The sequence below is a fragment of the Leptodactylus fuscus genome, chromosome 6 (genome assembly GCF_031893055.1).
Source record: "Leptodactylus fuscus isolate aLepFus1 chromosome 6, aLepFus1.hap2, whole genome shotgun sequence".
Classification (NCBI taxonomy): Eukaryota; Metazoa; Chordata; class Amphibia; order Anura; family Leptodactylidae; genus Leptodactylus; species Leptodactylus fuscus.
In genome coordinates, this window is record NC_134270.1 from 68,496,183 (window position 1) to 68,614,307 (window position 118,125).

The 118,125-nt window shown below is 42.8% G+C and overlaps 2 protein-coding genes across 2 annotated transcripts; both read left to right on the forward strand.

Annotated features, from left to right (window-relative positions):
* The first annotated feature begins 680 nt into the window (after nt 1-680).
* DNAAF3 (dynein axonemal assembly factor 3) lies at nt 681-42,358 on the forward strand. The gene is made up of 11 exons (XM_075280170.1): nt 681-964; nt 2,768-2,907; nt 3,113-3,206; nt 7,989-8,146; nt 18,736-18,912; nt 19,040-19,162; nt 34,380-34,502; nt 40,327-40,537; nt 40,627-40,741; nt 41,032-41,106; nt 42,138-42,358. Exons 1-11 carry the CDS (start codon nt 862-864, stop codon nt 42,304-42,306), a joined length of 1,488 nt encoding a protein of 495 aa, XP_075136271.1. The 5' UTR covers nt 681-861; the 3' UTR covers nt 42,307-42,358.
* A 445-nt stretch (nt 42,359-42,803) lies between these two features.
* TNNI3 (troponin I3, cardiac type) lies at nt 42,804-83,136 on the forward strand. The gene is made up of 10 exons (XM_075278061.1): nt 42,804-42,831; nt 63,659-63,680; nt 63,994-64,018; nt 71,047-71,214; nt 73,367-73,408; nt 74,567-74,698; nt 75,937-76,026; nt 79,101-79,286; nt 82,369-82,474; nt 83,087-83,136. The coding sequence occupies exons 1-9, from the start codon at nt 42,804-42,806 to the stop codon at nt 82,468-82,470; spliced, it is 795 nt and encodes a 264-aa protein (XP_075134162.1). The 3' UTR covers nt 82,471-82,474; nt 83,087-83,136.
* Nucleotides 83,137-118,125: the final 34,989 nt, after the last annotated feature.

Genomic DNA, 118,125 nt, shown 5'->3' on the forward strand with positions numbered 1-118,125 from the left:
AACCCCTCCCCCCCCCAAGAATATGATAATCATACCTTATCGTGCACGCTGGGCGGGCATGCACGGAAGATGTAGGCGTGGCTAAAGATGACGTCCGTGAATTTACCGGTAGTTTAATATAACATTAGCAGTGTCTGAATGGCTTTTGTAAAGGCTATTCACACATGTGGGGCTCTAGCAGTATAATTTTGCTGATAAAGCCCCTTTAAAAAAAACAATCCAAACACCCAGACCCTCTAGGATAAAGTCCCATGTAAAACATGACTCTCTCTTCAGCTCCCCAACATACAGTCCCATGTAAATACCTCACTCCCTCCCCTCAGCGACTTCCAACACGCAGTCCCATGTAAACCAATCCTATAATAACCCCCCTTCCATCGTGCAGTCCCACACAACAGCACGCACTGCTTTCTATTCTCTATCTACACGTGCTCTTCTCTGTATACCACAGATGTGATACAAGAGACCACGCCCCTTCACGTGACATCATGCCTACCAGGAGCCACTCCATTCTAGACGCGGCCCTTCCATCACCATAGCAACTGCAAAGCTTCACTGTAAGCACAACCTAGCATGATAGGTGATTTAGCTACTTCTAACCCGCCCATTCCAAAGCTTTAGATTCTGATTGGTTACCTTTCTCGTCAATCACTCAGTTCTAGCCTGCTATTGGACAAGTGCTTCTCTTGCCTGGAGCTTTGCCTCACATGTAGTGGGGTTAATTTATTAATTTAAACGGCTGTTTGTAGTCGCGATAGTTTTGTCGCCTCGGTTTCTGCCGGTCTCTGTTGGTGCAGGTGTAAGTATCTGTTTGTATCGGGACAGTACAGGCTGAAGTGAGGAGTCTTCGTCCCGTGTGTGATGAGTTTGTGTTTCTTTTCAGCGTCCATGGCTGCTGCAGGTGCTGGAGAGGTGTACCCGACCCTGTGGGGGTTCAGTCCTGCATTGGATCTTCAGATGCAGTGTAAGTGCCGTGTGTGTTGTGAGTGGTCTTCATCAGCATGGTGCCCAGTGTACATATGGTGAGGGGCTTCCACATACAGCTTGCCATGTGGCCACTATGTTGTCACTTATATTTCACTTCCCACAAACTGGTCCCTAACTTCTGTCCTCTGTGCCCTGGCACTATCCCCAGTCTGTGCAGGAATATGGCTGCGATGAGAAGTGATATAGCAGTCGCTCTCTTTGGTGCAGAGCCCTCATTTGTGCTGGAGATGCACCAAGAGAAGTTTTTCTCCCAGTTCATAACTTTTTAAAGAGGACCTTCCACCACCTCCACCAGTTCAAAGCCTTGGTATTTTTAATAGGCGCTGCTCCACTGATTCCAGCACAGTTGGAATTTTTTCTCTAACCTCCACCATTCCTGAGTAAGGCCCGGTTCATATCTGCTGCCAGGGAGTCCGCTTGGGGAACCCCAAACGGAAACCTGATACGTATAAAAAAAAAAAAGCGGTTACCTAAGGAAACCCACTGACCCCATAGACTTTAATGGGGTCTGTGTATTTTCCACACTGTTTCTGCACGAAAAATGCGGAGAGAAAAGTGCTACGTTAAAATCCGCCCCCTCTTGCCCCGTGTGAACTAGCCGTAAGACAGTGGACGGAGTGAGAAGGGGGTTCTAAGCAATCCTGGGATGGGGTGGGATGGCTCTGCCTGTCGGATGTACTATAACTCACACCAGTTATATCAGAAATCTACACCAGGCTTTGAGTAGCCCACACTTCACTTCTGGCCCTTTGGACCCCCCAAGATCTGCCAGGACTATTTAGAGACTTTAGCCGGGTAGCGTCAGTGGAAGAATGTGTGATGGAGCCATAGACGCTTTCACTACAGGGTGATTAGTTTGTGATGTTTTTTTACAGTCTTGTTTATCCCATTGTTCTCATCATTACAGAATCAGAAAAACCTGGAAAAATAACAGAATGTACGAGGGGGCGTGGTGATACTCTATGTACCTGGATGTAGTTATAACTGCACTCATTAGTAACAGCGCCTGTGACCCCAGAACTAAGTGCAGTTATAACTACATCCAGATACATATTGTGTCACCTCCCCCCCCCCCCCAGTGATCAGCATGACACTTATTAGTGACTGTACCCGTGACACAGATTCCCTGAATGGAATACTGAACGCAGATGTGAACCTGGCCTAAGTCAGTCATACCATTTAGCAGTCCTAAAATTAAGTGGTTCATTCTGGGTACAAATAAAAGCTGTATTTGTGGGTGTAAACTGCTGCTTGTGCATAACACAGGGCTCAGAAGGAAAGGAGAGCTGTGCTTTTTGTCTTTTGGAGTGTAGATTTTAGTGGGAATGTTTTTTTGGATGCCATGTTGCTTTTCACAGCAGAACTAAAATTAAATGTTGGATCCTAAAATGAATAATGCCAACAGCACCTGACAGATCAATTTGTCTGACTAGGGTCTGCTGGGATTTTGTCATGGAGCCCAGCATTTTACTGGATAAAATAGATCAGCATGTTGATCTTGTCTGGTGTTTTTGACTGATCTTAAAATAGAGGCTCATAACAAAAACTACCAATGCAGGTGTGAACAGAAACTGATTCATACTTGACATCTCACCTGGAGGCTACTGAATAAGGGGTGACCAGCCAGGCTTGGCAGATTGCACTCTCATCTGTTGGTGTTTTGTGCCAATTAAGTCTAATAAAAAACTGGAAGTATCGGTAATGATCACACTGTCCATATCATGTAAATGTGGTATGACTTTTTTACAGCTGCTATACAATGCTTTGATTTTTCACTTAGGTCTTCATTCTACCCTACAACACTTATCAACTTGTGATGACGTACCAGAGCTGAATATTCTGTTGGTGGGATGTGGTGATGGTAGACATCTTCTCAAAACCATCTGTCAGGCTCGTCGCTGGCCACAGAGAAGGCTTAATGTAAGGATATGCAAAGTATAACGCAACAGGAATTTACTTGATTTTAGTTGTTTGCCTTTTTTCGATGCTAACACAGAGTGGCTACTGTAGAATGTGTAACTGTAGATGAAGGAAACCTTGGCACGCTCGCTTTTCACGGAAGGGATGCAAAGTAACTTACTACTATAAGTGTTTTCTAAACTTGTTCTATGTTTTCTTTCTGTAGTTCTTCATCATTGAGAGTGACTTGGAGCTCCTTGCTCGACAAATGTTGTTCTTGACTTTGGCGCTGGAAAATCCAGAACACATGGGTTTACAAGGTAAAATTCCAGGGTACTTGGAGTTCAAGGTTGCAGTTTCATCTTTGCAAATTTATTAGGTGCCTGCGATATCCTTGACCTAGTGACAAAATATTAGCACAGATGTCTGTATATACTGGGACACTGCCGTGCCCTATCATTAGGCTACTAATGTGCAGACATGAAATACACTCACTTTTGGTGTGCGTTTGGCATGTTAATTCTTTTTTCGGAAAAACAATGTGTAAATTGGGTGAACTACTTAAAACTGTGTCCTAGTACGGGTCAGTGAAAAAAGGAACTGGTGGCAAACAGTATCTATGGGCCATCTGAATTTCCACCAACCAAGTCCTTTTAATGGACAGGGTCACAAAAACACATTAGGACATCACCTGAGTTTTTCTGACTTGCCCTTAAAGCCTTCACACAAATCTTTGAACATTAGTTGTTTGTGTCGGGCCATAGAAAGGAATGATGTACTATCTGTTAGAAAATTGGATCACGACAAGACCAAACTTATGGTCATACATTATACCTACATACTACATTATTATATCTTAGAGGATTGGTCACCAGGTCTGAAAAGCCCATTGATGTACTCCGTTTGAGCACTTTTGTGTTATTCTTTGGATTGGCTTATCAGATTTAGATAAACAACCTTTTAGCATTGATGCAAATTAAAGTCTACTAAGCAAGTGGGGTGGCAAGCTTCTCAGGGGGTGTAGTATGACACTACCATGCAGTGTCGCTGCCCACTTGGCTTTTACAGTATGTATCAAATGGGGTATGTCATTGGGCTATTCAGATGTGTGTGTTCTGTGTTTTGGGGCTTTGTTTTTTTTTTTGGGCAAATCACTGCATAACTGCACTGAAGTCCTGTATTCTAGGCCAGGAGTTAGGCTGGTCTTACACAACCATAGTTTAAGACCGCAAATGGTCCGCAATTGAGGGTTTTCAATTGCGGAACATTTGCGGACACATTATACTCAATGCGTCCTCCTACACCACCGGATATTTTATCCATGGTGTGCCGGGCCGCAACCGAGGTCCGCATGTTTTAGAACATGTCCGTAATGGCCGCAATACACGGACTCTATGGACGAGTGCAGCAGTTTACGGGCATCTGCGGAGTGTATGTTGATGATCAACTAGTTTTGCTGATCAGCAACATGTGGACCATAAAAGCATTACGGTCATGTAAGACCAGCCTTATGGGAAAAGGTGAGCAATGCTGCTGTTCCTCAAACTCCCATAGAGGACTCTTGCACCTACAGAAAAAAAGAGGCACTGCTGTCCCATGCTGTGTCCATAGCTCCTATTTTCCTCTGTGATTTATGAGCAAAGTGTGTGAAAAGCGCTGCGTTGCTGTTCCTGCAAGCCCAGACAAAGTGGGCCATGTTGCTGCTCTCAGAATAGCCTATTAGTGTGTTTGTTGAGTTCCGCCTCCACATGTCAGTGGAAATATATTTTTTTTATCTGTGCAGATAATATGGTGTATTTTAAAGCGTGTTAAGGTACAAACCAAACAGTCTATGACACAGCTTCGCAATACAATTAAAGTAGGTGTAGAGCTCTGGAAGTCATTGGTTTCCAGTCAAGCTGAAAAATCCAGGGGATGACCAGGCTAAAATGAAAGAAATATACTCCAACCTCTGGTCCTCCACTGCGGCATAGTTCCTTGTTCCATCCTATGCCCAGTATTGATGCAACCAGAAGTGAATTTGTCTCAGGTGACCGCTCACCACGAGTCACCGGCTGAAAGATTGTCAGTGGCTGATGAGACTAGTGATTGGCTACAGTTGTCACCTGAGTCACTTCACTTCTGTCCTGATAAGTACAGTCACAGGATGGACAGGGGACTCATACCCCCTTAAAATGGAAAAGCATTTTAACTTTCCAACATATTATGACAAATTTGCTGGGGACAGTGAAAAAAAAACAAAAACATACTCAATTGGCTTATTTGGTCCGTTGTCGTCCCACACCTCCTGGTTTGTTTGCTCTCCCCGGTCTCTTCCCATGTTGTGCTAAAGCAGCAGATTTGCCTCAGTGGTCACGTGACCATTGAGGCCAATCAGCGGCCTCAGGAAGAGAACCCATGATGTCACAGGTAGTGACATTCAAGCCTTTCGCGGATGTGGCTTCAGCACTATGCTGGAAGACATCATGGGAGCATGTGAACCTGGAGGTGCGGGAAGACACCAGAGCAATGGGGACAGGGGAGTATGTATTTTTTATTCACTGCCCCTAGCTTAATTAAATTTTAAATGGTTGTCCATTTTTGACTGGACAAAATTACCATTCTGAAAGTAAAGCGGAGTAGTGGCCGTGGATGTCCCCCACTATTCCATACAACTGGGGCACTCGGGACTCATGACCGATATCGGGGATGTTGGGGGAGGGGGGGTTTCAGCGGTTGTACACTTAACTAGCTTATAGCCTATCCTAGTGATAGCTAGCCTTTTAGAGACCAAGTGCCCAAACTTGCAACCCAAAACCCACTAAAATATTGCAAAGTGCCAATTTAACCTTAAAGGGATCCTATTATTAGAATCCCTTTTTTCTAACTATCAAGTAGGAATACTTCAAAAGAATAGAAAAATCAGTTGCCACTCACCATATACACCTGGGAAGGCTTCGCGGTGTGCGATCCGTGCTCCGGGACTCAACGGAGCTGGGTAACATATAATGAAGAAAGAAGTACGTATCCACAACCCGGCTTCTAAAATTTAACTTTTAATCCATGGTTTTTTTAAAAAAATATAAGGTGAAAAAAGTAGGAAAAAACATGCTCTGAGCACAGGATGGATTCATGCTAAGACTAAGGGATTATTCATCCCGAAACGCGTTAGTTGCGTATTTTACCAGCTTTCTATACTTTTCCACTTTGTATGTTAAATTTTAGAAGCCGGGTTGTGGATACGTACTTCTTTCTTCATAACAAGTAGGAATAGCCTTAAGAAAGGCTATTCTTCTCCTACCTTTAGATGTCTTCTCCGCGCCGCCGTTCGGTAGATATTCCGTTTTCCACTTTATGCAAATGAGTTCTCTCGCAGCACTGGGGGCCGGCCCCAGCGCACAAACAGTACTGGGGGCATCCCCCGTGCTGCCAGATAACTCTCTAGCGCCACCTCAATCTTCTTCAGGAACCGGCCTCTACACATCGTCTTTCAGCCTGACTTTCAATCTTCTACACATACGCAATCGACTCTGCCTGCGGGCCTCGGGCACAGCCGACTGCATCTGCGTGTGGCCATTTTTTTGTGGCCGCTTACTACAAGAGCTCGTGTAAGCAGCTATAAAGAAATGGCCGCGTGCAGGTTCTGTGCCAGCGGGCAGAGCCGATTGCACATGCGTAGAAGACTAAAAGCCAGGCCGGTATACAACGCGTAAAGGCCGGTTCCTGAAGAAGATGGAGGCGGCGCTGGAGAGTTCTCTGGCAGCTTTGGGGATGCCCCTAGTGCTGTTTGAGCGCTGGGGCCCGCCCCCAGTGCTTCGAGAGAACTCATTTGTATAAAGACAGAAAACGGAATATCTACCGAACAGCAGCACGGAGAAGACCTCTAAAGGTAGGAGAAGAATAGCCTTTCTTAACTACTACTTGTTAGTTAGAAAAAAGGGATTCTAATGATAGGATCCCTTTAAGGTTAAATTGGTACTTTGCAATAATTTAGTGGGTTTTGGGTTGCAAGTTTGGGCACTTGGTCTCAGTGTTATTTAGAAAAAAAGGGATTTTAATGATAGGATCCCTTTAATACTGTGCGGATCTACAATTGTGGACTGGATTGTTTCAGGCCCACAAAGTACAGTCTTGTAAATGGGGCTTTACAGAGCTTTCAATAATACAAACAACTTTGTACTGAAAGGTAGAAGCTTGCACTAGGTACTTTTGAACAATTAATGTCCAAAACAATAGAGAAAAAAGCAGGGCACTCACCGGAGCAGTTCATAAAAAAAGACAATCCTTTATTGCATAATCTTTAAAAATCTTCCAAACATCAGGGGAGAGATGGTAGCAGATCAAGCAACGACCGTTTCATGCACTCAGCATTTCATCAGGCCTGACGGTCGTTGCAGTCTGTCCTACGGTGGCCCCCACGCAGTATTATATGCTCCACAGTGAGCACCTGCACAATATTATATGCTTCACAGTACCTTCATACATGCACACACAGTCTTATATGCTCTTCTTTGAGCCCTCACACAGTCTTATATGCTCCACAATAGGCTCCCTCATACAGTGGTATATACCCCACAGTAGGACCACACACAGTGGTATAAGCTAATCACCCAGTATGCAGTCCCACGTAGAGTATCCTCTTCTTTCTTCTGACTGCAGGCGCCAATGACTTCATCATCGTGCCTGTGTCAGGTCAGAGGTCACACTCTGCAGTCAGTGTATGCCACTGTATGTGCTGAAAGAAGCGATCACTCACTAACAGGGAATGCTGTACCTGATTCCTCGTTAGTGAGTGATCCGGGTGATTTCACACATGCCAACAGAGAGGGCTCTGAGTGCCATGCACAAGCCTATCCTATAGGTAGGAGATAAGTGTCATTAATTAGAAAAACCCCTTTAACAAATCTCAAGTGATTTGCTGAAGCATGATGTAATCTTGGCAGAGATAAATTCCTAAATCAGGCAAACTATGGCTGTGTTTCTCTTTGCAAATTTGTCTTATTCTTTTTAATCGTAACACATCTGAATGGAAGTGCTAATCTCCATTAGTTTTCTTTAGCATCCCTATAAAAGATGTTTCATTTGAGTAATTGGACTAATTCCTGTCTCTTGTTTCTTTTTAGAGAAGTGTGAAATATTTCTTGAACTCTTTGGCAACAGCTTGGTGCGTAGTAAGACTGCTGCCTACCTGCAAGACAAATGTGCACTCTTCATAAAGTGTGTCACAGATCCTGAGTATCAACAAACTGTCCTACCCATGCTGGATTTGACTTGTATTAAGGTAGGTCCGTGGTAAATGTGAAGCCATGTTACAGATATTACCATCATATGACTGTTCCATGGTAGTTAAAGGTGAAGGTTAATTTGAAAGACAGCAAACCGAGATTTTGAAGAACATGAACTGATAAAGTGGTTTTCTTTCTTGTATAGCAACAACATATTCTGCAGTACTTTACAGACCTTGTCGGCCGCTGTCCTACATAGGGCATAAAATGTAAAATCAGTAGGTCTTTAGAATGTGGATGTAAACCGGAGTGCCCGGAGTAAACCCACGCAAACACAGGGAGAACATAAAAGCTTGCATAAGTTGTCCTTGCTTGAATTCCAACCTAGGACCCTAGCACTGCAAGTATTGGGTAATTGAATAAATTCATCATACACTGACATTTTTTCTGCTGAAATTCCATCCTTTTACATTGCTGGTTTGTCAGCAATATAAGGGCAGTATATTCTAGCTTCAGTTCTTAACTTCTAGAATGGACATTTAGTTTGTGAGCTCATGTACGTGAGAACATCTAGTGAAGTAATAGTGACCTGCTACTAGCAGATTAAAAAAAAGACCACCAAATTAGAAGCTTTTGGATGCACCAGATCAAAATAAATATAAATATATAAATAAATATATATATAATATTACACACACACCATCCTCGTCTAATTACCGAGATCAAAAGTAATGAGGACTAATTTGTCAGCTTGCAGAGGGTGCCCTCCTGTCCCTCTTACTATAGTCCAGGGAAGGATATTTGCATTTATATTATAGTCATGGATGTTTAGCTGTCCTGGATCAAAAATTGATGTCTGGATCTTCTACAAGCTGGATTTGCACCATAACTGGTGTCAGTTTGTAATTATAAAGCATTCCGTCAGTTATAATACAACTTTCTATAAATAAATATTAAGTGTGAACACTAAAAAAAAAATCGTAATGTAAAGAAATGTTTTCTTCCTTTATTAGGCTGCTTTACCTTTTACATATTATTGGATTGGAACAGGCAGCACTTCACTCCTAGTAACTGAGGTGGGGTCCTCTACGGAGGACTGGCCGGATGCCTCCAAATTATTAATAATAATAATAATAATATTATTATTGTTTATATAACACCATTAATTCAATGGTCCTTTACATTTGAGGGTTTACATATGGTACACAAAATATACAAAACAAATATAATACTAACAGTAACCAACCTGCACAGTGAAATAGGGCTTAGAATCTATGAGGGAAGAGGGATAGAGACAGAAGGTGAGGGGAGAGACTGTTCAGATGGCGGTGTGGTGATAGCAGTGGTATTGGAGGTTGTCCAGAATTATCACAAGGCAGCAGGCCCGTGGGACAGGGTTAAGCATGGTTCCATTAAAGGGGTTGGCCACCATTAAAGAGGACTTTTCATGGTCCGGGGTACAGGCAGTTCTATATACTGCTGGAAAGCCGACAATGCACTGAATTCCCACTGTTGGCTTTCCTGATCTGTGCTCCGGTTAAAGAGCTTTTGGTCCCGGTACCGTAGCTCTTTACAGTCAGAAGGGCGTTTCTGACAGTCTGTCAGTGACGTCCTTCTTCAAAGCAACACCTATCGCGCTGTACAGTGTGAGCGGGGAGGAACGCCCCCTCCCTATGCTCACAGTGCTCGTCCATAGATGAGTATTATCAGGAGGCGTTCCTCCCCGCTCACACTGTACAGCGCGATAGGCACTGCTGTGGAGAAGGACGTACCTGACTGTCAGGAACACCCTTCTGACTGTAAAGAGCTACGGTACCAGGTCTGAAAGCTCTTTACCCGATAGAGACATGGTCACGTTCCTCAATGTCACGAGCACAATGGTCAGAGGAGGTGTGTCAGGGAGCCGGTAAAGCCATGTTAGTGGGGGGCGTGGCTTCAAAAGTAAAGAGCCAGAAGTAGAATTGAAAATGAATGTCTGAGTAGGTTTATTATTTATCTTTGTGCTACATATTACAGACTGTTAGCTATAAAGTGGCCAACACCTTTAACAGTAATAAATGGGTCAGGTAGAGGGGCTGTACGAGGTGGGGCAAAGATGATGAACTCCTGTTTTCTCCATGTTGAGTTTGAGAAAGGAGGTTACGAATTCTAGACACTTTGGAACTCTGGCCAACAGAGAGGTAATGTCTGGTCCAGAGAGTTATATTTGAGTGTCGTCAGCATAGCAATGGTTTTGAAAACCATGGGATTCTATGAGTTGGCCGAGGGTGTAGATGGAGAACAGGAGGGTTCCTAGGACGGAGCCTTGGGGGACACCTACAAAAAGAGGAGGTGGTGTGCGAGTAGGAGACGCTGAATGTGTGGATTCAGACCACTGGAAAGGGCCAGTGGTCTGAATCCTGACTGAAATCTGTCAAATAGCAGGTTGGACAAGAGATAGGAGTGGATGTAGACTGGAGTGTATGTGTTGCTCAAGCAGTTTTGAGGCATACGGAAGCAGTGAGATGGGACGATAGTTGGCTGGAGGGGGCGGGTCGAGGGACAGTTTCTTAAGTATAGGAGTGATGGTAGCATGTTTGAGGACTGAGGGGAAGGTTCCATTAGTTAGGGATAGGTTGAAGAGATGGGTTAGGGCTGGAATAATGACTTCAGTGAGTTTGGGGATGAGATGTGACTTAGTGATTAGAGTGGAGAGCTTTTCATCAGTGACGATGGAGAAACAGGTTAAAGATGAAAAGCACCGAGCAGTTGGGTAGAGGGGTTGCCAGGGGTGTAGGATGAGACTGTTTCTGACAGTGTCAATTTTGCTTTTGGAATTAGAGGCAAAGTCGTGAGCTGAGATAAGTGATGTCAGAGGGGGCACAGGAGGACGGAGAAAGGAGTTAAAGGTAGTGAATAGCTGTTTGGGGTTGCAGGATAGGGCAGATATGAGTGTGGTGAAGTAGACCTGCTTTGCAGTGGTGAGTGCGTTCTTGAATGAGAGTATTGCCTCTTTTATAACTGAGGAAGTGCCCCTGGGAGTGGCTTTTCTTCCAGAGGCGTGAGGAACATCTCAATCAATTTTTTAGTCAGGTTGCTGTGCCAGGGTTGACTATGGATCGGTCGGGCTCTGGTGTTTGTGAAGGGGGCCACAGAGTCAAGGGCTGAAGTAATGGTGGTATTATAGAAGACAGCAGCGGCATCTGTAGCCTGGATTGAGGATATGTCAGTGTGTGGGAGGGGGTGGGTTGTTGGATTAGGTGTTGGGGGGGGGGGGGGGTCTATTATAGAGGAGATGGCAGAGAATGTCAGCAGGTTGTGATGAGAGCGTGTAGATGGAGAGTTAAAGAGGCTGCTTAGAGAGCAGAGGCAGGTGAATATGAAGTCCAGTGTGTGCCCCTTTGTGTGGGTGGCAGAGGAGGACCATTGAGAGAGACCAAAGGAGACAGTGAGGGACAGGAGACTGATGGGGGGGGGGGGTGTTTGTGTTTGTGGGGATGAATCAAGAATCAAAGAAGCTTTATTGGCACGTCCGAATAGCTATTTGGCATTGCCAAAGCAAGTCAAGTGGGTGAGAAGAGTTGGGATTGGAGGGAGGATGTTGGGGTGGTTTGTTTGGGGTAGAATAGTCTTTGGGGTCTCATCTTCCCCTTAGTCAGTGGCAGGTGGACACATATTGGGCAGTGATCTCCACAGTGGACTCCTTCTCCCAGTAGGATGTAGAATTTCCTCTTCTCATCCAATCAAATTAAAACAAGTCAGGGCTCGTTCGCATCTGCGCCCGTACTCCGTTCTGCAGGTTTCCGTTTCCTGCACAAAACAGGGGCAGGAGATGGAAACCTGCCAGCATGTTTCAAGCCCATTCATTTGAATGGGCTTGAAAAGTATCCGGCCGTGTGTGCCGGTGAGCGTTTTATGCGCTCCGCGGCGAAACCGGCATGTCCGACTCTGTGTCCGGTTTTAAAAAACCGGTTTCGCCACGGAGCGCATAAAACGCTCCCCAGTGCTCACGGCCAGACTCGGCATGACCGGTTTCCGTCTTCTGCATGCAGAAGACGGAAACCTGAGAACGGAGTCTAGACACTGGTGTGCACCCAGCATCAGAAGAGCTTTATAGGTGCCAGAGGGAATGGTTGGTATGCTGGGAGAGGGGGGGGGGGTGTAATTAGAGGGGGCAGAAATGGGACGTCCGGGGGTGAATGGGTGATTAGAAGGGTAGTGGGGTATAACAGACCATGAGGTTTCATCTTCCCCTCATTTGGTGGCAGCTGGACACATATTAGGGCCCCTTCACACGGCATAAGTGCGCCGCTCATTTAGACACGTATACACGGCGGTGCTTCAAAACAGAGCCCATTGATTTCAATGGGAAGCGCTTGTATATCGGCAGCGGTAGGCCCTGGCGGTTGATAATGATTGCTAGTTGGAGGATGAGTAGATGCGAACAGAATACACTTCAAAGGAGGGGAGGATGGAAGCAGGTAGTGGTTGGACTGGGACAAGGAGCAATTGTCATAAAGGAGCAGGCCTACACCTCAACCAGACATATTCTTCTGTTCCTTTTTCATTCCACCCTTTTTTGCTTTTTGCTTTAAAAACCGCATCAATAAAATCTGAACCTCTGCTTTGAAGAAGATCTAATCTTCAGTGGTGTAAAGTATTTACTCTTGAGAACTAGTGCAAGAAGTGTCCTTTCCTAGGTGTCTCCTGCTACCTCCCAGTTGTCTTTCTTTAACTAGGGTACAATACCAAGGTTCCCCTGCAACCTGGCAAACCCTGATCTGTCTTCAGAGAACTTCTTTAAATGTGCTGTTCAGGTTTTGTGGACATATTATATACTCCAGTTCTGTGTTGAGCAATCTCTCCCTACTGCGATAAGTATTACAAGTATTCAATAAAATCTCACGCCCACAGGTCAGTATTTGGCAGAATTCACGCCCAGACTGAGCACCCAATGCTTAATGAATTATCACTAAAAGCTCCTAATGATTTTTGTCCTCAAAGAAACCGGTCTTAAATTTAGTCTAATTTCTCGGCTTTGTGTGTATTTCCATTCATTTACATATATTGATTGCCTTCAGTCTTCAAAAAAAAAAAAAGAAAAACCACGCTGAACTCATTTCTTTCTATTGTGATGGCTCCACATGTGCAGATTAACTCATTTCTTCCTCTTCAGTGTCACTGTATTATTGAAGACTCTGCTTTCATCTTCTCATAAGAATGGACTAGAGGCTTTCATCAATGCCAAGGGGACATAATTTGTTTCCTAGCACGTCTAGCATATCAAAATGGTTCAGCAGCTTTTTCCTAAAAGCCTTATCATGGAAATTAGAGGCAAAATGGTTAAAGACTAGTACTCAAACAGCTTATGGGTATCATTACAGTAGTTAGCAAATGGTTCCATAATGATACAAATGTAATCTAAATTCTTTTTATGTGTAATACTCTTAAGTCTTAGGATGTACTCTACATGGTGCACAGCACTACCCCGAAGGAGAGCTGCTCAACTTATTGTTGTTAATAAAGGACTGCAATGTGTAGCATGAGAATTTTGCATCTATGTGAATAATTGAATAGTTGACTGCTTTATCAGGATAGGATGTATTAGCAAAATCAGTAACCTGGCTGACATGGCCTGTCTATAATACTGTCTATTATTACTGCTATAACCCTACTGTATACTCCAAAGTAGCTTCCAATATGCATATAAACCTAGATCTAGCACTATTTTTTTTAGAATTATCATGATGCGTTATATTGATCTGTATAACCGTCCATGTAACACTCAGGAGGGCCAGGACAGATGTCACGGGTAGTATGTCAGATGTGGCCGGCTTGTAGTGAGGCCTTGATCCCAAATGTGCACAAAGCCTTTTTGATGTCCTCGACTACCCACCCCCACATGGTACCTGACAATGACAACCAGGTCTCGGGGGGAGTCGTTGCTCTTTTTTACTAGCAGGACAAGGTAATACAAATGTACAGATGGAGTAATGCTTCACGTCCAATACTGTGATCCCTGCAGGTAGTGTCCAGTTAAGCAGGTAATGGTGCTTGGAGCAAAAATACTTTGGGTAGTTTAACTAGTAGTTGCTTGAGTAGTTTAGTTTGGATATACTTGTGAAGATGGCCTGTATCCAAGGGGGTTAGTTGAACAAACTGGGTACACGTATGTAGAAAAGGAAACCGGTGTTGACAGCGGGAGACCCTCAAGTTCTGTCAGACTAACTATGGGCTCCTTAAATATAGATTTGTCCCAAAGAATTACTTGCAGAGAGATACGTGCGGAGTTCCCAGATGTGTGGATAACAGGTCGGTATACTTTAGTACTTGCAGACTTGGGGTCTCAGAGGAAAATACTCTCTGAGAAGAATCTTGAGCACAGAGGAAGAGACATCTCTGGTTCAAGTGCCCTGATGCTTGGCTAACATGTCCAACCCTGCTCCACATGTGCAGATCTCTGCACACACACCGATCAACAGGGTTTCCAACACTCTCCAGAGAGTGCTGTAACTAGACTCCTCCTCCAGGCCAATCAAGGGAGCTTGATTGGTTCTGAAGGTCACCTGATCATACTGGACACTCCTTTACATTAACACACTAGGATGATGCAATCACAGACATAAATTAAAATGAAAAGTATAGGCAGGTGCAGTTCACAAAACATCCACAAGATGGTGCATTAATAGACCCCCTGTGTGCTGGATCTTGTGAAATAAATATATGTATTAAATATATAGGAAGGAATGGGGAGATACCCCTTTACTTCATATGCAAATGTCCATACCATCTCTGTTTGCAAGGACTATTAAAGGGAATGGGACGAGCAGTACTGGGACATTACAGTCCACATCACTGTTCAGGTCTAAACTGGACTGGCAGGTGTATTGTTGGCTTATCTTTCCCACCAACATTAATACCAAGAGTTCCTATGTCAATTGCACTATGGACATGACCTATAGACAAGATTTCATTTGCTCTACTATATACTATACTGTAAATGTGCACCAATAGCCTTTTGATGTCCCTAGACCCAAAGAACAGAAAGGCGCTGTCATAGCAGCAGAGCTTAAAATGAAAGTGCATGTGGGTATCACGTACATGTTTCTTGGACACATACTAGCACTAGACGTCTGGACATATCTGCTGCACCGCCTAGAGGTGGGAGCTAAATCTGTATGTACAGGAGTGTGGACAGGTGAGTAAAAAATGTCAGCTGCTACTTATTGCAATAATTCAAGAAGTAGCGGCTGACGCCGATTAGGAAAAGAATGTCGCCTCCCAGTTTATTCCATGAGGCCTTTCTGGTTCTTGACCACCAGCACAAGATTTTGCAGCTGTAAAACCAGAGAGCCAGCTGTATCTGCATTCGGACAGCCACAGCGCTCAATGAGCTATGGAAGCCACTATGATGCGGCTCCTCTCTGACCCATCCAGGTTCCAGGAACTGTAGGAGTTATTGAGGTCAGCTGTACAGTTTGTTAGAAGGCGGCATTTCTCCTAAATGTATCAGCCCCAATTACAGGGGAAATAGCCACACAAAAAATACTGTAAAAATGCATCAGAGGTTTGTTATGACCTTAATGGGGCAGAATGTTAAAAAGAAAAAAAAAATTAAAGTTAAAGGTAAAATAAATGCCAATACCACATCACAGGTTCTAGCCCCACCCCAGTGACTCATTACTATAATGGAGAAGAAAAAGTATCTTAGGCTTTTTTTTTTTCTTTTGGATTGAGTAGAAAGTAGTATATGTGCTTCCCATGTATTTCCCATAAATCTGTCCCCCTCAGGATAGTGTATAGGCCAGTAAATCTGGCATTCTTATTCTCTGTGATGCTAGGACTCTCTACCTCTCTGCTGCATATAGCCCTGTAGTGTCCTAACATCAAGGAGAACAATAATGCCAGGAGTCTGTCTCACAGCATATTGTATAGGCTAGTAAATCTGGCTCTCACATATTCTGCTATTGGGGACTCCGTGTGAAACCAGTCTTATGGGGCACACAAAAATGAAGGCTGGTCAGGAGTTTTGATGCAACCATTTTGGCTGGCAGCCTGTGTGGAATTTGTTAGTTCAGTTGCAAACTGCTTTACCCAAAAGCTACTATATTAAACCTCAAGTGTGAATCTAAATTGTCAGGGCCCATATGAGCTAAACACTAACAAACGTGAATAGAGCACAAGATAATCCTCCCCCCCCCCCCACTGTATTATATGCTCATCAGTACCCCCCCCACACACACACACACACTGTATTATATGCTCATCAGTACCCTCCCCCCCACACTGTATTATATGCTCATCAGTACCCTCCCCACACTGTATTATATGCTCATCAGTACCCTCCCCCCCCCACCACCACTGTATTATATGCTCCTCAGTACACACCCCACTGTATTATATGCTCGTCAGTACCCTCCCCCCCCCACTGTATTATATGCTCATCAGCATATAATACAGTGGGGGGTACTGATGAGCATATAATACAGTGGGGGGAGGGTACTAATGAGCATATAATACAGTGTGGGGGGAGGGTACTGATGAGCATATAATACAGTGGGGGGAGGGTACTGATGAGCATATAATATTCATGGGGGGAGGGTACTAATGAGCATATAATACAGTGGGGGGAGGGTACTGATGAGCATATAATATAGTGGGGGGAGGGTACTAATGAGCATATAATACAGTTGGGGGGGAGGGTACTGATGAGCATATAATACAGTGGGGGGAGAGTACTGATGAGCATATAATACAGTGGGGGGAGGGTACTGATGAGCATATAATACAGTGGGGGGAGGGTACTGATGAGCATATAATACAGTGGGGGGAGGGTACTAATGAGCATATAATACAGTGGGGGGAGGAGGGTACTAATGAGCATATAATATAGTGGGGGGAGGGTACTAATGAGCATATAATACAGTGGGGGGGAGGGTACTGATGAGCATATAATACAGTGGGGGGAGGGTACTGATGAGCATATAATACAGTGGGGGGGGGGTAGTGATGAGCATATAATACAGTGGGGGGAGGGTACTGATGAGCATATAATACAGTGGGGGGAGGGTACTAATGAGCATATAATACAGTGGGGGGGTAGTGATGAGCATATAATACAGTGGGGGGAGGGTACTAATGAGCATATAATATAGTGGGAGGGGTAGTGATGAGCATATAATATAGTGGGGGGGTACTGAGGAGTAAATAATACAGTGGGGGGTGTTACTGAGGAGTATATAATACAGTGTGTGTGTGTGGGGTACTTAGGAGTATACAAAATAGTGGGGGGTACTGAGGAGCATATAATACTGTGGGGTGGGGGCATACTGAGGAGCAGGGGTGAACCTAGCCTTTTTTCCGCCAGAGGCGAAATATTTCGGCCCTCCAGTGTTTTGAGGGACACTGAACTGGCCCTGTGTTTGAAAAGTTTGAGGACCCCTGATCTATAGTATGTCACAAATCATCTGTATGATGCATATATTTATGTATAGATATATAAATCTATGAAAACACAGTACATCACAAAGAGTAAACATACACGTATAAGTATATGTACTAATGAGGACCTTATACTGTTCACACGTGTTAGGACTACAGTACTTCTGCTTTATAAAGACATCCTCTACCTTAGCCTATTTTTACTATTATGTAACTGTTTTTGTACAGTGGTCCTGGTCCACGGTTTATTGAGTTAGTTACATGTTCCCATGCCCTCACATGTACACTACTTGGACATCCTGCAATGCATGATATACACCATATTGCTTATTATATGTGCTCATTAGTACATATACTTATACGTGTATGTTTACTCTTTGTGATGTACTGTGTTTTCATAGATTTATATATCTATACATGAATATATGCATCATACAGATGGTTTGTGACATACTATAGATACTTACCCACATTGTTCATACAAACCTGCTTCTGCTGGGCATTGTTGTACCTGATAGCATTTTTCTGTCTCCCCCTCCTTTTCTTGTTGTAATTTTATGGTTATTTAATAAAATCTTTTGTAATTTTGGATTATTTTGTGCTCTAGTCACGTTTGTTAGTGTTTGTTAGTATTTCCATTGTGAATGACAGCTTCTTACTGGGACCTACTTGCAGGGAATACACCATTGGGTAACTATGCTAAAACTGTTCCCTATACCACGCTAGTTTTATATGAGCTAAACACAACCTATGTGTGAGCAGAAATGCAGCTATGTGTTGTGCTGCACTGAAAAACTTGTCTGTACACTGCGAGCTTCCTTCTACTACTCATTTCTGTAAAGACTCCTAGTAACATTCAACTACCCCAGTAAAGAGCCTGGAGATGGTGACCTGTGAGGAGTGGAGTTGGGTGCTGCTTAGGTCTGATGTCTACAAGCACCACAAGAGCTGCTCTGTTTACACCCTGGGTAAGTGGACGTAATGGACAGCAAGTTACTTGTATGTATATTTGATTTATTTAAAAAAAAAAACCTACTTTTTTTTTCAGTGTTGGTTGTAGCCTCTGTAGTTGACACAATCTTGGCATAGAAAGTGGAAAAGTGTTACTTTCTGCTTTCCCCAAATTTTTGTATTTTGTGACCGCTCATAAACTTGGTACAGACTCCGGCAAAACTAACTTTAAAAATCCTTTTCCTATTTCAACTTTGTAACTTTCTCTTAACAGTTCAAAGAAAGAGACGAGTTGGAATATATTTTTAAGTTCTGGCGAACACCTGAACCGAATCTCTTCCCTATTGAGAGATATTGGGATGTAAAAAATCGTCAGTTCTTGGGCAAACGCTACGACTCCAGGCGAGGTGCTTATGACTGGGACTTAAATATGAAGCTACATGAACGAGGGGTGAGTGTCAGGTTTTAGTATACTGCTCGCCATTTTACAGTGTGTACAGGTTTCACATTTTTGCACTTTTTAGGTTTGTCTCTTTTGTCTGTGTATTGATGTAGTGTGTCTATGCCTTATTTTGCAGGCGCCCATGATTAGTGCCATGGAATACAGTCACTGGAGAGAGAGAGGTATTGCGTTTATGATACGTGAAGGAATCTATGATGTCCCTAATAAAACTCTGGCTTCTCATATGAGTGTGACACATGTAAGTATCTTGCCACTCTTACCTCTGCTCATCATGCCGTAAATAAAGATTCCACTGCCCAGTTCATGTAGTTTCAAAAGAAAAGGGACATTGTCGAGTGGCATATAGTGTGATCCTGTTTTATAAACTCGTATCACGTTTTTTGGGGGTGAAGGTGTTGTTAAAGGACCGGTAGAAAATTCACAGGTAGAGAGTTTACATAGCGATAACTAAATGGTAAGTTGTTACAGTTTTACTCTCACCTGATACAGTTATAAGAAGTTACAACTGCTTTAAGTGCTTATAACAACCAATCAAATGGTATCCTGGAAGGCTGCAGAACCTTTGGGCGCCGAGACCTGAGGAAATCTGGGCGATAGGAGAACTCGTGGAGAATGGTTGAATAGTGAACTTCAAAAAACTGGAGGTGCAGACCCGCACTTTCCAAATCAAATCCTTTATTATGCTCAAAACGCGACGCACATACATTCTTGCACTTAAAAAAGGGGACTATACACTCACCGGCCACTTTATTAGGTACACCTGTCCAACTGCTCGTTAACACTTAATTTCTAATCAGCCAATCACATGGAGGCAACTCAGTGCATTTAGGCATGTAGACATGGTCAAGACAATCTCCTGCAGTTCAAACCGAGCATCAGTATGGGGAAGAAAGGTGATTTGAGTGCCTTTGAACGTGGCATGGTTGTTGGTGCCAGAAGGGCTGGTCTGAGTATTTCAGAAACTGCTGATCTACTGGGATTTTCACGCACAACCATCTCTAGGGTTTACAGAGAATGGTCCGAAAAAGAAAAAACATCCAGTGAGCGGCAGTTCTGTGGGGGGAAATGCGTTGTTGATGCCAGAGGTCAGAGGAGAATGGCCAGACTGGTTCTAGCTGATAGAAAGGCAACAGTGACTCAAATAGCCACCCGTTACAACCAAGGTAGCCAGAAGAGCATCTCTGAATGCACAGTACGTCGAACTTTGAGGCAGATGGGCTACAGCAGCAGAAGACCACACCGGGTGCCACTCCTTTCAGCTAAGAACAGGAAACTGAGGCTACAATTTGCACAAGCTCATCGAAATTGGACAATTGAAGATTGGAAAAACGTTGCCTGGTCTGATGAGTCTCGATTTCTGCTGCGACATTCGGATGGTAGGGTCAGAATTTGGCGACAACAACATGAAAGCATGGATCCATCCTGCCTTGTATCAACGGTTCAGGCTGGTGGTGGTGGTGTCATGGTGTGGGGAATATTTTCTTGGCACTCTTTGGGCCCCTTGGTACCAATTGAGCATCGTTGCAACGCCAAAGCCTACCTGAGTATTGTTGCTGACCATGTCCATCCCTTTATGACCACAATGTACCCAACATCTGATGGCTACTTTCAGCAGGATAATGCGCCATGTCATAAAGCTGGAATCATCTCAGACTGGTTTCTTGAACATGACAATGAGTTCACTGTACTCCAATGGCCTCCGCAGTCATCAGATCTCAATCCAATAGAGCATCTTTGGGATGTGGTGGAACGGGAGATTCGCATCATGTATGTGCAGCCGACAAATCTGCGGCAACTGTGTGATGCCATCATGTCAATATGGACCAAAATCTCTGAGGAATGCTTCCAGCACCTTGTTGAATCTATGCCACGAAGAATTGAGGCAGTTCTGAAGGCAAAAGGGGGTCCAACCCGTTACTAGCATGGTGTACTTAATAAAGTGGCCGGTGAGTGTATGTCTCCAAGACGTGTTGTTTTGAGCATAATAAAGGATTTGATTTGGAAAGCACAGGTCTACACCTCCAGTTTTTTTTAAGTTCACTCTTCAACCATTCTCCACGGTTCATTTAGTGTCACACTGCATTAGTAACCATCACTACAGATTGGCAGTCAGTTTTGGCATTTTGTTTGGGAGTTTCACCATAAGCTGTAACTAAACCATTATGCCACAAAGAAAGCTGTCTAGAAAAATGTCCTATGTATTCTGTATACTTGAACAGAGAGGATCACTCTTTAAACTTGGTTCATGTTGTGCCTCGCTTTACTGTAAATGGCCGGTCTCTTCATCTAGTTCAAAGTGCAGCTGCCAAGGCCATTAGCCAGTCACCCCTGGTTCTGTCTTGGCACCCCCTGGTAAACTCATTCTGGGTTGCTGCCGCTGCGTAGAAATTGTACTTTGCGACCATTCAGCATGACTCAGGCTCTCCAGAATGGGAGTTGCTGATATGGATCTCCAAAGGAGCGTTCTCGAATGGCAGATCCTTCCCCTTCTATGAGGTCTCCATGCCTTAGCAGGGCATATACACAGGGTATATCTCCATGAGTAACATGAAGTGACAAAAGAAAAATGAATAAAGATCAGCAGCTGCTAGTCACTATGTAGCACTGCTTATATACAAGTAATGTAATTGATTTCATGAGCTAAAATGCCAACCCCCTTAGACTTCCAGACTAGAGAATCTTTCTAAATCTGTGACATCCACTGACATGAGTCTAGTGTATGGACCGCTTGAAACAATTCCTGGATATTATTTTAATGGTGTCAAGTTTTCTGCTCTTCCGATGATACATTAGGTATAGACATATATATTTCCATTGCATTTAAGTGTCCTATCAGTATGCTCTCACTCCTTGTTCTGTAATGACCACATCCTTCTCTGAAGTCATCCTTTTCATACACAGAGTTAAAGTCGATCTGTCACCAAGTACAGAATGCTAAATGTCACGCATCCTTTGATTCTCGCTGTGCCCCTGATCAATTTGGTGCTTTTATTTTCAAAATCCATCTGCCCATTCAAAAGATATGGCCCCTGGAAGGTTATAGCTTTGATTCCTAGTGGGTGGTAACCTCTAAAAAAATAAAAGGTTCCTCCGCACATGGAGAATCGGAGCTTTGGTTATGTAACCTTCCATCTTTTGAATGGGTAGACAGATTTTACGAAGAAACACCAGATTGTTCTGGGGAAACAAATGATCTATGCTTAGCGTTTTCTACTTGATGACAGGTCCACTTTAAGATAATAAAGGGGCAGATGCCAAAAAAGAGGGACCCTGTGCACAAAAAAAAAAAGTACAAAGGACACTTGCAATGTAACAGCAAATCTCCTGACTGAAACTTGTATTGCCGTCTCTTGCCTTAAGCTAGGTTCACACCTGCGTTCGGGTTTCCGTTTGAGGGATCCGCATGGGGGAGATTAATATTCATGATTTCTGATTAGTTTTTATAGTCTATGAAGCGGTGATCATGGCTGCATTAGTACCAGGAGATTCTCATCTGCTCTACCATCTTCTTATATTTGTCCAGCCATGATGACTGCTCCAGAAGTCGTCAGGCTGTTAAGAAACAAATAAGATGTCCCGACTTTGAATTGGGAAGCCCTTTTTGACCTGTTTTTACACTCACTGTAGTTTTTTTTTTTTATTATTAATATTATTATTTATTTTTTTTTGTCCAGCACACTCTATGGACCTGTTAAAACTGAAAAGAAGAAAAAAGCTCCATTGATTTCAATGGGTTTTTCAAGGCAGTGGGTCATAGGTCCAAATCTACTACTGACACCCATTGAAATGAATGGGAAGCATTTTTCTGAGGTAGATCCTCCTGCAAAAAGTGTGACATACCCCCCCCCCCCCCCGACTCTGCCCCCTCTCCCCAACAGCTGGGAACCTGCCCAAGATTGTTTATACAAAAAGAGCAGTGAGTGAGCATTCTTCCTCCACAGACATAGCACCCAGAAGCCAAACAAGCTCCTGCCTCCTTACTAATAGGATGCACTATGTATTGGAGCAGATACCCTGACTTTATTTTTAACTTGTTGTCTAACCAATTCTTAGAGAACCTCCTTTTAAGCCCATTGGTGATGTCATTGCAGTATAGCTGACACAAAGCCCCTAATGATGTCACAACAGCTTAACCGGCTGCATTTCACTTATGTTGCAGCATCTTAGTTGATCTAAGCTTGTGATATCATAGCCGTCTAGCCAACTGAAGCCCATTTATGTCATAGGACCTTGGGTGACTGAAACCCACTTTTGATGTCATAGCACTTTTGCCGTGACATATATATACCCACTTGTGATAAACCCATTTGTAATCTAAAAATTTAGCTTGCATGTAAACAACTTTTGATCTCTTAGACGCCTCGATGACTTCACAAGTGGGATTACAACAACTAGGCTGCCAGCAACTATTACATCAAAAGCTTATTACATGCTGCTAAGCTTTTATGCTATAAATGGGTTTCTATGAAAAGTGGGTTCAGTCAGCTATGGCCCTGTGAAATCACAAGTGGACTTCAGTTAGGTAGACTATTTTAACATCACAAGAGAAATACACCCACTTCTATGTTAACGCCCCTCATTCTTGTCCATTTTTCCATATGCCTTCATACAGTATAATGAATCTACAGTCACCCGAACATTATATGCCCCCACATTGTAATGTTCCCCTCCAATTGCCCCACAGTATTAAGTCCCTTTCCTTGTACTCCAGGTTAAACTGGCGGAAACTAGAGGGGAACATTAAACTGGGGCAGCTGGAGGGGGACATTAAACAGAGGGGATAGTTGTAGGGGAACACTAAACTGGGGACAACTAGAAGCAGACATGTCTCCCTCCAGCTCCCCCCCCCCCCCCGCCACGGTTTAATGTCCTCCTCCAGTTGCCCCCAGTTTGATGTCTACTCCTCGATCTGTCCCCCAGTCTGGTTCAATTTTAATGTCCCCCTTCATTTGCCCCAGTTTAATTGCCCCCCTACATCTACCACCAGCTTAATTTCCCCTTTCACCTTCCACTAGCCTAATGTCCCCCTTTATCTGCCCCCAGTTTAATTGCTTCCTTCATCTGCCCCCTGTTTCCCCCCCCCCATTCCTTTTGCTCACAGATGGTGTCTTCTCCCCTCCTTACTTTCCATCAGTCTATGTTCCCAGCAGCTTTCTATTCCTGTGTATCCTGTAGTATTCAGAATAGCTCAGCCCACACAAGTCTCATCACATAGTCATAATGTCATCAAAGGTCCTTTAGCCCACTAGGATTTAGCATCTACCATTTAGCCCTTACCCTACCCTAACAAAAGTTTAACAGCAAAGCACTTCGGGGGCATAGCGTGACAAACCATAAGCTATCTAGGACAGCGGGACAGCAGTGTAAAATCGGGACTGTCCTGCTGGATCCGGGACGGTTGGAAGCTATGGGTTACCTTATTCATGGATTTCAAGGAAGTGCCGTCAAACACACTTAAGGTGAAAGTGGATGTTGTCTTCAGGGTCTGTGTGCAGTTGTACGTGTGTCCTGTCTGACCTTGAAAGGTAACCCTTACATAAAGGTGATAGGCAATGAAACCAGCTCAGTTTCTACCACTTTCCGCAGTGACCTTTATGCATGACTGAGCATGCTCACAGCACTCTCAATTTGTGTACCTTCTCTAACCCAAATTCATTCTTAAAGCATCAGCTCAGGCAATATGGCTGCCCTTATAGTTATGAAAATACAGCAGAATGAAAAAACTGAAATAATGTAAAAATAACTACAAATAGAAATGTGCAGTGTATAGCTTTAATTGGTCAACCAAATGTAAGTGATCCGTTCGCTTAAAACTGTGCAGTCATCTGTGCCCCTCTTACTCCCTCCCAGCCCCCCTCCTGTAGTCATAAAGCCTCTTGTATTTCTGGACTTCTAATCAGGTTGTGAATAGATAGCGTTTGTAGGAGACCTGGATCTTTCCAGAGACCAAATTATCTTCATTGACTGGGAAAATGAGGCTGATTATCAGGACACTTCAGCGCCTCTACAGGGGCACATTAAGACATTGCAGCTTGTTTATCTGCTGTACTAAATATAATACACTTTGGATTCATTTGGCTGATTACTAGATGTCTGTGAGGATACAGACCTGCCAGATCCTCCAGTCTGTTCCCCTGAATACAAATTCACTTGCTTCCAAGGAGATTCCTTATTAATGTCTGTATGTATACTTTTGCAGCTAGCTTTTTTTCCTAGTATGGTTTAACTAAAAATTTTGCTTTTTTTGGCTTCTAAAGCTTTATGTATAAGCATTATAGTATAAGCTTGGGAGTACAGGTTAATGTGTAACAGTTGCAATAAAATTGGCAAACCTTTTTAAAATTGATTCTGAATTTTAGTTTTTCAAGTAAAACTCGTTGGTATATAACTAAATGCATTCCCAAATGGCGATCTTGGTATGTGTTTTGTTTTGTTTTTTTTATAGTTAGAGCTGAGATGGTACTCTGCTGTCATATGACTCAAGAATCTCTGTTCTAGATGGTATAAAACATGGAGGTACAGCCATATGACCTGACCTCCACCCACCTTTTGGCAAGTGCTACACCCATAGATGCTGCTTGTACAAATGTGTATGGATTCTCCAAAAGCTTAGGGTATTGCAAGGGAGCACTTTCTCAACCGGTTTCATTTCCTTTTCGTAGAAAACAGGCTATAAAGTATGTTCACCAAACACTTTCTAATACTAGGTTCACACCTGCATTCAGGTTTCTGTTGGGGGGGGGGGGGGATCTTAGGCAGAGACCGGGCGCAGGTGTGACTTTTTTCTATAATAGCGGTTTTTGGGGGTTTCTTTGTGCATTTAATTTCTCAACATTCATCACTAGAGATGAGCGAACACTAAAATGTTCGAGGTTCGAAATTCGATTCGAACAGCCGCTCAATGTTCGTGTGTTCGAACGGGTTTCGAACCCCATTATAGTCTATGGGGAACAGATACTCGTTAAGGGGGAAACCCAAATCCGTGTCTGGAGGGTCACCGAGTCCACTATGACACCCCAGGAAATGATGCAAACACCTCTGGAATGACACTGGGACAGCAGGGGAAGCATGTCTGGGGGCATCTAACACACCAAAGACCCTCTATTACCCCAACATCACAGACTAACAACTACACACTTTACACACTCAATACCACCTCTCTGACAGTAGGAAAACACCTTGAAACATGTGTATTTGGCACTTGCAGTGAGGAGAGCTTGTCACCAGCAGTGAATTTGGCCCTTGTAGTAAGTTGAGGTTGGCACCAACATTTGTTTTGAAAATCAGGGTGGATTGAGCCTCTAACCAGCAGAGTTTGGGCAAATTCATGGTGGAGGGAGCCTCTAAAAACCCCAGTTTGGACCAATTCATGGTGGAGGGAGCCTCTAACCAGCCCAGTTTGGGCAAATTCATGGTGGAGGGAGCCTCTAAAAAACCCAGTTTGGACCAATTCATGGTGGAGGGAGCCTCTAACCAGCCCAGTTTGGGCAAATTCATGGTGGAGGGAGCCTCTAACCAGCCCAGTTTGGACCAATTAATGGTGGAGGGAGCCTCTAACCAGCCCAGTTTGGACCAATTAATGGTGGAGGGAGCCTCTAAACAGCCAAGTTTGGACCAATTCATGGTGGAGGGAGCCTCTAAAAACCCCAGTTTGGACCAATTCATGGTGGAGGGAGCCTCTAACCAGCCCAGTTTGGGCAAATTCATGGTGGAGGGAGCCTCTAAACAGCCCAGTTTGGGCAAATTCATGGTGGAGGGAGCCTCTAACCAGCCCAGTTTGGACCAATTAATGGTGGAGGGAGCCTCTAACCAGCCCAGTTTGGACCAATTAATGGTGGAGGGAGCCTCTAACCAGCCCAGTTTGGACCAATTAATGGTGGAGGGAGCCTCTAACCACCCCAGTTTGGACCAATTCATGGTGGAGGGAGCCTCTAACCAGCCCAGTTTGGACCAATTCATGGTGGAGGGAGCCTCTAAAAAACCCAGTTTGGACCAATTCATGGTGGAGGGAGCCTCTAAACAGCCCAGTTTGGGCAAATTCATGGTGGAGGGAGCCTCTAAAAAACCCAGTTTGGACCAATTCATGGTGGAGGGAGCCTCTAACCAGCCCAGTTTGGACCAATTAATGGTGGAGGGAGCCTCTAAACAGCCAAGTTTGGACCAATTCATGGTGGAGGGAGCCTCTAAAAACCCCAGTTTGGACCAATTCATGGTGGAGGGAGCCTCTAACCAGCCCAGTTTGGACCAATTAATGGTGGAGGGAGCCTCTAACCAGCCCAGTTTGGACCAATTAATGGTGGAGGGAGCCTCTAACCACCCCAGTTTGGACCAATTCATGGTGGAGGGAGCCTCTAAACAGCCAAGTTTGGACCAATTCATGGTGAAGGGAGCCTCTAAAAACCCGTTTGGACCAATTCATGGTGGAGGGAGCCTCTAACCAGCCCAGTTTGGGCAAATTCATGGTGGAGGGAGCCTCTAAACAGCCCAGTTTGGGCAAATTCATGGTGGAGGGAGCCTCTAACCAGCCCAGTTTGGACCAATTAATGGTGGAGGGAGCCTCTAACCAGCCCAGTTTGGACCAATTAATGGTGGAGGGAGCCTCTAACCACCCCAGTTTGGACCAATTCATGGTGGAGGGAGCCTCTAAACAGCCAAGTTTGGACCAATTCATGGTGGAGGGAGCCTCTAAAAACCCCAGTTTGGACCAATTCATGGTGGAGGGAGCCTCTAACCAGCCCAGTTTGGACCAATTAATGGTGGAGGGAGCCTCTAAACAGCCAAGTTTTGGGAAATTCATGGTGGAGGGAGCCTCTAACCAGCCCAGTTTGGACCAATTCATGGTGGAGGGAGCCTCTAAACAGCCCAGTTTGGGCAAATTCATGGTGGAGGGAGCCTCTAAAAAACCCAGTTTGGACCAATTCATGGTGGAGGGAGCCTCTAACCAGCCCAGTTTGGACCAATTAATGGTGGAGGGAGCCTCTAACCACCCCAGTTTGGACCAATTCATGGTGGAGGGAGCCTCTAACCAGCCCAGTTTGGACCAATTCATGGTGGAGGGAGCCTCTAAAAAACCCAGTTTGGACCAATTCATGGTGGAGGGAGCCTCTAACCAGCCCAGTTTGGGCAAATTCATGGTGGAGGGAGCCTCTAACCAGCCCAGTTTGGACCAATTAATGGTGGAGGGAGCCTCTAACCAGCCCAGTTTGGACCAATTCATGGTGGAGGGAGCCTCTAAACAGCCCAGTTTGGGCAAATTCATGGTGGAAGGAGCCTCTAACCAGCAGAGTTGTGGGAAAGCAGGGTGGAGGGAGCCTCTAACCAGCAGAGTTGGTGGAAATCAGGGTGGAGGGAGCCTCTAACCAGCAGAGTTGGGGGAAATCATGTTGGAGGGAGCCTAGTATTAGCAGAATTGTGCAACGCTTATGGTGGATGAGTATGAGGATGCGGAGGAATTGGAGAGGTTGAGTACAGACATGGAGTTTCATGTTGGGGTGCTTTACACAGGTGGGCACAAAAATGAAGGCTCTATCCAGTGGTGGTTCATTTTTATCAAAGTGAGCCGGTCGGCACTCTCAGCTGACAGACGGGTGCGCTTGTCAGTGATGATGCCACCGGCTGCACTGAACACCCTCTCAGATAGGACGCTGGCGGCAGGACAGGACAGCACCTCCAAGGCATATAGGGCAAGTTCAAGCCACAGGTCCAACTTCGACACCCAATACGTGTAGGGCGCAGAGGGGTCGGAGAGGACAGGGCTGTGGTCGGAAAGGTATTCCCGCAACATGCGCCTATACTTCTCACGCCTGGTGACACTAGGACCCTCCGTGGCGGCACTTTGGCGAGGGGGTGCCATCAAGGTGTCCCAGACCTTAGACAGTGTGCCCCTCGTTTGTGTGGACCGGTGAGAACTTGGTTGCCTACTGGAGGAACTGCCCTCCCTGCCGCCAACGTCACATGCTGGAAACATCTCCATCATATTCTGCACCAATTGCCTGTGGCAAGCATTGATGCGATTGGCCCTCCCCTCTACCGGAATAAAAGACGAGATGTTGTTTTTATACCGGGGGTCAAGGATAGCAAAGATCCAGTACTGGTTGTCCTCCATGATTTTGACAATACGCTTGTCGGTTGTAAAGCACCCCAACATGAACTCAGCCATGTCTGCCACAGTGTTAGTTGGCATGACTCCTCTGGCCCCACCGGAAAGTTCAATCTCCATTTCCTCCTCATCCTCCATGTCTACCCATCCGCGCTGCAACAATGGGACGATTCGAAGTTGCCCGGAAGCCTCCTGTATCACCATCACATCATCGGACAACTCTTCTTCCTCCTCCTCCTCCTCCTCCTCCTCCTCCTCCTCCTCCTCCATTAAACGCAGTGAAGCGGACAGATGTGTGGACCTACTCTCCAGCTGTGACGGATCGGATGCTATCCCTAACTCCTCTGTGTGATCTGAGTTATCCCTGATGTCAATCAGGGATTCTCTCAGAACACACAAGAGCGGGATTGTAAGGCTCACCATCGCATCCTCAGAGCTCACCCTCCTTGTGGACTCCTCAAAGACCCGTAGGATGTCACAAAGGTCTCTCATCCATGGCCACTCATGGATGTGAAACTGAGGCAGCTGACTTTGTGGCACCCTAGGGTTTTGTAGCTGGTATTCCATCAAAGGTCTCTGCTGCTCAACCACTCTATTCAACATCTGAAACGTTGAGTTCCAGCGTGTGGGGACGTCGCACAAAAGCCGGTGTTGTGGCACATGCAGGCGTTGCTGGAGAGATTTTAAGCTAGCAGCGGCTACTGTCGACTTGCGAAAGTGGGCGCACATGCGCCGCACTTTCACCAGTAGCTCTGGAACATTGGGGTAGCTCTTTAGGAAACGTTGCACCACTAGGTTGAAGACGTGGGCCAGGCATGGAACATGTTGGAGTCCGGCAAGCTCCAGAGCTGCTACCAGGTTCCGGCCGTTATCACAAACGACCATGCCTGGGCCCAGGTGCAGCGGCTCAAACCATATTGCCGTCTCATCGAGGAGGGCATCCCTCACCTCGGAGGCAGTGTGCTGTCTGTCCCCCAAGCTGATCAGCTTCAGCACAGCCTGCTGACGTCTACCAACGCCAGTGCTGCAACGTTTCCAACTCGTAGCTGGGGTCAATCTAACAGCGGAGGAGGAGGCGGTGGCGGAGGAGGAGGCGGTGGCGGAGGAGGAGGCGGTAGAGGAGGAGGAGGAGGGGGGTGTTCTTCTCGTGTCCCTGCCAGGAATGTTAGGCGGGGAGACGAGGTACACCGGGCCAGTTTGGGAAGCAGTCCCAGCCTCAACTACATTCACCCAGTGTGCCGTCAGTGAAATGTAGCGTCCCTGTCCGCATGCACTTGTCCACGCGTCGGTGGTCAAGTGGACCTTTGTGCAAAGCGCGGAACTAAGGGCCCGCCTGATGTTGAGTGACACGTGCTGGTGCAAGGCGGGGACGGTACACCGGGAGAAGTAGTGACGGCTAGGGACGGCATAGCGAGGTGCCGCAGTTGCCATCAGGTCCAGGAAGGCGGGAGTTTCAACAAGCCGGAACGCCAACATCTCCTGGGCCAGCAGTTTAGCGATGTTGGCGTTCAAGGCTTGCGCGTGTGGGTGGTTAGCAGTGTATTTCTGCCGCCGCTCCAATGTCTGAGAGATGGTGGGTTGTTGTAAAGAAACGCCTGATGGTGCCTTTGATGGTGCAGGAGAAGGAGATAAGACGGGACCAGGGGAGGATGAGGTAGAAGTCAACAAAGTGGCGGAGGCAGATGAAGTGGTGTCCTGGCTCGTCCTCTGGAGTGCATCGCCAGCACAGTCAGCAGTGGCAGTGGCAGAGGCAGAGGCAGTGGCAGAGGCAGTGGCAGTGGCGTGAACGGCAGGCGGCCTTTGTCCTGCCGTTGCTGCCTGCCACTGATTCCAGTGCTTGGATTCCAAATGACGGCGCATTGAAGTGGTGGACAGGTTGCTCTTCTCAGAGCCCCTAATCAATTTCGAGAGGCAAATTGTGCAGACAACACTATATCTGTCCTCGGCGCATTCCTTGAAAAAACTCCACACCTTCGAGAAACGTGCCCTCGAGGTGGGAGTTTTTCGGGGCTGGGTACGAACTGGAACATCTTGGGAGATTCCGGGTGTGGCCTGGCTTCGCCTAAGCTGCTGACCTCTGCCTCTGCCTCTAGCTACCCTTTTTGGTGCTGCACCTGCCTCAACATCCACACTACTTTCCCCGCTTGACATCCCCCCTGTCCAGGTCGGGTCAGTGTCCTCATCATCCACCACTTCCTCTTCCAACTCCTGTCTCATCTCCTCCTCCCGCACAATGCGCCGGTCAACTGGATGCCCTGACGGCAACTGCGTCACATCATCGTCGATGAGGGTGGGTTGCTGGTCATCCACCACCAAATCGAACGGAGATGGAGGAGACTCTAGTGTTTGAGCATCTGGACACAGATGCTCCTCTGTTAGGTTCGTGGAATCGTGACGTGGAGAGGCAGGTTGAGGGACAATGAAAGGAGCGGAGAACAGCTCTGGGGAGCAGGGACAGTTTGGGTTATTGTTCTGTAAAGCTTCGGAATTTTGGGAGGAAGGAAGACAAGACTGTTGGGTAATAGGAGGAGAGGAGGCAGAGTCTGACTGGCTGCTGGACAATGTGCTGTAAGCGTTCTCTGACAGCCATTGCAAGACCTGTTCCTGGTTCTCGGGCCTACTAAGGTTTGTACCCTGCAGTTTAGTTAATGTGGCAAGCAACCCTGGCACTGTGGAGTGGCGCAATGCTTGCTGCCCCACAGGAGTAGGCACGGGACGCCCTGTGGCTTCACTGCTACCTTGCTCCCCAGAACCATTCCCCCGACCTCGCCCACGGCCTCGTCCACGTCCCTTTCCGGGAGCCTTGCGCATTTTGAATTCCTAGTTAGAAATTGGCACTGTATACCAGTAGTAAAAATTGTGGGTGCACGTAACCCCAATATATTCTTTGAATTCCCAGTCAGACACTGGCACTATATGGCAGTAGCAAGAAATGAGGGTATTTGTATTCCCAATATACTCTTTGAATTCCCAGTCAGACAATGGCACTGTATACCAGTAGTAAAAATTGTGGGTGCACGTAACCCCAATATATTCTTTGAATTACCAGTCAGAAACTGGCACTATATGGCAGTAGCAAGAAATGAGGGTATTTATAACCCCAATATATTCTTTGAATTCCCAGTCAGACAATGGCACTGTATACCAGTAGTAAAAATTGTGGGTGCACGTAACCCCAATATATTCTTTGAATTCCCAGTCAGAAACTGGCACTATATGGCAGTAGCAAGAAATGAGGGTATTTGTATTCCCAATATACTCTTTGAATTCCCAGTCAGACAATGGCACTGTATACCAGTAGTAAAAATTGTGGGTGCACGTAACCCCAATATATTCTTTGAATTACCAGTCAGAAACTGGCACTATATGGCAGTAGCAAGAAATGAGGGTATTTATAACCCCAATATATTCTTTGAATTCCCAGTCAGACAATGGCACTGTATACCAGTAGTAAAAATTGTGGGTGCACGTAACCCCAATATATTCTTTGAATTCCCAGTCAGAAACTGGCACTATATGGCAGTAGCAAGAAATGAGGGTATTTGTATTCCCAATATACTCTTTGAATTCCCAGTCAGACAATGGCACTGTATACCAGTAGTAAAAATTGTGGGTGCACGTAACCCCAATATATTCTTTGAATTCCCAGTCAGACAATGGCACTGTATACCAGTAGTAAAAATTGTGGGTGCACGTAACCCCAATATATTCTTTGAATTCCCAGTCAGAAACTGGCACTATATGGCAGTAGCAAGAAATGAGGGTATTTGTATTCCCAATATACTCTTTGAATTCCCAGTCAGACAATGGCACTGTATACCAGTAGTAAAAATTGTGGGTGCACGTAACCCCAATATATTCTTTGAATTACCAGTCAGAAATTGGCACTATATGGCAGTAGCAAGAAATGAGGGTATTTATAACCCCAATATATTCTTTGAATTCCCAGTCAGACAATGGCACTGTATACCAGTAGTAAAAATTGTGGGTGCACATAACCCCAATATATTCTTTGAATTACCAGTCAGACACTGGCACTATATGGCAGTAGCAAGAAATGAGGGTATTTGTATTCCCAATATATTCTTTGAATTCCCAGTCAGACAATGGCACTGTATACCAGTAGTAAAAATTGTGGGTGCACGTAACCCCAATATATTCTTTGAATTCCCAGTCAGACACTGGCACTATATGGCAGTAGCAAGAAATGAGGGTATTTGTATTCCCAATATATTCTTTGAATTCCCAGTCAGACAATGGCACTGTATACCAGTAGTAAAAATTGTGGGTGCACGTAACCCCAATATATTCTTTGAATTCCCAGTCAGACACTGGCACTATATGGCAGTAGCAAGAAATGAGGGTATTTGTATTCCCAATATATTCTTTGAATTCCCAGTCAGACAATGGCACTGTATACCAGTAGTAAAAATTGTGGGTGCACGTAACCCCAATATATTCTTTGAATTACCAGTCAGAAACTGGCACTATATGGCAGTAGCAAGAAATGAGGGTATTTGTATTCCCAATATATTCTTTGAATTCCCAGTCAGACAATGGCACTGTATACCAGTAGTAAAAATTGTGGGTGTATATAGCCCCAATTCTATTGCTAGGGGACTTGCAGGGTATTTCTGGGGTGAAGGTGGGGGGGCACACCGTTGGAACGGGTATCGGGGTATATATCGGGTATACGGGAATACACTGACAGTGTATTCCATTCAGGATCCTGGGAAAGCTGGGTTGCGGCGATTGAGCCCGTCAGTGCCACGTTACACTGACAAGCTTCTCCCTGGAATTTAGCTCTTACAAGAGCTGTTGGTTGTCTTCTCCTTCCTATCCTAGCCTGTCCCTGCCTACCCAGAATCTAAGCCCTAGCTAACTAGACGGAAACCTCCGTCCTCGGTGAATTGCAAGCTCAGAATGACGCGAACCTGGGCGGCGCTGATCTTTTAAATTAGAGGTCACATGTTTTCGGCAGCCAATGGGTTTTGCCTACTTTTTTCAACGTCACCGGTGTCGTAGTTCCTGTCCCACCTACCCTGCGCTGTTATTGGAGCAAAAAAGGCGCCAGGGAAGGTGGGAGGGGAATCGAGTAATGGCGCACTTTACCACGCGGTGTTCGATTCGAACATGCCGAACAGCCTAATATCCGATCGAACATGAGTTCGATAGAACACTGTTCGCTCATCTCTATTCATCACCCCTTTACTCTTTGGGTTGTTACAGTTGTGGAGATACTACTTTTATTATTGCATTTAATGAACCAGAGTGTCATGAGGAATGAACCTTGTGGGACAAATCATAAGGAACATATGGGAAAATTTACTTTTTTTTTTTTTTTTTTTTTTCCTAGAGATGCGGGAAGGTACAAGCACGAGGATACTGGGGAGATATTACTACCAGTCCTTACATAGCGTATGGAATCGAAACTGAAAATAAGAGCTTATTGAAAACTACTAATAGCATGTATACAAAGGTAGGTCACAGTTTAGATATATTTACCCAGGTTGTGTATTTTTGGCTCTGTTGTACTTTTTATAGGTTTTTTTCTTTATCAGGTCTTTGAGAGGTTTCATAAGGCAGGACACCAAGTTCCTCTCCAAAGTCCCATCCCTGTGTGGCCCATTACAAAAAGCTAAAGCAAAACTTTCTGGTTTAGCCTCAAATAATGGGACAGATCAGTGGTGGTCTTGCACCTCTGGTTCGGCAGCTGAATTAGCTGTGAATTCTGATATGTGAACATACCTGTACCTTATAAAATTGACCTACCCTGTACATATTCATGAACCTGTCCATAGGCTGTGTCCTGCCCAAAAATGACATTTCTGATTTGTCTGTAGGCAGGGTAAGTGGTCTCAGCCCTACGAAAGGCATTGTTTAAAGGATTGTCCAACCAAGACAACATCGATGACCAATCAGCTGGCTTCTTTATGAAAAGGGATTTTCTATGAGACACAATCCCTTGAAACTTTTTACTACATTGAGTATTTTGCATGCACAAACTTTGGCAGGCATAAGTGGGATTTCTCCTGCTGAGCCTTGACAGGCCTGCTGTACAGTATTGGAGTTGCCTAGTTACTAAAACAGCGGTGATGTCAACTAAAGCGTATACTTGTGATCTAACTCCGCTGCCAGTCCTTAATTATAATCCATTCCTACATACTCTTTCCCTTCTTAATGAACCAATTACTGCCGGGGAGTTGGTGCAGATCCTTAAAGATCTCTCAACTGGGAAGTTCCCTGGCCCAGAAGGCTTTACTTACCTCTGCTACAAAGTATTAGTATTACATATATGCCTGACTCCACTGTCCCTTCGTTCCTCGCACTTATCACGAATTTGGGTAGAGACCACCTGGACAGCAAAAATTTTAAACCCAATGCTCTGCTGAATGCTGATCTTAAGCTGTTCACCAAGCTACTTGCTTATAGGCTAAATGTACCTCCTGCAGCTGTTTCATAAAGGCCAGGTTGGCTTTGTTCCTTGCCTTCAAGGCGGGGATGATACTAGGAGAACAATTGATCTTATTGACATTGTCTACAGGTCTGGCTCCAAGCTCTTGGTGCTTATATGCTGAAAAGGCCTTTGGCCACCTGGGGTGTTTCATGGTTTTTTTTTTAGGGCCTGTGGTCTGAGGTCCTTTCCTTACCATGATTCAAGGACTCTACTTGAATCCCTCCACCACTGTCAAACTCACTCATGCTTACTGTTCTTCCTGTTACATAATGGGACACAACAGGGCTGTCCGCTCTCCCCTCTCTTATTTACCCTCTGCATGGAGCCCTTGGCAACAACTATCTTATTGAACCCACATATCGCCATAAAGTTAAAGGATAGGGAGCTTAAACTGTCGGTTTACAGATGATATACTTCTTACCATCCCTAATCTCCATATTACCCTCCCTAACCTAAATGCTCAGTTGCAGCCCTTTGGTTGCCTCTCAGACTATAGAATTAATACATCCAAGGCCCTTCCTATTTAAATCCTTCAGGCCCACCTTTCACAACTGAGAATGACCTTTAGGTATAGTTGTAGGAGATTTCCCTGAAATATTTTAGTGTTAGACTTACCGGTTCCATCTCTTCTTTGTATCGGGCCAACTTTTCCTCTTTCAACAAATTATGGCCCTCTTTACTAAATGTTTGAACCTTCCACTCCCTCTTTGGCCAGATCTCCGCAGTTAAAATGACAATTTTGCCTAAGCTTCTCTATTTGTTTGAAATCCTACATTTCACCTCCCCCCTGCTCCCTAAGATCTGAATTTGCCATCTGAACAATTTTGTAAACTCTCTCTCTCCAACTCCTCTTCATCTTAATGACTATTTGTTGTCTCTTTGCTAAATGTTGGAAGTTTGCCTCTCTCCAATCTTTAAAGGGCTCCTACTCAGAAGATTAGAGTCCTTGAACACTTGACGGCCCTCATTCACAATGAGGAGAAGTCTGATAATTTTTGAGCCCTCATGACCTTTAGGCCTATTAGATGGGCCCTGTTCTTCCACAGTTGTTTTTGACAAAACTATAATTTGGAGACGAGACCCTTTAGCTTCATCCCCACCACCACCGCTGATTTGTGTCTTGTCTCCCTACCATCTTCTACCGTTTACCGTTTCTTCCTTCTTTGTATTTTCTCATTGGCTTCATCATTGTGGGCCTGTTTCTCTCACAGATGCCTCATATACAGTTTGTGCATTCTCGTTTTGTTACAAAAACTTCAAGTAAAAAAAAAAACCTCATCCATAAGTGCAGTTATGGTCAGTGGCCCACGCCCAGAAGATGCCTGGGTCAATTGAACTTAAAGTCCCTTATTGTTAAAGTGGGGCAGACTGCATGGATGCATAAACATTTCCCTTCCCTTAATTTAAATAAGCACAAAACACAACTTTTTCCTCTGATGGCAGAAGGTCGGCCACAGCTTTATTTAAGTTTTTTAACCAAATAACCAGTTACCATGTTTACCAGTGCTATGGTGAATGTGGCTGGTTGATTCAGAAGAGGTTGCCTTAGAATGTGCAGGATTGGATGGCTGGCTTGACAATCAAAAGCTTGTGTTTCCCTGCAACCCCAACAGTATAGTATAGAGCAGGGGTAGGCAACCTTTTTTGTTCGGCGTCCCGATTTAAATTAAAAAAATCAAAGATGAGGACCTCGGAGTGCCGGACAATAATTGTAAAGCCGACGACACCTACACTAAAGTCATATAGCACAGGGGTGCTGTCATACTGTGATCCAAGACACATGCGCTTACCACTATTTGCCTCGATACACATGTTCTTTTCCATTAGAAGCAATGTAAGTACATGCGTAACCCACAATTAGTGGTAATGTATGTGACTGGGAGCAGAGTGAGGTCATACCTGTAAAGAGCTGACACACAATGTACCTGTATGCTCCATCCAGTCCTCGGCTGTTAGTAACTTCAGTATTCTGTAAGGAAGCGTTCACACTACCGTCGGTGTCCGACAGCTAGTGTCCGCTGCTAATGTCCGCACAATATTTTGAACAGACATTAGCAGTGGACACTAGCTGTTGGACACAGACGGTAGTGTGAACGCTCCCTAAGTGAAACGCAGATTAATTTCAGTCACTTTTAGTTCCTGGCGGTGCAGTAACAGCAAAACCCCAGCCAGAAATTAATCGGTGTCACACTTACAACAAAGTGGCTGCACTGGCGCCCAGGAACTGGATTTGGCTATAATTGCATCTAGATACAGTGTCACCACCCAATAGAATCACACTAAGGCTGAGGCCCCACATTACAAAAATGCAGCTTTTTTTTTTTATTATTGCAGATTTAGCTGCATTTTTTTTTTCCGTCAAAGCCAAGAATGGCTAGAAAAGGAACGGGAAATATATAGGAAGCTTCTTATATGTCTCCCTCCTGCTCAATCTACTGCTGGCTTCGGCTAAAAAAACCCAGCAAAATCTGCAACAACAAAAAAAAAAGCTGTTTCTGCAACGTGGGGCTTTAGCCTAAGGCTGAGGCACAGGAAACACAGCTTTTTTTTTGTTACATATTTTGCTGTGTTTTTCAGAGCCTAAGCCAGGAGTGGCTTGAGCAGAAGGGAGACGTATAAGAAGCTCCCTATATATTTCCCATTCCTTCTGTAGCCATTTTTAACTTTGGTTGAAATAAACCGCATGAGAATCTGCAACAAAAACGCTGCGTTTCTGCAACGTGGGGCCTCAGCCTTACGCCTCCTGCATACAAGTGGCACGCATGTGGTTTTCACTGACTTATATGTTAAAAATAGGGGATGTATAGGACACATATAGGACCTGCTCCATAGTTTTCAGCTCTTCAATTTGGCCCAGATACACAGCCACAAAAAGAATGTTTGTATATATGGGTCAATTGAAATATATAGGTCTGTACTTTTATCCACAGTTGTAGATAAAGAGTCTGGTCATGTGCATTGCAGGTTACAACTCAATGTGCCTCATATTAATAGCAGTTAACCCCATCATGTCCCTCACATTAACCCCCTGTGTGCTTTATATAAGGGGCACTGATATGTGAGACATATGGAGGTAATAAGTGAACATCTTCATTATATAGGTCCTTCATTAGTACCCCCATATGTCTCACACATCAGTAACCCTTATGTTAGCCACACAGGGGTTAATGTGAGGGACATGATGGGGTTAACTGCTATTAATGTGAGGCACATGGAGTTACTAAAACTAAATTAATAAAACCAAATGCCTGACATTAATAAGAATAGTTAGTAACACACATGTACCTGGTGTTGTGTTTACTTTCACTTTGCTTCCTCTCCTCCTCAGGGCTGCAGACGGCAGGAGCTCCTCCTCACGTGTAACAGCAGGTCCAGGGAGCCCTTATCCTGTGCAGTGACAGGCTCACCTCTGATTGGTGGGCAGTGAGAGAAGGGGGCGTGTCCTACACCTCAGCTCTAGCAGAGCACTGAAGGGATGCTCTCTCTCTCAATTTAGTATATGAAAGTTGCAGGCTGGCTGCCGTGCCAGCAAAATATGCCAAGAGTGGCACGCGTGTCGGGGGTTGCCGACCCCTGGTATAGAGTATAGGGCATTCCTGCAGGAGAATATAAAGAGGGGGGGGGGATTCTACAGTCAGGGTATGGCCATACCAGTGAGATTGCTGCAGTCAACTTTTTCCAATGCTTTTATTGATTTGTCCTCGTTCTTCTGATCTGGTTTACTTCTAAAATAACTCGTAGGAAAATTATCTAGGAACATGGGGCAATTTTGTTCACCCTTAGAAGGCACCACCTTATGTTAGATCTGCAACATTAACAATAGGGCATTTAGGAATCTTGCTTACTGTTGTGACTATGGATACCACTTCATTTTTACCCTGAGATGGCTCATGCAGACCTGCTGCCTATAGACGGCAATCTACCCTGTACTTATTGAAGCACTAACTCTTTTCTCACACTGCTTGGTACCAGTGGGTTGCCTTTGGTTGTTCAGTTGTCTCGAGTATATACTTTAGTTGTCTTTACTGCATTTGGTTTATATTAGAACTAGCCTCTGCCCGCGACTTCGTCTGCGAGTTGTTGGCATCGATGACCCGCCTATATTCAGCAAATTGCTCCGGTATCTCAGCAACTTGCTGGGACGTCATATAAGGAGCGTGTTGTTGGCGTCGATGATCCGTATGCTCTGGCGTTTCAGCAGCTCTCAAGCTTGCCTGCTGCTGAACTCGTTCCTCGCGCTGTGCCCGTGATTGTTTCGGTATGTGAGCAGCTGCCTGGGATGCCATATAATGTGTGTTATAATGATAACTTCTGACTATTTTCATTGCTCTTGTTGTTTGTAACAAATTAGATTTTCTTTTTCCAGGCATGTTGAAAATTGGCAAACTGCCAATTTGGATTAAAGGTATTTTCTATCCAGTGTGTCAGCACTGCCTGGAGCAGATCAAATAACATGCCAATGTGTGAACACAAACCACTGAGGGTTAGTGTGTGTTTACACAGAGACATAACAGCCCTGTCTTTCTCAGAATCGGAGATAAGAGCTGTGTAATATAGTATGTGAACATAAATTCATAACAGTCGTGAAGCCTTGTCATTTACCAGGATAAAAGCAGCCTATGTGTTAATCGAGGTTATAAACTATCTATGTGCCAAATTTCATTCAAATCCATTCAGCCGTTTTTGTGTGATTGAGGAACAAACATCCAAACACAAACTTTCACATTTATAATATTAGTAGGATCAATAAATGATTATTCACTTACTTGAGGAAATTCTGCTAAATATGCACTGGTAACACTTTTTTTTCCCCCTCCCCACTTTATTGTATGTATTTTCCCCACAGACAGCTCAAGATTTCTCTCAACACAACATCACATCAATGTTTAATGAGTTGATGACTGGACAAAGGTACTCACTGGCTTCACCAGACAAAAATGGAGAAGGGAGATCATGCGACTTTCCAACTAATGGCCAAACCACTATCCAGAAAGCGGATGAATCCAGTGAACAAAGTAATGGCGATACTGATCATAAAGCATGTAGTGAAGTTCCAAGTAAGACGCAAATCCGTGTATCAGGAATACCTTCTACAAATATGTTACATTATATGTAGTTACTTTGTCTTCTCTTCTTTAATTTACAGATTATGTCAAACTAGACAACGTAGTAATACATTTTCTACCATTAAGCTGGGTGAATGATCTGCATCGCAGAAGTAAACTCCTTAATCTCTTCAATATTGTCTATTTCTCCTGCAGGTAATATATCAAGCAGTTTATGCTGAGTGTAATGTTGGCCACGTCGCTCTCCTGATTTTCTTGTAAACATTTGTAGTCTCCCCATAGGGAGGCTTTAGGGGGACACTTGATTTCTGATCACTGGGGGACATAACAAGTGGACGTATTCCCTGTCCTGTGGATAGGGAATAAGTGTCTATAATTGCTCTTAACTTACCTGAATGTTTTTTCAGTGTCATTACCTTCATAATCTCAGATCTCTTTTGTTACAAATTTGTGCTCTATACTAAATGTATTTCTCTTTGCTCTAGTATGGTTCACCACTTGTCGGCAGACTACAAACTGATCACAGCCAAGAAAGCATCTCTTATTGTAGAATTAACAAAGTAAGTTTCTTCAATTTGTTGTTGGATGATGTCAAATTAGTTATACCAAATTTTCTGATTGGTTTTGGTTCCTGGAATGGACATTGTGTCTGTGGGGTTAGCATGGTCACCTTGCAATACAGGGGCCTTGAGTTCTTCTCCAAGCAGGAAGGCAATGGCATGGAATTTGTAACTACCTTCCAGGTACGAACATGTTACAGAAACATTCTTCAAAAGTTGACCCTAGTGATTTTAAGATGAATTTTGGAGTGTGGTTTGGCCATATGTAACAGAAAAATTAAGATGCATTAAAGGGGCGGTCATGCATAAACTAAAATGTTAACACTAAGTTAAACTGCCTCCCTACAGCTAACTTCTAATTTACTCCCTTTAAAAAAAAAAAAGAATATTTATCCAAATGCCTGTGACCGTCTCAGGCACTTTTTCTGATTTCGTATTGGCGTTCCATTTTGCTGTTTCCGGAGACTAAAGGTCACCTGTATTCCCCCCCCCCCCCCCTTCCATCCCAATCATACATGCCGTTGGTAGCCAAGAAGATGCCAGCTGCTGTCATGTTCCGCCTGTCCCTTCAACAGGCACAAGATTGACACAGGCTTACTTTCTATGTACCTTCTGGTTTGCTTTTCCCCACAGCCCTTACTAGAAGATCACTGCACACATGATCAGCACTGACGCAATCTCCTGCACTGTAAAGCTCTGCATAGGCTTTCTATACTGTTCCTGAGCGTTGCAATCTTCTGGTAATGCCTGTGGGTAAAAGACCATTATACACACAGCTTGTGATTTATAGACCATATCCTTGAAAATGATAATGGTCATTTGTGTTTGGAGGACACAGTGTTTGGAATGGAGATGTGACTGCTGGAATGGAAGGGCACCAGGTCAGTATACTAAGATACTGTGGAGTTAAAATCTAGTTTGATGGTAGTGATCACTTTAATGCATAGAGAAACTCACCCGCTCTTTACACATCCATAGCTGTACGACAAGTTTGAGTCTGGAACTAGTCTTTTTCAATTGTGTGTTTCTAGGTTCATGGTGGATCTCCATGTGGACAAGGTGAAAAGCTATGTAACTATAGTAACCAAAGTTGCAAAAGAAGCTGGATTTGCAACCACTGAAAACATAGATTGGAAGAGAGATTACGTTGCTACCTTTGAACGCGTGGACAACTGTGATGAAGTCCGGAAGGGATTGTAGATGCTATCTGATAAACCGTCCGACTATAGCTCCATCCACATGGCTTGTTCTGTTGTATGCATGGAATACTAGCAGAACATAGCACTAAGTTATATTACAATAGACCAAAGATATTTGCTGGAAATCTTGTGGTACCCCTTACCTGTGACTCGTCTGATGCAGTTCTTCCTTGTAAATACTGAAACTTTTTTTTTTTTTTTTTAAAAAGATGGCTCCTTGCTGAGAGCTTCAAGGGAGCCTGTCACTTAAACATGCTGTCTGGTCTAAAGACATCCTGTTATACAGCAAGAGATGCTGGGTAGATAGTTGTATAGTATAGCTGTATGCAAAACAATACAGCGCAATTTGACCATTGAATTCAGGGATCGGGGATTTAGATCAATAAGTAATGAGGCAGAATTCCTTCCCTATAAAAACATATATCAATCTGCTCAGCCCCCCAGTACAGAGCAAGTATAACATATTTACTGTAACCGGTTCACTTTAAAGATCCAAACATGGCTGCTTTCTTCCAGAAACAGCAAGGTCTGTCCTCTTTTGTTTGCCATTTCAGCTTTGCGCCATTGAGTTTGGTGTAGCTACAGTAACCTAAATTCTGTGGACAGTGCTGTCAAAGAAAAAAAAAAGCATTTGTGTTTCCCGAATTCTGGACAACCCTTTTAAGAATGGGGCCTTACATGGTTTACCTGCAGCACCCAGGGACCTGCTCTATGGGGCTTTCAACCAACAGCATGTCTGTCATGTCTATGGGTTTTAGCAGCAGCTTTGAACCACCACAATAGAGACGCTGAAAGGCAGAAGACCTGTGATAATATGTGCCCTTGTGCCACCGCTAAAAACCACAAGCTTTCAGGTAGCTTTTGTGTCAGTTTGGTGAGCCTTAGGCTCAGTGCACAGAGTCTTTTGGCGCTGATTTTGACGCTGAACGCCTCAATATCAGCCTCCACTCCACAATAGAACTCTATTGGGAGGCTTTTTTGGAGGCTGATTTTGAGGCGGATTCAGCATCAAAATCAGCGCCAAAAGACTCTGCACTGAGCCTAAGGCCTGAGCCTAAGGCAGCCTACATTCCTAACAATTGGGGCCTATCGGTGGAAGGAGGCAACAACAGGCTATCCTTACTGAAATGTACTGTTTGCTGTTTTTATTCCCTTCCCCCATACACACAATCTTTAGTATTAACATATTGGGATGTGAATACTTAGGATGTCAACACATAAATAGTGAGTGTCATTTTTCTAAACATTGATATGATACATATTGCTTTACCTGTATGTGTTAAATCTGTAGTCTCCAACCTTTTAAAAGGTTATTCACGCATATGTGGGGCTCCATCAGCATGATTTTGCTGATAGAGCCCCTTTAAGCTGAGAGTTGTAGTTTGCTTATAGCTGGAGAGCAACAGGTTGCAGACCATTGCTATAAATTTATATTGGTACCACTGGAGTTAGAAGTTTGTTTTGTTCTTTGGAGTTTTTTTTTAAAAAAAAGGTGCTATTTTTAGGTATTATATGTTTAATGCAGGCCATACAGAATGCTCTTAACATGGATTTCATTTCCTTGTCATTGTGAACACAGATAAGAGACATATCTTGTTGCTTTGAGACTGTCAACATTGTTGCCTTTACCTCAAAACCAATTTTTCTAAAGCTCTACTGTATTGTTTGTAGTGTAGCATGAGTCACATTATATCATTGCTAGTTTTTTTGAATGTGTACAAAACAAATCTGTTGCTAAATGGAAACCATCAACAAGCAGGCCTTAACAATGATAGACCAGTTCAACAACCCAAGAGTGAGTATTTCTTTGTTAAGGACCTGGCTTATGGAGAATATTTAGAAAAGCAAGGCTGATACAGCAGCAAATGAACTGTAATGCTATTGTGAGAACTGCTGCTCCCTTGTTCTGTTGATCATAAGAGTCTGAGGGTTTTTATTTCCCCATTGGTCACACATTTGTAGGGGTATAGGATATCACTGTAAAATCTCAGACCACATTTCATAAGTTAGCTGAATCCAGAGCTGCCCAGTTCGGGCAGGACACCATTATGAATAACAGACGCAAGAATAAGATCCGTCAACAGCAGCACTGAAGTGCTAAAAATGTACTGAAAAGAAATTACACTGAGCCAAAATGGTAATGAAAGTATATTGCTAAGCATATATTTAACATTTTTCACCTATAACTGTCGGTGTTATGAAACAAAGGTTTATATTTCTAGATAAATATCAGATAGTTTATAGAGCAAGTTCCATTTAGTATTCACTTCTCATCTGAATTTTAAGAGACCAGACTATAACCTGTGTCAGATATCCAGAATAAGTCACTGTCACCACGCTGCCTTTTCTTGTATTTAATGTTCGTTGCTAATGTCTTCAAAGTCTAGGAACTCTAATTTGAATTACCTTTTGTTTTTTTGTCATATTCAAAGAAGCGCCCCATGAAGATAGGATATGGAGGAGTATGACTGGATCCTCATATTATAGGGCTCTGTGTAGCTATTAAGGTGCCTGCTTATGACACTGATGGGACTGGTCACTGGTTTCCTTAACCTAGATACAAAAAATATCAGATATAGTTTTGTTTAAAAATAATAAGAATAATAATTAATTTACTGGTAACCAATGTTGCTCCCACATCACTAGTCAATATGTGGACCTATAGAAACATCACAGTAGGGCAGATTTATAACAAACATCCAACTATATCTTCGCTTCCAGAACTCCTGGCAGCGTACTTGTGTAGTTTCAGGTTTTGAGTAGAAATGAGCGAACACTATTCGAAACAGCCGTTTCGAATAACACGCTCCCATAGAAATGAATGGACGTAGCCGGTGCGTGGGGGGGTTAAGCGGCCGGCCGTCAGCAAAGTTTGCATGCCAGCCGCTTCCATTCATTTCTATGGGAGCATGCTATTCAAAACGGCTGTTTCGAATAGTGTACGTTCATCTCTAGTTTTGAGTAGTTTTGAAACAAAAGTTAAACTGAATGACAGTGGGAAAAAATAAAAATCATATGTTGCACTGAAGTTAGATTAAATGGCATCCACGAGAGGCCGCGGCATGAGTCGCTGTAATATTTCTATGGAGTCATCATATTCTCACTAAGCTTTATACTAACTGTGACCTTATTTATCTCACTATTTATTCTTATTTGTGGAACTGGTTTCTTGAAGTTTTAAGTAATAAAAAGTACCGTATTCATGTAAAGCCTGTGTGGTGTGTCCCAATCCAGTATATTTTACAGACCTTTTTTGTTTTCAAATTTGGGGCTTGCTAGTTTTAGTTAAACAACCATACACTACATTCATCTTGATATTAAGGTCCCCAGGCCCTATGTAGGGCTAATAGAGGCATCATTTTCCTGGAGCCACCATTTTGGAAAGGACAACTAATCCCCAGAGCAAGATTCAGGGCCAGCAATCTGTTGGCATGACAGCCGTGAGCCTGTTGAAGGTTTCCAGGCTTGTCTAGCAATAACTTCTATTACAGGCTGTTCTATGCGACCTGTAATAGAAGTGCTGATAATTTGCAATATATATGCTTTGTGATGCACTGCATTAGTGATAAAACACCATGGGGTGGTGTTAAGTATAGTAAGGAAAAAAGTGAACAAAATTATTTTTTCAAAAAGGGGAATTAAAAAATTTGAATCCCTCACACACACACACACACCTATACTTCCCTAGAGCACGCAAGTAAAAAAAAAAAAAAAAAGATCTTGGTCTACAAACTTACATTTTTCCTAATAGAAATACTAGTTTGGCAATCCCCGCATTATGTTATTAGGCAATTAAACGAGTCATGCATGATGTTAAGGGGGCTGCCCCTAGAGGGCAGCAAACAGAGGCACTGTTCTCCTAATTATATCCTGGAGAATAGATTTGCATATTTTATCCATAATCCCCAGAGGAGCAGTCTCCGTACGCCTGTATAGGTGCACACTCTCCCTAATGAGTATGATTATCCCTTGATCGAGGTTTGGAAGGCGAGTTCCCCCTGTGCTCCGAGTACCGCACCATCATCCCCAGTATTCCACCACCTCCTGTTGTTAAACACCCCTTCATGTGAAAGCATCTTCCTTTTCTTATTCTTCGCTTTGGGGCCTGGAGTACAGCACATACACAGGATTTGCAATTCATTTAATTAAGGTGGCAGTTGGGCTTTATTAAGATTAAGGCCCCACATAGTGGTCCACAGGGGAACCACCAGCATTTCCGTAGGTATAATTGACCTGCTGTGATTTCTAAAACCACAAATCCACTGTGTGTATTTTTCCTCAATGGGTTGATGTGGTTCAATAGAATTCCATCCACTTTGCAGGAACTGTAATACGCTGCATTTTTTTTTTTTTTGCAGCATTTACAGATGGCCACACCACGGCATTTACACCACTTACAGCTCCAACCAGAAGGAGTTTTCCACCTCATTTTTATTGATCTATCCTCAAAATAGCTCATCAATAAGAGATCAGTGACTCCCGGCTGATCAGTTGTATGAAGGGGCCATGGCAACTGTTTATATCATAAGCTGTCTGTCTATAGTGACTGTCTGACACTATTTGTTAGCCTTGCTACATAGATGTGTATAGAACAAGGCTGTAGTTACATTACATGGCCGCTATGAAATGTAAACAGAGAAGGGGTCACAGCGCTTACACAGGTACCACTGTCCATTCAAACAGCTGATCCCGGAGTCCCAGGTATTGGAACTCATATATATAGATAGAGAGAGAGAATGAATAAATAAATATACATATGGCCGTACCAGTATAGGCATAGGGTGCTCACAATGTGAAAAGGATTTGTCCCGTTCAATATAAACCACCCCCCAAAAAAAATAAAAAATGGTAGCACACCAGAAATTGTGAAAAAGAGTGAAGGAGATTTATTGCCTTATACTTCGACATTTTGGCTCAAGAGTGCACTATTTAAAGGGTTACACAAAAGATAATTTTAAAAAATTCACTTGGGGTATTGCTCATTATGGGGAGGTTATATCTTATATTTGGGGTAGCAGCAAGATGGGTGTGCAGGAGAGGACAATGTGGGTCAGGTGCCTGGAAAAGTGAAGAGCCAAAGATGTATGTGTTGCAAATTTTAGAGAATGGAAGAAAAGGTCATGGCAGTCCAGATGGAAGAAAAAAATGGAATGGAAATGTGAACAATTAGTCAGAGATGTCAATGGTAAGTCACTAAATATTACTGCACTGTACTCACCCTGTGTACAGCCGATATCTACAACTATACAGTCACCGTATAGTGATAATATTGGTTTACCTAAGTTGGGGACCCACTTGAACAACCCCAAACGGATCTCTCCCTTAGCCTTGGAGGAGAGCTTATCTACAGAAATGGAGAACCAATCTAGGGCAGCATTAATGAATTAGTTTCCATAGCAAATCAATTTAGAAAAGTCCAACCTGAGCGCCGTAGAGTTCCAGAGAGACTGCCACTCCTCTAGAATTGGACTGGTTCAGGGCTATAAGAAAGTAGTGTGAGTATTTAGGGAATGAGGTGGGGGGTGAAGGAGGATTCCTCAATAAATAAAATATTGTGTCTCAGCTTTTCGTACTGGAGAAACACGTTTCAACATTTCTGTAGGGATTTGAAACCCCGTACATTATGGGAGATAATCTTACACATAAGGGGGATAAAAGTGGGAGCTAAACAATGTACATGGAAAGGGGACTGCACAGGTCAGGTATACAGAGGTAAGGTCCGGTAGGATTCTGGAATGATCCCAGGCATAAGCAATGTAATGATAGCCTGGGAGAAAAGGGGCATCAATAGCAAATAATGCATGAGCGATGTAGGGATAGCGCTGTAAGGGGGAAAAGACATTAATGGAATAACAGTAACAATGACCTCAGAATCAGGGTGCACACTCCGGGATTAAGTGGAGTGCGGCAGACCCTGTAACGTCTGAGGTGTAGGAGACATGGGAGACCGCATGCTTTATTGATAGACAACTGTTGAGTACTTGTGAAATGGACTGCTTGCTGGTATGTGTATTATCAGAGGAGTGGGTGAAATTAAAGAGGACCTGATGAATTCAAGCGCACTATCAGTTTCACAATCTGTGCTATCGGTAGCTCTTCACTATCAGAAGTGCATTTCTGACAGTCAGGAACGCCCTTCCTCACAGTAGCGTCTATTGCACCATACTGTGAGAGGGGGCGTTCCTTACCACCCAGCGATGACGCTGAGCGGTGAGGAACGCTGACCCCCCCGCCCCCCCAGTACTCATCTGTGGACAAGTACCATCAGGAGGTGAGGGGGCATTCTTCACTGCTCTCACAGTACAGCGCAATAGACACTACTGTGCGGGAGGGTGTTCCTGATTGACTGTCAGAAATGCTCTTCACCGAGGGCACAGAACGTGAAAGCTGAATTCAGCGCCCTGTTGGCTTTCTAGCGGTATATAAAACTGTATGTGCCCGAGGGGGTGAAAGGTCCTCTTTAAGCACCTTTTTGACTATCACAATATTCCTCCTTTATAGGCACTTTTATTCGTTTGAATACTCGAATATTGAGGGGCTTTTCGAAACGAATATCGGATCTCGAATATTTCACTGTTCGCTCATCTCTAATTTTGACGTGTTTTTTTTTTTTACATAGGTAAAAAAATGTCATTGAAGTCAATGGGAGTCTTATTTTTACATGTATATTTTTTACATGTTGCCAGAATACACGCGCGTTTACTCCGTGTGAACGGGCCCTTATGGTGATTGTTGCCCTTATTTTGTACCCCTGATATACTCTTATGCCTGATGCAAGAGAGTAACAAGTCAGGTGTGATATAATATTAAGTATTGCTTGTTGTTGTCCTCTATACTCTATAAATTAGGGGTGGTCTGTTTTTAAAGGGATATCATATCATATATTGTTTTAAGAGTGTGATCGATATGCAATGTCCCTTTAAGAGATATGGAGAACATTTTATATCCAGCTTGGCTTATTCTAAAAATATAAAGATTTGCAGAAAGAGATGCTTGCATTACACCATATGATTTCACAACTCTCTCTCCTTCCTCTTTCGATTCTAGCCATTGAAGTATCAGACACCTTGTGTCAGCATAACTGACCCAGGGCAGAAGGGGGGCAAAGGAGAGTTGTCTGAATCTAGATATCTAGGCCAAGGGTGAAACCTAACATAAGCTGACAAATGATTTTTGCTATGATTATTTTTAGGACTAACGGAAACTGTTAAGGTTAAGGCCCTATAAGGAATATCACAATGACTGCTTATAGAGATATAGAGATGATTAAAATGGGAGGGTCAAGGAACTCATCCCACCAATGATAAATCGTAATCATAAATTGTTGGGCATGTTTCATTATAATGGACACGACCATTTATTTTACTGTATAAAATCTTATGCGATGTACAATAAAAGGGGAACTTGCTGATATCACCAATTGTGTGTGTGTCAGGTTGGTTGATTTCCACATGAGCTCATTATAGATATATATATATATATATATATATATATATATATATATCCAACTATACATAATTTGGCACCGCTTGACAATCAGGATGATGAACCCAGTTTGGGGTTTCGATAACAAGAGATATCATTCTAAATGATGCAAAGCTATGTCATATCTTTTGGGTCCTTTTGTCTTTGGAACTTTTTGTTAATATTAATAAAGGTTGAGTTTTATTGATGTTACTTTTGTGAAATTCAAGAATTTTTGGTGAGTTTTATGATACTTTTAAGTTGCAATAAATCTGCGCCATAAACAAGAAAATCTCACTATGGCACATACTAGAGTATGCCGCTTATGAACTATTGTGCACGTCATACTGAAAAACGGCCATGAAACACAAGCTTGTGAGTTGCCCCATTGGCTTAAATTGTGTAAATGTGGAGAGCTTGATGAGGCCTACGGTAGGGTCGCTCTAATGCTGAATGGAGCAGTATAAATAAAACTAGAGACTGCACAAGTGCTGCACCCATTGTACCAAATAATTGGTATTTACTTGCCTTGTATAAGCAAGACCCAAGTGAGAGCGCTGTACTCTACTGAGGAGGGCTGCTCTGCCTCGCACTAGGTTGTTGAATGATGATGTTGGCGACAGATTTTTTATTAGTCACTAAGTCTCATTAGTTCTGGAAAACCAGAAATTGAACCCCATGAACTTTCTGTCCACCTGAATATTATCCGCTGTATGAATCATTCTCCAAGACGGCTTTTTTTATCCCTGACTCATAATAAAGCAAACTTCACTTTAAGCACGTACGCGGCAATGAAAATGTCTTGTCAATCCTTCATTTATAGAGCACATTTGTTCCGAATATTCTCAATGTCTTGTTATACACTTGTACTGATGAATGGAATAAATGCTTATTCACGCACAGAACTGATGGCATGAATGTGATGCGGAAATGTTACTTTGCAAACTGGATACTAGGGAATAATAGTTAGCCGATCTTGGCACCATTATGGACTGCAGGTATCACATTGGCTTGGTCTATTAGATGCTTTTAACCACTGCGTTTCCCAGGTCCCAATGGTGGTGCTTGATGGTAAGCCATGGCTTACGGCATACACCTGGTGATTTTTATATATATATATATATATATATATATACAGTCCTATGAAAAAGTTTGGGCACCCCTATTAATCTTAATCATTTTTAGTTCTAAATATTTTGGTGTTTGCAACAGCCATTTCAGTTTGATATATCTAATAACTGATGGACACAGTAATATTTCAGGATTGAAATGAGGTTTATTGTACTAACAGAAAATGTGCAATATGCATTAAACCAAAATTTGAGCGGTGCAAAAGTATGGGCACCTCAACAGAAAAGTGACATTAATATTTAGTAGATCCTCCTTTTGCAAAGATAGTAGCCTCTAGTCGCTTCCTGTAGCTTTTAATCAGTTCCTGGATCCTGGATGAAGGTATTTTGGACCATTCCTCTTTACAAAACAATTCAAGTTCAGTTAAGTTTGATGGTCGCCGAGCATGGACAGCCCGCTTCAAATCATCCCACAGATGTTCAATGATATTCAGGTCTGGGGACTGGGATGGCCATTCCAGAACATTGTAATTGTTCCTCTGCATGAATGCCTGAGTCGATTTGGAGCGGTGTTTTGGATCATTGTCTTGCTGATATATCCATCCCCGGCGTAACTTCAACTTCGTCACTGATTCTTGAACATTATTCTCAAAAATCTGCTGATACTGAGTGGAATCCATGCGACCCTCAACTTTAACAAGATTCCTGGGGCCGATATTGGCCACACAGCTCCAAAGCATGATGGAACCTCCACCAAATTTTACAGTGGGTAGCAAGTGTTTTTCTTGGAATGCTGTTTTTTTGGACGCCATACATAACGCCTTTTTGTATGACCAAACAACTCAATCTTTGTTTCATCAGTCCACAGGACCTTCTTCCAAAATGAAGCTGGCTTGTCCAAATGTGCTTTTGCATACCTCAGGCGACTCTGTTTGCGGCATGCTTGCAGAAACGGCTTCTTACTCATCACTCTGCCATACAGCTTTTCCTTGTGCAAAGTGCGCTGTATTGTTGACCGATGCACAGTGACACCATCTGCAGCAAGATGATGCTGCAGCTCTTTGGAGGTGGTCTGTGGATTGTCCTTGACTGTTCTCACCATTCTTCTTCTCTGCCTTTCTGATATTTTTCTTGGCCTGCCACTTCTGGGCTTAACAAGAACTGTCCCTGTGGTCTTCCATTTCCTTACTATGTTCCTCACAGTGGAAACTGACAGGTTAAATCTCTGAGACACCTTTTTGTATCCTTCCCCTGAACAATTATGTTGAACAATCTTTGTTTTCAGATCATTTGAAAGCGGGCTGTCCATGCTGGGGGACCATCAAACCTAACTGAACTTGAATTGTTTTGTAAAGAGGAATGGTCCAAAATACCTTTATCCAGGATCCAGGAACTGATTAAAAGCTACAGGAAGCGACTAGAGGCTGTTATCTTTGCAAAAGGAGGATCTACTAAATATTAATGTCACTTTTCTGTTGAGGTGCCCATACTTTTGCACCGCTCAAATTTTGGTTTAATGCATATTGCACATTTTCTGTTAGTACAATAAACCTCATTTCAGTCCTGAAATATTACTGTGTCCATCAGTTATTAGATATATCAAACTGAAATGGCTGTTGCAAACATCAAAATATTTAGAACTAAAAATGATTAAGATTAATAGGGGTGCCCAAACTTTTTCATAGGACTGTATATATATATATATATATATATATATATATATATATATGTGGGAAAGCAGTGTTGTGGACTGAAACAGTCAAGGCAGGGACACAAACCCCTTTGTCACACCTCTTTGCTGACGTCAACGACTATGCAAAGTGCCCTGTCAGTCTGAGCACTATTCTCTGCATGTAGCAATGCAGTCAAAGGGGAAATAGCTACAAAGTATGATAAAAAGGAAACATATTGGTAATAGAGATGAGCGAACACTGTTCGGAACAGCCGTTCCGAACAGCACGCTCACCAGCACGCTCCCATAGAAATGAATGGAAGCGGCCGGCACGCGGGGGGTTAAGCAGCCGGCCGCCGGCAAAGTCTGCATGCCAGGTGCTTCCATTCATTTCTATGGGAGCGTGCTGTTCAGATCGGCTGATCCGAACAGTGTTCGCTCATCTCTAATTGGTAATTGAAGTGAAACAAAAAGTTAGAATGCAGATGTCATTGTCTGCTTAGTTTGTCCCAGTACATAGTTTGCACTGAAGATGTGCATAACCAACATCAGGTAAGTATTATAGCGCATAATTGATAACAATGTCATGGACTACATTATATCTATGACAGCGCAATGCCAAGCATCTAAATGAATATAAAATTAAAATATATATACACAGATCCCCTCTAGATCTCAGAGGGCTATAGGGAGATGGCAAAGATAGAAATGCCACTCTACACCAACAGAGATCCAGACAGATCTGCATACGAAGAGTCATTGGATACAGGGGCGTAACTACTGGAGGCGGGATCGGTAAGTAAGGCCACGGGCCCCTGAAAACCACAAACACCACTATCATTATACTCTGGGGTCATTTCAGACCCCCGAGTATAATGATTGGAGGGCTAGGAGAGGTGAGACAACATAAAAAAAATGGTGGTTTAAAAGTTCTTGGTGCAACATAGGCCACGTTCCTTTCACATAAGGCCCCATTCTTTTTCGGTGAAGTCAGAAAAGTGTCTAGGCCCGTGATGCCAGAGAGGGCATGCAGAACCCCTTCTGCTGGCACACATGCATCAAGCTACGACTAAGAGGCTTTTTTTTCGTCCTCGAAACGCGTCAGCTGGTCCCATTAGGAATGTGAACATCTTGACAGCAGCCATTTCATGCTATGCGTCTTGGATTATTTTATCTTCATGTTTATTAAACGCTAAGTTTTAAGGAATACGGGAGTGGAGCTGGATTTTTTTCATTTACTGTTGCTATCACGTCCTGAGCCGAGGGGCACTTCATCCGGGCTTCCTCCTTCCTGAAGAAAGTTTGTTTCTCTCATCATGGATCTTGAACATTCGTGAATCTAGGATCAGTAAGTGGGCTGTGCCCCCCTTTCCCGTATATATTTCACATGCAGTCACCCGGATCACTCACTAATGGGGAATCCGTTACAGGATTCCCCGTTAGTGAGCGATCGCTGCTTTCAACTTGTTGTGCAAATGCACATCCAGCTGAAAGATGTCAGTGTAGGCCACGGTCTGTGTAGCCTACACTGACTGCAGAGTGTGACCTCTGCCCCGGCACTACTATATACATACTGTACTGTATGGAGAGGGGGAACTACTGTGCAGCATTTAATATTGTTTGGAGAGGGGGGCTACTGTGCAACATTTAATACTGTGTGGAGAGGGGGACTACTGTGGAGTATATAATCCTTTGTGGGGGCCACTGAGGGGCAGATTGTACTGTGTGGGGGCCACTGTGGGGCAGATTGTACTGTGTGGGGCCACTGTGGGGCAGATTGTACTGTGTGGGGCCACTGTGGAGCAGATTGTACTGTGTGGGGTCATTGTGGGGCAGATTGTACTGCGCAGGGGCCACTGTGGGGCAGATTGTACTGTGTGGGGGCCACTGTGGGGCAGATTGTACTGTGTGGGATCCCTTCACTATTTATATCACAAAGTATCTGTTTTATATCAGGTGTGATATTAGTACAGGCTGTAATAACATTGCACGGTCACTATAAAACAGATCCTGTGCGATGTAAATAGTGGACATTAACTGTTCAGTACTATCAAATGCAGAGACCTTTACCTTTCAGTACAAGCTCTGTAAAGCCCCATTCACACGACTGTAATTTGTGGGTCTGCAATTGTGGATCCCCAGAGTTGTAAGGTTAAATTGCCGTGTTTGCATGGTGCGATAATTTATTATGTTTTGGGTTGTAGTTTGGGCACTCAGTCTCAAAAAGGTTCGCCATCACCACTTGATAAATGTGGCACACAGAATGCTAGATAGTGTTTTGGTGCAAGTTACACTAGAATTCTGGAGCATTTTGCTTAATAAATCTGCCCCAATATATAGGATATCAATACCCCATAACCCAAAAGCCTCGCATGTACATAGTAGCTTGCACTGTAATGAACAGTATGATATGTGCCTATTAACAATGGTAACACCAATTACACATGATATGTAACCATATGCGAGGAATAAACAAGTATCCTATATGGAAACCTTTTCTCCTTAGGATAGTAATTCTTAAAAAATGTTTCTTTTCACTAAAAATTTTCCAATTTAAGTTTTAAAGTTCTTTATTACAATCTGCGAATGTCTTGAGCGGAACATCGTCCTTATTCTAAATGCCACCTAGTACAGAGCTTTAGAGGAATGTCTGGCATGACAAATAGTGATAAAGTGACCTACAAGATAAAAAGCTGAAGAGCGCTGACTCCCGGCCCCCTGTGTTATACCTTACAAGGAATAGGTCAGTCCTCTCCCACTTTATAACAATCGCAGGTACAATTTAGACTGTTTCTGTCCTGAAAAGGCTGCAGGTAGCTGAGGACGTTACCCCGCACCTCCGCTGAATAAGGTATGGTACACTTGTAATAAGATACATCAGGCTATAGGAATTACAATGTTGGAGTCTTTCTACTTTATTGTAGAGAGATGTAAATGCCCATATATTAAAATTATTGCAGAGCTCATGAATATAGTATTGGTTATATCATGTACAATAAATTCTTGACATTAAATATCTATAGTAATAGATTTCAGTAAACCTGGCTGTCCAGAGTGCAATCTCTTAAAACTTTCATCTTCTCAGATTACGGTTTTTGCATTCGATATACATGAGAAACTCTCGGGTGTTGTAGTTAAATGCTACAATTTGTGAAGTGAGTTTTTAACAAATCTGTTTAGCAGGGACCATAATACAGAATCTGATCTAAATCGGTCACATTGGTAAAAATAATTTCGCTTTTTCAGCTAAATCACGGTTGAATCAGACAAGATATCCTCATGTTTGGTCTCCTTGAAAAAAATTAAGAATTTTCTTGGATTGTAAAAATAACCATCAGCAAGGAAGCTAATTCTTTTTATCTCAAACTTTTCATCCAAGAGAGACTTTGCTATTTACTATGAATTGTCTACATTTCTCATATATCACATAGTAATATATCAGATGTAATCTATGAGTTTTTATGACTACTCCATATCAAGGTCAGCAGCACTAATATCAGCCAAGTAATACATGTTATATATAAATGTTATACCATGCCTTATAATCCACTGTAACAAAGGTTTATTCTCAGCAGATGAATTGCTCAGATACCAGAAAGTAAAGTATTGAGACAGTATATGTATATCCATATGTAAAATTAATATTGCATTTCATAACATCTCCCCACTAGCTCCCATTCATTTGATGCACATGCAGTGGTTCAATTCTGCCACTGTACAGAGAACAGAACTGTCTGCTTCCTGCTCCATTCTCTGTATGCTGCTAACAAGATCTGGCCAATGGGGGTACTGGGTGTCAAACCCGCACAGACCTGATATTGGTGACCTACTTTTAGGATTTTGAGCCCACAAAATCCCTTCAAGGGAGACTGCCACGTTGTGCAGTGCCTTCTTGAGATTTTTAGATATGAGTGACCAAGGTTCAAGAAAATGCTGCTTTATTATATATATATATATATATATATATATATATATTGCAGTTTCTGGTTTCCAAGACATTCTTTTGTCAGGACTATGTTAATGAAGCTCTGTTGTATTGAATGCCATGGCTAACGTTTATAAATTATGACTATGAAGGCCTCATGCTCACCGCTGTATTACAATCATACAGTATGTCCACTGCTCCATTCACTTCTGTGGGACAGACAGCAATAGCCAAGTACAGAAAACAATTTGCCCCATGGAGAACTAGGTTGTACATGCAAACTACTGCTCCATTCCTACAGGGACTTGTAGTCCTCCCCTTCTTCTGATCCCTGGGGATTCCAGTAGTTGATCCCACAGTGATTAGACACATATAACCTGTCTTGTCCATAGGGAATAAGTGTTTTTGAGTGGAAACCCATTAAAGAGAGTCAATCACCGGCGCCTTCATCAGCCTTGCTGGCAAATAGATTAGGGTCACCTAAATAAAATAGTTTTCCCCTTGGGAATCAGTGCCATTGTTCTCTAAGCACCTTCCTCAGACGTCCCATTTTATACAATGGGGAGTTGATATCAGTAAACTGGACATGACTATTTTACATCATTGTAGTCATTGGTCTTTGTAGATTGATTGGCTGCTCATGAGCTACTTTGTTGGCTTTTACAGGTTCTACCTTTTTATCAATACACCAGGCTTTCAACTTATGTCATGATTGAGATAGACTGATACATAGATCCTCTCATGATCAGTGGTGTAACTACTGGGGTGGCAGTGGTAGAAGCTATCACAGGGTCCGGGACATTAGTGGGCCGGGAGGCAGCCGCTACCACTGCAGATTTTTTTTTTAATAGGCCATTATCTGCTGGAGTAACTTCAGCAGGTAATGGGCCCTATTTACTTACCGATCCTGGCTCCTGCTCACGGTTGCCGGAGCTTCCCCTTCTGCGGAGGTGGCTGTGATTGGTAAGTAAGGCCGCAGGCTCGTGAACCCCACAAACACCTCTATTATTATACTCAGAAGAGGGGGGCCTTTTCAGACCCCTGAGTATAAAGATCAGAGGGCTAGGAGAGGTGAGGGAACATAAAAAACACTGTTACTTACAACTCCTGGGCTCCGCCAGGCTTCAGGCCTACTTGGTGATGTCACAGATGTCACGTGGGCCGGGCCTGCGTCCTTATGCGTTGTGATGCAAGCCCAGCTCAAGTGACATCTCTTCCATCATTGAAGATGGCCGACATCAGCTGGGAGTGCACCAGAGCCAGGGAGAGGAAAGTAACATTATGTTTTATGTTTGTATCCTCCTCTGGGACTCCAATTATTATACTCTGGGGTCTGAAAAGAAACTAGTGTATAATAATTGTACATGGGTGGTCCATAATGGGGCATAATACTGTGGGCAGGGGCCATTATGGGGCATAATGCTGTAGGCAGGGGCACTATGGGGCATAATACTGTGTGCAGGGGCCACTATGGGGCGTAATACTGTAGGCAGGGGCACTATGGGGTATAATACTGTGCGCGGGACCACTATGGGGCATAATACTGTGCGCGGGACCACTATGGGGCATAATTCTGTGTGCAGGGGCAACTATGGGGCATAATATGTCAAATGTTCCCCTTGAGGCCCCGCACCACTAGGGAAATTCATTAAGATTGCAAATTTAGTTTAAAAGCTCTTAAAATATTTTGTTATATATATATGTCAGTGTATAAGATTACTATAGAATTTCTGTTCATGACTCATGTATTATAGCAGCTCACATTCTCACTGCCACATTTATGACCTTTCAAAAGTAAGACAAAAAAATATACTATACTTAGCACTAGCAGCTTCCCTGATGTAATGTGCATTGCATCAAGGATGTCTTCTGCTTGGACATGGCAGATCTACCTGTAATGGACTTTCTATAAATTAATTTTTAAAAAAATCACTCTAAATATTAATATTCATATAATTATATATTTTTTTTTTTAAAAAAATCTATTCTGTTCTTTTTTAATTATAACTGTTTCTGGGTAATTTGGGAGAGTCTGCATATGGACACCACCGGTTTGCTTTAAAAACCCATTGAAATGAATGGGTTTTTAAACTGACCGCCGGCAAGTCGTCCCCTATGCAGTTCTTCCTGGCATTTTGCCAGAATTGCAGCACCTGGACAGCGGTGCCCAGTGTGAACACCCCCTAAGCCAAACGTATTTGTCTAGACATCTATGAAAAGTATCAAGTCTTTCCTAAACATTTAAAGAGGACCTTTCATCAGATCGGGCACATGCAGTTTTATATACTGCTGGAAAGCTGACAGTGCGCTGAATTCAGCACACTGTCGGCTTTCCCCATCTGTGCCCGGTGTAAAGCGCTATAGGTCCCGGTACCGTAAGGCTTTACAGTCAGAAGGGCGTTTCTGACACTTAGCCAGGGACGCCCTTCTGCCCAGCAGCGCCTATCGCGCTGTACTGTGGAGCGAGGTGGAACGCCCCCTCCCGCTCCTGATAATACTCGTCTATGGACGAGCTGTGTGAGCAGAGGGAGGGGGGAGTTCCTCCTTGCTCCACTGTACAGCGCGATACAAAATCTGTAACAGGCCCCCACTTACCATGTAATATGTATAATACGTTTATCTTCTTATATTGTAGAGACCATTGGTCTCCATGGCCCTGTAGCAATCGCTACCTCTGTACCTCCTATAGCTATGACTAGAGCAATGCAACCACATCTATATGAAAATTGACATGTGGTAAGGATTTTACATCTGTAACCTGTCAATTTCTACATTTTTAAGTGCGGCTACAGGTAATGATAACAATTCCGGGAGTCACACTGTTCATTTACCATACAGGGTGTAGTGGTGGGTACTGCAGGGGTGCACATCATATGGCAGGTGGCATTGTTATTACCTGTAGTCATGCTGTCTCAGTACAGCTGATCTGCAGCGGTCCTGGCAGTGGGACCCTAGAAACAGTTCCACTGGTGGGCCCTAGACATCCCAGTCCAACACTGTTTGCAATGTATGATCATCACCATAGTCGGTGCCTTATTGAGTTAAAAGTGAGAAGAAAATGCTCTGCTATTTTGCAGTATAGTACCACTCTAGTCCAGTATATAGCCGTCTGACCTGCAGTACCAAAGACATCCCATAGACAAGAGGGGAGCACTTTTGGGCAATAAAAAGACCTTTGTTTCGAATATCATTCAATCCCCTTTATAAACGCACGGTTCTGGGCCACAAAGGGTAAACAGAATTGCGTGAAATCCTGTTTAGTGCTTTAGCACATCTGGCTGCTGGGATATTAAAGCGGCTGCTGCCTGCTCCTGCCCAGACGCCCCAATAGACGGAAATGCTGATTGGTCTTATTGATCAGAGGTGAAATAAAGCACGTCTTATTGCTTTCTGTCTTTACTTCATCCTGTTATAACCAAAAATTACAGTTTCGGATTCTTTTGGGGTTTGGTTAGAAACTGAGGCTTCAAGCAATATTGCTGCTGTCTGCAGTGCAGTGCCCTGATGTGCTGGGTAACAAAGGTATTTACGGACTGGAATCTCCTTATGTATGTTATTCGGCTTTGTGGTTACTGCAGTGGTTGTCTATAGTGTTAGCTGCTGATAACGTTACTTTTAACCCCTATTTTACAATCCCTGTATATTCTTATTATCAGAGTAATTTCCCTGACAAACCGGCAGAGGTATATACAAAATTTATATTCCATGCTATTGTCATACAAATCCACCACAGTAAAGGGGTGTCTGAGTTTATGTACATCATTTCTAATGCAATGTTCTGCAGCTATCTTCTACACTATGGTGCTCAAGATCTCTGTTTGGTGTCAATGGATGAGAATATTCTAGTGCACATCAACATACTGAAGACATGTACAGACTGTGGGGGAGATAGGCTCAGCGGTAGCAGCAGCGGACCCAGACAGTCAGAGACAGACACCAAAATCAGTTTGAACAGGGTTTTACCCCTGTGCGTTTATTTTGCAAAAAGGTTTAAAGGTGCTGGCAAACAAAATAAACAGGCCTTTACTTCAGGCAAAAACAAACACAAATACCTGCCCGGCTAGGCGACTAACTATACAGAAGCACTCTGTCTATACGTGTGGCTTGCTTCAACCACACGGACAAAACAAATCAACAAAAATACAAGCTGTGAAGCACCCACTGGTCTCACCAGTTTTCAGTTGGATGGACAGGACCTGGCTCCACCACTCTCCCCCAGGAACTGCCCAGGACAGAAGTCTGGAGAGGCTTTATAGGCCTGTGATTAGGCCTAACTGCTCCCACCTGTACATGAAGGCTCCTTCCTACAGTGGGATGAGAAGGGGTTAATACAGCCATATGCTTTACTACAGCTCTTGAAGCCCTCACTCACCAGACATATGAGAGGACTCTGGGGGAGATATAGCGTCCTTCCAGGACTTTTCCTGTCACTTTCTTACAAGACCTAGGGGCTTATTCACACAATTGCCTCTGCAAACTGCAGACAATAATGATTTGATTCTTGTATTCAGCAAGTGTATATGTGAATGTGTGGAGGTGCTCTCTCCATTGTAAAGGGGGAAGGTTGGGAGGACTGGCACAGGGGGGTAAAGTCTAAACTAGGGATTTGATGTAACTGTGCTACTCCAAGGCAATGACGCATGCAGGGTCGCTTCATTTTGTTGGCAACCCTAACAAAAATATATAGACTGAGGGTTTTCTCATTAAATTCTCCAGTAAGTAAAATGGTTGATGGGGTAGACTCCCCACAAGATGGCTGAAGAGGAGGCCTAGTTAGGGAAGGTGCCTAGAGAAAGGGCATGGTGGGGAAACAAACAGACCTATTTTGATCTTTACTATGTTCTTTCTTTTATGTACTTCACTGATTACAACTAGGCGTAGGGGTGGTAAGGCCTGGTTCACATCTGTGTTCAGTATTCCGTTTATGGAGTCCACATGGGACCCCCGATCGGAATACCGAACGCATTGACAGGTGGTGAGCAATAAAACACACGGAGCCCATTCTAGTCTAAGGGGTCCATGTGCTTTCATAAGCTCACCGCTGGCACTTATACCACAAACCACAGTTTGTGGTATAAGTGCCAGCGGCCGCTCATTATATGGCAACAAGCTCCTTACACATCCAGTGAGTATTGGGATTTTTTTTTTCTAACAATAGAAACATATAGCAAAAGATCATATATCTGATATCCAGGCTAGAGGCAACCAACAGGGTACTCTTCAGGGTACTCTACAGACTTTTCTATTGCACAGATTTCCCCAATAAATGTATCATTTACTCTAATATTGTACTCACATATATCTTCATTGTATTCCCTCATAGAAAGGTTTATTTGATTCAGAGAACTCCTTAGTGCGTTATTTTTTTTTGTCAATTCTTAAAGGGGTTGTTCACTCTGAGCTATCCCTTTTTGTTAGAACAGTTTACTAATAATAATGAGACCCCATGCTGCCCTACAATTACATGTAATCTATGAGGAAACTTGTATCCAAGTTAAAGGATTACATGGTGTCCATGTCCCTGGGCTGTTAATATATGTGCTAGATCCTCCAGAACAAGAGATGCCTTTCACAGCACTTTCCATTTTACGCTAGGTTCACACATGTATTCAGGTTTCCATTCGGGGGGTCTGCTTGGGGACCTAATCTGCTTAAAAAAGCAGACTATAATGGACTCTGCTGGGTTTCCACCTGGTTTCTGTCCGAAAAGGGTGAAAAATGCAGAGAGAAAAGCGTGTTTGCAGAATGACTGGTGATTGGGGCCCCTGCAGAGTGATTGAGAAGATGGGGCCCAGGAAGAAAAGATATTGGTTGGCCTGACTCTGCACCTTTATGTCCTCTAAGCCGCCCAGTGTGCCTACAGTATATAAAAAGTATATCAAAATAAATTGGGTACTTTCCTAAATAATCTACCCACTATATTATAATGTCGCATATCCTGATTGAGATGCGTATAAGTATCTGAGTGAAATACGATGTGTGTACTGTGTCATTCCAGGGTGAGCTCAGAGCCCACCTGGCTCAGGGGCCCACTTGGGGATTCACTTGATCACTTGTGGGCAAGTTTTCCGAGCCTGATGGTGCCTCAAGGATTGGGATATGGTATACGCCTCCTACATGCTACAAGCCTTTTGTGCAGTCTATACACAGACATTTAAGTATTTGCACTTGGAATAGCCTGTCTGTCCCAGATGACTTATAGTTGTATTGTATTTTACTTACAAATATTCATTTACTCAATATTATAATGCTACCCCTAAATGTCTGCTCCTTGTTGCTCCATTCATTATTATTCAGTCCAATACAGACATTGATTTATCAATCTCTAGAGAAATTCTAGCAGCTCAATAGATAGATTCAGTCTGTGTTTAATAGAAGGTAACCTCTGTTTAAAAGTCAGGAGCCTCAAAGAATTGTACAAGTATTGGCAAAGCACACAGTCTTATCTGCCATTTGAAGGGCATCAGTGCCCCATGGGCTGTACAAGTCAGCAAGTAAATTTAGCAGATGGAAACACAGCAGAAAGTTAATGTCTCTTATCTGTCCTCTGCTGTAACACGGTTAGCCAGACCAAATATGGAGCTGAGAATGAGGCCTGAGAGGTAATGATGGATATTAGGAGATGGGACTATTTACTGTATCACTAAACAAACAAAGTCATTCACTATGTGGGACGCTTATCTTGACATGTCTATGAGTAGCACATTCACTACCAGCTATCTAGAGGACAGGGGCTGCTGAAATGTAAAAGACACATAGGAGGTCAGAGCTATGACCTTACAGCAAAAAAAGGAAAAGGATAAAATCACATAATAATGAAGTTTAACAATATACTGTATTTTAATACATTAAAATGTATTAAGAAATAAAATTATTAGAAATTCAATTGTGAGCGCCATGAGAATAGGAACCAATGTGAATAATGACATTCTGTATACAGAGCTGTTGTAAAACCAGCATGTTTAGTGTGGATAGCACTGCAGCCTTGCAGCGCTGGAGTCCTGGGTTCAAATCCTGCCAAAGACAACATCTGCAAGGCGTTTGTATGTTTTCCCCGTGTTTGCATGGGTTTCCTCCCACACTCCAAATACATACTGATAGGGGGGAAAAAAAACCTGTATATTTAGTGTGCTATACCTTCTCGGGAGTGAGAGAAACACAAAAAAAGTATTATGTTTCAATATTTGTAATCTTATGATTCTTATTTCTATTTGTCTTTCAGATCAAGCTAAGATGTCTTATGGGTAAGTATTTTCTACCAAGCCACAGTATTCTGCATTCCATTTTACTGTAGCTGATCATTTTGATATCTTATGTTTTTGGGGTCACTTCTTTTGCACTAATCCAATAATACATATGCTTAAAAGTCTTATAGTAGGGGCAGGGGGTATGCATACATCATATGGCCATACCTCACGACTCAGAATATGAGGGCTCTGCCAGATAGACTTGTTATTGTCCACCATTCTGTTTATAAGTAAGAAACAAACAGCCTTTGCTGTATAATATGGAAGCATTGAGTTTCTGACTTGATAGACCACAGTATTCTGACTGCAGCATCCCTCACCAAGAACAGGTCACTGTATATCTATGTATAGAATTATGCATCTAGTAATGAAGTCAATGTGATCTGTGTGACTGCAGCAATGTCCCCCTAGTGGTGGTGACAGTGCCTGACACCCTCCGAACATGAGCCCCAGAGCTGTGTATAGCAGTACACTATTATGTTCTATATCACAACAGCTTTGGTTTCATTTTACTAACTGTATCACTAATAAAAGAGCAGATCAGTGTGTATTTGTCACACATCATAAAAGTCACATCCATAAGGGAAAACTATGTTATGAAATCTAAAGGGACACTAGTCCTTATAGTCAGTAGATTGAGGGCTCACAAACATTTCTCTACTGAATGAATGGAGATTTAGCACCCTAAGAATGGGAACATTCAAAGGTTTCCAAGGTTTTCTGATCAAGCCATGTCATTGATGTCCTTTAATCTATTCCATGATGCAATACTTACATCAAATATAATAATTCACAGGGTACGTCTTTTGTTAGGGCTAAGAAATAGTTAACGTCTCTTTTCACTAAGCCTCTTTCAATATTAATGTATTTTTATTATATTTTTTTCTTGCAGGGAAGAGGTAACTGTAAGTATTTTTGTCTGGTTCTCTTTGATCTTCAATATGACTTGAAGCCATAGATTTGCCTTTATTCCAGCTCTCCAAGTACTCTTCTAAAGAAGCAAGAATAGGGAATCACTCGTCTTTTAGAAGTCTTTATTTTTACCAGTCTACAATGGTATATGTGAACTATATGCAATATGCAACTACTTTCCCCTCCACCATGTTACCATTGTAGGTTAATACTTGTTATGTTCTGCAATACGGTACAGAACACTTTCCATATACAAGAGGCCTTCCCTTGCAACTGTCACTGATATGCCGGTAAACAGGTGACCACTGCTTCACCATCTGACTTGGGACTAAATTGGGGAGCAAAGGGTATGCTTCTCCCAGGTTGGCAATAAGGAGCTGATTTTCGTGGCAGAAAGATTGCACTATAATATAGAAAATGTGTGTTCACTATGTCCCTAACCAGCCTACAACATCATATAGGCTTATATATACGTTTAAGAAGGAAATTGGTGGAGGTACATTCCCTTCAATCTTTCATGATGATGATAATAATAATATATTTATTTATATAGCGCCAACATATTCCGCAGCGCTGTACAATTTGTAGGGTTCAAGTAGAGACAAAAAAGACACAATACAAAGAAATAATCAATTCACAAAATGGGACTGAGGGCCCTGCTCGCAAGAGCTTACAATCTATGAGATTGTTATGGCAGTGGTACGTACTAAAAGATGTCAATGCACATTTCACCTATTATACATACTAATAATACAAAAAAAAAATATTCTTATACCCCCTAAAATTTAATTCATAGAAACAGAAGCTGACATATATATACCCTAAAACTGGTACATAGAAAATACAAATTGCAAAAGTAAAAATAATGTCTTTTTTAAAACAATGTATTAATTCCAAATTGAAACACTTTTTGTGGTCTCAAAGGCCAAAAATTAAGTCCAGAATGTGTTCATTTATCAGATGTAATATAAGATGTATTCAGGACTATGCATGATGCAATGTCCCTACAGAATTATCTATTTTTCATTATAATCATTATTTTTTTATGTTGATTTAGCTTTTTTGCCTCAATAAATGTAATAACATCTGAAAGAGCTGACAATTGTCACATTTGTGAATAACCGCATGTCAACATCCAGTAACTGCTATTCCAGGCTGTTATACCCTCTAATAAGATCTTTAGCACAGAAAAAAATGTATTTCTATTTTTGGTAACTCATTTCACGAAAAGTGGAAAAGGAAAATTTAATTTTACATCAGATCCAAGCTGACATTTCACTGGTTCAGCAAGATGTATAATAACTAGAGATGAGCGAACACTAAAATGTTCGAGGTTCGAAATTCGATTCGAACAGCCGCTCACTGTTCGAGTGTTCGAATGGGTTTCGAACCCCATTATAGTCTATGGGGAACATAAACTCGTTAAGGGGGAAACCCAAATTCGTGTCTGGAGGGTCACCAAGTCCACTATGACACCCCAGGAAATGATACCAACACCCTGGAATGACACTGGGACAGCAGGGGAAGCATGTCTGGGGGCATAAAAGTCACTTTATTTCATGGAAATCCCTGTCAGTTTGCGATTTTCGCAAGCTAACTTTTCCCCATAGAAATGCATTGGCCAGTGCTGATTGGCCAGAGTACGGAACTCGACCAATCAGCGCTGGCTCTGCTGGAGGAGGCGGAGTCTAAGATAGCTCCACACCAGTCTCCATTCAGGTCCGACCTTAGACTCCGCCTCCTCCGGCAGAGCCAGCGCTGATTGGCCGAAGGCTGGCCAATGCATTCCTATGCGAATGCAGACTTAGCAGTGCTGAGTCAGTTTTGCTCAACTACACATCTGATGCACACTCGGCACTGCTACATCAGATGTAGCAATCTGATGTAGCAGAGCCGAGGGTGCACTAGAACCCCTGTGCAAACTCAGTTCACGCTAATAGAATGCATTGGCCAGCGCTGATTGGCCAATGCATTCTATTAGCCCGATGAAGTAGAGCTGAATGTGTGTGCTAAGCACACACATTCAGCACTGCTTCATCAAGCCAATACAATGCATTAGCCAGTGCTGATTGGCCAGAGTACGGAATTCGGCCAATCAGCGCTGGCCAATGCATTCTATTAGCCCGATGAAGTAGAGCTGAATGTGTGTGCTAAGCACACACATTCAGCACTGCTTCATCAAGCCAATACAATGCATTAGCCAGTGCTGATTGGCCAGAGTACGGAATTCGGCCAATCAGCGCTGGCCAATGCATTCTATTAGCCCGATGAAGTAGAGCTGAATGTGTGTGCTAAGCACACACATTCAGCACTGCTTCATCAAGCCAATACAATGCATTAGCCAGTGCTGATTGGCCAGAGTACGGAATTCGGCCAATCAGCGCTGGCTCTGCTGGAGGAGGCGGAGTCTAAGGTCGCTCCACACCAGTCTCCATTCAGGTCCGACCTTAGACTCCGCCTCCTCCGGCAGAGCCAGCGCTGATTGGCCGAAGGCTGGCCAATGCATTCCTATGCGAATGCAGACTTAGCAGTGCTGAGTCAGTTTTGCTCAACTACACATCTGATGCACACTCGGCACTGCTACATCAGATGTAGCAATCTGATGTAGCAGAGCCGAGGGTGCACTAGAACCCCTGTGCAAACTCAGTTCACGCTAATAGAATGCATTGGCCAGCGCTGATTGGCCAATGCATTCTATTAGCCCGATGAAGTAGAGCTGAATGTGTGTGCTAAGCACACACATTCAGCACTGCTTCATCAAGCCAATACAATGCATTAGCCAGTGCTGATTGGCCAGAGTACGGAATTCGGCCAATCAGCGCTGGCCAATGCATTCTATTAGCCCGATGAAGTAGAGCTGAATGTGTGTGCTAAGCACACACATTCAGCACTGCTTCATCAAGCCAATACAATGCATTAGCCAGTGCTGATTGGCCAGAGTACGGAATTCGGCCAATCAGCGCTGGCCAATGCATTCTATTAGCCCGATGAAGTAGAGCTGAATGTGTGTGCTAAGCACACACATTCAGCTCTACTTCATCGGGCTAATAGAATGCATTGGCCAGCGCTGATTGGCCAGAGTACGGAACTCGACCAATCAGCGCTGGCTCTGCTGGAGGAGGCGGAGTCTAAGGTCGGACCTGAATGGAGACTGGTGTGGAGCGATCTTAGACTCCGCCTCCTCCAGCAGAGCCAGCGCTGATTGGCCGAATTCCGTACTCTGGCCAATCAGCACTGGCTAATGCATTGTATTGGCGTGATGAAGCAGTGCTGAATGTGTGTGCTTAGCACACACATTCAGCTCTACTTCATCGGGCTAATAGAATGCATTGGCCAGCGCTGATTGGCCGAATTCCGTACTCTGGCCAATCAGTGCTGGCCAATGCATTCTATTAGCTTGATGAAGCAGAGTGTGCACAAGGGTTCAAGCGCACCCTCGGCTCTGATGTAGGAGAGCCGAGGGTGCACTTGAACCCTTGTGCACCCTCAGCTCTGCTACATCAGAGCCGAGGGTGCGCTTGAACCCTTGTGCACACTCTGCTTCATCAAGCTAATAGAATGCATTGGCCAGCGCTGATTGGCCAATGTATTCTATTAGCCTGATGAAGTAGAGCTGAATGTGTGTGCTAAGCACACACATTCAGCTCTACTTCATCGGGCTAATAGAATGCATTGGCCAGCGCTGATTGGCCAGAGTACGGAACTCGACCAATCAGCGCTGGCTCTGCTGGAGGAGGCGGAGTCTAAGATCGCTCCACACCAGTCTCCATTCAGGTCCGACCTTAGACTCCGCCTCCTCCAGCAGAGCCAGCGCTGATTGGCCGAATTCCGTACTCTGGCCAATCAGCACTGGCTAATGCATTGTATTGGCTTGATGAAGCAGTGCTGAATGTGTGTGCTTAGCACACACATTCAGCTCTACTTCATCGGGCTAATAGAATGCATTGGCCAATCAGCGCTGGCCAATGCATTCTATTAGCGTGAACTGAGTTTGCACAGGGGTTCTAGTGCACCCTCGGCTCTGCTACATCAGATTGCTACATCTGATGTAGCAGTGCCGAGTGTGCATCAGATGTGTAGTTGAGCAAAACTGACTCAGCACTGCTAAGTATGCATTCGCATAGGAATGCATTGGCCAGCCTTCGGCCAATCAGCGCTGGCTCTGCCGGAGGAGGCGGAGTCTAAGGTCGGACCTGAATGGAGACTGGTGTGGAGCGACCTTAGACTCCGCCTCCTCCAGCAGAGCCAGCGCTGATTGGCCGAATTCCGTACTCTGGCCAATCAGCACTGGCTAATGCATTGTATTGGCTTGATGAAGCAGTGCTGAATGTGTGTGCTTAGCACACACATTCAGCTCTACTTCATCGGGCTAATAGAATGCATTGGCCAATCAGCGCTGGCCAATGCATTCTATTAGCGTGAACTGAGTTTGCACAGGGGTTCTAGTGCACCCTCGGCTCTGCTACATCAGATTGCTACATCTGATGTAGCAGTGCCGAGTGTGCATCAGATGTGTAGTTGAGCAAAACTGACTCAGCACTGCTAAGTCTCTGCATTCGCATAGGAATGCATTGGCCAGCCTTCGGCCAATCAGCGCTGGCTCTGCCGGAGGAGGCGGAGTCTAAGGTCGGACCTGAATGGAGACTGGTGTGGAGCGATCTTAGACTCCGCCTCCTCCAGCAGAGCCAGCGCTGATTGGTCGAGTTCCGTACTCTGGCCAATCAGCGCTGGCCAATGCATTCTATTAGCCCGATGAAGTAGAGCTGAATGTGTGTGCTTAGCACACACATTCAGCTCTACTTCATCAGGCTAATAGAATACATTGGCCAATCAGCGCTGGCCAATGCATTCTATTAGCTTGATGAAGCAGAATGTGCACAAGGGTTCAAGCGCACCCTCGGCTCTGATGTAGCAGAGCTGAGGGTGCACAAGGGTTCAAGTGCACCCTCGGCTCTCCTACATCAGAGCCGAGGGTGCGCTTGAACCCTTGTGCAGCCTCGGCTCTGCTACATCAGAGCCGAGGGTGCGCTTGAACCCTTGTGCACACTCTGCTTCATCAAGCTAATAGAATGCATTGGCCAGCACTGATTGGCCAGAGTACGGAATTCGGCCAATCAGCGCTGGCCAATGCATCCCTATGGGAAAAAGTTTATCTCACAAAAATCACAATTACACACCCGATAGAGCCCCAAAAAGTTATTTTTAATAACATTCCCCCCTAAATAAAGGTTATCCCTAGCTATCCCTGCCTGTACAGCTATCCCTGTCTCATAGTCACAAAGTTCACATTCTCATATGACCCGGATTTGAAATCCACTATTCGTCTAAAATGGAGGTCACCTGATTTCGGCAGCCAATGACTTTTTCCAATTTTTTTCAATGCCCCCAGTGTCGTAGTTCCTGTCCCACCTCCCCTGCGCTGTTATTGGTGCAAAAAAGGCGCCAGGGAAGGTGGGAGGGGAATCGAATTTTGGCGCACTTTACCACGTGGTGTTCGATTCGATTCGAACATGGCGAACACCCTGATATCCGATCGAACATGTGTTCGATAGAACACTGTTCGCTCATCTCTAATAATAACATATAGAGGTTTCTTCTCGTATGAGTCACAGAAGAGATGGCTCAGTGATGACGCATTTAGATGTTTCATCTAGGCACCAATCAGCCATAACATTAAAACCACTGGCAATGACTTGAGTAACATTGACTATCTCCTGACAATGACCTCTGTCAAGAGGTTCGACATACTACGTAGCGAGTAAACATTGTTGTTCAGTTTGATGTGTTGGCAGCAAATGCAATAGGCAAGGGCCCAGTTTAGGGTTTTAGGCCGGGGCCCCATGTGGTGTAAAAGCGGCGGTTTTTCAAGCAACTCTCCTGGGCCTCTGCTTATTATTCTCTGGGGTCTGAAGAGATGCAGTAAACCAAGTACAGGTTGCAACATATCAAGTACAGGTGCATATATTACAGATGTAGTAAACCAAGTACAGGTTGCAGCATATGAAGTACAGGTGCAATAAACCAAGTAAAGGTGTAGGTGGAGGAGGTGTCCCTCCCCACTCACACTGTACAGCGCGATAGGCGCTGCTGTGGAGAAGGACGTTCTTGACAGACTGTCAGGAATGCCCTTCTGACTGTAAAGAGCTACGGTACCGGGACCGAACACTCTTTACCCGGGGCACAGATCGGGAAAGCCGACAGTGCGCTGAATTCAGCGCATTGTTGGCTTTCCAGCAGTATATAGAACTGCCTGTACCCCGGACCACGAAAGGTCCTCTTTAAAAAGACCACCTACTTATCCAGACCAAATTTTCTGTTACAAATTTTTAGTTTCCCCATGTACTATGCATACCAGCTATCAGCTATGAGAAACCACCTCTTTAGATCTTACCATTTTTAATGCAATTTTGGGTGGTCAGCTAAAAGAGGTCTCACCATGTCTCTCAAACAGTATGAAGAAGAAGAATATGTTGAGGAAGAAGAGGAAGTTGTGGAGGAGGAGGAAGAACCTGTACCAGAGCCACCAAAACCTGCACCTCCTCCTCCTGTAGCCCCACCACCACTCCGAAGAAAGTCATCTGCAAACTATCGCTCCTATGCCACTGAACCACAGGTCAAGGTAAAAAAGGATGGAAGGTATTAAGTGTCCATTTTATGGTGTATTTATCTTGTACGACAGTTCAGTTAAATATTTTTGGTTAAGTAAAAAGCTAATAATGATATGAGGTGAATATTAACCTACTCTCCTATACAGGCTTTATAATAAAAAAAAAAATTGTATATTTTACTGTTCTCTTCAATCATCAAATCCCTTATGCCACAAAAGTCTCAAGTGGCATTTTTGTACCAACATATCAACTTTTCTAAATGTGAGCGGGACTTCTGTCTGTACCACATCCGTACTCGCATACAGTGGGGCAAAAAAGTATTTAGTCAGTCACCAATAGTGCAAGTTCCACCACTTAAAAAGATGAGAGGCGTCTGTAATTTACATCATAGGTAGACCTCAACTATGAGAGACAAAATGAGAAAACAAATCCAGAAAATCACATTGTCTGATTTTGTAAAAATTTATTTGCAAATTATGGTGGAAAATAAGTATTTGGTCAGTAACAAAATTTCATCTCAATACTTTGTTATATATCCTTTGTTGGCAATGACAGAGGTCAAACGTTTTCTGTACGTCTTCACAAGGTTGGCACACACTGTTGTTGGTATGTTGGCCCATTCCTCCATGCAGATCTCCTCTAGAGCAGTGATGTTTTGGGGCTGTCGCTTGGCAACACGGACTTTCAACTCCCTCCAAAGGTTTTCTATAGGGTTGAGATCTGGAGACTGGCTAGGCCACTCCAGGACCTTGAAATGCTTCTTACAAAGCCACTCCTTTGTTGCCCTGGCGGTGTGCTTTGGATCATTGTCATGTTGAAAGACCCAGCCACGTTTCATCTTCAATGCTCTTGCTGATGGAAGGAGGTTTGCACTCAAAATCTCACGATACATGGCCCCATTCATTCTTTCATGTACCCGGATCAGTCGTCCTGGCCCCTTTGCAGAGAAACAGCCCCAAAGATGATGTTTCCACCCCCATGCTTTACAGTAGGTATGGTGTTTGATGGATGCAACTCAGTATTCTTTTTCCTCCAAACACGTAAAGTGGTGTTTCTACCAAACAGTTCCAGTTTGGTTTCATCAGACCATAGGACATTCTCCCAATACTCTTCTGGATCATCCAAATGCTCTCTAGCAAACTTCAGACGGGCCCGGACATGTACTGGCTTAAGCAGTGGGACACGTCTGGCACTGCAGGATCTGAGTCCCTGGCGGCGTAGTGTGTTACTGATGGTAGGCTTTGTTACATTGGTCCCAGCTCTCTGCAGTTCATTCACTAGGTCCCCCCGCGTTGTTCTAGGATTTTTGCTCACCGTTCCTGTGATCATTTTGACCCCACGCGGTGAGATTTTACGTGGAGCCCCAGATCGAGGGAGATTATCAGTGGTCTTGTACATCTTCCATTTTCTAATTATTGCTCCCACAGTTGATTTCTTCAATCCAAGCTGGTTGCCTATTGCAGATTCAGTCTTCCCAGCCTGGTGCAGGGCTACAATTTAGTTTCTGGTGTCCCTTGACAGCTCTTTGGTCTTCACCATAGTGGAGTTTGGAGTCTGACTGTTTGAGGGTGTGCACAGGTGTCTTTTTATACTGATAGCAAGTTTAAACAGGTGCCATTACTACAGGTAATGAGTGGAGGAAAGAGGAGACTCTTAAAGAAGTTACAGGTCTGTGAGAGCCAGAAATCTTGATTGCTTGTAGGTGACCAAATACTTATTTTCCACCATAATTTGCAAATAAATTCTTAAAAAATCAGACAATGTGATTTTCTGGATTTGTTTTCTCATTTTGTCTCTCATAGTTGAGGTCTACCTATGATGTAAATTACAGACGCCTCTCATCTTTTTAAGTGGTGGAACTTGCACTATTGGTGACTGACTAAATACTTTTTTGCCCCACTGTACATGTTGGCATAAATTGTGGTGGAATCTACAACAGCATTGGGGTGGAAACAACTAATCCACAATGAGACGCATCCTCACAATGAATTAACCGTTCCAAGTGACATCAAAACCAGTGTATATACAGTCTTGATGGTCTTTTATGTTGTATTTTCTCTTAGTAATAGTTGGGTGCATAACTTGTACCTCTTATTATGTAAAGCAACAATCTTAACAATAGTATTGAGTAAATGAAGTAATATCAATATCTTTTTTTTGTAGCGAAAGCCGAAAATTTCTGCTTCTCGGAAACTGCAGCTTAAGGTACTAAATAAAATGTGTAATGAATATGTATACCGGGTTTTTAACCAGACTATTTACTTATGTTTAATATTGTGGTATTTGACCTTAAAGACTTTGAGTGCTACATGGGATCACCAGTGATTTTTAATGTGGAGCCGCCAATAACTTTTAATATACCTGCTTGCCTATATATCACCTATATCACCATATAGATCAATGTCTGGTTTTCCTAAAATTTAGCATTATAATCTGGGAATATAGCCAAGCTGGAACCCATCCAGAGGTAGCTATTGCCCCTCACCAGTGTGAAGAAGGGGAATGACTGGCCAGGGGGAGAAGTCATAAGTGTGGGTCAGACACGATACTATCTCTTATTACGGCAACATCACTTTATGGCATACAGGGACTTCTTAGATCATGCATACCCTGCTAAGAATTCTGGGAAAAGAATATGTAAAATAGTCCTACTTGGTAGAAAGGAAGACTGTATTCTACTTTTGGAAGGTAGCTCCCTATAGATCAATACCTGGTATTCTATAACCTAGTGGCATAATCTGGGAAAATAGCCAAGTCATAATATCTCCTCCAAAGAGAAGTAACCAAGCCAGCAATATTATTGATGTAGCCATGGTGTAAAGGAGCATTAAACTTAAAAGAGGACTTTTCATGTCCTCGAGTACATGTGGTTTTATATATCGCTAGAAAGCTTTCTCGTTCTGCGCCCTCGGCCTGGAGATATTGGTGCCGTTAATTTCAGTTAGTTAGTACTCATCCATAGGCTTGAACTGGGGGTTGTTCCTCACAGCTTAGCATCATGGTTGTGCAGTAAGAAACGCCCCCTCTGACAGTACAGGACTATGGACGAGTACTGTGGGCGAGTGGGGGAAAGGGGGTCCTCACAGCCCAGCTAGACTGTCAGGAACGCCCTCTTGACAGTGTGCAGAGATCAGTGCTAAACTAACAGCACCAATATCTCCAGCCCCGAGGCTATAATAGGAAAGCTGACAGGTCCTCTTTAAGAGTTAATTCAATGGGTTATGAGGTTAGTGAGACATCCATATATTTGGAGAGATCAGACCTGGAGAAATATAAGCACTACCTGTCTACAATTCTGTTAATAAACCAATGGCTTCTTGGACCTCTATGTGTTAGTAATCTCATTATTGTGAATTATTTTAGAGTCTAATGCTACAGATTGCTAAGAGTGAGATGGAACATGAAGAAGAAGTGAGGGCTCAGGAGAAAGTGAGGTACTTGTCTGAACACTGCAAGCCCCTACAATTCTCTGGACTGTCTCTTTCTGAGCTGCAGGTAAAATATAGAGATTTACATTGCAGGTGTTAGCAAGCGAATAGTTAAAAAATGGCAGACAGGTTATTACAGGTTATGGACTCTAGATTATAAAGACACGTTGATCCAGGGCTTTTATACTGACTGCCAGATTGGAGCCTCATGGGGTTTTTTGCCTTCCCCTGGATCAACACTGTAGGGATTGTAGGGTTATAGGTTGGACTTGATGGACTGATGTCTTCATCCAACCTCATCTACTATGTAACTATGTAACATGGTTATTGTCTGAAATACACTCAATGTGTAAATATGTTATTATTGTGTGACTAGACTTGTATAAATCATTTATAGACGTCGTGAAAAAAATGGATGAACTTCGATGGCCTTTTTTTTTGACCCAGCCAACCCTTTTTTTAACATCAGTGAGACCGAGTACCCAAAAAAACAAATGCTAAAAAATATAAACTGGTACTGGATCTGTGAGATTGCAAAAAACAGACAAAAATAGGACATTGTCAGTTGAAAAAAATCAATATGTGTTTGTACCCATTGACTCTCACTGTTCCATTGTCGTATGCTTTGGGCCTAAGAATCATGGTCATCTTCTCACCATCAATGGACATAGGGGGCATCGTACCAGGTGTGTAACTCTATGTAATCTGGACAAAGGAGTTCTTTTTTTTTTTTTGTTTTACATAAAGCCAGTTATAAAGCTGTTGTGTTGAGGGTGAAATGAGTAACTTCATAGTTATTTGTGGACGCAATTTATGAAGTCAGAAAATCAGAATATATTAAAGGGAGAAAAGCTGAGCTCTATGATATACAAATTCATATGATTTAAAGCGGGATTGAATACATCCTGACTGGACTCCGAGGTGAGACAGTGAGAGTCCGTCTTATTCTACACTATACAGCCAGCTGTCAATCATCCTGTGTGGGCGGAGTAATCCAGGCTCTCGCTGTCTCCCCTAAGAGGGTCCCACACTCAGAACTCCCCTCTATGAGCCAGTCCAGAAGGTCGCAGAAAATGACTTGTCAGAGTTTTCCGAAGCTAGACAAGTAGTATTTGGATGATCACGGACTCGCTTTCAGGTGTATGTGATGACATAGGTTGCTGCGTCCATTACCAGACAAAGGCCCTGTCTCTGTTTATTCCTTTGTAACATTTTTCTAAGTAAATGTTTTCTTTGGATATCAACCCAACTTAAGGTCATATAAATGGCGGACATCTTTGCAATAAAAGTTTCTTATATTTGCAGGATCTGTGCAGAGAGCTCCATGCCAAGATTGATGTTGTGGATGAGGAAAGATATGATATGGAAGCAAAAGTAAAAAAAAACGTTAATGAGGTATGTGCTCCCCTTTAACTCTACAGGGGTATGTTCACATCTGCATTCCGACTTTCATTGCTCTATTCTTGTTATAGCAGCAGAACAATAGAAATAACTACATTTTTATGGCTCATTTTCTAATTTTGATTGCAATAAATTTTTAACTATATCTATTTACACCTATAGAACATGAATTGCATTAACTCTATACCCTATAGGTCTTCACAGGTCCCTTCAGGTCACACAGTTTTCTCCTTGCCATGATGAAATGTTGTAGGTACCAAAATGAACCACTAGGTGGACCTCAGAGTCAGTATATGAGGAGTTCTCAGTATAAAATACAGTACAGTTCAATGTAATAACATGTAACCTAATACTGTTTCCTCGCTATGACATCAGATACATATAGAAACATCTAGATTCCAGGTCTAAAAAATTCCAAACCCATATTGTTAAATGCACGTTAGTGTGTGACTTGTCCTGGCTGGGCACTGTATGGCAATTCACCAATGGTGTAAAGCAGTGGTCCCCAACCTTTTTTCCACCAGGATCAGTTTCAGCAAAACAATTTTTCTATGGCCCGGTGGGGGCGGGGAAGAGATAGATGACAGACTGTTATGAAGATGGCTACTGATGACGAATATCACTCCTAATGCTGCTATTAACTTCACTACAACCTCACTACAGCTACATTACACGTCACAGGGACAAGTGACGTGTAATGTAGTTGCCCAAAGTTTGGTAGGCGAGTTTGGGGTGGAGCCAAGACCCGCTGCATGTCCTGCATAGTACTAGAATCCCGGACATACAGCGGGTCCCGGCTCAACCCCGCACTTTGCTCACCTTATCCCGATGAACAACAACCAAGCATCAGTGTTGGCTCAACCCCGGGCACTCGCTGGCTCCACAGCAGCTGCTGACTCCTCGCCGCCAGTACGCGGACCGATGCAACATGCCCCGTGGCCCGGTACTGGTCTGCGGACTGGCTGTTGGGGACCCCTGGTGTAAAGTCTTCTGGGTTTGGTACAAACTTTGATTGACTCATATTGAAAACAAGTGGACTTTACTGTGAATGGAAAAGCATTAACATCCTCATAAAAATATACGGTAACTCTGTGTGAACATGGACTCAGAACCAGTGAAATACTTATTACAGAGGCAGAGCATTCAGCGTCTGTGTGAGATAAAACTGCTACTACACTGAACCCCCAGACCCATCTGTGCAGATTTCAGTTTGCAAACTAGGGATTTGGTAGCTGCACATTATGGTGCACACGTTCCCCTGCCTCCTTCAGGATGAGCAGCACATTGTAGACCTGCACCAGTGTCACCTACTGCTAAGTCTAAGGGACAAAGAAAGTGACTTTTACTGGATTTCCCCTTTTTAGGATATAGGAAGTGCCGCTCTTATCTTCTTCACATTGCCCCACTTGTCTTTCTGAACACTCTGAAGCCACATCCTGATGCCTGACTATGGCTTCTGTTTTATTAGACACAAATAGCTGTCTCATCTAGCAGCACCGTTAACCCTTTCCTTACTGTTAGTAGCTATTCTGGTATTAAGGTACCTTGGAAATCATCCCAAAAATATAAATCTTGAGGTTTTTAAGTCAAATCAGTTATGTCTGATCCTGGTTGCCTGAGATTTAATATTGATAGCCTCTCCGTAGGATATTTTACTTACATTGTTATACACAAGGGGGAGCTGCTGACCCTGGCCAGCCATGGCTGAGCAGGAATAGTCCCTATCATCAGGAAATCATTCGATCATTGGTTACTAGGCCCCACCAGTAACCATTGTTACTGTACTTTTGGAAGTGCTGACTGGTTACTAGAGGACCCAGGGAACGAGCCGAGAAAGTCCTTCTCAGTACTTAAAGGAGTTTTCCAAAGTTATAATATCAACGAGCTACCCTTATCAGATGGGTGGGTGTCAATCCCCAGGTACTCCGACTGGTTTGCTGACTGTAGGGATTGCAGCTCCAGCTGTAAGTGGTTGTGCCTTGTATGTCTTCTAAGTATCATTCACTTGAATGGAAGCTGCAGTGAACAACAATACCAGACACAGCTTTCATAAAATGCTAAAATGGCTAGAGAGTCTCTATTAATGACCTATCCTTTGGATAGATTATTAATATAAAATCTGTGGTGGTCCGACAATGAGGCCCCCACAATTCAGCTGTTCCGAGAGCGTAGCTCCCAATATGTACACATGAATGGGTGCCACATTGTCTAAGAACATTTGAGTTGTGGGGATCTCATTTGTTGGACCACTGCAGATTTGATATTGATGGCCTATATCATGGATAGACTATCAATAGTAGAAACTGAATAGCCCCTTTTTAAAGTGGTTAGCTGGAGTGCCATGGCCCCTTCAGTTAGCTGATTGGCAGGGATGCCAGGAATCAGACCCCCACTGATCTGATATTGATGACTTATCATGAGGTTAGATTATATCAGTACTATACACCTAGGAAATCCCTTGAGGCCACTGTCTATATATTATTCTTTTCTTTGCCTTGATAAATTACATTTTTTGCAATACACATGTCAGATGGCATGGGGCTAGTCATTTTCTCAGTATACTATCTTCAACAGTCCAAGACCAACAGTTTCCTATGGAATATGTTCAGAATTATTTTGCAAATTATGTCTAATTTAGTTTTCTTTTGCAAAAGGGAATCAATATCACAACAATATCCAAAGAGCATTTTAACTATATAATCACTTAAAGTGAGCTTTTGCTGATATATGGCAAGCGAGAGGCATGAATATATATTGGCCTAAATGGGTCTTTCTCACCAAGACAAATCTTGTCCACATACTCTATCAGAGTACATGAATGCAAAAGGAGGGTCTGCTTTCCAGAATAGAGAACAATTGCAAAGAGCTTTTCTCACTTTTGTAAAAAAAAAATGGCTTGTCCATGTGCTACATGGTGGACTATTTGGAAAGTTAACAGGATACTTCTGTTAGCACTTGGATATTTAGATATTCTGATATTTTCTATTCTTATTTTAGTATATATCCATCTCTATCCTATTTTAGGATTGTGCTGGTTTAACACCGGATTGTCTTTTTTGATTTTATAGATTGAGAACTTGAATCAAAAGATCTTTGACCTACGTGGAAAGTTCAAACGCCCAACGCTGAGAAGAGTGCGCCTGTCAGCGGATGCCATGATGCGAGCGCTCCTGGGTACTAAGCACAAAGCCGCCATGGACCTAAGAGCTAATCTCAAGCAAGTCAAGCAACTGAAAAAAGATGATGCAGAAAAAGTAAGTACCGTATATACTTGAGTATAAGCCGAGGCCCCTAATTTTACCACAAAAACTGGGAAAAACTTAATGACTCGAGTATAAGCCGAGGGGGGGAAATGCAGCAGCTACTGGAAAATTTAAAAAATTTAAATGGCCGCAGTTTTTGGGTGCAGTAGTTGCTGGGTGCTGGGGAAGGGGAGGGGGTGTTTTGGTGTCTGTCTGCCCCTTCCCTGAGCTTGAGGACTGGGTTTTTTCCCCCCACTTGGAATTCAGCCTGGCTGAATATAGCGTATTTGCAGTGCTCCTATTAACCCCTTCCCTACGGAATAGGATCACTACAAATACCTTATATTCAGTAGACCGGGCACTTTCAGACACAGGGATACCTAATGTATATATGTGTCACAGTAATTTTCTACTTTGAGGGCAGGTTCACACCAGCGCCCGATCTCCATTATGCAGATTTCTGTTTCCTGCCCGAGAAACTGGGCAGGAGACGGAAACCAGCAGGCAGTTTTCAAACCCATTCATGGGTTTGAAAAGTGTCCGCTGGTGAGCGTCTTCTGCTCTCCGCAGCGAAACTGGGTTTGCTTGTTTTTTTAACCAGAAACAAAGTTGGACTTTGTGTCCGGTAAAAAAAAAAAGGTTTTGCCATGGAGAGCAGAAGACGCTCACCGGCAGACACTGAATGTCGGCTTCCGTTTTCTGCCGACAGAAAACGGAAACCTGCATAAATGAAATCAGGTGCTGTGAACCTGTGAATTTACATAAGTCCCTGCATTTCCATTTACCAGAGATTAAAGGGGTTGGCCAATTTATTATGAGTAATTTTCCAAATGTTCCGAGAACTGATAGATATTTGGCAAAGTTTACAGGGATTTTCCAGGATCCTTGAATTGAAGTGCAGGGGATCAGGTGACCTGAGCTCCTACACTTCCAGTCTGAGCAATGGATTGAAGAGGGAACGCACCGCACAAACCGAGAAGCAGGGGTGGTTGGCTATCATTTCTTTTGTAATTGTACTCCACCCAGGGTGGGTGCAGGTTTGTGTGGGCCCTTGAGCGACAGAGCCTCAGCGGGCCCCATTTGGAACAACTCATGCACACCGCAGCAAAAAACAACCAAAATTGGTTGTTTTTTGCTGAGGCAAATTTACTGAGGTGAACTGTCCAATAATATGAGATGCACAGGTCTCCCTATAGGGTTGAAAGGAAAGTGGGGGCAACTATGGGCAGGAGCAGGGATCAGTAATAAACAGGGTCCATTACCTGCTAGGGTTAATCCAGCAGGTAATGGCCCATTTAAAAAAAATAAAAAGTCAGCGACTGGTAGCCTAGGGGGCCACCGCAGGAGATTGAGGCCCCAGGTTTGCCCTGGGCTTTTGCCGGACCTGACCCCGCCTTTTGTTCGTTTTTTAATTATCCAAAACAACCCTTTTTACATTATATTAATAATACGCCGGAGGGTGGTGTTTTGTCACAGAACACAACAAAATTCATTGAAATCCAATAAAAATGTTGAGTTAGTGGTTTGTGTGTGTAATATTAGACTTTCCGTATATAGTTCTGGAAGGCTCACAGTAAGCAGCGCCACCCATTTCTTTAGGTCAATCTGCTCCACCATTTATACAATGCTCCAGTCATATGGCTGCTGGTGGTGGAGCAGGTGACCAGACCTGTCTATCAAGAAACTCCATAGAATATCATTGCACATGGCAAGAGTATATAACACATGTGCAATGCTGCACACAGGGTTATCTGATGATGGATAGGTGATGAATAGGAAACTATCTATCATCTATCTATCTATCTATCTATCTATCTATCTATCTATCTATCTGTAAGTGGCTTATTCTTCATTTATCAATGCATAAAGTTTATACAAATGATTTGGCACTTCAGTAAGTAGATACACAATAGATGCGTTTTATATTTAAAGTCAAATATACGTGATGAGCAGTTTAGGCCAGGCAATATTATTCCCTAAAATATATATGGGAAATCTGCACAGTTTGGAGACACATAGCACTGAACTTAATTGCAAAAATAAATAAATAAAAAATTTAAAATATATATATATATATATATATATATATATATATATATATATATAAATTAAATAAATATAAATATGCATTTATATTCATAAATATTAATACATTATAATAAGACTATGTAAATGTACTATCTTTTATCTTCTGTGGCTTACATGTATTTACATAAACTACAAGCTAGTGTATTCATTTCTGTGTATGATCTGTCAGAGCAGCTCTCTGACAGGTTAGACTACAACCTCTCCCTGCTCTTCTCATGAACTTGCATCTGATATCAACACACTGCATGATCATTGCTTAGCAGCTCATAGCAGGGTGCGGGGGAAGATTTATCCACAGCAGCCTATAGCCAGGTCACAGCACAATGTAGAGGACATATTGTCCCCAGTGGTCCTCAGCCAGGTCACAACACAGTGTAGAGGATATATCGTCCACGGCAGTCCTCAGCCAGGTCACAGCACAGTGTAGAGGATAGATTGTCTACAGCGGTCCTCGGCAAGGTCACGGCACGAAAGGTAAGATTGTCCACAGCAGCCTACAGCCAGGTTAAAGCACAGTGTATCTTATAGAACAAAGTGGGAGAAGATGGTCCTCAGCAGCTGACATCCATGTCATAGTATAGTGTAGTGATAAAATTGTATATAGAAGCTCATAGGAGAGGGAAGGTCACAATGAGATCCACATTTAATAGCTATGTAAGAGTCTGTGAGTCTGCAGAGAAAGAGAAGAAGGGGAGAGATGAGCTGAACATATGCTGGTTCATGAGAAATCAAAACATATGATAACATCTAACCAATAAAAGGGAACACCCAGAGCCAGAAGTTTATAGAAGAGATTACAACTCAAATCTGAGGGTTTCTGAAGACATAAGAAAAACCCCTCAATGCAAGAATAACTCATAAAAGTACAGATTTTCTGTTGTACCACTTGAACTAAAGAAATGGTTTTATCGATTTTTCACTAAAATGAGGTGGCCATAGCCTTAGATTTTTGGCCCAGTAATATTCTGTAATTGTAATCACAATGTCTTCAATGCCTGCCATTTAGGATATACGTGAAGTAGGAGACTGGAGGAAGAACGTGGATGCTCTCAGTGGAATGGAGGGCAGGAAGAAGAAATTTGAGACATCTGGAGCAGTGCAGAGTTAAGAAGGTATCACTGATGTAGTACATGTTTATTTATCCTTTTTATGGGTAACACAATGGGGGAGATTTATTATGCCTTGCAGGCCAGCTTTCTGGTGTACAAGCCATGAAAAACTCAGAAAGTCGGGTTTAAGCACAAAAAAATTGCAACTTTTTCCTATTTTATGTCACTATGATCACTTTTCTGAAAGGTGGTATAGTGTCGGGTGGTCACAGGCTCTATGAGATGTATGATCATTTTATGCCAGTTACTGCCAAGATATTGCTGTTTTTGTAAATATACATAAGAGCTCTTACTGAGAGTGTTACTACTTACCTCTTTAGAGCAATGGCTACACCCTCGTTGCTCCAGAGAGCTTATTTGCGTGTTGACAAAACAGCGATATCTCAGCGGTGGAGGCATCATGGGAAAACATGGTTTGATTCCGGTGACACTATCCTATCGATCTGCGGGTTGGGTTGATATGTTGGTTTCTGAAGACTGAATACCTTTAACTGGAAAATCCATTTTGTGACATTCTCTATATTCATTGTGTACACCAATCATATCTTTAAAGAATTATTTTCTATTTTGCAGCAGTTTTCATTACTCTTATACTTTGATTCTTGTTTCTTTTAGGTCACAACAAGTAACACATATGAAGTTACACTGGAAACTGTCTCACCAGCTAAAATCCCTTTTTCCTTTATGTCTATTTATCATTTTAGGATCTGTGCATGTGATGACGTTGCATCCATATGTTGTCTATTCTTTATATTACTCATTACAAATAAAATTTCCAAAATTCAGTGTGTTTCAATAATTTTGGTATATGAGGCTGTAGTTGCTGAATTACCAGGCGTATGCCTGATTACTGAGCTGTCACATGACTTTAGACTGTATATATGGCATGACCATGAACTCATTTTTAGGGTCCATTCACACAGAGGAATTTGGTGCGGAATCTGCGTCAGAATCAGCGTGGAAAAAAAAGAGTTCTATGGGTTCTGCTAGCTTTTTTTTCCAAAAAAAAAGAAAAAAAAATCTTCCTTCAGGCGGATTCCATCTGCAAAAACCAACGCAGTCAATGAGTTGCATAAAATCCATGTTGCAGAATTGGGCGCAGAATTTGGTGCGGAATTTAGCAAATCTCACCAAAAAAGCACCAAAAAGCGCATCTTGCCAAAAAACCGCCAGGTATTTTTTAAGTGCGGAAAAATACCACGCCAAATTCAGCACCAAATTCCTCCGTGTGAATGGACCCTTATACACTGAAATTAAGTAGAATGAATGACAGAAAGCAGAAATCTAGAAAACCAACAGACATCAATCCACAGAGTACATTGGTTATTGTAGAACCTTTTATTATACAAACAATAATATTTCTCTCTTTGTATTGGTCTGAATCTTGTCAACCCCTTTAAACTCTTTAGGGGTCTTCACCAATTACAGGTTTTGTTTTTATCCGAGTGCGCTGTTCACTTAAAAGGTGTTATCTACCTTGTTGTCACATAAAATGATGACATTGGTGACTCTCCTCAAAGTGTCTACTAATACAAGTACATTGCATTACTTAGTAATGTATCCAAACCCCTTCATTGCTGGGTACATAAATAAAACACCCTTAAAACGAATGTGGTAGTTAAATCTAAAACCGCTTTCCATAAGTCCTATTAGAGAATGAATATGGCTCTGTATTACAGTGCCATCAATGGGTTAATGGTATTCTGAATTTCTCCCACATCATCACCATTTTCAACTATATCTGCATCCTTTAGGCATGAGTAACACAGCTGAAGAGAGACGGAAAGAGTCCCCTATGATACACCCACTCCTTTTCAGGTCTTGTTACAGGTTTTCAAAAAAAAGGGACAGAAATAGTCTCATAAGCAGGTCTGTGTAGGTCCTTAGGTCCTTAAGAACAAGGTGGAGAGTGTGCATTGTTGGAGCTGCTGTGTGTCTGGGGGTCTCGGGGGTGTTTTTTTGTGGTCTCGTCTTAAAGTCTTTATTTAGAGGGTCTGCTGTTTTGTATTCGGAGAGTTCTGTAAGTAAGGGGACTTGTCTGGTCGTCTGTGTTTGGGAAGATCTTGTCTGGGGTTCTTATGAGGTTATGGTCTGAGAATCTGTAGGTGTTCAGGAGGTCTAGTCTCGCTCTGCATTTTCTTAGATCTGATCTGGGGTCTGTATTTATTCTAGGGTAGACATTGACTCAGTGTGTTTGAGGTGGAACCTACTTATAAAACCCTTTCATTGGGTGAACAGATATGTTAAAATGTCCCCACTACAGTAGGGCAAATGATCAGCTGTATTGAACAAATAGATGACAGAGAAGTCAAACCCTCCATCTCAGATGATTCTCATGGTGGCATCTTGCTAAAATGGGGTTTTCCAGATAGTATAACTCCTTAAAGAGTACCTTTCATATCCTCAGGCACATGCGGTTTTATATACCACTAGAAAGCTGACAGTACGCTCTGAATTTAGCACTGCAGTGCACCGGCGTCCAGTAGCAGCATTCCACTCCGGATTAGGCCCAAATTAATGGGCCTAGTAAGGAGGGAGGTGTCGCGAGGCGGACGTCCGCGGCTGAATCAGCTCCCTTCTTTTTTATGTGAGCGGGAACAAACCACTCGCGGAAAAAGGAAATGACCGGCTCCCACTGAATTCAATGGGAAGTGTTTTTTTGAGCTGGATTGTCAAAATCCGGCCCAAAAAACCCCGTGTGACCCCGACCATAGAATTAGAAACACTAGATCACAGCTACACACAAATGTTATTATGAGGCTCAAATATTCAGGAATTGCTATATTCCTATAGGCTAAGGCCCAACATAGCGGGCTGCAGCAAAAAGGCGCTGCAAGAAAAAAAGCGTCGGAAACACATCGTCGTTTTTCTGGCAATACTTTTCACAGAAAGTCCGGAGAGGTTTCCTTTGCTTCAATTATACCTATGAGGAAACCTCTGGCATTTCCGTAGGTATAATTAACATTTCCGCTGCGTGTATTTTCGTTTTTTCAGTGACTGTAAAATTTGCACCAAGTTTAGCATATGTCACATGATATTTGATAAAAATGATCACTCCTGTAATTCTAATAATTCTATTCTGAGATGTTACGCGACAGTCTATGCCAACCTCTTACAGCGGTGAGATTAAAAAGTCACATTTGAAAATCTGTTGTACAGACATCTCACCAGGCTAGTCAAGCCCAATTTCTCACTCATTTTACATAGGAAAATTTTCATAAAGTTGCAATCATATACAGCAGAATTCTGCAGTGCTAGGCTTGTTAATTATCTTCCCATAGACTTGCTGCTAAGGAAGGACACAGTATAGATTGATATAGTTGTGTGACAATAATGGCATACCTCCCAAATTTTGAAGAGCTGAAAGAGGGACAAAATATGCGGTGCGCGTGCGCGCCGCGGCAAACTTAGCCCCACCCACTTTTATGTTGACTCCGCCCATTCTCATTCGTCAGGTGCCCCCAAACAGTATAATCTTCCTACAGTCACCTGTAAATTATATCCCCCCCTCCATCTCTCCCAGTTTCATATAACCCCTTTATCTGCCCCCAGTTTAATGCCCCCCATCTCTGTCCCCAGTTTCATGCCCCCCCATCTCTGCCCCCAGATTCATGTGCCCCCATCTCTGCCCCCAGATTCATGTCCCCCCATCTCTGCCCCCAGATTCATGTCTCCCCCCTTTATCTGCCCCAGTGTCATGCCGTTCTCCCCCCTTCATCTGCCCCAGTGCCATGCCATTCTCCCCCCTTCATCTGCCCCAGTGTCATGCCGTTTTCCCCCCTTCATCTATCCCAGTGCCATGCCATGCCGTTCTCCCCCCTTCATCTGCCCCAGTGTCATGCCGTTCTCCCTCCCCTTCATCTGCCCCAGTGTCATGCTATGCTGTTCTCCCTCCCTTCGTCTGCCCCAGTGTCATGCCGTTCTCCCTCCATATGCCCCAAGTTTCATAGGCCCCCTACATTACGTTCCCTTCAATGTTTAACACAAATACTTATACTCACCTTCCAACGCTCCCCTGCCACTCTTTCTGTTCTCTTACTCCACTGACATAGTTGTAGGCCCGATGTGACGTCATCACATTGCGCCTACACACGGAGCGCAGCGTTAAGGCAGGAGCTGAGCTGTGACAGCTCTTGCTTTACTCACTTATATGTTCAACTCATTCGGTGTCCTCCCGACGCTGATGAGTTGAAATCGGGACATACCTCCCACCAACAGGACAGGACACCAAATTTGTGAATGTCCCGCAAAAATCGGGACGGTTGGAAAGTATGTAATGGGTCAATTTAAGAGGTATAAATTTATCTGCACTCATCACCCAAGTGCGCCTGTCTCCATGAGTGCGCACTGTCTCCATGTAGCACAGTTAATTTTGCCATTCAGCATTACAAAATATAAAATATTGAAGTTTCCTGAGGATAGGCCGGCATGTAGTAGTTGTAGTCATTTATATGAATGCCATAATTCCATTGGAATTAATACTTGTAAGAAAATCCAGACCCTTCATTCCTTGAGCATGATGTCCACACACTGAGTTTAGTTATGTATTCACAGTCCTGTCTATGGAAAGACTTTTGTGGCATGCTGAAAGGTCCCTGCTCATGGCTCACATACCAGATATTGTCAGTGCACTGTCTACAGGGAACAATATGTCATTGTCTCACCATAACAGCTGAGTGGGGAGAAGAAGGAGGATACTTACTAATGGATAAGTATCTTACATGTGTTGTATCACTGCTTCACCATACTCCTTGTCAATTCATTTTCAGTAACATTCTCCATGATGAGAATATAAGAAAGATATTTCCAATATATAATTAAGGGTTCACACTACGTTATTAATATCCAATGTTCTTATCCTGTGACAGATGGCATCAAGGATAAAGCCCCACATAGCGAGCGACAACCAAAAAGCACTGTGAAAAAATATGCATGATGTCACAGCAATTTTCATAGTTTTCCTCTGCGGACTTTCTGCCCCAATTATACATATATGGAAAACGTCTGTGTATCTGTAGGTATAATTGACATGCTGTGAATTACAAAAATGCAAGCGTTTTTGAAATCGCAGCATTTCTGCTGTTGATATTTTTCTAATGTCGCATATTCGCAACGAGGGGCCCCAGCCTAAATGAGAGCTCCATCTTCCTCTGTCACGTTTCTTTCTTTTGTCATGGAAGAATAAGTCATATATTCAGGATGTTTTCTTCCATTACTAAACAAACATGTCTCTTCATTGAATACAAATTACAGCACCATACATTGCATAAGGGCTGTGCTTGGTATTGCAGGTCAGCACCATCGGTTTAAGGCTGAGGTCCCATGTTGCAGAAATGCAGGTTTTTTTGGTTGCAGTTTTTTTGTGAACCAAAGTTAGGAGTGGATTGAGCAGGAGGTAGAAGTATTTCCAATATATTTCCTATTCCTTTGGTAGCCAATCTTGGCTTTGGCTCAAAAAAAAACACAACAAAATCTGCAGAAAAATAAGCTACTTTTCTGCAACCTAATGGAATGAGCTGTAGCTGTACCATGTAATAAATGAATATAAAGTTGTTTGAAGAGGCCATACCATTTGTGAAGACTACAGTGCTTCCTTGGCTCCTTTCGTTAAATGAATAGGAGTCACAGAAGCCCAAGCCGCAAAATAGGACATGTCTTATCTGATGTGGCCTGGACTGTCGGTCTGCACACAGGCCTGTGAAAATCACAGTCGTATGTATGGGCCCATAGAAAAGAATGGGCCAGTGTGCTCTCCATAGAATACAGATAGCACACTGACCTACAACACGGTTGTCTTCAACCAGCCTAAGTCCCAGTATTTCTTTAGTTTTGCATGGAAACATGACTGAAGAGGGTCTGAGGCCCAATTATTCACTGTTAGGCTAGTTGAAGACAACCATGTGTATTTTACGGTCAGCAAACTAGTTATTAGTCTTCAGTTTTTGCGGACAGAGTGTCTTCAGTATGTCTTCAGTGTTTCTTCAGCATTAGTGAAGTATGTCCGTAAATATGGACAGAGCGTCTTCATTGTGCCATCAGAGTGTGATCCTAGTTTGCGGATCCACCATAAAAAAAACACAGGAGACATCTAATGATATTCCTAGCTAGTCTGTAAAAACGAACATCACACTGATAACACGCTGAGGACATCAGTGTGCCGTCGTAGGGTTTTAGTCTCCCATAGGCTTTTATGGGCGAATCCGTTCCGCAAAAACTGAACAAAATAGGTAATGTTCTATCTGATACGTTGCGGAATCATGGTTTGCACACTGATCAGTCAAAAACATGGTCGTGTGTGTGTGCCCATAGAAATGAATGGGTCAATGTGCTATCCACGAAAAACATGGATAGCACATGGATCTCACCCATGGTCGTCTACAAGGAGCCTAACATGCATAAAACTGAAAATTACTTTACAAAAAAAACAAGAACACTGTACAACCAGGTCCGCTCCTCTAATATGGACCCTTCATAATAATTTGTCAAGACTTAAATTGGACCTTAACCCCTTAGCGACCATTGACGTAGTATTACATCATGGACGCAAGGTAGTTTGCGCACCATGAAGTAATACTACGTCAAATTCAGCCCAGCCAAAGTCTGACATCAGGTTTTGCGTCTGCACAGCCTGACTTCCTGTGATGCACTGTGAGAAATGTGCATGCTTTGTCTCATAGAGCATCACACTATTAGCAATCAATCCATTGCTGAATCAAGTGTCCTAAATGGACACATGAAAAAGTGAAAAAAACTGTGCAAAAAAAATAAAGTGTTTGAAAAAAATTAATAAAGTTATAAAAAAACCCAAATTCCCTTTTTTTCTATAGAAAATGAATTATTAGAAAAACCCTAAAAATTAATAAAAACAATACATATTCGGTATCGTCGCATCCATAACAATCTGTACAACAAAACTGAAACAGTATTTAATGTACACGGTGAACGGCGGGAAAAAAAACCCGCGGGAAGTAATGATTTTTCGCCATCTCATTTTACAAAATATACTATAAAAAGTGATCAAAAAGTCATATGCACCTGACAACAGTACCAATAAAAAGCACAGGTTGTCCGGCAAAAAATAAGCCCTCAACCAACACTGTCAACTGAAAAATAAAAATGTTATGCCTCTCAGAATATGGCGATGCAAAAATCAATTATTTACGTCCCCAAATGTGTTTTTGTTCTGCAGAAATTAGTATCGCATAAAAAAATAATATAAACAAGTCTTTATATGGCCACGTCACCAGAAAAATAAAGAAAATATAGCTTGCATAAAGTGAAGACATAAAAGCCCCAAAATCGCTAAATTATTAGAACTCAACTGGCTGCGGCAGGAAGGGAATATATAAGCTGTGCGAGCGTATATCAGGGGACACCCCAGATTTACAGCTTATTAGCGAAAAGACACCAGAAGTGACCCCCAAAGTGACCCCCAGAGTGACTCCCCCAATCATAGGAGCTACTGGGACATAGCAGGGAATTTGGTGTTTGCAATGTTCTCCGCACAGCTTATATATTCCCTCTTCACCATCCGCTGTGCAGTCACGTCTGGCATACTAATACTCACTACACCCCCTGATAAATTCTTTGATGGGTGCAGTTTTCAAAATGGGGTCACTCCTTTGGGGAATCCACTTTTCTGGTACTTTACAGGCTGTACAAACATGAAATGACGTCCAGATACCAAACATCCAAATCTGCACTCCAAAAAACGCATTGCGCTCCTTCCCTTCTGTGCCCTGCCATGTACCCAAATTGCAGTTTATGCCACATGTATGACACTGGTGTACCCGGGATAATGTACGTAATGTCATATGTGGTATAAACTGATATTAGGGCACAGCCGGACACAGAAGGGAAGAAGGGTTATTTGGTTTTTGGAGCACAGACTTAGACGGTTTGCGATTTTTTTTGAATGCCTTCACAATTTTGCAGAAACCCTAAAATTGCCCTTACAAAATGGGGTCACTTCTTGGGGAATTCCAGTTTACTGGCACCTCCAGGACTCTGCAAAAACAACATGGCGCCCAGAAAGTCCCTCTAAATCTGTACCCCAAAAGCTAAAAAGCACAGTGCTCCTTCCCTTCTGAGCCCTGCTGTGTGCCCAAGCAGCAGTTTACACCCACATATATAATTTTTTGACCCTCGGCCCGCTTAATAGTTTTAGGAGTGCAGGTCTCTGACAACACAAAGTGGGTGCAACGTATTGGTCACCGAAATGGCATATTTCTTTAAAAATTTCAATTTTTGTTTTGTACATTAATTTTTGGGAAGCATTTTTAGGCTCAAAATGATAATAGCCCTTGTTTCATTACTTGATGGGGGTAGTTTCTAAAATGGGGTCACTTTTGAGGGGTTTCCATTGTATTGGTACTTTAGAGGCTCTGCAAATGCGACATGGCACCAGAAAACTGCCCTCAAAATCCAAATAGTGCTCTTTCCATTCTGAGCCCCACCATATACCCATACAGCAGATTATGGCCACATATGGGGTATTGTCGTGTTCATGAGAAATTATGTAACAAACTTTGGGGGCTTTTAATTCTCTAACTACTTGCAAAAATTAAAAATATGGCGCTAAATGGACGATTTATTGAAAAAAAGTAATTTTTCATTTTTACGTCCCAATGTTAATAAAATCTGTGAAACAGCTGTGAGGCCAAAATGCTCACTCTACCCCTACATAAATTCTATGAGGGGTGTTGTTTCCAAACTGGGGTCACTTTTAGTGGGTTTCCATGGTATTGATACTTTAGGGGCTCTGCAAATGGGACATGGCACCTGAAAAATATTCCAGCAAAATCTGCCCTTTAAAAGCCAAATAGCGCTCCTTCCATTCTGAGCCCCGCCATGTTCCCATACAGCAGATTCTGACCACATATGGGGTATTGCCGTGTTCAGGAGAAATTGTTTAACAAACTGTGGGGGCTTTTTCTCCTTTAGCCCCTTGTGAAAATGAAAATTTTGGGGATAAAGTGACATTTTAGTCATTTTTCATTTACACATCCCAATGTTAGTAAAATCTATGAAACAGCCTTAGGGTCAAAAAGGTCACTATACCCCTTGATGAATTCTGTGAGGGGTGTATTTTTAAAAATAGGGTTCTAATAACTTTTATGGGGTTTCCATTGTTTTGGTACGCTAGGGGCACTGCAAATGAGACATGGTGCCTGAAAATTATTCTAGCAAAATCTGCTGTTCAAACACCCACTGTCGCTCCTTCCCTTCCATGCACTGCCGTCTGCCCAAAAATCAGTTTAAACCCACATGTGGGGGATTTCTGTGCTTGGAAGAAATTACATGATAAACTGTCAGATGAATTTTCTCCTTTAACCCTTTGTGAATGTGTTAATTTTAGGTCTAAATGAATGTATTAGTGAAAAAAAACGAAATTTCTAAATTTGACCTCCATATTATTTTTATTCTTATGAAATGCTTAAAGGGTTAACAAACATCCCAAATGATGTTTTGAATGATTTGAGGGGTGCAGTTTTGAAAATGAGGTGATTTATGGGGGTTTCTATTATATAGGCCTTTACAATTCCTTTCAGAACTGAAGTCGTCCCTAAAAAATTAGTTTGGGAACTTTTCTTGGAAATCTGGAAAAACGCTGTTACACCTGTAAGCCTTGTGACGTCTAAAATAAATTAAAAGACAATCAAAAGATGATGCCAATATAAAGCAGAGATATGGTAGATAATATTTATTCATGTATTTGGGTCTTATGACTATCTGCCTGAAAAGCATAGAATTTCACATTTTGAAAATTGCATTTTTTCCAAATTTCCATCAAATTTCCTATTTTTTAAAAAATAAATAAATACAAAAATATTGATTAATGTTTACCACTAACATGAAGTATAATGTGTTACGAAAAAACAATCTCAAAAACACATGTGTAACTTAAAGCGTATCAAAGTTATTGCCATTTAAAGTGACACATGTCAGATTTGAAAAAAGAGGCCTGGTCCTTAACGCACTTTTGGGCTGTGTCCTTAAGGGGTTAATGTTCACCTGGTCATTTATTGAAGGTTTGATTATTATAGACCAATTCTAGGCATAACCCTGCTGTTGCCACTACCTACGTGACTCAGGTTTCTACAAACATCACATAAAAAACAGAATCCCAAAGGTGTTGTTCTGAGAGCTCAGTATGTTAACTTCAAGAGGGATTTATAGAGTAAATAATCTCTGCTGCCAAGTAAATGTTTGCACTGAGGCTAGAAAGAGTTTCCTCTAAAGGTCAATGCAAGATTGATTGCAGAAAACTCTATAAGAAGCGTGGTAGGTGACCTCCTGCTCCAGAAGAACTAAACCCCTCCAAATAATACTCTACTTATTCATTTGGCAGCACCATATAACAGCGACAGGCTGGTTCACAGACATCTTGTCCGAGCAAGTGAAAAAGCTTGGCCACCGTGGAGGAGCATTTCTGCTATTGTCAGTCATACTAAATAAACAACGTAAAAGTAAACTCTATGTTCATTGATTAATCCACTCAGTGACAGAGAAGCATAAAACCCATTGCGTGGGAATCACTTTGTTCAGGTAAGTTACTATATCACAAAACTTTAGGCTCATTCAGAATGGAATGAACTATACAGACAAAAGACACGTTAATACCTAATAATAAGTAAGGAAGGGATCCAAGAAAAGAATGAAGAACAACTGTTCAGTGGGTCAAGACAATGATAAAGTTGTTGAGTGGGTCAAGGCAACTTGGTGGGCTACATAACATCATCCTATGATAATCCAGTAGATATTAGTCCTACATGAGCCCATATTGCCTTAGGCTATGTTCACATCCAGTGTAGATTCATCAGAAATCACTAGAAATCTGGCAATTTCAGTTAAAAATAAAACGGACACCTGACTGATGCCAAATGGACCCCATCATACTCAATGGAGTAAGTTTATGATTAGAGATGAACGAACACTATTCGAAACAGCCGTTTCGTATAGCACGCTCCCATAGAAATGAATGGAAGTGGCCAGCACGCAGACTTTGCCGGCGGCCGGCCACTTAAGCCCCCCACGTGCCGGCTACATCCATTCATTTCTATGGGAGCGTGCTATTCGAAATGGCTGTTTCGAATAATGTTCGCTCATCTCTATTTATGATGCTTCTATTTGTTGGAATAGATCACATGCACAATTATCACATATATACTGTATACACAATAAACAGTAAAAAAAAGAAATATCAAACAGAGGGGAAAAATGTCTGTCACTTTATAAACATTAAATAACTCTAACTAGCAGCTGGAGAGCTTCTCCCTGTTGGTTTACAACCAAAGCAAAGTTCAGCATCTTTTGGCTATTTGTGTGTCAGGGCACAGAGATAGAGCAATTCTCCTTCCTCCTAGCCTCTCTGAATCAACATATATAAATAGATAGATAGATAGATAGATAGATAGATAGATAGATAGATCATAACAATTAACAATTATTAATGATCCAAGGTCAACATGAACACAGGGAACACAGTCAGACATCTATATAATGAATCAAATGCAATCACATAGGCACTTTTGCCTATTGGTATATCTTCAAAATAAGGCACTAATACTAATACTAAAGTATGTTGCTTATTAGTCCAAACACAGACATGTATATCTGACCAAGCAAAGTACAATTGTGCAGGAGTACAAACGGGTGAGGATGTAACAATAAGAGTCCCAACTAATGATATCAGTTCAGTAAGTATACATGCACCAGTGGTGGCTATAACAGGTACTCCACCGTGGGATTCAAATGAAGATATACCACTGCATTTGAGCCAGGTGATATAAAGTCTTACTCATATTATGAAAGTGGTAGCTGGTATCCTCAAAAAACAAAACAGCAGTGGACGTTTAATAAGTCCAATGCTCCTGTATGGAGGAACATGGCGTGGGCATCCTATCTCATCACCTACGTGTTTTGCCTGGGATAGACCGCCAGGATAGGGGGATCATGGGTCCTAAGTTGAATTATAAGCAGACTCAACTCTTGAAGAGACATTGTCCCAGATAATATTATCAATCATATAGGAGTAAAAACAGTACCCAGTACCAAAGACAACATGCTAGGTTCATACTTCTTCTGGTTTCTTAGAAGACAAGAGAACACACAAACAGAAACTAAATAGGGGACAGCTTCCCAGCGGTCAGTTTTAAATCCCATTCATGTGAATGGGTTTTAAAAGCAAACCACCCATGTCCGTATGCAGCTTCTCCGCGGGGAAACCATTTTTTTTTGGAGGGACACAAACTCCTACAAGTCCGACTTTGTGTCTGGTAAAAAAAAAAAAACGGTCTCCCTGTGGAGAGGCTGCATATGGACACCGGCGGTTTGCTTTTAAAACCCATTCACATGAATAGGTTTTTTAAAACTGACCACCGGGAAGCTGTCCCCTTTGCAATTTCTCTGGCGAATAGGATGGAGACCCCGCGGGCGGACACGAATGCAAGTGTGGACACTCCATTAGTGTGGCATTAGTATTTTCAGGGGGAATATCTGTATAGCAGTATTGCAGTATTTGGGGCACAGTATTAGGTAGAACCAGGATGGAGGTTATGAGGGAAAAGTAAGGCTCCGTTCCCACGGAGTAACGCGCCGCTCATTCTGACACGTAAACACGTGTCAGAGTGAGCGCTGTAAAACAGAATCCCATTGACTTCAATGGGCGCTGTCTTATGCGCGCTACACATTGAAATCAATGGGAGGCTTTTTAACCCATTGATTTCAATGTGTGGTGCGTGTAAGACGGCACCCATTGAAGTCAATGGGATTCTGTTTTACAGCGTTCACTCTGACACGTGTTTACGTGTCAGAATGAGCGGCATGTTACTCTGTGGGAACGGAGCCTAAGGAATCTATCATGTTTGTACAGATAGATTGGTGGATGGAGGAAGAGCCTGCACCAAAAGCAAAAGATGAGGAAAGAGAACCTCATATAACTAGTAAAGAAATGTCACTTCTTCAAGAGTTGGCCTGCATATCTTATGCTTTACTTGTGCTTTGTGCATCTTATTATACAATTTACCATATGTATTTCACTTTGTTTGCAGTTAAACTATTTTATTGTTAATGCTTGCTATGATTTTTTTCTTGCATATGTTCTCTTTGCAGGAAGTCGGATGGAATTAAATAATTCTGATAAACCATAGCATAATGTTGTCACATAGTTGGAGAAGTGATGGCTAAAGTATAAAAATGCCAGCACCTCCATAGTGTTACTAGGTGGGTAATCTGAGGCAAGCACGTGAACCACCTATAGTGTGGTGGGAGCTCAACTCCACCTGTAAATGGAAGTTGGGTCAAATGGCCATAAGTCTAAAAGACGGTAAAGCTAAATCTGGATGACTGTAGGACAATATGGTTTTGTAGATGAGTTACCAGATACACATGGGTTTTTTACCTTCCTGTAGTGGAGTGGTGATTTTCAGGGATGACAATCAGTAACAATTGTGATACGCAAGGGTGTAGGGACAACCACCATTCAAATATGGCCTTAAGTGGGAAAGTCTCCTAGGCCTGTGTAACTTGTATATTTACTGGGCTATATGCTATTGTACATTTTATGATATCATATCATTTAGCATATTTTGGTAAATGATATGATATGTATAATACTGAGGGTTCTGTTCATTGGCTGTACAGTGGATAATGTCTCTTTGGGTTTGTTCCATGTACAGTGTTTGCACACTACAGCCTGATGTCTTGTAGTCAGAAGTGGTGTTAAGCCTCTCATATAAAAGGAGGATTTTCCTTCCTTTTGGACTTCTGTTGAGTAAGTGTTGAGCCCAAACCCCTGTGAGAACTGGGCAATTGTGTTCTCAGAGTGAAGTGTTCTGTTCCTTTGCATGGACTGCTGAGTAAGTGATGTTAACCTCTGCTGTGTCGAGTATCACCGACCTCAGTAAACACTAGTGACATACCTGTGTGAGTAGAGTGTATTTTTTGACTGCAGCATTACTACACTCAAAAAGCATGGATCCAATTGCCCTGTCCTTGAATAGGTTGGAGAAGAGGTGGGAGAGCCTAGACTGGAGTAACACTAAAGTTGGCATGGTTGGAGTGGACGATGAGCCTAGTTTACCTGTGAATGAATGTGATTAATACTCTCATCTTTGGCTTAAATAGGGAGGAAGGTGTCCATACTTTCTGAATAGCCCATGGCCATTGGTACCCTTAGGCCTTATTCACATGGTCACCACATGGTCATTTCAAAGTAATTACTGTAGATTTCTATTTTACCTCACACCAGGAAATAAGCCGGGCCTGAAGAGTTCATAGAATGGATCAGGGCATGGGGCACACATTTGGTACAATAAAGAGCCTTGCGCCATCCATGTGCCTCAATATCAAACCTCTACGCCATAAAATTGGTATAGAGGGATTGATTATATTTCCCACATTGATTTCAATGTATTTATTCATATGTCCATTTTTTTTTTTTGACTGACCATTTTTTACAGCTGACAAATGTACAATCTTCGTTTTCACAGGAACATAGACCAAATAGAAATCAATGGATCTGTCAAAAACGTTATTGTCATGTGAATAAGTCCAGAGGTGTAACTTAGAGCTGGGCCCCAATGCAAAACCTGTAATGGGGCTCCTACTTACAGTCCTATGAAAAAGTTTGGGCACCCCTATTAATCTTAATCATTTTTAGTTCTAAATATTTTGGTGTTTGCAGCAGCCATTTCAGTTTGATATATCTAATAACTGATGGACACAGTAATATTTCAGGATTGAAATGAGGTTTATTGTACTAACAGAAAATGTGCAATATGCGTTAAACCAAAATTTGACCAGTGCAAAAGTATGGGCACCTCAACAGAAAAGTGACATTAATATTTAGTAGATCCTCCTTTTGCCTCTAGTCGCTTCCTGTAGCTTTTAATCAGTTCCTGGATCCTGGATGAAGGTATTTTGGACCATTCCTCTTTACAAAACAATTCAAGTTCAGTTAAGTTTGATGGTCGCCGGGCATGGACAGCCCGCTTCAAATCATCCCAAAGATGTTCAATGATATTCTGGTCTGGGGACTGGGATGGCAATTCCAGAACATTGTAATTGTTCCTCTGCATGAATGCCTGAGTCGATTTGGAGCGGTGTTTTGGATCATTGTCTTGCTGAAATATCCATCCCCGGCGTAACCTCAACTTTGTCACTGATTCTTGAACATTATTCTCAAGAATCTGCTGATACTGAGTGGAATCCATGCGACCCTCAACTTTACCAAGATTCCCGGTGCCGGCATTGGCCACACAGCCCCAAAGCATGATGGAACCTCCACTAAATTTTACAGTGGGTAGCAAGTGTTTTTCTTGGAATGCTGTTTTTTTTGACTGTTGCTGTTTTGACCAAACAACTCAACCTTTGTTTCATCAGTCCACAGGACCTTCTTCCAAAATGAAGCTGGCTTGTCCAAATGTGCTTTTGCATACCTCAGGCGACTCTGTTTGTGGCGTGCTTGCAGAAACGGCTTCTTTCTCATCACTCTCCCATACAGTTTCTCCTTCTGCAAAGTGCGCTGTATAGTTGACCGATGCACAGTGACACCATCTGCAGCAAGATGATGCTGCAGCTCTTTGGAGGTGGTCTGTGGATTGTCCTTGACTGTTCTCACCATTCTTCTTCTCTGCCTTTCTGATATTTTTCTTGGCCTGCCACTTCTGGGCTTAACAAGAACTGTCCCTGTGGTCTTCCATTTCCTTACTATGTTCCTCACAGTGGAAACTGACAGGTTAAATGTCTGAGACAACTTTTTGCATCCTTCCCCTGAACAACTATGTTGAATAATCTTTGTTTTCAGATCATTTGAGAGCGGGCTGTCCATGCTCGGCGACCGTTAAACTTAACTGAACTTGAATTGTTTTGTAAAGAGGAATGATCCAAAATACCTTCATCCAGGATCCAGGAACTGATTAAAAGCTACAGGAAGCGACTAGAGGCTGTTATCTTTGCAAAAGGAGGATCCACTAAATATTAATGTCACTTTTCTGTTGAGGTGCCCATACTTTTGCACCGGTCAAATTTTGGTTTAATGCATATTGCCCATTTTCTGTTAGTACAATAAACCTCATTTCAATCCTGAAATATTACTGTGTCCATCAGTTATTAGATATATCAAACTGACATGGCTGCTGCAAACACCAAAATATTTAGAACTAAAAATGATTAAGATTAATAGGGGTGCCCAAACTTTTTCATAGGACTGTACCTTGTGCCATTTAGAGTAGTGGTATATTTTATGTGTCAGAGGAGCCTTTGGTAGCAACTTGTCCTGCTGCACCCCCTATAGCTTCGTCTCTAAGGCCTATATTGTACCCCAGCTGGAGCAAGCATTTCTTGGTGTAAATGGGCGTTATTGAATAACAGGATAACATAGCACTGCTCTACCATATTATACACCATCACTGTATGTTTTAGAAAGAAACGCTCTATAATCTGATAAAACAATGACTACCTCATACCTTCTGAATGACTCCCATCCAGTAAGCCACCCTGATGTATGATTGTATTAGAAAGACCTCTATCCTGGGCCAGGTGTGGGTAAGTGAAGCTAAGCTATACAGCTTTACGTAATCCTCCGACATTGTCAGAATCCACCCTAGAAGCTAAATTTATCCTGTCCCCAGCAGCTGCAGGGTATTCTAGTTACAGACCCACCATGGCAGTTTTTAGACAATGTTACTTGACAGAACCTTTCACCCGTCCATGACTATAACAATAGCGGCATAGATGTAATGGTTGCTATATTGTCCATGGACCATGATAAGAGGAGCCTCTTGAGAGACACTGTAAATTACTGATGACCCTTCACCTTGGTTTGCAATGAAGGATCAACAAAGTGTTATGTAAAATCATTTTGTGTCTCTCATTTTTCATTGCAGTAAATAATCCTCAGCAATCCTGCAGTCAGAGACCAATGTATACTTCATTAAACCAAGCCCATGGCAGGCAGTACTGCTGAGTGGATATTGCTTAGCGTCGCTCTTCTAACAATACAATTACAATAGATTTTTTTTTTATTAATGATCTTATATATATACTGTATATGAATATCAGCTCCTGCTTATTTAACCAGATCACATGAAAAGGCATATTCACAAGTGAGATGCAGGACCATTCCAAAACAGGCCATACATGTAAGATAGCTGTTGGGCGGATGACTGACATCTTGCCTGACACCCCCATTTTCTCAGCTCAGCCAAGCAGTGCATGTATAATAAAGTGACAGAGGGGACAAACAGCTGCTAAGTCCTCAGGGTTGATGTGCACCCGCACAGAGCTCCGCTTTCCTAAAGGCAAATAGAGGTTCATGGTTTATGTCAGTCTTCTCTCCTAGAAAGGAAGAAAGTAGGCTTAGCCAATGCTAGACTCTTATGTCCCACAATAGTGAGTAGCGGCATAAACGTATAGATGATTTGGATGATGCTATGGGCCTGTTTGCTTTATGTTTTTATGTACATGTGTCCCTGGACAAAAACTATTCATTCTGAAGTCAATAAAATGAAATAAACCTACCAGTGAGAGCTTATTCTTTGCATGACAAGTTGTACTTCCATTTGCCACTAGAGATGAGCGAACACTAAAATGTTCGAGGTTCGAAATTCGATTCGAACAGCCGCTCACTGTTCGAGTGTTCGAATGGGTTTCGAACCCCATTATAGTCTATGGGGAACATAAACTCGTTAAGGGGGAAACCCAAATTCGTGTCTGGAGGGTCACCAAGTCCACTATGACACCCCAGGAAATGATACCAACACCCTGGAATGACACTGGGACAGCAGGGGAAGCATGTCTGGGGGCATAAAAGTCACTTTATTTCATGGAAATCCCTGTCAGTTTGCGATTTTCGCAAGCTAACTTTTCCCCATAGAAATGCATTGGCCAGTGCTGATTGGCCAGAGTACGGAACTCGACCAATCAGCGCTGGCTCTGCTGGAGGAGGCGGAGTCTAAGATAGCTCCACACCAGTCTCCATTCAGGTCCGACCTTAGACTCCGCCTCCTCCGGCAGAGCCAGCGCTGATTGGCCGAAGGCTGGCCAATGCATTCCTATGCGAATGCAGACTTAGCAGTGCTGAGTCAGTTTTGCTCAACTACACATCTGATGCACACTCGGCACTGCTACATCAGATGTAGCAATCTGATGTAGCAGAGCCGAGGGTGCACTAGAACCCCTGTGCAAACTCAGTTCACGCTAATAGAATGCATTGGCCAGCGCTGATTGGCCAATGCATTCTATTAGCCCGATGAAGTAGAGCTGAATGTGTGTGCTAAGCACACACATTCAGCACTGCTTCATCAAGCCAATACAATGCATTAGCCAGTGCTGATTGGCCAGAGTACGGAATTCGGCCAATCAGCGCTGGCCAATGCATTCTATTAGCCCGATGAAGTAGAGCTGAATGTGTGTGCTAAGCACACACATTCAGCACTGCTTCATCAAGCCAATACAATGCATTAGCCAGTGCTGATTGGCCAGAGTACGGAATTCGGCCAATCAGCGCTGGCTCTGCTGGAGGAGGCGGAGTCTAAGATCGCTCCACACCAGTCTCCATTCAGGTCCGACCTTAGACTCCGCCTCCTCCGGCAGAGCCAGCGCTGATTGGCCGAAGGCTGGCCAATGCATTCCTATGCGAATGCAGACTTAGCAGTGCTGAGTCAGTTTTGCTCAACTACACATCTGATGCACACTCGGCACTGCTACATCAGATGTAGCAATCTGATGTAGCAGAGCCGAGGGTGCACTAGAACCCCTGTGCAAACTCAGTTCACGCTAATAGAATGCATTGGCCAGCGCTGATTGGCCAATGCATTCTATTAGCCCGATGAAGTAGAGCTGAATGTGTGTGCTAAGCACACACATTCAGCACTGCTTCATCAAGCCAATACAATGCATTAGCCAGTGCTGATTGGCCAGAGTACGGAATTCGGCCAATCAGCGCTGGCCAATGCATTCTATTAGCCCGATGAAGTAGAGCTGAATGTGTGTGCTAAGCACACACATTCAGCACTGCTTCATCAAGCCAATACAATGCATTAGCCAGTGCTGATTGGCCAGAGTACGGAATTCGGCCAATCAGCGCTGGCTCTGCTGGAGGAGGCGGAGTCTAAGATCGCTCCACACCAGTCTCCATTCAGGTCCGACCTTAGACTCCGCCTCCTCCGGCAGAGCCAGCGCTGATTGGCCGAAGGCTGGCCAATGCATTCCTATGCGAATGCAGACTTAGCAGTGCTGAGTCAGTTTTGCTCAACTACACATCTGATGCACACTCGGCACTGCTACATCAGATGTAGCAATCTGATGTAGCAGAGCCGAGGGTGCACTAGAACCCCTGTGCAAACTCAGTTCACGCTAATAGAATGCATTGGCCAGCGCTGATTGGCCAATGCATTCTATTAGCCCGATGAAGTAGAGCTGAATGTGTGTGCTAAGCACACACATTCAGCACTGCTTCATCAAGCCAATACAATGCATTAGCCAGTGCTGATTGGCCAGAGTACGGAACTCGACCAATCAGCGCTGGCTCTGCTGGAGGAGGCGGAGTCTAAGATAGCTCCACACCAGTCTCCATTCAGGTCCGACCTTAGACTCCGCCTCCTCCGGCAGAGCCAGCGCTGATTGGCCGAAGGCTGGCCAATGCATTCCTATGCGAATGCAGACTTAGCAGTGCTGAGTCAGTTTTGCTCAACTACACATCTGATGCACACTCGGCACTGCTACATCAGATGTAGCAATCTGATGTAGCAGAGCCGAGGGTGCACTAGAACCCCTGTGCAAACTCAGTTCACGCTAATAGAATGCATTGGCCAGCGCTGATTGGCCAATGCATTCTATTAGCCCGATGAAGTAGAGCTGAATGTGTGTGCTAAGCACACACATTCAGCACTGCTTCATCAAGCCAATACAATGCATTAGCCAGTGCTGATTGGCCAGAGTACGGAATTCGGCCAATCAGCGCTGGCCAATGCATTCTATTAGCCCGATGAAGTAGAGCTGAATGTGTGTGCTAAGCACACACATTCAGCACTGCTTCATCAAGCCAATACAATGCATTAGCCAGTGCTGATTGGCCAGAGTACGGAATTCGGCCAATCAGCGCTGGCTCTGCCGGAGGAGGCGGAGTCTAAGGTCGGACCTGAATGGAGACTGGTGTGGAGCGATCTTAGACTCCGCCTCCTCCAGCAGAGCCAGCGCTGATTGGTCGAGTTCCGTACTCTGGCCAATCAGCGCTGGCCAATGCATTCTATTAGCCCGATGAAGTAGAGCTGAATGTGTGTGCTTAGCACACACATTCAGCTCTACTTCATCAGGCTAATAGAATACATTGGCCAATCAGCGCTGGCCAATGCATTCTATTAGCTTGATGAAGCAGAGTGTGCACAAGGGTTCAAGCGCACCCTCGGCTCTGATGTAGCAGAGCTGAGGGTGCACAAGGGTTCAAGTGCACCCTCGGCTCTCCTACATCAGAGCCGAGGGTGCGCTTCAACCCTTGTGCAGCCTCGGCTCTGCTACATCAGCGCCGAGGGTGCGCTTGAACCCTTGTGCACACTCTGCTTCATCAAGCTAATAGAATGCATTGGCCAGCACTGATTGGCCAGAGTACGGAATTCGGCCAATCAGCGCTGGCCAATGCATCCCTATGGGAAAAAGTTTATCTCACAAAAATCACAATTACACACCCGATAGAGCCCCAAAAAGTTATTTTTAATAACATTCCCCCCTAAATAAAGGTTATCCCTAGCTATCCCTGCCTGTACAGCTATCCCTGTCTCATAGTCACAAAGTTCACATTCTCATATGACCCGGATTTGAAATCCACTATTCGTCTAAAATGGAGGTCACCTGATTTCGGCAGCCAATGACTTTTTCCAATTTTTTTCAATGCCCCCAGTGTCGTAGTTCCTGTCCCACCTCCCCTGCGCTGTTATTGGTGCAAAAAAGGCGCCAGGGAAGGTGGGAGGGGAATCGAATTTTGGCGCACTTTACCACGTGGTGTTCGATTCGATTCGAACATGGCGAACACCCTGATATCCGATCGAACATGTGTTCGATAGAACACTGTTCGCTCATCTCTATTTGCCACCATTTGGGGTACATGTAATGTTTTGATTAGCTTTTATTTATGATTTTTGGGGACTATGTGAAAAAATACACAATTCTGTCATAATTTTTTACATTTTGTTTTTACAGCATTCACTCTGCATTAAAAATTACATTGCAGCTTTTTACGGTGATACCATTTATATTGGTTTTTATTAAGTTTTACCGCTTTTATTAACATAATGTCACTTTTTGAAAATGAGCGATTTTCCTGGGGTATTCTGTCACCTATAACTTTTTACTGTACTGTTAAGAGGGATATGTCAGGGCTCTTTATTTGCAGGACAAGTTGTTCTTTCTATAGGTACTAATATTTGGTATGTATGACTTTTTGATCACTTTTTATTGTAATTTTTTTGGGAAATGTGAGGTGACCAAAATATGTCAATTTGCCCATTGGAGTAATTTTTTTTTTTTTTTTACGCCACTCACCATACAGGAATAAATAACACTATTTTTGGATAGCGGGGACTTATATGCCCGTGGGGAAACTAACATGTTTGTTTATTAATTTTTCTTTACAGTATATATTTTTTTAATATTAAGGTGGTGTTTGTTTGTTTGGGTTTTTTTTACCTTTTTTTCTTTGTTTTTGTGTGTTTTTACTAAGTTTGTGTGTTTTTTTTTTTACTTTTTCCCTGTCCCACAAGGGGACTTGAAGCTGAGATCTCAGATCAGCAGTGCAATGTCCTGCAATACATAGTGCAGGACACCTCACATTAGTTCCTATGGGCTGTAATACAGCCAAGAGCAGGAGGTAATTCCACAAGTACAGCTTCTGTGCCTTCTCCATTATATTGCCGTACTATTACAGGCTGAGCGTTAACGGTATATACTCAGCGTCACATAATAGTAATAGTATGGCACAAACAGAAAACAGGTTAAACATAACTGATAAAAATATTTACATTCCTAAAAATTCTTCATTCTTAACATGATTGAAGTAACGGTACTTAACACTTCATATAAAGCATGGTTATGCAGAAATCTGATTGATATTCATTGCCCGTATGGTCACAATAATGTGCCATACAAATCTACACTATAAACCATAGATCTGATACACCATAACACGTAGCTTTTACACCCACCTGCTATAATCCTACTCACTATGGATGTCCTTGCATTTTACTAACAAGTGTCTCAGCCAGGTTCCACTGATGTTAATCTTAGGTATATGGTCAGTTACACTTTATTTCCAAGCTCTGGTAATCCACAGACACTTCTTCATAAGGTTGGACTGGCCCGCCAGAGTTCAAGTTCTGACATATTACTGACTCTACAGGTATAACCTGTACAATGATAGAACATCATTATACTACTTCTGTACATGTTCTAAATGGCATAACCCTCAGAATTATTTTCCCTGATGGACCTGTCCAACATTTTTCTTGCACCTTGACCAATGGGATTTTCATCTTTTCCTACTGCATGTTTAGTGACCCTTGGTGCACCTACAGTAAAAATTGTACCAACATGCTTTGCTAACCCCTTGCCACACCACAACATAGTAGTACATCATGGATCAGTCTGACCTAACGCACCATGACAGGGCCAATTGCAGCAGTCCCAGCCTCACCCTCATCATCATCATCATCTCACTCACCAGTTTCAGGATCTCCACATTTGCTTTAGCATCACCCCATCCTCCTCAATATCACACCCATCGTCATAAATATCACTCTATTTTTCCCCTCCAGTTTATTGGTTTGCTACCAGTTTTTTTCCATGATTGATGCGCTATAATGGAAAATACAAACACCTGTATGGAGTTTGTATGGTCTCGCTGTGTTTGTTAGGGTTTCCTCTGGGTACTCCGGTTTCCTCCTATATCCCAAATATATACTGATAGGCACACTGACTTCCTGTAATTATGGGTGTTGGGGATGAGTGTCTGTACGGTAGCTGCCAACTCTCCTACCACACAACGCTCCCAGCACTTTGAGTCCCCATGAAAAAAATGCATTACAAATGTTTGTCATTGTAACGTAACTTCTGTGCCTCAGGTTTCAGTAGTACTTGGTGCACACCTAGTTATGCCATTTAAAGGGGTTATCCCACAAAGCGATAATGGCAGGACCCTCACTGCATATTCAGTCTGAGCTCAGCCAGGCTGAATGTGGCTATGACTGCTGGTGGACAGTGCTCCCATTCACTTCAAAGGGACAGCCAGAGATAGCCAAGTGCTCTGCTTCGGCTATCTTTGGCATTCTCATTGAAGTCGATGGGAGTAGTGGATATAGCTTAATGCTTTATTTTGGATATCTTTGGCGCTGCTATTGAAATTAATGAAAGCACTATCCACCACCAGTCATGCCCACATTCAGCCTGGCTGCACTCACGCTGGATGTGAAGCGGGCGAAAGGTCCTCCCTTTTTGCTTTGTGTGGGATAACCGCTTTAATTTCTGTGCTGCAAGATTTAGTCCTAACTAGTGCACACTTAGTTATACCATTTATTTTCTGCACCACAAGTTTTACTCTTAATTGGTGGACACTTAGCCTTCATGCAAAACCAAACAGTATGGATGGGCTCATGGATTCTGTGTATATTCTGGATATCTGTGTGCCCTCCGTGCCGTGCCCTCCATGGACCCATACATTTGATTAATGAGCTAGGACCACAAAATGGACAGGAATTAGAAAACTGATTTGGTTCGAACCAGATTCAACCTGAGTTCTACAAAAGTTTCCTAAACCTGAAATTTTTTGGGTTGTGAAGGTTATAATCATGTAATGTATGAAAAACATTGTTATCCTTAAAAGCTGTATGCTAGATATAGTTGCTTATGCTTGAAATTAGGATGTAGTGATACATTGACAAGATGGCACGTGCAGTTCAGAGTGCAAGAAAAACAAATGCCTGGCTTCCAGCCAGAAGACAGCTCCCCAAGGTTACCATACCGCACCAGGAGCAGCTGACTATATATGGAACTGCAAAAACTTTCTCTTTCTGCTTGATTGAAATGTATTATACCAATCAGGAATGAATATGAAAATGTATGTTGTTGTTATCTCTCTTCCTTTCTCTGCTGCTATTTAACCCCATGTTGTTTTAATAAAAGTGCATCAGTATTTCCTCCTTGGTTGAGAGAGGAACTAATACCAACATTGTGTGTCTGGTGTCATTTCCTTACTGCTGGCACTCAGCCTAATTCATTACGACGACAACAGTTACCCAGGATTATTGGTCAATTAGTCATAAACACGACCTTATCAGCGTCTGCCACTCACAAAGCACCCCTTGGTTAATAGGGTTTCCTCAGCCGCAGACAAAGGTTGTAGAAGGGGTAGAAAAAAAACATGAGGAAATACACAATACCATCACAACCCCAATTCCAAAAGAAACAGGATTTAAAGGGTGGCATATTCAACTTATCCAACTGGGCTTTGTCTGAGGCTGTGGAAACCCTATTATCCAAGGGATTGTCCTTTTGTGCCAGCCAAGCAATAAATGAGTTACAATTGTATATAGATTTGAACCAGTATGTGAGAAAGCTCACTCTATCCAGGCATTTCAATAGTGTATCTAGATTCAATAGTGGAACTAAGAATAATGACTGCCCAAAAGAGATAAGACTTATCATCGATGAATCTTGTTCTATCGGTGATGAACCTAATCCTATATATATGGACATGAAACCAAGATCTAAATTTTACCCAATACACCATAGGGAAGACTAAGGGAAAACAGATTAACATTCTAATCAATGATTTTCATAAATGAATGCAAAACACATTGACTGAAATGTATGACTAAAATGAAATACAATGTAGCACAGAAACAACAATCTTAAAATCACTTGGCTAAGGTAAAGCATTCCAAAGTTGTTACCAAAGAAAGTAGTGTGTCGAACTTGAAAAATGGGGCTATGTCCATAAGGTAATTGTAGGTCATGTCCTTATGGGGTTAACTGCACCATCATCCAGGAACACTTCTTATAGATGTATACCATATCAAAGGCTCCTCTAGACACATCAGGTGTAACCATATTCATAAGCTGTCTGTCACCGTAATCCCAAATAGAACCTCTTCAGAAATATGAGGTTAGCAAACTTTTTGTTCATGTCCTGAGTATTGTGAAATTAACAAAACTTGAACTTGAACTAAAACAATGCAAATGTATAGGAAGTCACCCTTAGCACAGTATGTAATGTGAGGCTGGACGTAATATAGTTGAGCCCTGGGGTCTAGCTGCACATCACTAGTTATTTTCAGTACTGGGTTCTGCAGCATTAAAGTGTGGTTTCTCAAATAGTAACTTTCCATATATTGATGTTGGGATTTCACTCACCCAATACAATGCGACTGATACGAAACAGTGGTGTCTGGTTTCTCACACTAAAGCCTTGCTCTTTGTGAAGAGCTCCATTACGGAGCTGATATCAGAGGGTACCAGTCAGTCCTTCACTCCCACCACTGTGAATAAGGTACAGAGGTAAGTTTGTTGCCTTAGGAAATTCTCCTGTAAATAACATTGATATCGATTGCAGGTTTTTATTATATTATGTCAAGTTTGATATGTTAGAAAGAAAATTAATTTATCTGTTCATGTCATTTACTTGGAGGAATTGCTTACTTTACAAGAAAAAAAAAATCAGTGCCTATAAAATGATGAGGTTGCTATCTGTTCACACTTTATTTATAGCTTTACCAGGTATCCAAAATCATAAAATCTGAAAACTGCAATGTACAGTGTAAGAGGATATTACTTTACATATGGTCTGATATATATGGTCTGACAGTAAAGGGAATCTAAGGTGAGCTAAGACTGACTTGGAAATATAGATTCAGCCCAATCTGTGTGACTATTTACCTGAAAGGCATCGCCCAGATGACTATTCTCAGTGAACTAGTATACAGTACCCTATTACTAAAGCTAACAGGGCGGTGGTAGTTTAGAGAGTGTAAACCAATAGGCAAGTTCTTGAACTAGTTCCTGATTCCCTAAAATCCATATTGGTTGCTACAAAGGTTTCCTGGATACAGATATAAGATGTAACTGGTTGGTACGTTTGATAACTTCACAGGTAATAACCTCTTATAGACTTAGCACAACCGATGGAACCCATATATCATAGTATCTGGAATATATGGTGAATTACTCTCTTAGGCTGAAGCCCCACGTTGCAAAATTCTGGCTAATCCCATCCATACATTGCAGAAAAATCTGCATTTTCAAAAACGCTCGTGGTATAATAAGGGCAGAAAGTCTGCAGAGGAAATCTGCAAAAATATAATCAAAAAACGCAATGCAGTTCTGCCACTTCTTCCACTTCTTTTCTGCAGTGTTTTGTTGTTTTTTTTGTTGCATTTCACTACATGGGGTCTTATGAGACATACTGCAGAAGAAAAACAGACAGAAATAATGGACAGTATAATGAACGTCTATCCATTACTGTCCGTTACCCACAGACTTTAATGTTAAAAAAATAACAGATGATGTTTTTATCCGTGAAAAATAACGTACAGGTGATGGATTTGGTGTAAATGGACACTTATAGTCACCAACGGGGACCAGATAAAATCCTGTTGAAATCAAATTTTTAACAGACTTGTGATGGTTCTGCTGATGTCCATTGCTAAAATTTTGTAAAAAAAACTAGCAACGGACACTACTGACGGTCACGAACGGTAGTGCGAACTACCCCTTGGAGCTTCTTTTTTTGGTGCAGATTTTTTTTCTGTGGATGGGATTAGCCACAACTATGCAGGTACTGTAAAATGCTACATTTCTGCAACGAGGGGCTTCAGCCTTAGGGTCTAATCTGGGGTCCGGATTACTTATGCATTCTGAAATGGGGTTTGGGTTCATTTTGGTATATGGAATCTAAATTCAATTCTGCGTATGCTTTGGGGCCTGGATAAAATTATAGGCTGGGATTAATTCATACTTTATTAAGTATAAAGTATGAATTCATTTTGATGTCTTGGGTTGGAATGTTTCCCTAGCTCTATCTTCCATTTTATTTTTATTTTTCACGAAAAAAGACAATCACTAAAGATGACAAATGATATGAACCAAGACTTGGGAATACCTAAGGCATTCGTAGCCTGATAATCCAATAAACCATATTATTTACCATTTCTTTATGATTTGAGAACACCAAATAACGTGTAGGTAAATTCAACCAGAAGCAGCAAAACACAATACACTAAGATTACATCTGCGTCGGAGACTCTGCCACAAAAACCGCCAGAAATCGATGGAGATAAAAGTGACAGAAAGCTGGGCACAGATGTGAACCTAGCCTCAGAAATTTCCTTTCTAGTAAAACTATAGAATAAAACTTTATGTATACATTTTATTTTTGAGTTTCTTCCACATAGTTGTTTATGTGATAGAGTACTAACCTATATACTGGGTAGTCTGGGGAAACATATGGAATGATACTGAGCCTGATGATAACCTGATTAGTGATATGGAACAAGCTGAAGCCTGTTATCCTCAGCTAATCCTGTAAGTGACTGACTCAGACTACCTAGATATAGAACAAGGGAAAATAAACAGTGTCCCATTAACACCATGAGTGGCTAATAGATGAGGATTTATCATCAATGACTCCATATTAACAGTTTATTGAATATTGACAAGTATAACATTCTAGAGGAACAGGACTTATGTGTTATTTACCAATAGTAAGTAGATGCTGGGGTCATTCAGGGAAGAAGTGGTACATGCCCATGTCTATGTGATGTGTGTAATTGGTTACCCTTCTTTACACTTAGTCTGTAGTTGCTTGTTCACTTATAAGGCACATGGTCAGACTTTGAGGACACAGACCCCTACTTGTGGCTCTGATGGTAGATGCAGTTTTAGAATAGCTGGAGAGCCAGAAGATAAAAAACACTTATGGGACAGTCTGTTGCGGCATGTGACATTGTTGGCACACATCTTCATACCTGCTGGAAATCATTGAACTAAAAGGCCGACTATTTAGTACAAGTACATGCCAGATATGTAAGAGTGGGAGTCACTGACATTTAGCAGCTCTCCACTGTGAGTCAGAAGTTGGCCCACAAGAGGCACGGGACCATGAGGAGTGAACATGCCTGGAATACAACAGATATGAGGGGGCTGCTGTAGATGCTAATATGAGATCTAGTTTAGAATATGACTGATGCACAGGGGGAAAATTAGAGTACCCCCTTGTTACACCATTGGATTCCCTCTATGTATCAGTCAAGAGATGAGATCAGAAGAGCGCCTTAACACTTTGGTGTTCTTTAGCCAAGAGATCTGACTGCTGCGGGTCATATTGTCATTAACCGTAAAATCAAAGTTCTCTCACTAAACTAGATAATGGTAGGAGAGTTGAGGGATATGGGCCAGGAGAATACGAACCACCTTTGACCTTATGGGGGGCTGAGGCCAAGTAATATAGTTTAGAATGTGGATTGAAATATCTCAGATTGGAATGTGTCTCTTGCAGACTCAATACAATATATCAAGTCTGTGATGAGGCCCTAACACATTTAGTAGAGAAATTAAATCCCCGGACATTATGGAACATAATACAACACATGGGTCAGTACAGCTGGGAGGCCCAGGGTATGTAACTTGAAAATGTCATCAACATTAAAAAAAATGCAGAAAACCATATCTTGCTGTCATCTTAAAGGGAATACAAAAGACTGGCAGCAAGAGATCTAGCTTCCATGATTAGCAAATTAACACAAGACTAATAACAGGAAACTATAAATAACTATGTCTGAGGCTAGGTTCATATCTGTGTTCGGGTTTCCCAAGTGGACCCACCGAACGAAAACCTAATCCACTTAAAAAAGCGGTTACCCGCGGACCCCATTCTTGGCGAGTGTTGGGGTAATGGTGCTGCAACCATAAACGGAATGCCAGGTCTTTCCAGAGCTCTCTTACCATCATTGAATGTCCAAGTCGTATGGCTAATGTTGTTGTGGGTAAAGGATAACAAGAAGGGGCAGCCCCGTCGGTATTTAACTCTGGTGGCCTGTAGTGCTTTAGTGAAAGGACAGGAGCTACAGCAGGCCAAAGTAGCTGGGCAGATATCAGTATAGTACTGTACAGTACCTGAAAGGCTTGGTAAGGGTGGAGAGTCCCTTGTCACTTGCAGAAGTAAATCCTTGGACTCTAAATGTTGTAGCTTGAGTTCAACATATCTCGGCATATTGAGTGTGTAAGGTCTCCACAGAGCCCTAGTTATTCTAGTGATTTGGAGAGTAGACAGGTCTACATGCAGTAGTAAGGCTGTAAACAGGTTAAGGGCTGTCTACCTTAAGGCCTTAATGGACTCCGGGAGTCCCCTAATGGGAATATTCCCTCCGCGGGATCTGTTCTCTTCTTGGAGCTTTAACATCTCTAACTGTGCATCGCAGTCAGTCAATTGACTCCTGTCCTCTGTTGCATGAGACATGTCATCTACACACTGCTCCAAGTCCGATGTGCATTAAGAAGTATCTTGAATCTCCTGAAAGCATAGCTACCAATAGTTCAGTTTAAAAAGTGTCCCACTGGCTCCATAACAGGTCAGAGGTAGTGATCACAGAATTGGTAGGAGTTGCCTGGGAAATGTGCTGGGCTTGAGAATTGGGTGGCTCTAGGTGAAGTGCTTGTAGGTGCCATAATGGCTGCGTGGTCTGTCTGCTGCAGAAGAAAATGATCTATGGAGCGATGTTAGGAAGTCTCTTGTGTGATCTGGTCATACCCAAGGTAAAAATCTTCAGTTAGATGCAGCTGTGTTGTAGGTTGCTGCCATAAAATGCTGGCATTATCCTGTACTGGTACGAAGTTCAGAAAGCCATGACTGGCCAGGCCAACACCGCACATGAGCCCCCAATAATATATCTTAAATCGTAATATAATTGTCTATGCTGAAACCAATTCACTTGCAACACCAACTATAACCTATGGGCATGAGTGGCACTGTTTCTGGATGAAAAAATAAACATATTTCTTCTAATCACAGGTAACCCATTTAAGCATCAGTTCACATAGGCGTCAACCATCGTGTCCGGGCTTTCTAAACCTTGTACATATAATATATTGAAACATCACTATAAAGATCCATGTAAAGTAAATCACTGAAGTCTCTAAAATCCATACTTCTTAGGGGGCGTTCACACTACCGTCGGTGTCCGACATGTAGTGTCCGCTCCTAGTGTCCGCTCAAAATCTGTCACGGACACTAGGAGCGGACACTAGATGTGTCCGTGACACCTGTCATTCACTTTAATGGGCATCGGGTGTGTTCTTTTGCACTCCGTGCCCGTCCTTTCCTGTCCGCAAGAGAAGATGTCCGACTTCTCAAGCGGACAGAAAAACCCTACATGCAGGGCTCCTCTGTCCGCTTGAGAAGTCGGACATCTTCTCTTGCGGACAGGGAAGGATGGGCACAGAGTGCAAAAGAACGCACCCGATGCCCATTAAAGCGAATGACAGGTGTCACGGACACATCTAGTGTCCGCTCCTAGTGTCCGTGACAGATTTTGAGCGGACACTAGGAGCGGACACTACATGTCGGACACCGACGGTAGTGTGAACGCTCCCTTAGTCTCTAGTGTACTGTATAGTATAAGATAACATATGGAAACCGGATTTGTGTACATAATGGGAATGTCATCTTATGCAGACTGAGAACATGATTCATGTGGTTTATCTGAGCAATGTGATGATGATCTGTGATTTCATGATGGGTACAGAAGTATTAGTGAGCGCAGATAGTCCAAGTTCCTGGCACCCAGGAGGGAGAGCAATGTGTTATATTTAAAGTGATATGAGATTACAAAGGACGAGGAGACAATAGCAGAACATGAAAATAAACTTGACATTTAAGCAGCTGTCAGGCTCGCTCCTCTAGTCTGGATGATCTGATGGTACCCTGAGATTTGCAGATTGCTTTAATGACAAATTCAGATCTCTTTCCAACTATGCCTTGGACAATAAATAACACAGTTTCTGGATCCCATTGGGAATAGTTAAATATAGAGTTATTGCTGTTTATGTTGGAGCAGAGGTAACCCCACTGAGATTTAACCATCGACATAGGAAGAGCATTCCAGTGCTGTTTTTACAGTAAACTTTCCCACTTGCATCTGGATCCCATGACTTCCATCTTTTTCCTGCACTATTCACCAGCTGTATGACAGGCCAGAAGGACAAGTCCCTCTCCATATCTGTGCTCTCTATACATTTCGGAATACATTTGTGTTAATAAAATTGTATATGAATGTCATTGATTTCTGTAGCTGTTGTTCGCATGCATGACATCTGTGACACCTGCAATTCAAGTTTACAAAATCCTATTCCAATTGTACTATTAGGGTACTCTTAGATAACAGAGGTGTTTCTCTATTTGGGGCCTTTATCAATTAGCCAGAGGAGAAAGCACTTATAAAATAACGTCACTCTTTCTGTGTGTTCACGCAATATATGGGCAGTCCATTGATTTTAAAGGGTGCCATGTAATTCTTTATTTCTCCTGAGGTGGCAGTGCAGGGAAATCAAAACATTTGCTGTTAGGTTCCTCCTGGTTTCTTTGTTAATTAGAAAGTCTCACTTATAATGGAAATAAAAGTTCCAACAGATATTAAATGAGTTGTTCCATTATAATGACTTCTTACGTATCTTCAGGATGGCTGATATGTGTTAGCTCACTTCGATTTCAATGCTGAGACCTCTAGCAGCCACAAGAATGGAGGCCCCAAACTATCTTCCCCATTTTATTGGGATGAAAGAGTTAACCAAGCACTGTACCCAGCTATCTCCGTCAGTCCCAGAGAAAATGAATGGAGTAAAAGTGCACATGAATGATATTCGAATAAAGTACTGGGATGATTATTCTCATTATTGGTGTGGATCTCAGAACTTTAGGGTCCATTCACAGGGAGGAAAATGGTCAGGAATTTGGTGTGGAATTTTCCACGTGGAAAAAAAAAGCCTCCCATTGATTTCAAAGGGTTCTGCTAGCTTTTTTTTTCCACTAGCAGAATTTTTGCTAGCCGAAAATTCCGCTAGTGGAAAAAAAGCTAGCAGAACCCCTTGAAATCAATGGGAAGCTTTTTTTCCAGCATGGAAAATTCCACACCAAATTCCTCTCCATTTTCCCCTTAAGCTAAGGCCCCACGGGCCGTATCCGCAGCACTAAAGTGTTGCGGGAAGTACCGCTGCGTGAACATATTGTGGCTCTTTCCGCAGCGCTTTTAAGAGAAAGTTCACAGAGTTTTCCTCTGCGGACTTTCTCTTAACATTATATCTACGGGAAAGCCGCCGGCATTTCCGTAGATATAATTGACATGCTGCGATTTGCAAAGCCGACATGCTGCGATTTTTTCCACAAAGTGGGGATGGGATTCGCATAAATCCCATCCACTTTGCCTGCACTGTACAATGCCACAATTTTTCCCGCAGCGTCTCCGCTGTGGGCAAATCGCAGCGTTTCCGGTCCGTGGGGCCCCGGCCTATTATGGTCCATTCACACATAGTTTTTTGGCGCTGATTTTGATGCTGAATCTGCTTCAGAATCCATGTGGGAAAAAAAGCCTCCCATTGTCTTCAATGGGTTCCTTTTTCTAACCACGTCGATTTTCAGCGCCAAAATCCTCACCAAAAAACCCATGTGAATGGATCCTAAGGGGGGAAAATAACTCTTTTCAAAAACCTGTGCATTTTTTTTTTTTTTGCAATAGGTATATAAGATTAAATGAAATTTACTTTGCTGAGATTGCAAAATCTTGTGTTTTTTTCTGTTGTGTAAATGCTTCATTTCTGCAAAATGTGGCCTCAGCCTAAAATGGATTATCTGGTTTAGAAATTCTATTCTGGATTAGTATAAGGGCCCCCTTCTGCAGCCATATTCATCATTATCTCTACATAACAGACAGCTTTCTGTGAGAATGCTTAAAATTGCTTAACTTCCCCTATGGTGGCGCTGCATGGAAATTTAATTCTTTCTGTTAGGTTCCCACTCCCACCTAATAGCGGGGGACCCAGCAGTCGGACACACAATGTGATCAGTTTATCATTGGCCGATATTTGTAACAAAATGGCATTGTTTAATCAGAGAACCCCTTTGTCAGAATTACCGTACCTGCAGAGGAGCTGCAATCCCAGACTTGTTTTTCCTCTGTATTGATAATTCTGACATTGTGGTGTCCATGTAAGGGGGCGTTCACACTACCGTCAGTGTCCGACAGGTAGTGTCCGCTCATAGTGTCTGTTCAAAATCTGGCACGGACATTAGGAGAGGACACTAGCTGTGTCCGTGACAACTGTCATTTATTTAAATGGGCATCGGGTGCGTTCTTTTGCACTCCGTGCCCTTCCTTCACTGTCCGCTTGTAAAGATGTCCGACTTTTCAAGCGGACAGAAAAACCCGACATGTAGGACATCTTTACAAGTGGACAGTGAAGGAAGGGCACGGAATGCAAAATAACGCACCCGATCGCCATTTAAATGAATGATAAGTGTCACGGACACAGCTAGTGTCCGCTCCTAATGTCCATGCGAGATTTTGAACGGACATTAGGAGCGGACACTACCTGTCGGACACTGACGGTAGTGTGAACGCTCCCTAACCCATCTTTACATTGCGGTTGTTGATACTATTAATATGAGACCTTAGTCTTACAATAGTGTTCAATAATCCTATTACACTTCTGTATTTCATTTCTTTGTCCCATCTGTTCTAGATTTAATACCAGGTTATTGTTAGATCACAAGGCTTACTGAAAGTAGACCATTCCTCATATAGATTTACTCCTCTGGTGTCTTCTAACCTGAAAATGAGAAATAATATTTATATGCAGCTTAATGTTACATTCTTAATTTCTGGAACAAGAAACCCTTATCCAAAAAGCCAGAAAAATATCAGGAGCAGAACAATATCCAGGGGCTTTACAGATGACACATACATCGATTGATCTGGCAGTAGCCCAACACAAAGCCCATCCACACAGGAACCTCCCGACAATGAATCATCGGAGCCAAACCATAAACTGAGGCGAGATGTCAGCCACACTGTCCTAGTGATGACAGAGCAGGCAGCAACAATGTATCTACATAGTCTTACAGTATATGAATCTTTTTGTTTATTTGCTTGACAAATGGGAGATCATATAAAAATGTTGTTATTACATGTATGTTTTTGACTTTTATCACATCTAACATTGCAAATCTATTTTTTGGACACTTTCACGTTGGGGTATTCTAGTCATTATTTTACTACAGTATTTGTAAGCCAAAAACAGAAGTTGAACCTTCAGACACAACCTATAATTGAAAGATATGTACCTCTTTTATGTTTTTTGACACACACCTGATTTTATCTTAAAAATACTAATACAAAATAGAGGCAAAATACTAATACAAAATAGAGGCAAAATACTGACCCCATGAAAGTAGCCTTAACTTGAGGATGGGATTGGCATGAGATACTCTTACTGTATAAGAGATAAAGATAAGTGATAAGATAAGATAATCCTTTAATAGTCCCACTATGGGAAAATTTCAGTGAGTTACAGCAGAATGATAATACAGACACAGGATAATAACAGTAACATATTACAGAACGAGACATTTATACTGTAAGCTCAGAACAGTAGATAGGAGACTATACTAGAAGTCATGGCAGCTAAAGAAACAAAAAGAAAAAGAAGACTTTGGGATCATTTAGTTCTCTGTGCGGACTGCTCTTGCTTGGATTGATATACTGTAGATTATGTAGCCTGACCGCGGTTGGGAGGAAGGACCTCTGATAGCACTCCTTCTCACACTTTGGGTGAAGCAGTCAGTTACTGACAGTTCTGCCAGGTGCCGTCAAGGTCTCATACAATGGGTGGGATTTGTGGAGCTCACCACAGACGGTATCCTTCTGTCACCCACCACCTGCACTGGGTCCAGGGGGCTCCCCAGGACAGAGCTGGCCCTTCTAACCAGCCGTTTGAGTCTATTTCTGTCCCTAGCTGGTATGGTACTCCCCCAGCAGGTCACACCGAGAAGATGGCTAAAGCAACCACAGAGTTGAAAAAGGCCCTAAGAAGTGCCCCCTAGACTCCAAAGGCCCTCAGCCTCCTGAGCAGATAGAGCCTGCTGTGACCCTTTCTGTAGAGCACATCCAGGTGATCAGCCCAGTCTATTTTATTATAGAGGAGCACCCCGAGGTACTTATAGGTCTTGACTATCTCAATGCCTGTCGCTTGGATCTCCACCGAAATCAGAACACTTCATACATGATGTCATATCAATTTTTCTACTGCTAGTGATCACATTATGGCTGCAACACATTTTGCATTTGTCTTTGAGGCAGGGGAAATGTACAATAAGGAGCTGTCTGCCCCCTTTCTCTGTGCATTATGACTAGCTTGGTTTGTTTACATGTAATTCTGCCAAGAGTAACTATACAAGAACAAACAAAAATGATGTCAGCGGACCAAGTTCATAGCTGAGGCCTATGATTTTTTTTTTAAAAAAAATTCACACCTTTCTTGGGCCTCTTACAGAGTTAGAATTTGGATGGATAAGTTACTAGGAACCCTAACAGTATTCTACACTTTGTTTTAAGCCAATTTAA

What these genes read in the sequence shown, in the direction of transcription:
- DNAAF3 (XM_075280170.1), top strand. Translation starts at nt 862, where the DNA reads ATGAGTTTGTGTTTCTTTTCAGCGTCCATGGCTGCTGCAGGTGCTGGA. An exon ending in TGGATTTGACTTGTATTAAG is followed by an intron (nt 8,147 to 18,735) that starts GTAGGTCCGTGG and finishes TTCTCTTAACAG; the next exon opens with TTCAAAGAAAGAGACGAGTT. An exon ending in CTAATAGCATGTATACAAAG is followed by an intron (nt 34,503 to 40,326) that starts GTAGGTCACAGT and finishes TTTTCCCCACAG; the next exon opens with ACAGCTCAAGATTTCTCTCA.
- TNNI3 (XM_075278061.1), top strand. Translation starts at nt 42,804, where the DNA reads ATGGCTGCTTTCTTCCAGAAACAGCAAG. An exon ending in CTCACCAAGAACAGGTCACT is followed by an intron (nt 64,019 to 71,046) that starts GTATATCTATGT and finishes TCTCTCAAACAG; the next exon opens with TATGAAGAAGAAGAATATGT. An exon ending in AAAAAGATGATGCAGAAAAA is followed by an intron (nt 79,287 to 82,368) that starts GTAAGTACCGTA and finishes CCTGCCATTTAG; the next exon opens with GATATACGTGAAGTAGGAGA.